The sequence below is a fragment of the Homo sapiens genome, chromosome 3 (genome assembly GCF_000001405.40).
Source record: "Homo sapiens chromosome 3, GRCh38.p14 Primary Assembly".
Taxonomy (NCBI): Eukaryota; Metazoa; Chordata; class Mammalia; order Primates; family Hominidae; genus Homo; species Homo sapiens.
This window is the reverse complement of record NC_000003.12, coordinates 137607285-137742524: the sequence shown is the minus strand read 5'-3', so window position 1 is coordinate 137742524 and position 135240 is coordinate 137607285. Positions and strand designations below refer to the sequence as shown.

The window sequence follows — 135240 nt, the reverse complement described above, 5'->3', positions numbered from 1 at the left end:
TTGTTCAAAGCAGCTGATATGTGCAGAGCATCATGGTCAGTGTTGCATGGGCTGCCACGGTATGTAGTTTACACTCCTGCAGTTAACGTCTAAGAATAGTTATGCCATGTAAAATAATGGTAAAAGATGCCTCATGATGCTACATGCTGCATGTTATCGTCTGATCAAGGAGTGAAATTGCAGCATCTGAAAAACAAAACACTAGTGGTCCTTCAAGACTATTATGAGACCTCCCAACTGTACCTGGAGGAAATTTTGCTTTGTTGTCACTGCATGGATCAACCAATAGAAATAAGGACATCTCCAGATGGGGTGAAAATGGAATAAATGGCAGATTTGGTGGGAAATGTGCAGACGTCAGCTCCACCAGATTTATTAAATGTTACAAGGGTCCTGAAGTCTGATTATTTTAACAAATTTTAGGTTAAAAGTAGGTATAAAGTTTCTTTGCTGCAGGTTTTCTGTGGCCTTCAATGTGCCAATGGGCATTGTGAATCTTTGAGCAAAGAATGCTGTATGAATCTTTTCTCAAATTTATTTGGCCAAGGAATCCTTGCTTTCATGGTCTAGTCTAGTGAAATATGCTTTGGGGAGCACTGATCTAACCTAACAAAAATCTTAGTATGGGATCCAGTAAAAATGAGGCACCTACAACTGGAAATGGTGGATGCTCTATTGAGAATGCAAAATTCTCACATAGATGGAATTATGATCAACCTACTTTGTCCTTCCACATTTCTGACAGTGTGCCTTGTTTACAACTGACATCTCCCTTTTGGAGACAATAGCTAACAAGGATATCAGTTTATCTTGGGAGCAATACTTAAGTCAATACTCCCTCTGAGTATAGCCAGTGTGCCTTCTTCAAGCAACCTACAATTGGAAACTTATCTGTGGTTTCCCCAGCACAATGTCTGACACCAAGCAGAATGAATGTCTTTGTTAAGAAGGCCTAGCCTCTTCTCTTTTCACTATTATCTTCTTTCCATTGAGAGTTAAAGAAACTCTTCCTAGATTCTCAGAGATTCTTATGCTCCCAAGTATAGGAACACATTGTATGTTCTGTGGATAATGGTGAAATCTTTACTAATGTGGATAAAAAACACAAACTACCCAAACCTCACCAACGAGCCATTGAGCTAAATGAATTGTTGATTACATAACATACTTGTCCAAGTCACAAAAGCACATAGAGTTATTGAATTCTAGGCAGACTGAAATCTGTACAGTTACTTTTGGCATACGTAACTGGCTTCCCCATGTTTCATGAGTGAGTGGAGGAGCAGTGCACTGCCTGGGGAGTGAGGCAAAGTTGTCCTGCAGTCAGTCACTGTAGTTAGACTCAGTAGACCCACTCACCAGGAAGTCAACCTCTAGGTAGTAGAAGTATGAAGAGGAAAAGGGACAATGATATGACAGCTAATGAGCGATGTTTACATTGATGTAACACTGGAACAAGAGGAGAAACAAGTATTCATGTTACTTAGAGCAAAAGTTCCTGAACACAAGCCAGTTCTCTATTGTGGAGAAATAAGAGAATTAAGAAAAAAAGAATATGGTGAGTTTTTAATGTTTAAGGTTTAAATTATGAATCCTTAGAGACATGAAAATTTAAATAATAACAAGATACCAACTCACACCTATTAGGATGACTATTATGAAAAAGATGAAAGATAACAAGTGTTAGAGAGGATGTGGAGAAAAGGGAACTCTTGCACACTGTTGGTGGTAATGTAAATAAGTTCAGCCATAGTGGAAAACAGTATTGAGGTTCCTCAAAAAATTAAAAATAGAACTACCATATTTTCCAGCAATCCAACTTCTGGGCATATGTCCAAAAGAAATGAAATCAGTATGCTGAAGAGAGATGGGCACTCCCATGTTTATTGCAGCATTACTCACAATAGCCAAGATATGGAATCAACCTAAGTGTCCATTAATGGATGAATATATAAAGAAAATGTCACACACACACACACACACACACACACACACACACACACAGAGGAATACTATTCAACCTTAAAAAAGAAGAAAATCCTGTCTTTTGTGACAACATGAATGAGTCTGGTGGATATTATTTTAAGTAAAATAAGCCAGGCACAGAAAGACAAATACTACATGATCTCACTTACAGGTGGAATCTGAAAAGGTTGAGCTCATAGAAGTAGAGAATAGAATAGAATAGTAGTTACCAGGGACTGGGGGGAATGGGGATTGGGAAGATATTGGTCAAATGATACAAAATTTCAGTTAGAAGGAATAAGTGCAAGAGACCTACTATACATCATGGTGACTATAGTTAATAACAATGTAGTATATTCTTGAAAATCACGAAGAGAGTAGATTTTGCATGTTCTCATTACAAAAAAGTGAAGTAATGCATATGTTACTTAGCTCAATTTAGCCATTCCACAATGTATACATATTTCAAAACAACATGTTTGTATATAATAAATATATACAATTTAAATTCATCAATTAAAAATAAAGTTTAAAGTATGAGATTATATTTTTCCCAGTCTTTAGAAGTGTATATGCCCTTGGTTAGGAAATGATAGTAGATAGTAGCTGGGTTTTTAAAAAAACTTTTAATATACTTGGCAAAATAAAATATTATTAACTCTCATGTTAGTCCCATGGTTTACATTTTTTGTGTGTGACTTTTTCTTGTGGTTTATTTGCAGTTGTACTGTCACACATGTAGGAACTCCTTCTCTGGACCATATGGGAGCTTAATCAGGAGTTTTATATTAGGTTGTAAAACACTGAGAATTGGAGAGAAAGAGAGATACAAATTACTTGGAGGATGTTATAGTAAAGAAAGGTCCAATGAGGATTCTCAATACAAGTTTGAAATATAATTTGTGTTAAAACAGTATGTTTTAGGTAAGTTAGTTGTCCATAGATAATAATAAAGATATGATGCCCATTTCAGGGAAGCTGCAATGGTTTAACTCCCTGAGGATGGTTAATTTTTTCCATTTTAAACATGTAGTTTCAGGTTTATTAAAAATATTTTCTTGTAGATTATCTATGATTCAGCTGCCTGATAAGTACCAGTTACAATAATAATTTTTCCTGGTAAAGAATTTGTTATCTAGAATGGTGACATATATATTTTGAAATCATAGAATAAGAAACTGTTAGATTCAAGCTATCAAAGTTTCATAAGCTATATGTATTGATGATACTAAAATACTTCATATATGAGGTTTGATTACAAGGGAATGGGGTTGACTTCTATGGATGGTTGGTGAAATCTCTCTCATTTATTTCTACTAATATTTTGGACATAAGCAAGAACTTTTAAGAGAGAGGGAGTAGAGCACGGTAATTGTGATGTCAAACTGGTTTCAATTTCTCAAGCTTAAAGCAAGTCAGTTAACCTTTCTAGGCCTCAGATTTTTAACTAAAAATATGGACAATAAAATTTCCAACCTGAAGAAATTATGTTCAGTATGATGGATTGAGGAAACACCAAAACCTTTCACTCATACACCAAATTACCACAATGATAATAAATAAAACATAGCCAAGCTTTAAAACAGCAAAGAGGATTGTCTATGTGCTAGAAATGGAGAGTCTTTCTTAATGGAAAAAAAGCAGAACAGAAACCAGATCAGTAAGTAGAGGCTACCATACTGCTGCAAAGGGCTCTGAGCTTTTGTATCTTCCCTGTGAGTCTGAAGCTGTTGCTGTCATGAGACTATCCCATCAAGAGGGGACAGGATATGTAAGTGATCCACACAAAATTGGTAAGTTATCTCAGGAGGATTACCACTGAAAAAGAGAGACAATATGACAGATTGTATTTTATTAGTGGCCATAAAAACATCTCATATTCCATTTTCTCTTCTTCTAATGTGACTTTGACATTCTTCCTACTGAGAGATGGAATTTATAGTCCCACCCATTAAATGTGATTAGGCTTATGGTTATGGCAGAAGTGGTGGCTCTAGGACTTCTAAGGCTGAGCCATAAAAGCAAACACGCCTTTGACCTGGGTCTCTTGGAATGCTTGCTTTTGGACCTAAGCCACCCCATGATGAAGGCCAAGCACCTCACTGTTGAGACCCACATGGAGAAAAAGCCAACATTCCTGATTCTTAGCCTACGCTGAGCTTTCAGCTGACAGCAAACACTAACTTGCCAGTCACATGAGTCTATTTAATCTATTTACTAATAGCCGTTGAAAAAAAGAACCCTCAATTTATGGTCTGAAAAATAGCACATGGAGCTAGCTGAAGAGTGAATCAGTGATTTGAACTGTTAAGCTGAGGAATTCTTCTAGAACATTATATAGAGAATAAAAAATGAAGAATAATAATGAGGGAAATGGCACAATCCTAGCTAACTGAGATGGAGAAACCAACAGAGGGACAACAAGAAGGACCAATATCCATAGATGAATATCCCACAAGTATTCTATGGGTGAAAGCACAAGATTTTGTGGAAAATCCCTAAGCAACTTGAGCTGTCTTCCTGACTACTATGTCAAGCTTCTCCAGGGCACACAATTTAAGCCAAACATCAACCTTGAACATAAACTACACCTTAGTTTTCCACAAAATGTGTTTTATTTTTCCTTTTATAAATTCTATTTCACCTTTGTCATCTGGCAATCAATCAATACATGTTTAATCTTCTTATTCAAGTACATTTCAGCTGTGCTTTTAACTAAACTGAATGTCTCTTTTTATTCTTTGACAAAAGTATAAAAAAAGACAATGAAAAAATGGCAATAGACAAAGAAGTTCAATCATTTTAATAAGAGTTGCAGAAAAGGAAAATAGAGAGAATGGAAGACAGGAAATATTTGGAAAAATAATAAACATTTACCAAAGCTTGGGATGGTCAGAAGTTTTCAGATTTATAGAGCCTACCAAATATAGAGCAGGGTAAATGAAAATAAAACTATACTTAGAAACTTAGAAAGCTAACGGAACTTTAGGCCATTAAAGAAAAACAGGAAGTTTAAGAGAACACAAGTAAAAAAGGCATACCACTGCAATGGTGCAATAATTTGAATGATATCAGATTTTTATTTAACAACATCAAATCCAAGAATACAGTGGAGAAATATCTTCAAAACCCTGATGAAAAACGTTGAAATTATTTTTATACCCAGCCCAACTATAATTCAGTTGTATATATAAATAACTAAATTTTCAGACATTTAGAACTTAGAAATTTTATTAACACAGATCCTCACCAAAAGAACTTCCAAAAGATTTACTCCAAAAAGAAGAAAATTAATTAAATGAGACATTGCATATAAAACATTTGTTATGATGTTAAGTCTGTTTCTTCTCTACTACTAAAAGGGATGGAGAACTGGGTGGAAAATGGCAGATAGAAGGCAGCTCCCAGTTGGGTGAACAGAATAGTGTGTGGAGACTCATATCATGAAATTTTTCTCCAAGAACTACTGCAGGAACATACCAGGAAAACTGAAAGAATTCACAGAGCCTTTAAAAGAAGAAGTGTGCTGCTGCAAACTCCATAAGACAGATGAAAAACTGTGAGTACCCAAAGTGTGAGAAGGGCAAAGTCTGCCACTGAACACACATTCTCACTGGGGAACCTGAAAATCCAGATCATGGGAGAAGGACTTAACTTTACCTAGAGCTAAAATGAATTTAGAGAGCCAAGCAAAATATAGATGTAGAAGAAGCATAAGGAAGAGCCCTATAGTCACTTCTGGAACCCAAGGAAGCTCAGGGAAGGCATTTTTGACTTTATCTCACAGATGTCCTTGGGGAGGGCTGCCAGTGGAACTGGATAAAGCCCACAGGGAGAAGGAAACTTCTAGCTGAACTTTGTAATAATTTCAACCAAATGCCAATTTTCCTGGACAGAATCCAGGACAGAGGGCCATTGGGAAGTGCAGATATGAGCACAAAAGTCATCACAGTCAGGGAGGGGCAAGGGCTGAAAGCCCTGCTTGCTTTCTGAAAGGGGTGGCATGTAGTCTGGGGCTAGATGTCAGCCCTGCTCACAAGCTGCCTGGCTATAAACTTGGTGCTATTGGTGGGGCATGGTGGGAGTGAGACTGGCCTTTCTAGATGCATAGGAGCTGCACGAGGCCTGTCATGGCCAGCTTTCCCCCACTTTCCTGGTGACCTGTATGATGCAGCAGAGGGAGCAATAATCCCCCTGGGATTAAAACTCCATCAGTCTACAAACCAAACTCCCATCCCCCACAGTGGCCTCAGCAAGCCCCATCAAAGGACAGTCTGAACTCAGACATGCCTAACCCTGTCCCTACCTGATGGTCTTTCTCTAACCACCCTGGTAGCTGAAGACAAAAGATAATCTCTTGGCAGCTCTATGGCCCCACCTACCACTTGAGAAATACCTCATCCAGGTGACCCTAGGGCAAGCTTGTATCCTCCCTATACTCCCAAGCTGATGCTCTCTTGAAGGCACCACTTCCTGACTCCAACCAACTCAAAACATTACAACAACTCATAAAGGAACAACCCTGCCCCAAGAAAGGAGAAAACAACAGATAATTCCACTGCCTGTAATTTCCTGGCTAAGCAGAGGTCCTGAGTCTGTCCACATGACAACTTCATGGCCAGCACAACTAGGATTTGAGAAAACCAGTGCACTAAACACAACTACAACAAAGGTCTCACACAAAGTCCACTTCACTCCCCTGTTACCTCCACTGGAGCAGGTACTCTTCACTCTTCTTTTACCTCTACTGGATGAGGTGCTGGTATCCATGGCTGAGAGACCTGAAAACAGACCACATCACAGAACTTTTTGCAGACACTCCCCAATACCAGCCCAGAGCCTGGTAGCTCCACTGGGTAGCTAGTCCCAGAAGAGAAATAAGAATCACTGAACTCTGGCTCTCAGGAACCTCCATCCCTAGAGGAAGGGGGAGAGCACCACCATATCAAGGGAGCACCCTGGTGGGACAAAAGAATCTGAACAGGAGCCCATGAGCCCCAGATATTTCCTCTGACATAGTCTACCTAAATGAGAAGGAGCCAGAAAAGCAATTCTGGTAATATGACAAACAAGGCTCTTTAACACCCCCGAAAGATCACACCAGCTCACCAGCAATGGATCCAAAAACAAAGAAGAAATCTGAAATGCCAGCAAAAGAATTAAGAAGTTTGAATATTAAGCTAATCAAGGAGTCAACAGAGAAAGATGAATACTGATTTAAAGAAATAAAAAAAATGATACAGGATATGGATAGAAAAATCTCCAGAGAAATAGGTAGCATAAATACAAACAACTGCAACTTCTAGAAATGAAGGACACACTTAGAGAAATGCAAAATACACTGAAAAGTTTCAACAATAGAAGTGAACAAGTACAGAAAATAACTTCAGAGCTTGAAGATAAGGCTTTTGAATTAACCCAATGTGACAGAGACAAAGAAAAAAGAATTGAAGAAAATGAACAAAGCCTCCAAGAACTTTGGGATTATGTTAAACGACTAAACCAAAGAATAATTTGTGTTCCCAAGAAGAGAAATCTAAACGTTTGGAAAATATCTTTGATGGAATAATCAAGGAAAACTTCCCTGGCCTTACTAGAGATCTAGACATCCAAATACAAGAAGCTCAAAGAATACCCAGAAAATTAGTTGCAAAAAGATCATGGCCTAGACACATAGTCATCAGGTTATCTACCGTCAAGACAAAGGAAAGAATTTTTCGAGCTGTGAAGCAAAAGCATCAGGTAACCTATAAAGGAAAACCTATCAGATTAACAGCAAATTTCTTAGCATAAACCCTACAAGCTAGAAGGAATAGGGGTCCTATCTTTAGCCTCCTTAAATGAAACAATTATCAGCCAAGAGTTTTGTATTTAGTGAAACTAATCTTCATAAATAAAGGAAAGATGCAGTCTTTTTCAGACAAATAAATGTTAAGAAAACTCGCCACTACCAAGCCAGAAATACAAGAACTGCTAAAGGGAGCTCTAAATCTTGAAACAAAACCTAGAAATATACCAAAATGGAACCTGCTTACAGCAAAACTCCCACAGGACCTATAAAAATATAACATAATGAAAAAAAACTCCAAGGTATTCAGGCCACAACTAGCATGACGAATAGAATAGTACCTCACATCTCAATACTAATGTTGAATGTAAATGGCCTAAATGCTCCACTTAAAAGATATAGAATGGCAGAATGGATAAAAATTCACTGACCAAGTATCCGCTGTCTTCCAGAGACTCACCTAACATACAAGGACTTATACAAACTTAAGATAAAAGGTTGGAAAAAGACATTTCACCCAAATGGACACCAAAAGTGAGCAGGAGTAGCCATTCTTTTTTTTTTTTTTTTTTTTTTTTTGAGACGAAGTCTCACTTTGCCACCAGGCTGGAGTGCAGTGGCATGATCTCAGCTCACTGCAACCTCTGACTCCCTGGTTCAAGTGATTCTCCTGTCTCAGCCTCCTGAGTAGCTGGGATTACAGGTACATGCCACCACGCCTGGCTAATTTTTGTATTTTTAGTAGAGACGGGGTTTCACCATGTTGGCCAGGATGGTCTCGATCTCCTGACCTCATGATCCACCCACTTCAACCTCCCAAAGTGCTGGGATTACAGGTGTGAGCCACTGCACCCGGCCAGGAGTAGCCATTCTTATATCACACAAGACAGAACTTAAAACAACAATAGTAAAAAAAGACAAAGAGGGACATTATATAATAATAAAAGGACTAGTCTAACAGGAAAATATCACAATCCTAAATATAACACCTAACACTGGGGCTCCCAAATTTATAAAACAATTACTACTAGACCTGAGAAATAAGATAGATGGCAATACAGTAATAGTGGGGGACTCCAGTAATCCCCAGACAGCACTAGGCAGGTCATCAAGACAGAAAGTCAACAAAGAAACAATAAACTATACCCTAGAACAAATGGACTTAACAGATATTTACAGAACATTCTACCCCACAAATGCAGAATATACATTGTATTCATCAACACATGGAACATTCTCCAAGATAGACCACATGATAGGCCACAAAACAAGTCTTAATAAATTTAAGAAAATTGAAATTATATCAAGTACTTTCTCAGACACAGTGGGATAAAATTGGAAATCAACTCCAAAGGAACCATCAAAAACATGCAAATACATGGAAATTAAATAACCTCCTCCTGAGTGATCATTGGGTCAACAATGAAATCAAGATGGAGGTTAAAAAATTCTTTGATAATGGTGACAAAACCTATCAAAACCTCTGGGATATAGCGAAAGTGGTGCTAAGGGGAAAGTTCATAGCATTAAAAGCCTACATTAAAAAGTCTGAAAGAGCACAAATAGACAATCTAAGGTCATACTTCAAGGATCTAGAGAAACAAGAACAAATCAAACTCAAACCTAGCAGAAGAAAAGTAATAACAAAGATCAGAGCAGAACTAAATGAAATTGAAACAAAAAAATACAGAAGATACGTGAAACTAAAAGCAGATTCTTTGAAAAGATAAACAAAATTGATAGACCATTAGCAAGATTAACCAACAAGAGAGAAGATCCAAATAAGCTCAATTAGAAATGAAATGGGTGATATTACAACCACAGAAATACAAAAGATTATTCAAGGCTACTATGAACACCTTTACACAAACAAACTAGAAAACCACAGGAGATGGATAAATTCCTGGAAATATACAACTCCCCTATATTAAAATAGGAAGAAATAGAAACTCTGAACAGACCAATAACAAGTAGTGGTATTGAAATGGTAATTAAAAAATTGCCGATAAAAAAAATCCAGGACCACATGGATTCACAGGTGAATTTTATCAGACATTTAAATATTTGGTACCAATCTTGTTGACACTATTTCAAAAGATAGAGAAAGAGAATCCTCCCTAAATCATTCTTTGAAGCCAGTAGCACCCTAATACCAAAACCAGGAAAGGACATAACAAAAAAAGAAAACTACAGACCAATATTCCTGATGAACATAGTTGCAAAAATCTTCAGCAAAATACTAGCTAACCAAATCCAACAGCATATCAAAAAAATACAACATGACCAAATGGGTTTCATACCAAGGATGCAAGGATGGTTTAACATGCACAAGTCAATAAATGTGATACACCACATAAACAGAATTAAAAACAAAAATCACATGATCATCTCAATAGATGCAGAAAATGCATTTGACAAAATCCAGCATTGCTTTATAATTAAAACCCTCAGTAAAATCATCATAGAAGGGACACACCTTAAGGTAATAAAAGCCATCTATGACAAATCCACAGCCAACATTATACTGAATGGGGAAAATTTGAAAGCATTCCCTGTGAGAACTGGAATAAGACAAGGATGCCCACTTTCTCCACCTCTATTCAACATAGTACTGGAAGTCCTAGCCAGAGCAATCAGACAAGAGAAAGAAATAAAGGGCATACAAATCAGTAAAGAAGTCAAACTGTCACTGTTCTTCGAGGATATGATTGTATACCTAGAAAACCCTAAAGACTCCTAGAAAACCCTAAAGACTCCACCAAAAATCCCCCAGAACTAATAGATGAATTCAGTAAAGTTTCAGGATACAAAATCAATGTACACAAATCAGTAGCACTCCTCTACGCCAATAGCGACCAAGATGAGAATGAAATCAAGAACTCAACCCCTTTTATAATAGTTGCAAAGAAAACATTAAATACTTAGGAATATACTAACCAAGGAGGTGAAAGACCTCTACAAGGAAAACTACAAAACACTGCTGAAAGAAATCATAACAAACAAATGAAAACATGGACACAGGAAGGGGAACATCACACACCGGGGCCTGTTGTGGGGTGGGGGGAGTGGGGAGAGATAGCATTAGGAGATAGACCTAATGTTAAATGGCGAGTTAATGGGTGCAGCACAGCAACATGGCACATGTATACATATGTAACAAACCTGCCCGTTGTGCACATGTACCCTAAAACTTAAAGTATAATTTAAAAAAATCTAAATAAAAAAATGAAAACACATCTCATGCTTATGGATGGGTGGATTCAATATAGTGAAAATGACCATATTGCCAAAAGCAATCTACAAATTCAATGCAATTCCCATCAAAATACCATCATAATTCTTCACAGAACTAGAAAAAAATCCTAAAATCCTAAAATACACATAGAACCAAAAAAGAGCCTGCATAGTCAAAACAAAACTAAGCAAAAGAACCCATCGGGGGTATCATATTACCGACTTCAACCTATACTATAAGGCTATAGTCAGCCAAACAGTATAGTGCCAGCATAAAAGTAGGCACATAGAACAATGGAACAGAATAGAGAACCCAAAAATAAAGTCAAATACTTACATCAACTTATCTTCAACAAAGAAAGGTAAAACAAAGTGGGGAAAGGACAACCTATTCAACAAATGGTGCTGAGATAATTATCAAGCCACATGTAGAAGAATGGAACTGGATCCTCATCTCTCACCTTATTCAAAAATCAACTGAAGATGGATAAAAGACTTAAATTTAAGACCTGAAAGAACAAAAATTCTAGAAGATAACATTGGAAAAGCCCTTCTAGACATTGGCTTAGGCAAAGACTTAATGATCAAGAACCCAAAAGCAAATGCAACAAAAACAAAAATAAATAGGTGGGACTTAATTAAACTAAAAAGCTTCTGCACAGCAAAAGAAATAATCAGCAGAGTAAAGAGACAACCCACAGAGTGAGAGAAAATCTTGGCAAACTATGCAGTCAATAAAGGACTATATCCAGAATCTACAAGAAACTCAAATCAGCAAGAAAAAACAAACAAACAAACAATCCTATCAAAAAGTGGGCTCAGAACATGAATAGACAGCCCTCAAAAGATAATACACAAATGGCCAACAAACATATGAAAAAATGCTCAGCTTCACTAACTATCAGGGAAATGCAAATCAATACCACAATGTGATACCACCTTGCTCCTGAGTGTCCATAATTTTTAAAAAAAGATGTTGATATGGATGTAGTGAAAATGGAACACTGTTACACTGTTGGTGGGAATGTAAACTAGTACAATCACTATGGAAAACAGTGTGGAGATTCCTTAAAGAACTCAAAGTAGATCTACCATTTGATCCAGCAATCCCACTACTGGGTATCTACGCAGAGGAAAAGAAGTCATTATATGAAAAAAAAAACTTGCACATTTATGTTTATAGCAGCACAATTAGCAATTGCAAAAATATGAAACCAGCCCAAATGCTTGTCAATCAATTAATGGAAAGAAAAAACCATGGAATACTATTCAGCAATAAAAAGGAACAAAATAATGGTGTTTGCAGCAACATGGATGGAATTAGAGGCCATTATTTTAAGTGAAGTATCTCAGGAATGGAAAACCAAACATTGCATGTTCTCTCTTATGAGTGGGAGCTAAGCTATGAGGATGCAAAAGCATAAGAATGATACAATGGACTTTGGGGACTTGGGGGGAAGGATGGGAGGTGGGTAAGAGATAAAAGGCTTCCTATTGGGTACAGTGTACACTGCCTGGGTGATGGGTGGACCAAAATCTCAGAAATCATCACTAAAGAACTTATCCACGTAAGCAAACACCACCTGTTCTCCGAAAACCTACTGAAATAAAAATAATATAAAACAAAAGAAGCTATGACTGGGGCTGAAACAGGTCAAAGTGAAGATGGTAAGAAAAGGGCCACCCCTACACCACAAAACTGCCTGAGCTTAAAAAGGATTTCAATAAAATTCTCAAAACCAAGTTAAAAATAAAGGACACCATTCTTCTCCTTTTCACCTTAGTCCTGTATTGAATGTGAATGTGATATCTAGCACTGCAGCAGGCATCTTATGACTATGAGGCAACAGCCAGGAAGGAAAGACCAAAAGGACCCCAGAAATGCAGCTCCTGATATTGTTAGTATATTATTTCATCTCCAACAATTCACCTACCTTCTTGTTATGTGAGGAAAATAAATTCCTATTTGTTTAGGTCACTATTGATTGGGCTTACTGCTACTTCACCCAATGCATTCTGAAGGTAATTTTACTTTTCCACTTTTATTTTTAAAGTATGAGGTATTAAGAGTAAATGGGAGGTTAAGTTAAAAATTTCCAGTACTCCAATAAATATTAAGCCCCTTCTTATCCTCCATTCCAGATTGCAAGCTCAAGACACCATGCTACCCTCATTATATTTGCATCTTCATTGCTTAAACAAACAATTCAGTCCAGTTCACTGGATATTTTTTGAATGCCAATTTATAGGCTAGGTTTTCTGCTAATTGTTAACTAGCAGGATATCAATAAATATAGGTTGAATGTGTAGGTGTATAAAAGCTGAAGATAGGTGAGTAAAAATTAATAATGATGGCTGCCTTAAAAAATCAAATTAACAAAGTACCTTTTCTATTTTTTTACAGTGTTAATACAGCTTTTGCAGGGTTCAGAATATGCTTCTTATCATCTTTCACCATCTTCCTTGCTTTTTAAACTGTGAACATTTAATATATAATTTTTAATTCATTCCAAAGAAAGCTATAAGTGGAAGGAAAACATGACCCAGTTTTTGTAAATTCAAACTTATTTCGACAGTTGTGAAACCCTTGAATTCTCAAACAAACAACCAAAAGATAGCATATACATAGGGGAAGATTTGTTGTTGTTGTTGAAATAATTCCTATACAGAAACACAAAATATTATGAGTGTTAGTCTTTGAAGAGGAAGTGTCAGGGAATAGGCAAAGGAAAGGAAAGATGCTGAACACCTAAAAAAACCCTGAAGAATTTTATACACAAGGAAATATCAAAGGAGAGCTAGAGAGCCATACCAATAAAATAGAAATTGATAGATGAATAGATGAGGCTATTAAAAAGGATTTGTAGAGGCTCCAGGGAATGCAATAATTTGGTCAAGTAGAGAAGTTATACAATATATTTCACATTAAAATCATCTGGAAATAAAAAAAACAGAACTAGCATCAAATTTTGTATAGTAAAAGGACCATGTGTTTAAAGCAAGGGTCTGTCTGGGGAAGAGGAAACCAGTCAACATTTGATCTCTGATTGGCAAGTAGCAAAAGATTCAGAAAGTTAGCTACCCAACAATATAAGAAAAAATCAATTAATCAAAAGGGAAACAGGAAGAGCAGAAGTTTATGATCCCACTGACAGATGAACTGCCTTGAGAGCAGAAAAACCAAAACATATGCCAAATGAATATTTAGGTGAGAAATGACCACGGGCATCTGGTGTATGGGCAGACTCCTGAGCCTATGGTGAGACCAAGGTGTGAACCTTAGTCCTACTCCTTAGTAGCTGTGTTGAGGCAGGTAACTTACTCTCTCATCATGATCTATAAATTGGGAATGAAACTGGGTTGTTGTGAAGACAGAATGGGTATAAAAAGTTTATTAAAATTATAAAGGAAAGTAGACTACGAATAATAGAAGACACAGAGGAGAAAATAAAATTGAGAATTAATTTTGTTCATAAGATACTGAAAATGCTGTGTTTATTGGAGATAATTTTCTTGGTGACAGGAAAAGCTGTATATGCCAAAAACAATTAAAGAAACTTCTCTGAGTACTTACCATGTACCAGGAATTACACTGAATGACCGCAGTATAATAAACAAAATAGATCCTGGTGTAGAAGAGAGTCCCTTGGATCTTCATGTTTGTCATGGAAATAACTATGTGGATGAAAGTAAAGGATAGTTTAATAAAGTGATATGGTTTGGCTGTGTCCCCACCCAAATCTGAATTTGAATTGTATCTCCCAGAATTCCCACATGTTGTGGGAGGGACCCAGGGGAAAGTAATTGAATCATGGGAACTGGTATTTCCCATACTATTCTCATGACAGTGGATTAGTCTCACAAGATCTGATGGGTTTATCAGGGGTTTCTGCTTTTGCTTCTTCCTCATTTTTCTCTTGCTGCTGCCATGTAAGAAGTGCGTTTTGCCTCGCACCATGATTCTGATGCCTCATCAGCCATGTGAAATTGTAAGTCCAATTAAACTTCTTTTTCTTCCCAGTCTCAGATATGTCTTTATCAGCATCATGAAAACAGATTAATACAGTAAATTTGTACTGGGAATAGGGCATTGCTGAAAAGACACCTGAAAATGTGGAAGTGACTTTGGAACTGGGTAACAGGCAGAGACTAGAACAGTTTGGAGGGCTCAGAAGAAGATAGGAAAATGTGGGAAGGTTTGGAACTTCCTAGAGACTTGTTGAATGGCTTTGCCCAAAACTCTGATAGCGATACAGACATTAAATCCAGGCTGAGGTGGTCTCAGATGGAGATGAGGAACTTGTTGGGAACCCCAGTAAAGGCAACTCTTGTAATGTTTTAGCAAAGAGACTGGTGGCTTTTTGTCTCTGCCGTAGAGATTTGCAGAACTTTGAACTGGAGAGAGATGATTTAGGGTATCTGGCAGAAGAAATTTCTAAGTGGGAAAGCATTCAAGATGTGACTTGGGTACTGTTAAATACATTCAGTTTTATAAGGGAAGCAGAGCATAAACGTTTGGAAAATTTGCAGCCTGACTATGCGATAGAAAAGAAAAATCCATTTTCTGGGGAGAAATTCAAGCCGGCTGCAAAAATTTGCATAAGTAGCAAGGAGCCTAATGTCAATCCTCAGGACCACGGGAAAACGTCTCCAGGCCATGTTAGAGACCCTCACGGCAGTCCCTCCCATCACAGGCCCAGGCCTAGGAGGAAAAAGTGGTTTCATGAGCCAGGCCCAGGGTCCCTGTGCTGTGTGCAGCCTAGGAACTTGGGGCCTTGCAGCTCAGCTGCTCCAGTCATGGCTGAAAGGTGTCAACGCAGAGCTCAGGCTGTGGCTTCAGAGGATGAAGCCTCAAGTCTTGGCAGCTTCCATGTGATGTTGAGCCTATGAGTGCACAGAAGTCAAGAACTGGGGTTTGGCAACCTCCTGCTAGATTTCAGAAGATGTATGGAAATGGCTGGATGCCCAGGCAGAAGTTTGCTGCAGGAGTGACGTGCTCCTGGAGAACCTCTGCTAGGGCAGTGCAGAAGGGAAATGTGGGGTTGGAGCCCCTACACAGAGTTCCTACTAGGGCACTGCCTAGTGGAGCTGTGAGAAGAGGGCCACTGTCCTCAAGACCCCAGAATGGTAGATCAACTGACAGCTTGCAGCATTCACCTGGAAAAACTGCAGACACTCAAAGCCAGCCCGTAAAAGCAGGTGGGAGGGAGGCTTTACCCTGCAAAGCCACAGGGGCAGAGCTGCACAAGACCATGTGCAATTTCTCCCATTTGGAATGGCTGTACTTATCCAATACCTGTACCTCCATTTTATCTGAGAAATAACTAGCTTGCTTTTGATTTTACAGGCTCATAGGTAGAAGGGACTATTGAGAAGGCATGATTGGTTTTGAAATGTGAGGACATGAGATTTGGAGGGGCCAGGGGTGGAATGATATGGTTTGGCTGTGTTCCCACCCAAATCTCAACTTGAATTGTATCTCCTAGAATTCTCATGTGTTGTAGGAGGGACCTGGGGGAGATCATTGAATCATGGGGGCCGGTCTTTCCCTTGCTATTCTCATGACAGTGAATAAGTCTCAGTAGATCTGCCGGGTTTATCAGGGGTTTCCACTTTTGCTTCTACCTCATTTTTCTATTACCGCTACCATGTAAGAAGTACCTTTTGCCTCCCGCCATGATTCTGAGGCCTCCCCAGCCACGTGGAACTGTAAGTCCAATTAAACATTTTTTTCTTCCCAGTCTGGGGTGTGTCTTTATCAGCAGCATGAATAATACATAAAGTTTGTGTGAAGTCCTATCAAATGTCATATATAGAGTACATGGTATAGGGATAGGTAACTTTAAGTAATTTGAACGGAGGACTGGGAGAAAGTTAGATGTATTGGGCAGCTATTGCTGCAATCATGCTGCACAACAAACTATTCCCAAAAGTCAGTGGCTTACAACAATTAGCCTATAATTTTCTCACTTACAGGTCTGTAATTGGCGTCAATGCTGGGCTCAACTGGGATTGGCTGGGATTAGCTTCAGGAGCTGTAGATTTGGTTCAGGTCTTTTCTCCTTTCTCATTTAGGAACCAGCAGCTACTTGGGGAATAGTCTTCTCTTGGCAGATGGCAGAAGTTCAAGAGGGATGAGTGGAAACTTACCATGCCACTTAAGACCTCATCTTGGCACTGTCCTATCATAATTTCTGCTGCTAATCCATTGGTCAAAAGAATTCATATGGCCAAGACCAACCTTAATATGGTAGGGGGTATGCTCTACCCACAGCAGGAGGCATTGCAAGATCACATGCAAAGGGTGTGAAATATAGGAGAACGCAGAAGTGGGAGCAATAATTCAACCTATTATATGTCCACATAAAGATATATATGCAACATTATTCATGATAGCCACAAACTGGAAACAACTCAAATGTCCATCATTTAGAGAACAGATAAACAAAATATGGTATATCAGTAGAATAGAAGCATATTCAGAATAATAAGAAATGGAGCTGTGAATCATTCCCCAATGTGGATAAACTTCAGAGACATTATGCTAAGCAAAGAAGGTGGGAACAAAAGACCATATATTATATGATTCAATTTATACGATATGTCCAGAAAAGAAAAATCTATAGAGATAGAAAATAGATGGGTGGTTGCCTGGAGCTGGGGTTGGGGACAGGGGTGACTGCAAATAGACAGAAGGATCTTTTATTGGGGTGATGGAAATGTTCTAAAATTAGATTGTAGTAGTGGTTGCACAACTCTAATTTACTAAAAGTCATTGGAATGCACACTTAAAAGGAGTGAATGTTATGGCATATAAATTATGCTGCAATAAAACTAAAAAGAAAAAAATTAAATCATTCTTGGGTGACAAAAAGTCTTTTATTTCAAGAGTTTTTTGAGATCAGGTGAGATAATGTTAATAAAGGGGCTGATGTAGGGATTGGCACATAGAAGGTATATAATAAATGGTAGCCATTGTCATTTCAGAGAGATGGTTTTATTTTTATGCATTTTTGGTTGGAATATCTCATATACATTTCTTCACTGGAGCTTTTTCTTCAGTTTCCTCATCATCAAAATCATCATCATCATCATCATCATCATCATCATCTGCATCATCATATCATCATCTTCATCAGCAGCAAGTTTTACTTTTTTCTGTGTAAACTTGCTACCCCCTTCAGGGGTACCTAAGAGTTTCATGTCCTCCTCCTCTTCATCTTCTGACTCTGCTTCTTTCTCCCCAGCAACTAAGTGCTGCCCACTAATATCATGTTCCTGAACCACACTTCAACTGTAAGAGTATGGGTGGTGGTATTTCAAAGCTCTCAGGGGAAACTGTGGCTGTACGGACGTTTTCAAAGTTGCTAGTGTTAACTTAAATGGACTGCCTTCATAATTCATTGCCTCTGCTTCAACAATGTGCAATTCATTCTTTGTACCAGTCCCTAAACTGACTTTAAAAATATATATATGTATATACATATATTTTATTATACTTTAAGTTCTAGGGTACATGTGTACAATGTGCAGGTTTGTTACATACGTATACATGTGCCATGTTGGTGTGCTGCACCCATTAACTTGTCATTTACATTAGGTATAAAGGACAAAAAACAAAACTGACTGTTCTTAAAGACAATTGGTGCTAATTTTCATCATTATCAACCTTAATGTGATCATCTTTGTCGGCCTTCAGTTCACAACTGAAAGATAGTTCTGGGGACCCAGGGGACTCACGTCTATGTCCATTTTATCTTCCATGGGATGGTGACACACACTTAGGTGGGAAAGAAGGCAGATGGAGACAAACGACTACTGCTTCAGAGAAGAGCTGTGTGGGACAGAATCATACCAGGGCTAGTTTACACATATTTAGCCATGTCTAACAAAGCAGGTTTACAGAATTAACCACCACTAAAAACCTAACTCTTAGTTTTGCTTCAATGTTCAAGAATTAATATGATTAATAAGCCTTTGTATTCTAAATGACTTACATGAGTGGCCTGGGAATTGAGTTTCCCATTTGCCTTGTCCCTCTGCTGTAAAGTTAGGCTGCACAGTCACCTGTTTTTGAATAGCTACAAGTAGTTGACTCTAGGCTTGCAGATAAGTCATCAGCTTTTCAGCTTGTCTACAGTTTTGGCCTGGTCAGTGTTCCACCAGGATACAGTTGGGAGCAGAACCTTCTGTGCAGTGACTTAACACAGCAAAACACTTATGTTCAAACACAGAACCTCTTAAGTTGCCTTCTATCAGCTCCTTGCATCTCAGTGCTCCTATGTCTCAGGACCATGTGTTATGTGGCTAGGGTAATGAGTAAGCCTGGAAATGTGGAATTTAGAGGCTAGCAGTGGGAACCCAAACTCAGCTTCATTTTACCCAGCCTGTAGAGAAGAGACTCCTAGGATAAAGAGCAGTTGAAAAACTCTAAACAATGGTTAAGCAATTAATTATTGCTCAGAAGTCCTTTGGCAAACCTTTGAAACCTATAGGCTAAGTGAATAGTTTATTTAAAACTTTGGTCCTACAAAAATATATTTTTCTATAATATTTCCCCCTTAATTCCCTGCTGTGTGTGTGCATGTATGTTTGAGTCTCTAGCAAAAATATGAGAATTATAACCTTTTTGTGATTAGAAATGTGCACTCAAGAAGACATCTTTGACTCCTTGAGTTCTACCCTATTATGGAACACTTAAGATATATTGAAGGTGTTGGAGCAATGGAAAACCCATTTCTGTTTTGGAGATCAGGAAAGGTTTCCTGAGGAGGTAGCAGTGAAGATGTGCCTTGAAAAAAGGGGCAGGTGGGTTTAGGGAGCCTAAAGGACAAAGGCAGAAGCTAGGGATGCAGGGGGCAGCAGTGGGTGATGGTTCTGGAAAGCCAGTTGCAGACATTTTGGAGAAGTACTGAGGAGACCAGAATAGAGTGTGCATAATCCAAAAGCAGAGGGGCTTCTGGTTATGCTGTGTCCCCAAAATTCACTAAAATAACAGTTAAGGGGTAAAATGGGGCATAAAGACAAAGACAATACAGATAGCTGTTAGCCAAATATTGGAAGCTGGAATGCAGATACACAAGTGGTAACTGATTCAGTGGTGCAGAGAAAGCTGAAAAGTGAAGGCTGACAAAAGGTGATTGTGGAAGGAGGTAAATAGAGAAATGACCCTTTTCCTTCTACAGAACCTTGAACATCTTCAGGAACTAAGGATACCTAATGGTGAAGGTGGGTGCAACCGGAGTTAAAAATAGTTTTCATTCATTAAGGAGCCCAAATCCTTTCTTGGCTCCACATGGTAGAAAATGAAAACTTTCAAGGTTCTGGATATCATATACTTCAAGTATATGGTAGAGATGAGGAGAAGAAGTGTATTGGTCACTAAGGCCCCAGGCCTCTGACACCAACTTCAAGAACACTGGAAGCCAGGATTTTCTGCCCCCAACCAAAGATTCAAGGGGAACAACCTGCCTAAGAGAAAGGACCCACAGAAATGGACAACTGGGAGTTCTGCTCTTGGACAAGCACGGCCCATGCACACAGGGCTTTTTATCAGCTTTTTAGTGCCTTACTCTTGAATATGAGAAGACAGCCAAAGATCAATAGACATTTGATAAAAACCCATCAAATGCAGTATAAAGACCAAAATAAAGAAATAGAAAAAAAGGAAGCGTTGCACACAGAAACAATGCAGAGTGAGCCAAAAGAAACTGAGCAATAACAATAAAACCATATGGTTAAATATCCTCAGGGAGTACTGTATTCATGAAACAAGAACAGAAAGCTAATAAAAAAGGGAACATTCAGAGAGAAAAAAAGAGTTCTTGGAAATCAAAACTGTGAAAGCAGAAATGGAAAATTTAATAGGGTTTGGAAGATAAAATAGTAGCACACATTGGCAAATGGATCAAATATAGAGAAGAAAATAAGAGAAATAAGAACATTAGAAGATAAGGACAAGAAATTCAAAATCCTAAGACTAGCATCTTTAGAAAGAGAACAGAAGCATCAGAGGTGAGGAAATGACCAAAGAAATAATTCCAAAAAATTTCCTATGACCACAGGACATAAATTTCCAGGTTGGAAGAGTCCTTTGAGAGCCTACTTTAGTGTAAGGAAAAATAATACAAGGCTTATATAAAGTTGTATTATCATAAAATTTCTAAACCTTGGAGACAAAGATAATATCTTAAAAATTTCTGAGAGGAGAAATGGGTCATGTAGAGAAAATACAAATCAGAATGGATTCAGACACCTTGACTGCAACAATATAAGCTAAAAGACAGTGGGGCAAAATGTTTTCCAATATAAATTCCTATTCCCAGACAAATTTTCAAAAAGATGTGAGGATAAAATAAAGACATTTTCCAGCATTAGGTCTTGATTTACATTTCATATACTATTTCAAGGAAGCTACTGGAGGATGGGCCCTTCCAAAACGGGAGACATGATCAAGAAATCTGAAGATATGAGATTCAGGAATGACAGAATCTAACCTAGGAGAGAAGTAAAAGGAATTTTCAGGATGACTGTCCCATGATAATGTCTGCATAGCAGGCATAGGGAGCAAAACAGCTCAGACTAGATAAAAAACAAGCAAACAAACGAAAACCAGAGGGCTTCTGGAAAGATGGAAGGGAGAGGTACTGCTGGAGTTATGGGTTTCTCTGAGTCCACTGAGATGAAGCAAAAGAGAAAAAAGATAATTGCATAAAAAGAAAAATATATTTCTTAGCTATGCATAACATTAATATCAGCACAATAAGTAAATTCAGCCATTATTTACTTTATATTACCATATAGAAAGATTAGGAAGGGATGAGTAGATTGTGTTTCAGGTAGGGGCATTTTGTGAGTGGGTTCAAACTTATTTTTCCATAGTAACAAATCAATAGATAGTATCTTGGGTGGTAACACCTTGGTGTGTGCAGGGGGAGGTCAGGGGCTTCTGGTTTTTCCATTATAAGCCTAGTAGAAAAATCTTTTTTAAGTAAGTACATTATGATTTGAAATTTTAAAAAGCAAAATAGAAAAGGATGATAGGAAATGAGAGCTGGTTTTTGACTAGGAGAGTGACAACATCAGAGTTAACACTTTGGGAGTGTTGTCGTGTGCTGAATGGGGCTGAGTCAGTGAGGAGGCAGGCCATGAGCTCAGTCAGTTCTCTGAGGTGGCTCAGACAGTAGACACTGAGGTCCTAAATTAATGGGTCATCAGGAAGGACTGAGAGACTGAATTTGAGACCCTTCACAGAGGCTGCATGTGCAGGATTTTGCCATCCTCATCTGAGGTTAGGAAATTAGTTTTTGAAGCAAAATGCAGGATAATACACTTTGTCCCCACCAAATTTAAATTTCACGGTTTCAGTTTAACATTTAAGATACTTGTAACATTTCAGATACTTATTTAGTAGACTGATTTAAAATATGCACAGTGATATATGGCTCTTATTATTTTGAGGTATGTTCCTTCAATACCTAGTTTATTGAAAGCTTTTAACATGAAGGATGTTGAATTTTATCAAAAAGCTTTTCTGCATCTGTTGAGCTAATCATGTGGTTTTGTCTTTTGTTCTATTTATGTGATGAATCACATTTACTGATTTGTGTATGTTAAAGAAACCTTGCATCCCTGGGATGAAGCATATTTGATCTTTGTGGATAATCTTTCTGATGTGCTGCTGGATTCAGTTTGCCAGTATTTTGTTGAGGATTTTTGCATCAATGTTTGTCATGGATATTGGCCTGAATTTTTCCTATTATGTTATATGTCTCCAGGTTTAGGTATCAGGATGATGCTGGCCTCATAGAATGAATTAGGAAGGAGCCTCTCATTTTCATTTTTTTTGGAATAGTTTCAGTAGGAATGGTACCAGCCCTTCTTTGTACATCTGGCTGAATTCAGCTGGTCCTGAGCTTTTTTTTGTTGTTGTTGGTACGCTATTTATTACTGCCTTAATTTCAGAACTTGTTATTGGTCTGTTCAGGGATTCAGTTTCTTCCTGGTTCAGTCTTGGGAGGGTGTATGCAACCAGAAATTTATCCATTTCTTCTAGATTTTCTAGTTTTTGTACACAGAGGTGTTTATAATATTCTCTGATGGTTGTTTGTATTTCTGTGGGGTCTGGTATAATATCCCTCATATTGTTTCTGATTGTGTTTATTTGAATCTTTGTTCTTTATTAGTCAAGCTAGCATTCTATCTATTTTATTAATTTTTTTCAAAAAAACCAGCTGCTGGATTCATTGATCTTTTGAATGGTTTTTTTGTGTCTCAATCTCCTTCAGTTCAATTCTGATTTTGGTTATTTCTTGTCTTCTGCTAGCTCTGGGATTTGTTTGCTCTTGATTCTCCTTTAGTTGTGTCATTAGGTTGGTAACTTGAGATCTTCCTAGCTTTTTGATGTGGGCATTTAGTGCTATAAATTTTCCTCTTAACACAGCCTTAGCTGTGTCCCAGAGATTCTGGTACATTGTATCATTGTTCTCATTAGTTTCAAATAACTTCTTGATTTTTGCCTTAATTTCATTATTTACCTAAATGTCATTCAGGAGCAGGTTATTCAATTTCCTTGTAATTATATGGTTGTGAACATCATACTGAATCGGCAAAAGCTGGTAGCATTCCCCTTGGAAACTGGCACAAGACAAGGATGCTCTCCCTCACCACTCTTATTCAACATAGTATTGGAAGTTCTGGCCAGAGCACTCAGGCAAGAGAAATAAATAAAGAGCATTCAAACAGGAAGAGGGGAAGTCAAACTATTCCTGTTTGCAGACAACATGATCCTATATCTAGAAAACCCCATCATTTCAGCCCCAAAGCTTCTTAAGCTGATAAGCAACTTCAGCAAAGTCTCAGGATACAACATCAATGTGCAAGAATTGCCATCATTCCTATACACCAACAACAGTCAAGCCCAGAGCCAAATCATGAACTAACTCTCATTCACAATTGCCACAAAAAGAGTAAAATACTTAGGAATACAGCTAACAAGGGAAGTGAAAGATCTCTACAAGGAGAACTACAAATCACTGCTCAAAGAAATCAGAGATGACACAAACAAATAGAAAAACACTCCATGTTTATGGATAGGAAGAATCAGTATTAAAATGACCATACTGCCCAAAGCAATTTATAGATTCAATGCTATTCCCAATAAACTACCACTGACATTCTTCATAGAACTAGAAAAAAGAGCCCAAATAGCCAACATAATCCTAAGCAAAAGGAACAAAGCTGGAGGAATCACACTACCCAACTTCAAACTATACTACAGGACTACAGTAACCAAAACAGCATAGTGCTGGTACAAAAACAGACACAGAGACCAAAGGAACAGAACAGAGAACCCAAAAATAAGACCACACACCTACAATTATCTGATCTTTGACAAACCTGACAAAAACAAGCAACGGGGAAAGGATTCCCTATTCAAAATGGTGCTGGGACAACTGGCTAGCCACATGCAGAAAATTGAAACTGATCCCTTCCTTACACCATATACCAAAATTAACTCAAGATAGATTAAGGATTTAAATGTAAAACCCCAAACTATAAAAACCCTATAATACCGTTCAGGACATAGACATGGGCAAAGATTTCATGATGAAGATGCCAAAAGCAATTGCAACAAAAGCAAACATTATTGACAAGTGGGATCTAATTAAACTAAAGAGCTTCTGCACAGCAAAAGAAACTATCAATGGATTAAACAACCTACAGAATGGGAGAAAAATTTTTGCAAACTATGCATCTGACAAAGGTCTAATATCCAGGATCTATAAGGAACTTAAACAAATTTACAAGAGAAAAGCAAACAACCTCATTAAAAATAGGCAAAAGACATGAATAGACACTTCTCAGAAGAAGACATACATGCCACCAACAATCATACAAAAAAACTCAACATCACTGATTATTACAGAAATGCAAATCAAAACCACAATGAGATACCATCTCACACAAGTCAGAATGGCTACTATTAAAAAGCCAAAAGATAACAGATGCTGATGAGGTTGTGGAGAAAAAGGAATGTTTATAGTGTTGGTGGGACTGCAAATCAGTTCAACCACTGCGGAAGACAGTGTGGCAATTCCTCAAAAACCTAAAGTCAGAAATACCATTCAACCCAGCAATCCCATTACTGGGTATATACCTAAAGGAATATAAATCATTCTACTATAGACACACATGCGGGCCGGGAATGGTGGCTCACGCTTGTAATCCCAGCACTTTGGGAGGCCAAGGTGGGTGGATCAGTTGAGGTCAGGAGTTCCAAACCAGCCTGGCCAACATGGCAAAACCCCATCTCTACTACAAATACAAAAATTAGCTGGGTGTGGTGGTGCATGGCTGTAGTCCCAGCTACTTAGGAGGCTGAGACAGCAGAATCATTGAATCCAGGAGGTGGAGGTTGCAGTGAGCCGAGATCATGCCATGGCACTCCAGCCTGGGCAACAGAGTGAGACTCCATCTGAAAACAAACGAACAAAAAGACACATGCATGCGTATGTTCATTGCCACACTGTTCACAATAGCAAAGATATGGAATCAAACCAAATTCCTTTCAATAATAGACTGATTAAATAAAAGTGGTACATATACACCATGGAATACTATGCAGCCATAAAAAGGAATGAGGTCATGTCCTTTGCAGGGAAATAGATGGAGCTGGAGGCCTTTATCCTTAGCAAACTAACACAGGGACAGAAAACCAAATAATGCATATTCTCACTTACAAGTGGGAGCTAAATGATGAGAACACATGGACATGTGGAGGGGAACAACACACACTGTGGCTCACTGGAGGGTGGAGAGTGGGAGGAGGGAGAACATCAGGAAAAACAACTAATGGATACTAGGCTTAATACCTGGGTGATGAAATCATCTATACAAGAAACCCCATGACACACGTTTACTATGTAACAAACCTGCACATCCTGTCCATGTACCCCTACGTTTAAAATAAAAGTTAAAATAAAATAAAATATACACAGTGAAAATCTGAGTAGTATGAAAATACATAGGAACAAAAAGTAAGTTTCCCTTATAACTTATACTCCAGATGCCCAAGTTCCCTCTCTCAGCAGACAGCCACTGATCAATTTTTTTGACCTTCCTTCCAGTCATAATCTGAGCACAAATTATCTCTGCACAAAGTAGCAAAGATTCTATAAATACCCTCTTTGTTTTAACACAAATATAAACACATCATGCACACTGTTTAGCACCTATTTTTTTCTATAGCATGCTTATCTATTCAAACATATTTCTTGAGCCTTGTCTCTATGCCAGGCACTGATCCAGGCATTTGGAGATCTGAGCTATTCCAGAGAGCTTGCTGAATCCACATATGGGCATCTAACAGTCTTTATGCAATTGCCTAGCATTTAATAGAGCTGCCATCATTTTACGCATCAAATTCCCTGTGGAAGGACATCGAGGAATTCACAGAAGTTGAGAGTGTTTTGATTTTGAGATGATCCTTGCCGTGTTAGTATTCCTCACAGCTCTGTGCCCTCTGAAAATTTGATTCATGTGTCTTCTATATCTTCATGACACTGAATAAAATGCTGAACTTGAGAAAACTACTTGGTTCTGTACCAGAGAATCCCCATAATTTTGCTACAGGTTCAAAATTCTTATTTTGGGGATGTTACCAGTTTCCATTTAACTGACTTCTTGATAACCAATCCTCCCCATTTCTTCTGTAAACCTGCTGAGGAGTAAACCCATTCTGCAGGGTTGGTGGGGTGCGGGGCAACCTGCTCTACTATGTCTGGGGGCTCCTGCTGTTTTCAGCAGTTGAGGTCCATGCTTTCAAACAGTCAGCGTTATTTGCCCCAAGCCTGTTTATGCCAGTTGCACTTGCTACTGTAATTATGTAAATTAAATATCATGTGAACCAATGAAATGTTAGTGTGAAAAGAAGTTGTTTATATGAAAACTGAGCCACCTACCTTAAAAAATTGATAAGGCTGAGTAGCTAAAACAAAACAAAAACCCTGCCCATTTAGATATGGGTAGAGCACTGTAGAAAATTGGTGAAAATTATTTAAAAAACAAACAAACCCTAGAAAGAGTTTGCACTCAAATTGCAAACTGTTTTAAATTTTTGCTTTGCTTAAAAAAAATCCTTTGAGATCATAAACTATTTTTCAGAGGTGTGCTTTTTGAAAGAAAGAGACTAAAACATAGACTTTGGCCTCAATAAAAAATTGCCAAATGATTGCACTGTTATATGATTTAGCATCAAATAAAAATTTTAAAGCATATATGTATCATTTTTAAATGATGCTTCACTTTAATCAATTTGTTCTTCAGTTAATGTGTGAACTACCGAGCCTAATAGCATCAAGCTTCTACTCTAGTTGATGAATGATTTGAATGCACCTGACAGTAATATCATTGAGTTCACAGCCATCATTTTATCCAAAATAGTACCATGGGCAGCTGTGTCAAATGCTTACTGATATTGAGAGGTGACAGCATGCTGGCAGCCCTCGCTGGCTCTCATCTCAGCGCCTCCTCTGCCTGGGCGCCCACTCTGGCGGCGCTTGAGGAGCCCTTCAGCCCGCCACTGCACTGGGGCAGTCCCTTCCTGGGATGGCCGAGGCCAGAGCTGGCTCCCTCAGCTTGCAGGGAGGTGTGGAAGGAGAGGCGTGGACGAGAACCGGGGCTGCACACGGCGCTTGTGGGCCAGCTAGAGTTCCGGGTGGACGTGGGCTTGGCGGCCCCGCACTAGGAGCGGGCAGTGAGGGGTTTAGCACCCGGGCTAGCAGCTGCGGAGGGTGCACCGGGTCCCCCATCAGTGCCGGCCCACCGGAGCTGCGCTTGATTTCTCGCTGGGCCTTAGCTGCCTCCCCACGGGGCAGGGCTCGGGACCTGCAGCCCGCCATGCCTGAGTCTCCCCCACCCCCTGCCGTGGGCTCCTGCACGGCCTGAGCCTCCCGGACTAGTGCTGCCCCCTGCTCCATGGCACCCGGTCCCGGACTAGCGCTGCCCCTTGCTTCATGGCACCCAGTCCCATCAACCGCCCAAGGGCTAAGGAGTGCGGGCGGACAGCGCCAGACTGGCAGGCAGCTCCACCTGCCGCCCTGATGGGAGATCCACCAGGTGAAGCCAGCTGGGCTCCTAAGTCTACTGGGAATTGGGGAATCTTTATGTCTAGCTAAGGGTTTGTAAATGCACCAATCGGCACTCTGTGTCTAGCTAAGGGTTTGTGAATGCACCAATCAGCACTCTGTATCTAGCTAATCTAGTGGGGAGGTGGAGAACTTTTGTGTCTAGCTCAGGGATTGGAAATGCACCAATCAGCACCCTGTCAAAGTGGGCCAATCAGCTCTCTGTAAAACAGACCAATCGGCTCTCTGTAAAATGGACCAATCAGCAGGATGTGGGTGGGGCCAGCTAAGAACAAAATCGGGCTGCCTGAGCTAGCAGTAGCAACCGGTTGGGGTGCCCTTCTGCATTGTGAAGGCTTTGTTCTTTGGCTCTTTGCGATAAATCTTGCTGCTGCTCACTTTTTGGGTCCACGCTGCCTTTATGAGCTGTAACACTCTCTGTGAAGGTCTGTAGCTTCACTCCTGAAGCCAGAGAGACCACGGGAAGGAACGAACAACTCCAGACGCCCCGCCTTAAAAGCTGTAACACTCACCGCGAAGGTCTGCAGCTTCACTCCTGAGCCAGTGAGACCACGAACCTACCAGAAGGAAGAAACTCCAAACACATCTGAACATCAGAAGGAACAAACTCCGGACACGCCGCCTTTAAGAACTCTAACACTCACCGCTAGGATCCGCGGCTTCATTCTTGAAGTCAGGTGAGACCAAGAACCCACGAATTCCAGACACTATCAAAAGGTAGATATGGAGGAGTCTCTAGCATTTTCCTTGATCTTGGTGACTCCAGGGATAGAGCTCTGTGCCCTTTTGTTTGTAAACTCTTTTGTTCTGCTTGATGGATTTTTTTTTTAAGGTCAACTTTATGGTTGCTATTTTCAAATCTTCCTCATAAAAATTCTTCTAGTCTGGGATACTTGGCTTCCAATCTAGAAGGGCTGTGGATTTTCATTCATTGTTGTGTCCTCTGTGCGTAGTAACTGGTAGAAGCTTCCTGATACCTATGTGAAGTTACACAAACATGTCTGGATTTATACAACACCAAGACTGCAATTGTAGAACAAAAGAGATGCACTGAAATGTACACTTTACAGGGCTAGTGTCACTTCCCTAGACTCCATCTGTATATCATGACAAGTTTATTGGTCTGTAGATACTTAAATGTGCCTTTTTAAAAAAAATGTTACTTTAAGTTCTGAGAAAAGTGTGCAGAATGTGCAGGTTTGTTACATAGGTATACATGTGCCATGGTGGTTTTCTGTACCTATCAACCCGTCATCTAGGTTTTAAGCACTGCATGCATTAGGTATTTGTCCTAATGCTCTCCCTCCCCTTGCCCCCACCACCCAACAGTCCCCGGTGTGTGATGTTTCCCTCCTTGTGTCCATGTGTTCTCATTGCTCAGCTCCCACTTATGAGTGAGAACATGCGGTGTTTGGTTTTCTGTTCATGTGTTTGCTGAGAATGATGGCTTCCAGCTTCATCCATGTCCCTGTGAATATGCCTTTCTACTTTTCAAAAAATTGGCATAGTATTTGTTTGTCTTCATTCTTCTGGCCCCCATTTTCAATATTGAAAATGGTCCTGAGATGCAGCCTGCCTGTCTGTAATGCAGGATTTGGAGACCTGAATTCAAGTATACTACATGATTCAGGGCTTCGTTATTTCATAACTCAATGCTAGGGACAATTACATTGTGATGTTTCTTTTTGTCCACTTGCCATTTGAAGAGCATTCTACATTCTAATTACTTGGATATAAAATAGACAATGTGATAAAATAAAATAGTCCACTGTCTAAATAAAATTGACTAGTGTGGAAAGAGTTAGGAATGGAGACTGAAAAAAGTCATGTTTCCAGCTGTCTTTGGCCATGAAAATTTCTCAGTAGGATCCATAGTAATCACATCATGGAGAATGGGTTATCCATCCCTTCAGGCATTTATCCTTTGTGTTACAAACAATCCAATTACATTCTTTGAGTTATTTAAAAATGTACAATTTAGTTATTATTGACTATAGTTACCCTGTTGTGCTATCAAAGAGTAGGTCTTATTCTTTCTGTTGTTTGTACCCATTAACCGTCCCCACTCCCTACCTCCCAAACTCCCAGCTACCCCTCCCAGCCTCTGGTAATCATCCTTCTAATCTCTATGTCCACGAATTCAATTGTTTTGATTTTTAGATCCCACAAATAAGTGAGAACATGTGATGTTTGAATTTCTGTGCCCGGCTTATTTCACTTAACATCAATGATCTCCAGTTCCATCCATTTCATTGCAAATGACAGGATCTCATTCTTTTTTTATGGCTGAATAGTACTCCATTGTGTATATTTACAACACTTTTTTTTTATCCATTCATCTGTTGATATGGTTTGGCTGTGTTCCCATCCAAATCTCATCTTGAATTGTAACTCCGACAATTCCCGCGTGTCATGGGAGGAACCCTGTGGGAGGTAATTGAATCATGGGGGTTGGTCTTTCTTGTGCTCACACTAGTGAATAAGTCTCATAAAATCTGATGGTTTTAAAAAGGGGGAGTTCCCCTGCATAAGCTCTCCGTCTTTGCCTGCCGCCATTCACGTAAGACGTGGTCCTCTTACTTGCCTTCTGCCATGATTTTGAGGCCTCCCCAGTCATGTGGAACTGTAACTCCATTAAACTTCTTTCTTTTGTGAATTGCCAGTCTAGGGTATGTCTCCATCATTGATGTGAAAACGGGTTAATACATCTGTTGATGGACACTTAGGTTTCCTCCAAATCTTAACTATTGTGAACAGTGCTGTAACAAACATAGGAGGGAGTGCAGATATCTCTTCAATATATTGATTTCCTTTTTTGGGGGCATATACCCAACAGTGAGATAGCTGGATTGTATGGTAGTTCTATTTTTAGTTTCTTGAGGAACTCCAGACTGTTCTCCATAGTAGTTGTACTAATTTACATTCCTGTGAACAGTACATGAGGGCTTTCTTTTCTCCATATCCTTGCAAGCATTTGTTATTGCCTATCTTTTGGATAAAAGCTATTTTAACTGGGTGAGATGATAGCTCAATGCAGTTTTGATTTCCATTTCTCTGATGATCAGTGATGTTGAGCACCTTTTCGTATGCCTATTTGCCATTTTATTTTGTTCTCTTTAAAAAGACTCCCCAATATGGTGTAAGCTCCTGGTCTCTAAGATCTACCTGGCTAGTTTTTCTTTTTTCCTACCATGTCATATTCTGCTACTTCTCTATTCTTTAGTCATTTTTGTCTTTATATCTCCTTTGAATTATGTTATCTCTGGCTTCCATTCTAGTTATTACTATAATTATTATTGTTTTCAAACTTGTAGTGGTGTGGCTGATAGAGCAAAATGTTACCTTTTTTTTTTTTTTTTCCAAGGAAGAGAAAACGCCATTTAAAAGACACCCATATCCACTGCTTCTTTGACTAGGGAACATCATCACCTTTTCTTTAAACATTTGCTCAGAATGACTTGGGTGGCCTTTCTAACTTGTCCATTTATTCAACAACTATTCACAGAGTTCTTCCGTATGCCAAGCCCTCTGTCACCTGGGGTGACAGAGTGAATGAAGTGAAGCTAATCTTTATGAGCAGAGGTGGAAACTAAGCAAGGTAAATAAATAAATAATGATTTTTAAAAAAAGAACACAGAGATGTGATAGGTGGGTAGGGTGGGGCCACTTTACATGGTAGGATGTGTGTAGCCTGATGAAGGGGGAGGTGAGATTTAAGATGAGAAAGAGTCAGCCATGTGAAAAGCATCCCAGGTAAAAGGAATTTATTATGATAGCCTGGGAGCAAAAAGAGGTGGATATTCTAGGAACTGGCCCAAGACTGATGAGGCTAGAATCCAACAAGGGGCGTCACAATGATGTAAAATGTGACAGAAATATGGGGCCAGTTAAATCAGAATGAGACCATATTTGTAGCCCCAAGGTGTCACATGGGTTATACCTGTTACATAATTAGTATCTCACACAAGAATAGCTAACATTTAATAATGACTAGCGGCAAATGAGCACCTCATGACGTGTCAAGGGCTGTCTTAAAAGTGTTAAATTTTTTGAATCATGTATCTTCACAGCATCCCTATGAGGCAGGTAAAGTCATCATCCCCATTTTGCAGATGACAAGACCAAGGCACATAGAGATTGAATAACTTGCCCAAGATCCTAACCAGTGAGATTCAGACCTTTTCAGTCTAGCTCCAGTGCCTGCCCTCTCAATGACTATGTTTTATGCTACGATTTCTGAAGGGCAGGTCAAGCTAGCTGCAGGCAGGCAGCTTGGGACACAGAGGGCTTCTTGCAGGGGGAGGTACTGACAAGCTGCTGGCAGGAGACAGCCTCACTGCTCATCAGTCTGGGGAAAAGGGCAGATTGTTACAGCCAAGCCACAGAAATCCGGGAATGGTGGCTAAGGGGCACAGTGGGTCAGAACCAAGAGAGTAAGTAAGCTGGATCAAACTGAGGATCCAGAAACATTCAGCTGTGAATGCTCATCTTTGTAAACCAGAAGACTATATCAGCCACAGCATGGAGAAAAAAAAAAAATAGAGCCTGTGAGTGAGCACAGAGCCGGGAAAGGAGGCTGGGTGTTCTGGGCATAGCAGGTGGACATTGACTCACTTTCATTATTTCATTAGTTTCATTAGAACAAAATTAAAGTTCTAATGAATGCATTATGCATTAAAGTTTTTTTACTACATAGCCAAAATAACACTATTTTATTTAACAAGTAAATAATACTTCTAAATAACATACATATTCACATTTCCCTAATTATCCCCCCTCCCCCAAATTAAAGTAGCTTTGTCCAACCCAGGACATAACCCAGGACCATACATTATATCTGGATGTTATATTCCTCAAGTGTCTTAATCTCTAGACCAGTTCCCTTCCCCATGATATTATTATTTTGAAGAGACCCAGATCAGTGTCCTGCAAATTGTCCTATTTAGATTCATCTGGATATTTCTTCCTGGAAATCATTAGCTTGTTCCCATATCTTTTGTATATTCTATATAGTTACATTTAAAAACTTGATTCAAATTAAACGTTTCTGACCAGAATATATCATAGATGAGCTTTGTTTTTTCTTTTCCTTTTTCTTTTTCTTAAGGATTACATGTGGACATGCATGCTGTTTATTCTTTGGCATTGCCCCGCTGGAGATCAAGGCACTAATTGCCATCTAGTGGCAGCATACCCCAAATGCAGCTTCAGATCTTTGGAGGGGTAAAGATACTTCTGAGATATTGAACCTGTAGATTAAATCATAGTGTAATTATGGCAAGTGATAGGCATATATTAAGCTCTGTCATCAAATCTTGCTTCAAAATCTTTTCTGGCCTTAGGCACCCTGAGTCTTCATGAGAACGACAAGTTCCATTAAAATTCCATCTGGCTTCTGCTTCCTTCCTCTGCACCACCATCTCCAGTCTCTCCTTCTCCATCCTCTTTCCAACACCCCTGTTCTTACTTCCAAATTTATTCTCCTGCTTCCAATTCAGGATTATTCAAATATTAACCTAAACCTTTCTCTTTGGTTGTAAATTATGGATATGTCTTCTGAAATTTAAGAAAGATAACATGCATCAGCACTTAACCTTTGATTGCTGTTAGTAATTAATTTTTCCCTTGGAGTACATATCTTTTTTTTCAGTTCGGAAATTCATGCAAGTTGGAATTACTGAGATAAAGGAATTCTGGATCCATAGGGAACATTTGTCCAAATCCACACCCAGTCTTTTCCCTGTTTAAATGTACTTCTCATGCTGTTTTGCATGTGTACATATATGTGTTTGTTAGAGCAGAAAAATCCCTCCACTTTTGGATTCCTGAGAAGTGCAGGAATTTCCAATTGATTAATCTTTGTCAGGACATACTATTTCCCTTACCTGGGCCCAGGACCTAGGGACCCTGTGGAGAAGGCTATTATGGGAAGTTCATAGAGAATTAGACTGAAGGATGCTCTGGCTAATGAGCCTGACCCTGGGACTCTGTGGGCCTCCATCACCGGTACCTCATAATGACATTTGATGGATGGAGTGAAGTTGCCAGGGGACTGTTTTGCTATGCTTCAATAAGTACAATCAATTTACAACTGGACCAAAGTTGCTAGTAATACAATAACACCTCTGGGAATAATGTATCTATTAGGAATTTTCTAATTAATTCATAAGGGGAGGGGTCTGACATACAGTCTAGATTAGGGGCAATAGTTAGAGGGACCAATGAGAAGTACGGAAAAAGATGTAGCTGAGGCCAGCCCTTCTCAAGATTGAAGCCAGATAAGGTATCTGTAGTAAGAGATGCTACTATCTTTAGTCCTATGACTACCTCTACCATATACACTATCATCAACTCCTCTTTCTTATCTTTTCAGTTGCCTTTTTAGCCCATTCCTTAAGTATCAGGGTCCCCCAGGTGTTGTTCTCACACCATCTCTTTTCTCAATCTGGACACTCTCTCCAGAGTCTCTTGCTCATACACTGCATTGCCTGAGCATTCTGGTGACTATATTTTCAACTGCCTGCCAGAATTTTCTGATTTGCCCCAGTGCCTTGGCCTCAGCACATCAAAAGCTAAACACATTATTTGTTCTTCCCCAACCTCAATGCTCTGTTTCTTTTGCACTTTCTACCTTGGATAAATGGCTGTATCCTCTACCTGGCTGCCTAAGTGGAGGTCTCTATTGTCATCCTTGCTGCCTCCCACTCCTGCATCCCAAGCTCTATTTTGCTGCTTGTTTTACCCATCGTGGCTGCTCATTTATTTCCACTCTTCTCCTACCGTCCTAGACCATGCTATAACTGTCTCCTATCTGGATTACCCTAATACACCATTAACATAGCCTACAGCCTTTCAGTGGCTCATCATCTTCTCCAGGATTAAGCATTTACCCCTTAACTTGGTATACAGGTTGTTTATGATGTACATTCTGTTTTAATCTCCAGCTTTGCCCCCCCACCCACAAGTCCTTATGCTCTAGCTACATCAAATAATCTGTTGTTAGGATGTCATGATTTGTCATACTCATCTGCTCTTGGATATCCATTTATATAAAATGTCCTTTTTCTCCATTCACCTCTGAATTACTACTTACTTTTCAAAATCCAGCCTCGGTGTCAGCTTCTCTATAAAGTTTTCCTGGATCACTTGTTTCTTTTAGAGTTAAGTGCTTTCTACTCTGAACTACTTGTATGCCCTTTGCATATTTTTATTAAATAATTAGTCGGATGATATTGATACTGCCTACTTATTTTTTTTTGTTTTCTCAGTAAATGTTGAGCTTGAGGGGAGGAACCTTGCTTAATTTTCTCTCTGATACTTCAAATTACGTGGGTTCACTGGAGTTCCTAAGGGGGCCAGGCTAAAAAAGCATCAGAAAAACAAAAAGCATTGGAAGAAGCCATAAAAACTGAACAGAGACAAGATAAGCAATGTATGACTATATAACTATATATATGTATATAACTATAGCACACAGTGGAGGATTCAAGCTTTGCAGTTTTAGTCCAGGCATGTTAACTGACTAATATAAAGAAATCCAACAATTTTTTTTTTTTTTTTGAGACGGAGTCTCGCTCTGTCATCCAGCCTGGAGTGCAGTGGTGCAATCTCGGCTCACTGCAAGCTCCACCTCCCGGGTTCATGCCATTCTCCTGTCTCAGCCTCCCAAGTAGCTGGGACTACAGGTACCCACCACCACCCCTGGCTAATTTCTTTTTTTGTATTTTTAGTAGAGACAGGGTTTCACCATGTTAGCCAGGATGGTCTCGATCTCCTGACTCTCTGATCCGCCCACCTTGGCCTCCCAAAGTGCTGGGATTACAGGCTTGAGCCACCGTGTCCGGCCAAAATCCAACAATTTTCAGATGCAGCCAAATCCAGAATTGCCACAATGTGTTATTTACAATGTTCAGTTTTCAGTCAAATTATGGAAATGCAAAGAAAAAGGAAAGTGTGATCTGTACTCATTAAGAAACTAAGTAAATAGAAACTGTCTTTAAGAGGGACCAAATGTGGGATTTAGCAGACAGACATCAAAATAGCTATCAAAAATATGTTCATAGACTCAAAGAAAAATACATTTAAAAAATTAAAGGAAAATAATTTTAATAAGTGAAATATAAAAATATTATCAGTGAAATGGAATCTATTATGTATCTATCTATGAGCTGAAAGTACAACCACTGAAATGAAAAGTATACCTGATGAGCTCAACAGAAAACTGAGGATGGCAAAAAAAGAATCGGTGAACTTGAAGATAAATAAATGGAAATTATCCACTTCAAAGATGAGAGAAAAAAGATTGAAGAAAAGTGAACAGAACGTCACAGACCTGTGGGATAATATGAAATGATCTAATACATGTCATTGCAGTCCCGGAAAGCAAGGTGAAAAAGGAACAAAATATTTTTAAAATAATAGATGAAAACTTTCCAAACTTTATGACAAATAGTAATTTACAGATACAAGAAGCTTAACAAATCACAGACAGAATAAATACAAGAACATACTCTTAGTAAACTACCTAGAAAACTACAACTAGGCACATTATAGTTAAACTACAATGATAAAAGTGAAAATTTTTTATGATAGCTAAAGAAAATGACACATTACCTAATGGTAACAATGATACAAGAAAGGGCTGATTAAAAATACAAAAATTAGCCAGACATGGTGGCGTGTACCTGTAGTCCCAGCTACTCGGGAGGCTGAGGCAGGAGAATTGCTTGAACCCAGGAGGTGGAGGTTACAGTGAGCCGAGATCTTGCCACTGCACTCCAGCCTGGGCAACAGAGAGAGACCCCATCTCAATAAATAAATAAATAAATAAACAAACAGTGGTAGTCAGAAGAGATTGGAATGACATATTCAAAATACTGAAAGAAAAAACTGTCAACCCAGCATTTTCTATTCAATGAAACTCTCCTCTAAAAATAAACCTAAAAGAAGGACATTTTTGTATAGAAAAAAATGAGAGAATTTATTGCCAGCAGATTTGTTCTATAAGAAATGCTAAAGGGAGTTCTTCAGCCTAGAGAGAAATTAACACTAAATCTATAGGAAGTAACAAAAAAATGAATAATGTGTATGTATATATCTATATATTTATATCTGCGTATATATGTACAGTCATGGGTTGCATAAGGATATTTAAGTCAACCACAAACTACATATGTGACAGTATTGTAAAATTATAATGGAGCTGAAAAGTTTCTGTCACCTAGTGATGTCATAGCCATCATAACATCATAACACGATTCATTACTCATGTGTTTGTGGTGATGCTGGTATAAACAAGTCCACTGTGCTGCCAGTTGTATAAAAGTATAGCACATAAAATTATGCACAGTACATAATGCTTGATAAAAATAATAAATGATTATGTTACTGGCTTATGTATTTACTAGACTATTTTTACATTGTTATTTTAGAGTGTACTCCTCCTACTTATTAAAAAAAGGTAACTGTAAAACAGCCTCAGGCAGGTCCTTTAGGACATATTTCAGAAGAAGGCAATGTTATCATAGGAGATGACAGCTCCATGAATGCTATTGTTTCTAACAACCTTCCAGTGGGACAAGATATGGAGGTGGAAGACAGTGATATTGATGATCCTGACACTGTGTAGGCCTAGGCTAATATGTGTGTGTTGTGTCTTAGTTTTTAACAAAAAAGTTTAAAAAGTAAAAGCCAAAAAAGTTTAAAATAGGAAAAGCTTATAGAATAAGGATATAAAGAAAGACATTTTTTGTACAGCTGCGGAGTGTATTTGTGTTTCAAGCTAAGTATTATTACAAAAGAGTAAAAAATTTTACTTTTTACTTTTTAAAAGTAAACTTTAAAAATTTTATAAAGTAAAAATGTTACAATAAGCTAAAGCAATTTATTATTGAAGAAATACAAATATTTTATACAAATTTAGTGTAGTCTAAGTGTACAGTGTTTATAAAGTCTACGATAGTGTATAATAATGTCCTAGGCCTTCACATTCACTCACCACTCATTCACTGACTCACCCAGAGCAACTTTCCAGTCCTGCAAGCTCCATTCATGGTAAGTGACAGAAAATATACAATGTACCACTTTAAAAAATACTTTGTACTGTATTTTTACTGTAGTTTTTCTATGCTTAGATATGTTGAGATACACAAGAATTTACCATTGTGTTACAGTTGCCTACAGTATTCAGTACAGTAACATGCTGTACAGGTTTGTAGCCTGTAACAGCAATAGCCATACCACATTGTGTATGTGTAGGCCATACTATCTAGGTTTGTGTGAGTACACTCTATGATATTAACACTACATTGAAATTACCTAATGATGCATTTTTTGGAATGTATCACTGTTGTTAAGCAATGTATGACTATATAACTATATGTGTTATATATTTACATATATATTAAAAGACATCTAACCATTTAATGCAAATTATACTGTATTATTGTGTTTGTAGTATATAAAATTATATATTAAAACAATAGTACTAAGGATGGGGAAAATGAATTGAAAAATACTGTTGCAAAATTTCTACATTACAGGAAGTAATTCAATATTAGTTCTAAATATATTGAGATAAGTTATAGATGCAACCTCTAAAAAATGATGTAAATTAGTATAGCTAGAAACCCATGAAAATAAATAAAACTAACAAATGTTTGGTTAACACAAAAAGAAGGAAATACAGAAAAAGAGAAATAGAGAAACAACAAATAAATAAGACAAATACAAAATAGCAAAATGGCAGACCTAAATATATCCATATCAATAATTATATTAAATGTAAATGGACTAAATAGTCAAAACAAAAAGCAGATATTTTATTAAAATGAGTAAAATGAGTGATATTAAAATGATATTAAAATGAGTAAAAACCAAGTATACACTGCCTACAAATGACACATTTTAAATACAAAGACACAAATAAATTAAAAGAAAAAAATTTGAAGAAGATATACCATGTAAACAATAAACATCAGAAAGCTGGAGTATCAGGCAAAATAGACCTCAAGACAAGGAGTATTACTAGAGACAAGAGAGTCACTTCAAAATGACAACAGGGTTAATGCTTCAAGAATATTTAACAACTACAATTGTATATGTGCATAACAAAAAACAGCAATAAGTAATAATAATTATTAAGAACTTAACCATTTTCAAAATTAAGGTATTTTTTCAAATGTGATTCCAGAATCAGTCAAAAGTATAGCTAGCTAACAAATACTGTGGTGCCAAAAAAGACCTATGTTATCTGGGCACCAACTCACTTGGCCATTTCAACACAAGGAAATCTCAAATCACCTTTCTAATGATTTGCAGTTAAGAAAAGGGTCTTTCTTATGTATAAATCCATCACATTTAACATAACTTTTTCAATGTTTCACACATTCCTTAAAGCTCATTATTTATGGATTTTTTTAACCCAGGCAAATAAAGTTTATTTTTTTCATCTTTATTATCTTCTTTCATGCCCTGGTACAATCAACCAGTTATTATTTAAGACAAAATTACTCTCTCTTTTTTCCTGATAAACAAAAATATATTCTTCATTATTATTTTTATTTGTACAAATGTATGGAGTGCATAACTTTTATTACATGTATATAATGCATAGTGATCAAGTCAGGGTGTTTAGGGTACCCGTCACCTGAGTACAATATATTTTGTTAAGTATAGTCACCCTTATCTGCTATCAAACATTTATTCCTTCTGTCTTACTATGTGTCTGGACCCTTTAAGCCACTTCTCTTTATCCTCCCCCATTCCTCCTACTCACCCTTCCCAGTCTCTGTTATCTATCTTCCATTCTCAACATCCATCATTTTGCATATACATCTCTTTAACAGCACACTATTCTTTTATATTACTTCAAAAATGAACATAGATATTAATAAAATGTAAAGATATTTGTGCATTCTTTTTTGACACATTAACTAATGTCTACTTTAAAATGTAGAAAAAAGAGTGTAGGTAAATGAAAATTATGCTGTCTAGATATTCAAATGTTATTTATAAATTAACAAAAATTAATATCAATTCAAGATCTTAAAGTTAACCAAGGTTATTAAAATTATAGGATCAAGTTGACACATCAAGTTCTTATAATTTGTAACATTAGGAAAATTTCACTAGCATAACACTTTTAAAATACATCTGTTATTACATAATTTAATTAAACATACTTTTGAAATCAATTTGTGAAGCCAATAACTTTTTAAAATACATCTGTTATTACATAATTTAATTAAACATACTTTTGAAATCTTAAACAATTCGTGAAAATAACTTTTTGACTTATAAAATATATGAAATTTAGAAAATTTTAGTCATGAGAAAATAAACTCTACCCTTGTATGAAGTAGAATATTGTATTTACATTATTTTTACAAGGTGGTAAAAACATGGAGAAGATATAGAGTTGCTTTTAAATTAAAATTGTGAGTCTAATTTGACCAAAGCCTGTTGATAGGAGTATTACATTAATTTCAATTTGAACACATTTGAATTTATAAACAAACTTTCAAGATTATTTAAATCATGTTTAAAAGCTTCCAATATCTCACTTTCTTTCTTACCTTGTAACCAAGTAACTAAAGCCATTAACTCAATTCACAGGTAAAGCTTTACTTCTTTTTCAGAGGTGTAGTTATAATGGGCATTTTTCCCTTGGAAGAGCCAAAATAAACAAAAATTAGGAGTTAATTTTTTTCCCTTGAAAAACTCTTGCATTTTTTTTCAAATTTACGTGAGTATTTAGTATATCATTTTTTTCCCCTGAAGCCAGTAGGACCTGAACTTAACCCATTAAATTTTCAGAGATTTTGCAGTGTGATTCATTCCCATTTCATATTAGATGCATTTATCTGAATTGATGTTCTTAGAATTGAACATAAGAATACAATTTTTCAAAGAGTATTTGATCTTCAAAGCTTCTAGAGAGAGGGAGAAAGAGAGGAAAAGGGGTATAACAAGAAGAGGAAGTGAGAGGAGCTGGCTACAAACAAATATGGAAGTCATTACAGACCACCAAAGGAGCTTTGGACGCAGGAAGATATATTTTTACACACACACACACACACACACACACACACACACACACGTGCCCCCCCTGCCCAACACACCAGAGAGAGAGGGAGAGAAAGACAGAGACAGAGACAGTTGCTACAGTTGGTTTAAACAACTTAGGACATTAATAATTTTATGAGGACTACATGAATAAAAGCCCCAAAGAACGGTGATCTTTCGTATTAAAATAATATATGTTTTAATCAGACGAAGCAGATAATTTTCTCATAAAGGGTTCTTCCCTTTTTGTTCTGGGGCACCCATTTCATTTCTGGTCTTCTGAGAAGCTGATGGCAAAATCAAATTACATGTGAAAAATATTTGTGAAGCGGGGAGCTTCTTAAAGGGTAAAAGGAGAGCAAAAATAGAATAAACAGGGAGAATCTTCGGACTGCAATGGAGGCATGATACATGTGAAAGGAGACAGAGTGAGGAAGATTGGGTATAAAGAGCCTCTGAGAAAGCGTCAATCAGGCCAATGGGAGTTCAGAGCAAAGGTTTCCTGTTAGAGGGGTCTTATATTGAACAGGAATTTCCCAGATCTCATATGCCTACAGTGCTAAGTTACTGGAAATGAACTACCTGGAGAAGATATGGCCTTGGCATAAATGTGGTGGATCTTTAAAGCGGGGCAGGTCAGTTGACTACATTCCTTGCAGCCTTTCTCTCTTAAAGGAAGATATGAATAGGTCACTCTCATGGATGCCACAGAACCTCTCCAGTGGTTTTGGTAGCTAGCGCAATTCTAAATTGTCCTGGATGAAACCATTACATTTAGAGAGATATATGCAAGAATGAGAATACATAAACCAGAGTTATTCCAGGAGGTAGCACAATTTACTAACAAACATGTCTGACAGTTGGTTTGGCCCTAAGATCAAGCTGATCCTGACTTCAGACTCAAGAAATCATCAATCCTTTGCAGACTGAATGCCTGGAGAGAGGAGTGCTTTGAAAGCCCAATTCTCATACACAGACCAGAAAGAGAAATGTTCTTACTAGGTTCTTATTGTGACCCAAGGCAAATTTTGTCTTAGAATTCCAGTCTATAAAGACCTTTTACTCAATGGTCCTTAAGGCTTGATTGAACAATAGAATTATAGAACCTATGTACATCTTCTTCTCTTTGTACTTCTTATAGACCTGCAATAGTACAGATAATAGCCAGATAGATCAGGTGATTGGTGGTAAAGGCAAACCTTCACCAACAAAAGGAAGATCAAACCTTTCCCCTATGTCTTTCTAAAAGCTTTGAGGTTTTCATTCTCATCTTTAATTCACTTGGAAATTTGTGTGTGTGTGTGTGTGTGTGTGTGTGTGTGTGTGTGTGTAGATAGGGATTGAATTTACCAAATAGTTCTACTTTCTCTAGTCATTGTCATGTCCATCTTAAGTTATATACCAAGTTTCTAATTATGCATTGGTTTGTTTTTGAGTGCTCTTTTTTTATGCCATTTGCATATTTGTCTGCATCTGCACAAATGCCATATTCAATAATTCTAGTTTTAGAATTTTGAAATCTGATAGAGCAAGTCATCCTACCTTGTTTTTTTAAGAAATGTCTCGACCATTTGTCAGAGCCATTTGCTCTTCCATATACATTTTAGAATGAGACTGTCAGGTTTCAAAAAGAACTTTCTTGGGATTTGGTTTGGAATTCAATTGAATTTATAGAATAATTTGGGGAGAGCTGGCATCTTTACAATATTTAGCCTTTCTATCTATGAACAAAGTAGAACTCTCCATTTATTTTATTCTCCTGTAATGTCTTTCAATATCATTTTATAGTTAGCTATAGAAAATTTTTTCACATCTTTTATAGGCCTTATCCCTAGTTTCTCTCACTCTCTTTTCCTTTCTTGTATTTTCTTGCTTGATCTTAATATCAAGATTATAATAATCTCATAAAATGAGGTCGGAGGCATTTCATTTTTTTTCTAGTCTCTGGAAGAATTCATATAATTGATCTATTCCTTGGGAAGTTGGCAGGAGTGAACTATAAAATCATCGGGTCTGGTGTTTTATTTGTGGGAAGGTTTAAAACTACTGATTCAACTTCTTTAATAGATAATTATAAAATCTAGTTAGGCTTTCTGGTTCTCCTGGAAACTGTTTTTAAAAGTTATAGTTTTTAAAAGTATGTACATTCCATCTCAGCTTACAAATGTGTTGGCATAAAAGTCTCAGTTGTATGTTTTGATTGTTTTTTTTTTAAATCTCTTTTGATTCTGTCTTCTTTTTTTATTCCTAACATTGAATATTTGTGTTTTCTTTCTTTTTCCCCGCTAGATTTATCTTACCATAAGTTTGTTTTATATTAATCTTTTCAAAAAAACAAACTTCTTTATTCATTCTATTTTTGTTTTCTATTTCATTGTTTCTGCCCTTTGTCATATCATTCCTCTTTGTATTTATCTGGATGCTATTTTTCAAACCTTTTAAGTAGGATGCATATCTCATTCTAGTATCAGCATTTCAGGATACAAAATTTCCTTTCATTAGTGCTTCAGCTTCATCCCACGAGTTTTTTTTTAATTAAACTTTTTATAATATTTTGAGATAATTGTAGATTCACAAGCAGTTGTCAGAAATAATACAGAGAGCTCCAGGTGCCCTTTACTTAGTTTCCCTCAATGGTAACATCTTCCAGATAATAGTACAATGTCAAAATGAGAACAGTGGAGTTAATACAGAACATTTTCCTCACTGCAAGGACCTCTCCTGTTGTCCTTTTATAGCCACACGCCTGCCCAATCTGCTCTGTTCCCATGTCAGCCACCAATTTGTTCTCCATTTCTATGATTTTGTCTTTTTAAGAATGTCCTATAGAACAAATCATACAGTATTGTAATCCATTGCAATTTGCTTCTTTCACTTTGCATAGTTCACTGGAGATTCATCCAGGTTGTTGTGTGTATCAATAATTCATTCTTTTTCATGGTTGAGTAGTATTCCAAGATATGGGTGTACCATGGTTTAACTTTTTAACGATTGAAGGATATTTGGGTTGTGTGAACATAAGTCTTAATTTCTCTGGAATAAATGCCCAAGACTGCAATTACTGGGTCATAGGGTAGATGCATTTTTAGATTTTTGAGAACTTCCAAACAAAGTTTTTGGAGTGGCTGTGCCATTTTATGTCACCAGCAATGTATACGTGATCCAGTTTCTCTGCATAATCAGGAATTGTTATTATCACTATATAGTGTTTATTTAAGCCATTCTGATAGGTGTGGAGTGGTATCTCATCATGGTTTAAATTTGCATTTCCGGGCCAGGCGCCAGTGACTGAGGCCTGTAATCCCAGCACTTTGGGAGGCCGAGGCGGGCGGATCACGAGGTCAGGAGATCTAGACCATCCTGGTTAACGCGGTGAAACCGTGTCTCTACTAAAAATACAAAAAAAATTAGCCGGGCGTGGTGGCAGGCGCCTTTAGTCCCAGCTACTTGGGAGGCTGAGGTAGGAGAATGGCGTGAACCCGGGAGGCGGAGCTTGCAGTGAGCCAAGATCGTGCCACTGCACTCCAGCCTGGGCGACAGAGCAAGACTCCATCTCAAAAAAAAAAAAAAAATTAGATTATGTGTCTTTTTGTTGATGAGTTGTATATATTGTGGATACCAAACCTTTATCAAGTATATAACTTCAGCTATTTTTGCCCACTCTCTAGGTTGGTTGTCTTTTTAACTTTCTTAATGATGTTTTTTGGTGCACAATAGGTTTACATTTTATTAAGTCTGATTTCTCTTTCTTCCTTTCTTTCCTTTCCTTCCTTTTCTTTTCCTTTCTTTTCTGTTGCCACTTTTAAGAACTTCTATCTCCGGAGTTTAGTAATTTAACTATAACGTGTCTACACACGAACTTCATACGGCTTGGTATATGTCAGGCTTCCTATAGCTGTAGATTCACATTCTACAACAGATCTGGAAAATTCATATCTTTGATTTTTGCCTCTTTCCCATTGTTTTCTCCTTCTGGAACTCTCTTAATCTCTCTTTCATGCATTCTACTTCCTTTGTTTCTCTCTACTGCAATCTGGGTAATTTCTTTAGATTCATCTTCCAATTCATTTTCTTTTCAGCTGTATCTAATCTGCTTTATAATCTATCCACTGAGCTTTAAAATTGTATTATATAAACTTTTAATATTTTATTTGATTCCTTTATCAAATAATTTTATAGTTTCTTATATTTTGTATTAAAAATTTCTTTCCTTTTAAAAGCATTTTATACAGAGATATTTTATAAACTATATACACAATTTTAGTAACTAAAATACTTGGGATAGGAGAGTGTCCAAAACTGTGGTTTGTTGTTTCTACTGTATCTCCCTAATGGTGGCTCACTCTTTTTGTATTTTCTTTCCTTTTGTATCACAAATTTGTGTTTGAACTTAATCTATGTGAATCCTGAGGAGTTAGAGAGTGTTTCCCTTTCTTATTACCAGATGTGACAGGTTTTTATTAATTCTGAACTACTCGAATTTCTTAGCTAACCTATGAGTATTATACGTTTGAACTCCAGGTCTGAATGGAAGAGAGTCTAGGATAGCAAATTCTCTAGAGACTAGTATAATTATTATTATTGTTGCTGCAGTTATTTTCTATCCAGAATCATGGCAGAGCAAACATAATTCTTGCAGGTTCCTTTCATTGGCAGCTGGATAATTTTACCCCTTATTTCACCCATGGTACCACCCTTTTCAAGGGTCTTGGCATGATGTAAGAATCTTGGGCATATTTCCCACATTTTTCTTGACTATGTTTTATTCTTCCATTTCCCTGCACAGTAGTCAATCCCCAAGACATTGGGTCCCTGAATTGGTATTTGCCCTTAAGGCTTCACAAAATTTTGCTCATGGTTATCACTCATGAATTTTTTAAAAAATTATGTGTTGTTTTGTTTTGTCTTTAACAGGAATTTCTCCTACTTATTTTGAGTTCACTTATACATTTAAATATGTGTTTATTGTAACATATTCAGAATCTAGTCATATTAGACCTCCAGGGAAGGCATTTTGGAATATCTAGTCTGCCATACTTCAAGGAAGGAAGTCCCTTGCCTTAGACCTTTTCATTTAATAAACCACATCCTCCTTATTAGTTTCTTTGTTGAACCTAAATAAAAATCTAGAATTTTTGTGTGTGAAAGGCAGGTGAAAAACCATTTCAAAACCACTGATATACTGTCCCAAGAATCTATCTTAGTAAAAATTGAGACTATTTAAGTCTACATCCTAATCTCTTGAGAACTTCCCTGTTCTCCATGATTCCATAAAAATTACCAATTACAGTTTGGCATTTGCCTCTCTCTGTTCTCTTTAGTCTCTTCTATGTAATTCATTTGGATCTGAAAGTGCTCATATATTTTCTCCTTATCTTTCTTAGAACTCATTTTTTCTTACTACCTGCTTGGAGATTATTCTTCTTAATAGAGAAGATAAAAGTTTTATTAATACACAAATTGTGGAAGAATTGTCAGGTGAAACATTACCTTATGAGTGGCTTACCTTGTCAAAAAGAGAAATCCATAGGCTATGGGTCTTATGTTCACATGGCTCTAAGTCACTTAACTTGGTACATGTCCTTCTTAACTTGACCTTCTGCGTGATGCTGACATCTGGGTCATTTTCAGAGGTATCTTCAGACCCCTACCTTCCTTTCTGTGCTGTTCCCGCTACTTCTGGGTGAGTTCCTCTAAAGAGCAGTGTGCCTTATCTCCTTAAATCCTGGGCTCCCATTGCCAAGCTCTGTTTTGCTAATGGAGTTAAGGGGGCTCTTTGATCTGAGTTCTATACACCGTGACTCCTGTTAAGTGTTACAAGATCCGTGGGCTGGGACAAAGAGCTGAGGTTTTGGAGTAAAAGGTTAGTGTTTCTGGGCAGCCTTGGGCAGACCCTGTGAAGCTGAACTGTGGCATCAGGACAGAGACGTTCGGTTTATAGTTCTGGATTCTGAGGTATAGCCCCACCAGATTTCAGGTAGAGCCAGCAACAGACATGCCTGGATACCAGAGTGACATTCAGAGGCCTGAGATAATAGTGATAGCGCAATATCCATGGCAGGAGCTTCTTGGTTGCTTGAGGTCTGCTGCAGCTTTCACACTAGAGTTTTTGACCTTTAGTCCTTACTCTAATGCCTCTAGTTTAAAGCAGCGGCCACACTAGTTTCATCATGGTCATTACTTCGTAGCAGAGGCAGCCTATGTGGATTGAAGACCACTCCAGGGACGCTGGCCTCCTTTTGTCATCTTGCCATTAATGCCAAAGAGAGTTAGGCAGGGATCCTGCTCACAGGACCCCCAAGGGACAAAGGTAGATCACATTACAGTAATGGAGGGAGCACTGGCTTGAATTCTGTTGGGAAGATATAACGTTAGTACAGTGAAGGAAAAGGAGAGGGAGGGCTTCATCCCACTGCGTTTTCTGCTGCTGCAACAACAGATCTGTGCTGGCGTCTGGGTGCAGCTCACAGGTCCAGCAGTAAGTGACATGGTATCAGACTTTTCTGTGCGCTTGTCTGTCTCCCCCGACTAGAAAATGAGTACTTTGAGGGCAGGGACACTGTTTCCTTTGTTTTAAAATGCTGTTTTAGTGCATGTAGGACCTTGGGAAATTTCTTAACCATCTCAAGTTTCCTCAACTGTAAAATGGGGATAATAATAGTACCTTCCTCATAATATTGGTGTGAAGATTAGCACATGTTGAATAAATAACACAATGAATGAAGTGACTTTCCTTCCATTTTTATTCTCTTTCAAGAAGTTCAAGCTGGATAATCTTAGTGTCGTCAAGCAGTGTGGAGTCATGTATAATGGTCTGAGTTCTCCCCTCAGGAGCAGTTGAAAAGAGAAGCAGTGGCCCACCCTTCCTTGACATCCCCACCTTTCCCTATCCCACCCGAATCTTCATGTTGTGTTGGGAGTTGGGTAGGGGTGGGGAAGCCCCATGCTGCTGAATACACTGCCTTTTAAGTCTTCAGAACTAAAGGCAAGGAGCCAGAATCAAAGATTACCTTGTTTTTTGGAGTGTATCACTGGCTATTGTCCCCATCAAACAAAGCCCTTTCATCAGAGGTTCTTTAAAACACTTTTTTTCCCCTCCTTTATTTTGCTTTGAAATAAGCTGGGCAACAATTAATTTCAGAGAGAGAGAGAGAAAGATAATTCAACAAGGATCTATTACTACTCTCAGCTTCTATTGCTGTAATGAAAATCTATTTCCTTTCCCTTTTGTGTCCCATATAATTTAATGCCCATTTTATTAATGGTCTGAAATAATTATGGAACCCTTTGTGATTCTCAAGTATGTTTCATTTAATTGTGCAATAAATGCCTAATCTCTTCCTCCATCTGAAGCTATTATGGCGTTAAAATTAACAATTATGCAGCAATGCGCTGGGGTCCATAGAAATCACTCCAGATAACTAGACATATATAAATCATTCATGAGAACAATTTCTGAAAAGAGATGGAGGGGAAAAAATTGTGTTGAAAATGACATTGGGAAGCCAAGGGCCCAGCCTGTAAGAAGATAGTAACACCTTTAAAAAATCTTTTTTCTTTCCTTTTTTGTTATTATTATTTTATTAATTGTGTATGTGGCATAGCCCTCCCCCCATTTCTATTAGCCTGACAGATATTTTCAGAATTAATTAACTGTTAGCTCTGAGAATAAATTGTTCATTATCAATTCCTCCCCCCGCCTTTCTTTCTTTCCTTTTATAGTTTTTCTTTTTCTTTCAGGCCAGCAATTACACTCCGTGCCTTTCTCCAGCAGCTCCTGTTCTGCACAGCTATCCAAATGGGGAAAGTGCTTTTTCTTTCAGCCCTATTCACTTCTCCTCTTCTCCCTTTTGTGGGATTTAATAACCATGGCTGATAGGCTCACTCTGGACAGAGAGGTTAAGTTTGTTGTCTCAGCACTTTGCTGACAGGGGACAGCACAGGAATTCTGTAACTTCTAACCAGCCCTGCGAGACTGCCTACGGCCTGGCCCACACAGTCATAGCTTGCAAGTAGTGTTTAGAAACCCTGCACCCCAAATATCCTGCTTACTTAAAAGCACTTCCATTGGTGCTGCTAAAGCCTGCCTCCATCTTTTAAAACATTCCTAAGTCCTAGGAGACTCCCAACAATATACTCCAGCCAAGACCCTTCCCCACCACAGGTGTGTACACACGTACGTATGTGCACATACACACACACACACAAATGCATGGTGTGGAGCAGGGTCAGAAAACCAAGTGCCTTCAGGGCTCAGCAAATATAGGTAAGTCAAGCTAGTGGACCGAGACTGTGGCAGATTGGAGATCCCATGCCCTGCCTGAAGGGGGCAGCTGCTGCTCAGCTTCCAGGGATTACTGCCTTTGGGAAATGAGGGCCCGGTGTGGCCAACTCTTCTTGTATTTCAGAAGCCTGAAATGTTAATGTGGAACCTACTAACTAATTGTTGACATGTTTAGAAAAATTAAAACACAGTGTGGACTAAAATGGGTAATATGGATTCTGGCTAGGGCTCCTATCTACTTTGGGCCCCTGCTCTAACGGATTGATGTTTATTCCTAGAATTTGGTCCAGCAGAAGATTCCTAGAAGAACAGGCTGGGTACACTGACTCTTGGCTGTCTATGCTTTGCAGACCCTGGTCTTGGATCTTTTGGGTCTAAGGAATGTCTAAGGTTGTTTTGAATGTTGAGCTCTATACTGAGGAGTGTACTAGGGAGAGAGGGTATCATCTCTGATTTTCTGCGAAGTGTCACCATTTCTAGATCATCAGTGTAAGCACTGAAGAATTATCAGGAACATGAACATCCAATCATGTTCATGTTCCTGACAATTTCACAAGTGATTTAGCTAAATATTAATTGAGGGCTCATGGGATTTAGAGTCCAGATGTGTTTGATGTGATGATGTCAGAAATATTGGCTGAATTGGCCGGGTACGGTGGCTCATGCCTGTAATCCCAGCACTTTGGGAGGCCAAGGCAGGCAGATCACCTGAGGCTGGGAATTTGAGAACAGCCTGGCCAACGTGGCAAAACCCCGTCTCTACCAAAAATACAAAAATTAGCCGGGTGTGGTAGTGCATGACTGTAGTCCCAGCTACTCAGGAGGCTGAGGCAGGAGAATTGCTTGAACCCAGGAGGCGGAGGTTGCAGTGAGCTGAGATCATGCCATTGCACTCCAGCCTGGGTGACAGAACCAAACTCTGTCTTAAAAAAAAAAGGCTCTATTGATGATAGCTAACATTTATTGGAACACGGTAAATATTGGGCCTTACTCTGTATAATTGATATCACATTAACTCATTTAATCTTCTTCCTAACCTTATTAGGTAAGTATTATTATCATTCCTATTTTACAGATGAAGAGATTGAAAAGTTAAGGAACATGCACCAGGCAAGCAGCAAAGGTAGGATTCAAACCCATGGCCCTGTGGCCCCAGAGCTCAAGCTCAATCACTGTTAAAGTATCTCCTTGCTTGGCACCTGATAGACCTGGGCAAGATAAAACACAAAGGTAGGATGTGACTGGGGAAAATTTTATCAAATAATAGCAAGAAAACACATCCATATGAGCTAAACAGTTGATCAAATGTTTTAATGTTCATTTTTTAACTTATAGACAACTTTTAATGACAATGAAAAACATTTTGATGAAGATCCTCAATATCATTGTGCTTCTCTCTTTATATACTGTCAAGATTGTTTTCTTAAAATTAAGTAATGGAGATGGAATTCTATCAAAGGGTGCACAAATTCCTAAATATTTTAAATATATGTATTGTCGAATTGTCCTTCAGCTAGGTGGTATGTACATCCCACTAACAGTTCTGCCATCATTTTTACTGGCCACATAGTATTCCATCACAAGGTGGAGATATAGTCATGTCAAACTTTAAGGTTTTCATCTAGCTTTTATTTAAACCTTTCTTGTAAAATTAACTGATCCTTTATCCCAGGGTTAAGTGAAAAACAACCTGATTCATGATGAAACTTCCCCACAGGATAAAAACATTCACTTTGGAACACAGACAAAGTTTGGCATCCAAATCGCTGTGAGGGTTTTTCTATCATGTCAATATTCTTTAGTTACGTGCTTATATGAATCAGCAAGTAGGAGTTATGTTGCTTTCTTAGTCCTTCCGGTTAGTTATTTGATTACAGTCTTTATCTCTTTTTATATAAATATTGTCTCAGGTTTTTCTCCTCCAGTAAAAAATAAGCAATCCTGCCTGTACATTTATATGTATGTAGCCTGGAACCACTTCTAGTAGCATTTCAATTCAAGTTTTGTGATTTTTCTGGTCCGTGAATTCTAAGCTGTTTAACAGACATCTCTACTCAATTTTGTTACTCAACTCCTGACTCAGATTTCCAACTCTGTAAGTTTTGTTTAAAGATATGATGCCTTTTAAAGAAACACACTGCATGTTTAAATAGAATATACAATTCTAAATAATAAATCACATGGGACCTGCTTTACATTGTGGAATATCTGTCTCAACCCTGGAGGCCTTTAAAAAATAGAATAATAATAAAAGCTGACATTTATTGAGCACTTATGATCTGTGAAGCACTGGGCTTTGCAAGCATTAATTTATTTGCTTTCATAGTAATCCTAAGAGGTAGGTTTTTTTTTTTTTTTTATCCTATTTAACAGATAAGGAACCAAAGCTTAGAGAGTTTAAGTAATTTGCCCAAGGTCACACAGGTAGTAAATGAAAGAGCCTGTATCCACTACAATCTTGTCTCCTAATCACTGTGTTATAGTCCCCGAAGTCTTGACTGGTGTTGGGCACAGTCCTAGGGACAAAGGCATCACAACTCTAGGCCACAGAGAACTCAGAAGTGAGTGCAGAGGCCTTTACCTATGTGTAGCCCATGTGTTTTGAGGAGTAGATATGTGGTTTTGAGATCCATTCAGCAGCTTGATGGGCACCAGTGCATGGACACCTGAGCCACAGGGCCAGCCCACCCAGCACTGCAAAACCCTGCAGCCTGGAGCGGGTTGGGTGGTTGGTGGTTCCCTAAGCCCGCTGCGATCTTGGAATAGTAATATATTCCTCTCAGAGGCAGATTGCAGGGGTGACATGTTATTACCTTTGCTAGCAATTGTTTTGTTTAATTTCCATTTTAAAATTTATTTCCTGTGAGAATGAACTGACTGGAAGTCATTTGTGCCAGGGAGGGAAGGTGAATTTCTTATTAACTCTCCCAGGTAATGGGTAGCTGCAGCTAGGGCTCTGTGAAGGACTTGAATTATTCAGGGTTGAGGAGGGCTGGGGAGGACTCAGAGAGGGCCTGATGGATGCAGTGTGCAGCCTGGTGGGAAGCAGGTGTGCTGTGGGCCTGGGACTTGAGGTGAGGACACCAGTCGAAGTTTTATACAAAAATCCTATAAGGACACTAGGCAAGTCCTTGCATTGGAGACAGCATCCCATCTTTTTCCCTGGCTGGAACATAGACCATATTAATGGCGAGGGGGTGAATAAAAGATTTTAATCACTTGTAAGAGTCCTTTCTTTGAAATAAAGTTTATCTGCCTTTCTATGGCTAGCAGATATGAAGATGGTGTCAATTGAAATTTGAGAGCTTTGTAAAAGGGAGAAGAAAGTGAGATGTGTATAGGGCAAAGGTGTGGAAGATGTGCAGGACCCCTTCCTCATCGCTCTGCCTGTGAACACATCTGAGGGGGACCCAGGGCAACTGGACCTTATTGTCCGGTGGCCTTGGTACTCCCTTCTCTGGAGTCCTTATTCTGGCTGGATGGCTCAGAACCTGTAGATTCAAAACCTCAGAGCCTTCCCCTCAGCACTCCCTTCCAATGAGTAGCCAGGTGTTGCCCACTCTCCCTCACAGGGGACTCAGTGTCCTTCCTTTCCTCTTTGGTTTACTGCCTGAGCCTTGTTTCAAGCTTTCATTCCCTCCTGCAAGAAATCCCCATTATGGACTGCTTGGCTTCCGCCCATGGCCTCTGAGGCCATCTTACAGGCTGGCACCAGATTGATCTTCCTAAGCATGGCTTTGGTGGTGGGACACACTTCTCTAAAACCTTCAATAGCTTCCCACCAGGTAAGATAAATGTCTTAGCTTGACAACTAATGATGTTCCAGCAATATTTCCCTATGGTCTATACTTACCTGACTCAAAGCAGCTGCTCCTTTTGCAGTGTCTCTGAATGTCCCTGGCCTTCATCCCCCTAAGCCCAGAGAAAAAGTTGGAGCCAGGCAGATCATATAACTGGAAGAAGCATGATCAATGGTACCCAACACTTGGTCTCAATTTAGAGGACAGAAGTAAAGGCTACTGTGAACTCCGGAGAATTACACAACACACATTCCATAACTAAGGTAGTAGCTGCTGCTGAGATCCAACTCATGTCTCCATGCAGGAATTCTGTTCTAGGATTTCTTAGAAAATGCATGTTTCTCTGAATCCAGAATCCTGAGAAAAATCAGTCAATAAGTCAAGAAAAGGTATTACAGCTCTTTGCCAAGAATCAAACTTTAACAATCAATGTAGATATAACTGGTTCAAAGAAATCGCTGATGTCAAGTTGAAAACAGGAGCAGTAAATGCTGATATATGGAATTGAAGATTAAGGTTAACTTTTCAAGGAATAAGTACAGGAGCATGGAGGAGAGAAGTGATGAAGATTTAAGTAGCCTTTATGATCTAATTGGTCAATCTTTCTTATGACTTGTCCCATATTTTAAGTGTGTGTTTGTGGCCTTGTATTCTACTTAGAGTGTGTCAATCTTCCAAATAAAATAAATATTAGTAAGTTTATATGAATAGCATACTTAAATCCTGTGAATGGCTGTTCCAAGAAAAAACAAATTTCAAAGCAAAGTCAGTCCTTAATAGGCAATTTTGACATATGGTTCTGTGTAGTGCAGTGAACCTTGCTAGATCCATTTGGTACTACCCAGTGATTCTCCCTGGCCTTTGTAGTGTTTACTATGGCCTACATTTATTTGCAAATACAGCTAAACAATATTCATTTATTAAAGAATTTTAAAAATATCCACAATAATGAGTAATGTATATGAAGAATTTTGAAAATATTTTTGAGAACAACATGATTTGTGGGGAATTTCTGAATATAATATTTCAGTTTCTTGTTCCAGAATCCTGAAGATTAATATCTGTGGGGAATTTTGAAACACTTGGCACAACTGATTGCTGCTAGAAGGAATGGAAGGTGGCCTCAGTGCTGTCAGATCTCCTTACTTTACAAGAGAAGTTAGAAATGTGGAAGTTTATGTCAAGTCTCCCAATTTAAAAAGTTGGAATATTTTATAATGTTCAATTTTGTGCTCTAAGCTGTTGATCTCAGCTTCTTTTGCTTAGACTGACTCCCCCTTCCCGTTCCTTCCCCACCTGCATCCCTGCTGGACGTTGCTAATATCCAGGTCCACATCTAACAGCAGAATTTAAATTCTTTCCTGGCTGGACTTGTGCTGCATCCATACATGTACCACCCACGGCACCCAAATGCTGAAGGGATCAATCAATATTTCTTAAGTTAATGGGTGAAAGAGAGTTGCAGACTACTGGATTGTAAATCTACAAATCTAGATCTTGACCTGCCAGGACTCATCATCAGATGACATACAACGTTTCTATCAGTGGCCACTTCCAGGGAATGAATGTTGGCCAGAGGCCAAACAGGGAATTACAGTGTGCAAATTCATGAATAGCCTGTTTACATTTCAAACCAGCTAAGCTCACAGCTTTTTTTTTTTAACCTAAAGGATTGTGCGTTATTTATAGACCCCTAATGACTATTAATAAGTAGAATTGTGGTTGAATTTCACAAATGTTACAATTGGAGAACAAACTCAATCTACACACATTCTTGTATGGAAATTACTCTGATTAGATCCTAATGACTAACTAAAGAGGTATTTGTCTATTCAGTTGCAGGGCAGAGAAGAGTAATTAGTTTATGCTCAGGCTCAATTCTTCTAGGAGACAGTAGGGTGAAACTTTTGGTCTTTAGACACAACACTCCAGTTCGTAAGAGGTCTCAGCTGACTTCCAAAAACTCCAGTGCCATGAGCCCTCTCCCAGTGAGAATAGGTCATCTTTGTGTTTCCCTCACACCAATCACAGAGCCTTGAACTTGGTGAGTGCTTAACAGATATTGAAAAAAAAAATTCTCAGTCTTTTAATTTTACCCCTTTATTTGGTTCAAACATTTATTATTTCCATAGTGTGCATTAAGTGCTAGGGATATAGAGAGAAATAGAACATGATCCTTTCCCTTTAAAGGTTCATATTCTCATAAGGGACAGACAGATGAACGTAGAGTGCTCTAAAACCTAGTGTGATGAATGCTAGAACAGTCCAGGACTCCATTATTTTAGATGTTCCCCACTGCATCTTGTACTTAACTTTAGACCTTCAACAGATCTGTATTGCAGTTTATTTTCTTGTCAGTCACCCCTGCTATACTGTGAGCAACTGGAGGGCAGATAATTTGCCTTAATCAGTTTTGTGTCCTGATGCTAGCTCAAGCCAGCACACAGTGGGTTTTCTATGAGGGTGGAGTAAATAAGTTAAAAAAGAGTGTCACCGGTCTTCCAGAGCTCTGACACTGCAAACTCACTCTGCCTTAAGAGAATGGAAGGAGAAGAGCCATCCCACTGGAAGTTCCCTAGGGCAAGGGGTCTATTGGGGTACATAAAAGCTTCCCCACAGGGAAGCTTCAGGAACCACTGCTCAGCCAGAGAAGTGGGTGCGACTTATAGCTTACTGCAAGGCTTGTGCCTCCAGACCATGAGTCCTGTTTTGAAATGCTTCACTGTAAATTAATATACCAACATCCTAATGAACATCCTAATGACTCTGTGAGGGTCCTGTCATTGGCATAAGTTGGCTTTCCTGAGTCCCACCAACTCCTGACCCTGGTCAGATCAAGTATCCAGGTCTACAAAGCTGGGGACCAGGCCTTGGAATGAAAGCGATCATGTGAGCTGGAGCTGCTTGTATTTCATCTTCCATTGCCACCTGAAGAAAGCCATTTGCAGTAGGAAGGAATGAGGCCAACAAACAAAGAAAAGTAAAGTCAAGAGATGGCTCCCTGATAACATTGTTCAAATGCCTGGATCTAGCTGTGCTTGAAAATAGCTGTCCTCTGGACTCTTTAGTTATGGAAACCAATAAATTCCTCCTCCTCTCTATTTTTTAGTTTAAGTTGGATTTATATCACTTGCATCCAAAGGAGCCCTGGATAATATACTCTTATAGTCCCACTTTTTAAGGATATTCTTCAATTTCTTAGAAAATACAGGTATAGGTTAAGGACTTGTGCTTTGGAGTGAGATAAACCTGGTTTCAATCTCTGACCACTGCATTGTGAGTCTCTCTGCTACAGCAGTCAGCCCCTTACCCTAACTAATACATCAAGTAAAAAATGATTCAGGCTTGAAGTGAGGTGGTGGCAGTGAGGACAGAAAGAAGGAGTTTGAGTGCTTTTACAACTTTAGAATTGATAGAATAGGGTAGTTTATTATATGTGTGAATGAGGGGCCAAGGAATGTTGGGGCTGCGGGGAACTGAGATGTCCTGGTTTCTGGCTTGAGTGACTGGTGGATAGTGGTGCCCAAGACCAGCTTCATGGGCGTGTTTCATGCATCCGTGATAGGCCCCAATCCTGGCAAACTTCCAGGTGGGCAGCTCTGCTCCTTCCGTTTTCAGAAGGCAGAATGAGCTTGCAGGGTCAGAGCTGTGGAAGAAAAGTGACACTCTTGCCCATTTATTCATTCATTTCAGTCCTTATGGAAAGCCTACTTTGTGCCAGCTTGAGCTAGCGCCAGGACACAAAATTGATTAAGGTGCATCTTCCGTCCTCAAGTTGGTCACAGTGTAGTGGGGACAACTGATGAGAAAATAATAAACTGTAATACAGAGGAGTTGAAGGTCTTAATTAAAGTCATACAAGGCCCCACACTTCGTTTAATGCTCTGCTGTTGCTGTCTTGAAATTCCTAATCATTGAACAAAGAGTCCTGCATTTACATTCTGCACCAGGCCCCACAAATTATGTGGCCTGTTCTGGTGTGCCATTCACTTAGAAAAGGTGTGATGGCAGAACAGTTTGGGGGTAAATGATAGTGAATTTGTCTTGGAAGTCTAAAGGTGGGGGCTGACAGGAGTGGTTTGGGATGGATGGAGGGAAAGAAAGAGCAGCAGTGGGGGTGGCTAGACTTCTAGGGTTTGAGGGGCAAGGTTTGTACATTTCTGTGGGCCAAGAGGATGTGCTCCCCACTCCAATAATCATAATAAAAACATGGGGACAACAGCTTCCTTGTCTCCTGGGTCCTGTAGTTTCTGAAAACCCCACTGACATGTGACCAGACAGGTTTATGAGAGGCAGAGCAGGATAGCTGGGACAAAAATCAGGCAACTTTTTGGATGAAGGTTTACAGAAGCAAGGTTAATATTCTCAATATCTTGCTCATACAGATGCTGTGAAAAGAACAGAAATGACTGCCCTTAATCTGCTGCTGTATTCCTTGGCAGATAATATTTTGTTTGTTTGTTTTTGTTCCAGCAATTTGACAGTTTGACTGTGGATACTATATCTCTCTGGCAACAGAACTCGAAGCAGTCCTATGCAGCTCATTGGGGTATTATTCAATATTTTAGCTTGAGAATGAAAAAAAGGCATTTTGATTGATTTAATCTGTGAGCCAGAGTATCTTGAGGTATAGTGCAAAGGGTGTGGGCTTTAAGGTCAGGCATCTCAGGTTCAAATCCATGTCTCATGAGTCAAAAGCCAAGTGATCCTGGGCAAGTCTTTGAGCATCTGTTTTCTTACCTGTGAAACATATGCACCTTGCAGGGTGTGGTAAGTATTGGAAGTAATATGAGAGTGACAGGATGTTGAACGGGACTTTTCCTGTTGACTTGGTTGACAAACCTGGGAAAATGTCTGATACAGTTTAAAATAAATCTCCCAAGGGCTTGCCAAGTGGTGGTCATACTGGTCTAGTAGCTTCTCCTCCAACGGCTTATGTAACAGAAGCTTAGAGCGTGCTTTGAGGAAGAACATTGGAAAGGAATTGGTAGGGGAAGGTTAGAAGTGCTCTTCTCCTACATTAGCTAAATGAGAAACAACCCAAAAGAATGACTTAGAGAGATTGGGGGTGCTGAAGAGAAAGGGAGACCCTCATTTCACTTCCTGTGCTGCTGGCAGAGTGTGACTTGAGAGGAGAGTTCTTGGGAGACTGATATGTCACTTGGAGTTCAAGGCCTGGAAACTGCTTCCCAGGGAAATGGATGGAAAGATTGGCTGGAGAGAGGGGAGCTGAGGTAGTGACCTTCACTTCATTTGGTGGTTAAGGGTTAGTGATCTTACCTGTAGGCTGCGGTGATGCCATGGGAGGTAACCAGGCAAGCACTGTCTTGATAACTATCTTCATCATGCTGTATGCTAGCTCTCCAGAATTTATTCATCTTGCATAACTGAAACATTGTACTCTGTGATCAGCATCACCCGATTTCCCCTTCCCCCAGCCCCTAGCAACCACCATCCTACTACTCACTTCTATGAATTTGACTATTTTAGATTCCACATCTAAGTGAGATCATGCAGTAGTTTTCTTTCTGTGTACTGCTGTTTTTCACTTAGTATAATGCCCTCCAGCTCCATCCATGTTGTCTCCAGTAGCAAGATTTCCTTATTTCCTTCCTTTTTTTCTGATGGGGTCTTGCTATATTGCCCAGGCTGGATTCAAACTCCTGGGCTCAAGTGATTCTCCCACCTCAGCCTCTCAAGTAGCTGGGATCACAGGCACAGGCATTTTTTTGTTTTATAAGGCTGAATTACACACACATACACACACACACATATATACACGTACACACACGTATTAATATATATGATATGCACACACACAATACCTCTACTATGTAGAGATCATGGATATGTTAACTAGCTTAATTGTGTTGATCATTTCACAATGTTTATGTAGAACAAAACATCAAGTTATTCACCTTAAATATATATAATTTTCGTATGTCGATCATACCTCAATAAAGCTGTTAAAAAGCTCTCATTATCCATCAACCTATCTCATAAGTGTGTCATATCTTATTTAGAAAATATAAATGAATACAAGTAAAAAAGGTAATTGCATTTTCTAAGTATCAGAATTCAGCTAGGGTGGTAATAATCAAAGTATGATCTTGATATTAGAAACCCAAGACTTTTCTATATAAACACCAAAGAGGTCTCCTGTAGTCACATGACAAATATTTGTATTTCTTGCATCATGTAAAATCCATAGCATAAATTTTTAAAAAAGAGAGTTGCCTTGAAAAGAACCAATCAATGGAAGAAAGTTATTTTCTAAAAAGGAAGTTTGTTGAGCACCTTAGGGCTGTGTCATTGAAGCAAAATCTTAGAGTGTTTGCAAGTGGTTAGCTAAAGAGAACATCTTCATCAGGAAATGAGGCAGTGAGACAGTGTTTGTCTGTTGGGCACTCCTTCAAAGAGAGAGACAGGATTTGGGCTCCTGCAATGAGAAAGACATTTAACAACTGAGGAGGACTTACCAACATTCCCATCTAAATTAGAAAAGTATTACCCACGTTTCCTCTATTTTTTTTCTCCCTGATCTGCCCCCAGTTGGGGTAGGAGGTAGAAGGGATTGGATAAAAGAAAAAGAAAAAAACATATCTTATCCCACTATCCCTATTTTTCCACCAAAAGCTTAAACCTGAATGTGGGGGTGGGAGGCGGAATGTCAAAGACAAGATATAAATGAAATGACAGGTTTAAATTGCACTAAAGATTTTATTTAAATTGGACTTGACTTTTTAAAAACTTTTAATTGAGGGAAACTTCAAACATATGTAAAAGTAGAGAAAATAGTATGATAAACACCCATGTACCTGTCATTTATTTTCCATAATTATCAATTTGTGGCCAATCTTGTTTCATTTGTAGTCTCAACCATTCCCTATCTCCTGAGTTATTTTGAAGCAAATCTGAGACATCATACCATTTCATTTTATAAATTTTTCAGATGTGTCTTTCTAAGATATAAAGACTCATTATTTAAGCATAACTTAAATATTGTTATCACATTTTATTTGACAATAATTTCTTTTTAAAAACTGGTTTATTTTTAATTTCTGTGGGTACATGGTATATATATTTATGGGGTGTATGAGATATTTTGATGCAGGCATACAATGTGTAATAATTACACGATTATCACCAGGCTAAATGAGGTATTCATCACCTCAAGCATTTATTCTTTGTCTCACTAACCACGCCCCTCACCCACCATCCCACACACTACCATTCCCAGCCTTTGGTAACCTCTGTCTACTCTCTGTTTCCATGAGTTCAATTGTTTTAAGTTTTAGCTCCCACATATGCATGAGAATATGTGAAGTTTGTCTTTCTGTACCTGACTTATTTCGCTTAACATAATGTCCTCCAGTTCTATCCATGTTGTTGCAAATTACAGGATCTCATACATTTTTATAGCTGAATAGTACTCCATTGTGTATATGTACCACATTTTCTTTATCCATTTATCTGTTGATGGGCACTTGGGTTGCTTCCAAATCTTGGCTACTGTGAACAATGCTGCAATAAACATGGGACTGCAGCTATCTCTTCAATATACCGATTTCCTTTCTTTTGAGTATGTACCTAGCAGTGGAATTGCTGGATCATATGTTAGCTCTATTTTTAGTTTTTTGAGGAACCTCCAAACTGTTTTCCACAGTGATTGTACTAATTTACATTCTCACCAGCAGTGTACAAGGGTTCCCTTTTCTCCACATCCTTGCTAGCATTTGTTATTGCCTGTTTTTTGGCTAAAAGCCATTTTAACTGGTTGAGATGATATCTCATTGTAGTTTTGATTTGCATTTCTCTGATGATTAGTGATGTTGAGCAGTTTTTCATATGCCTGTTTTCTATTTGTATGTGTTTTGAGAAATGTCTACTTAGGTCTTTTGCCCACTTAAAAATCAGATTATTAGATTTTTTTCCCTATAGAGTTCTGTGAGTTCCTTATATATTCTGGTTATTAATTCTTTGCCAGATGGATGGTTTGCAAATATTTTCTCCCATTTGGTGGGTTGTCCCTTCACTTTGTTGCTTGTTTCCTTCACTGTGCAGAAGCTTTTCATCTTGCTGTGATTCATTTTTGTCCATTTTCCCTTTGGTTACCTGTGCTTGTGAGGTATTACTCAGAAATCTTTGCTCAGTCCAGTGTCCTGGAGAGTCTCCCGAATGTTTTCTTGTAGTAGTGCCATAGGTTGAGGTATTAGATTTCAGTCTTTAATTCACTTTGATTTGATATTTGTATATGGTGAGAGTTAGGGGTCTAGTTTCATTCTTCTGCATATGAATGTTTAGTTTTCCCAGCCATTTACTGAAGAGACTGTTCTTTCCCCATTGTATGTTCTTGGCACTTTTGTAAAAAATGAGTTCACTGTAGATCTACACATTTGTTTCAGGGTTATCTATTCTGTTCCATTAGTCTATGTGTCTGTTTTCATGCCAGTATCATGCTGTTTTGTTTACTGTAGCTCTGTAGTATAATTCGAAGTCAGGTAATGTGATTCCTTCAGTTTTGTTCTTTTTACACAGGATAGCTTTGGTTATTTCTGGTCTTTTGTGGTTCCAAATACATTTTAGGATTGTTTTTTCTATTTCTGTGAAGAATCCCATTGATATTTTGATAGGAATTGCATTGAATCTGTAGGTTGCTTTCGGTAGTATGGACATTTTAACAATATCAATTCTTCCAATCCGTGAACATGTAATATCCTTCCATTTTTTTGTGTGTCTTCTTCAATTTCTTTCACCAGTGCTTTATAGTTTCCATTGTAGATATTTTTCACTTCTTTGGATATTTCCTAGTTATTTAATTGTATTTGTAGTTATTATAACTGGGATTACTTTCTCTTTTTTTTATTACACTGAGTGCTGGGGTATATGTGCAGAATGTGCAGGTTTGTTACATAGGTATACATGTGCCATGGTGCTTTGCTGCACCCATCAACCCATCATCTACATTAGGTATTTCTCCTAATAGTATCCTTCCCCCAGCTCCCCACCCCCTGACAGACCCTGGTGTGTGATGCACCACCCCAACCCCTGTGTCCATATGTTCTTTTTTCAACCCCCACTTATGAGTGAGAACATGCAGTGTTTGATTTTCTGTTGTTGTGTTAATTTGCTGAGAATGCTAGTTTCCAGCTTCATCCATGTCCCTGCAAAGGATATGAACTCTTCCTTTTTTATGGCTGCATAGCATTCCATGGTGTATATGTGTCACATTTTTTTAATCCAGTTTATCATTGATGGGCATTTGGGTTGGTTTCAAGTCTTTGCTACTGTGAACAGTACTGCAATAAACATACGTGTGCATGTGTCTTTATAGTAGAATGATTTATAATCCTGTGCTCTGTCCCACGGAGATGGGGGTTTTATCTATAAGTCCCTGACTGGGGCTGCTGCCTGTTTTTCGGAGATGCCCTGCCCAGAGAGGAGGAATCTAGAGACGCAGTCTGGCCACAGGAGCCTTGTTGAGCTGTGGTAGTCCTGCCCAGTTTGAACTTCCCTGTGGCTTCGTTTACACTGAGAGGGTAAAACTGCCTACTCAAGCCTCAGCAATGGTGGACTCCCCTCCCCCCACCAAGCTTGAGTGACCCAGGTTGACCTCAGACTGCTGTGCTGGCAGCGAGAATTTCAAGCCAGTGGATCTTAGCTTGCTAGGCTCTGTGGGGCAGGACCTGCTGAGTCAGACCACTTGGCTCCCTGGCTTCAGCCCCCTTTCCGGGGGAGTGAAGGGTACTGTCTCACTGGTGTTCCAGGTGCCACTGGGGTATGAAAAAAAAGCTTCTGCAGTTAGCTTGGTGTCTGCCCAAATGGCTGCCCAGTTTTGTGTTTGCTTGAAACCCAGGGCCCTGGTGGTGTAGGCACCAGAGGGAATCTCCTGGTCTGCCGCTTGCGAAGACCATGGGAAAAGTGCAGTATCTGGGCTGGAGTGCATCATTCCTCCTGGTACAGTCTCTCACAGTTTCCCTTGTCTGGAGGGGGAATATCCCCTGACCCCTTGCTCTTCCTGGGTCAGGTGACACCCTACTGTGCTTCGGCTCATCCTCTGTGGGCTGCACCCACTGTCCAACCAGTCCCAATGAGATGAATTGGAAATGCAGAAATCACCTGCCTTCTGCGTCATTCTTACCAGGAGCTGCAGATAGAGCTGTTCCTATTCAGCCGTCTTGCCAGCTGAGACTTTTGGGGATTACTTACTTTCTTGATTTATTTTTCAGATTGTTCACTGTTGGCATATGGAAATGCTACTGATTTTTGTATGTTGCTTTTGTATCTTGCAGGTTTACTCAATTGGTTCATCAGTTTTAATAATGTATAGTGTTTTGGTGGAGTCTTTATGTTTTCCCAAATATAAGACCGCATGATCTGCAAACAAGGATAATTTGACTTCTTCCTTTCCAGTCTGGATTTCCTTTATTTCTTTTGTCTGATTTCACTAGCTAGGACTTCCAGTACTATGTTGAATAACAATGGTGAAAGTAGGCATCCTTACCTTGTTCCAGATCTTGGAGAAAAGACTTTCAGTTTTTTCCCATTCAGATACTAGCTGTAGGTCTGTCATATGTGGTGTTTATTCTGTTGAGGTATGTTCCTTCTATCCCCAGTTATTTTAGGGTTTTTATCATAAAGAGATGTTGAATTTTATCAAATGGGTTTTCAGCATCAGTTGAAATGTTCATATAGTTTTTGTCCTTCATTCTGTGAATATGATGTATCACATTGATTGATTTACATATATTGAACCATCCTTGCGTTTCTGGGATAAATCCTACTTGGTAATGGTGAATGATCTTTTTAATGTGTTGTTGAATTCAGTTTGCTAGTATGTTGTTGAAGATTTTTGCATCAACATTCATCCAAGGTATTGGCCTGTAGTTCCCTTTCTTTCTTTTCTTTCTTTTTCTTTCTCTCTCCCTCCCTCCCTTCTTTCCTTCCTTCCTTCCTTCCTCCCTCCCTTCCTTCTCACCCTCCCTCCCTTCCTCCCTCTCTCCTTCTCTCTTTCTTTCTTTCTTTTTCTTTCTTTCTTTCTTTCTTTCTTTCTTTCTTTCTTTCCTTCTTTTCTCTCTTTCTCTCTTTCTTTCTTTTTCTTGTCTGTCTTTCTTGTCTTTGTCTGGTTTTGGTGTCATGGTAATATTGGCCCCATAGAATGACTTTGAAAGTATTCCCCCTTCCTCTATTTTTAGTAATAGTTTGAATAGGATTGGTATTAGTTCTTCTTTAAGTGTTTGATAAAATTTATCAGTGAAGTCATCAGGTCCCAGGTTTTTCTTTGCTGGGAGAGTTTTTTTACTACAGCTTCAATCTTGCCACTTGTTAATTTGGTTTGTTCAGGTTTGCAGTTTCTTTATGGTTTAGTCTTGGTAGTTGGTAGGTGTCTAGGAATTTATCCATTTCTTTTAAGTTTTCCAATTTATTGTCATGTAGTTGCTCATAGTAGCCTGTAATGATCCTTTGAATTTTTGCAGTATCTGTTTTAATGTCTTATTTTTGTTCATCTCTGATTTTATTTATTTGGGGCTTCTCTCTTTTTTCCTTAGTCTGGCTAAAGGCTTGTCAATTTTGTTTATCTTTAAAAAAATCAACTTTTTGTTTCATTGATCTTTTGTATTTTTTGTTTCAATTTCATTTACTTTTGCTCTGATCTTTCTTCTTTTCTAGTACTAACTTTGGGTGTGATTTGTCTTGCTTTTTTAGTTGTTTAAGATGCATTTTTCTGTTGTTTATTTGATGTTTTTCTTCTTTTTTGATGTAGGCACTTATAGCTATAATTTTTCTTAGTACTGCTTTCACTGTATCCCATGGGTTTTGTTTTGTTTTGTATTTTTAGTAGAGATGGGGTTTTGCCATGTTGTCCAGGCTAGGCTTGAATTACTGACCTCAAGTGATCAGCCCACCTCAGGCTCCCAGAGTGCTGGGATTACGGTCATGAGCCACCGCACCCAGCCTGTATCCCATAGGTTTTTGTATGTTGTATTTCCATTATCATTTGTTTCAAGAAAATTTTCAATTTTCTTCTTAATCTCATCATTGACCCACTGGTCATTTGGGAGCTTATTGTTTAATTTCCATGTGTTCATATAGTTTCCAAAATTCCTTTTGTTACTGATTTCTGGTTTTATTCCCTTGTAGTCAAAGTAGATACTTGATATTATTTCAATTTTTTGAATATTTTAAGACTTGTTTTGTGGACTAACATATGGTCTATCCTTGAGAATGATCCGTATTCTGAGGAGAAGAATGTGTATTCTGCTGCTCTTGGATGAAATGTTCTATAAATACCTGTTATGTCTATTTGGCCTTATAGTATGGATTAAGTCTGATATTTCTTCATTGATTTTCTGTCTGGATGATCTTTCCAGTGCTGAGAGTGGGGTGTTGAAGTAGCCAGTTATCATTGTATTGCAGTCTATCTCTCTTTCTTTAGCACTATTAATATTTGCTTTATATATCTGGGTGCTGTAATTTTGGGTGTACATATATTTATAATTGTTGTATCTTCTAGCTGAATTGACTTCTATCATTATATCATGATCTTCTTTCCTTCTTTGTCTGTTTTTATAGTTTTTGTCTTGAGATCCATTTTGTGTGATGTAAGTATAGCTATTCCTGCCCTTTTTTGGTTTCCATTTACATAAAATAATTTTTTCTATCCCTTTATTTTCAGTCTATATATATCTGTATAGTTTAATTATGTTTCTTGTAGTCAACTGATCATTGATTCTCGGTTTTTTTTGTTTTTTGTTTTTATCCATTCAGCTAGTCTATGTCATTTGATCTAAGAGTTAGTCCATTTACATTCAATGTTATCATTGATAAATAAGGATTTACTCCTGCCATTTTGTTATTTGTTTTCCAGTCATTTTGTGGTCTTCTCTTTTTTCTTTTCTTCCTTCTTATCTTCCTTTTAGTGAAGATAACTTTCTCTGGTATTTTAATTTCTTGCTTTTTATTTTTAGTATATCCATTGTATGTTTTTAGATTTCAAATTACCATGAGGCTTGCAAATAATATCTTGTAACTCATTATTTTAAACTGATGACAACTTAATGCTGATTATATAAACTAACAAACAAGTAAAAAGAAAACTAATAAAAACTGTATGCTTTAACTTCTTCTCCCCACTTTTTTTTTTTTTTCGAGATGGAGTCTTGCTTTGTCTCTCAGGCTGGAGTGCAGTGGCACGATCTCAGCTCACTGCAAGCTCCATCCCCTGGGTTCATGCCATTCTCCTGCCTCAGCCTCCTGAGTAGCTCGGACTACAGGTGCCCGCCACCACACCTGGCTCATTTTTTGTATTTTTAGTAGAGATGGGGTTTCACCATGTTAGCCAGGATGGTCTCAATCTCCTGACCTTGTGATCCACCCACCTCGGCCTCCCAAAGTGCTGGGATTACAGGTGTGAGCCACCACACCTGGCCTCTTCTCCCCACTTTTAAATTTTTATTTCTATTTATATCTTACTGCACTATCTATGTCCTGAAAAGTCATTGTAGTCATTATTTTTGATTGGTTCATCTTTTTATCTTTCTACTTAACAGATGAGTAGTGTACACACCACAATTACAGTGTTATAATATTTTGTGGGTTTTTTTTGTATACTTACTATTACCAGTGAGTTTCATGCTTTCAGATGATTTCATATTGCTTGTCAACATTCTTTTCTTTATGATTGAAGAACTCCCTTTAGCGTTTCCTGTAGGATAGGTCTGGTGTTGATGAAATCCCTCAGCTTTTGTTTGTCCAGGAAAGTCTTTATTTCTCCTTCATGTTTGAAGGATATTTTTGCCAGATATACTATTCCAGGATAAAAATATTTTCCTTCAGCACCTTAAATATGTTATGCCACTCTCTCCTGGCCTGTAAAGTTTCCACTAAAAAGTCTGCTGCCAGACATATTGGATCTCCATTGTTTGTTTCTTTCTCTTGCTGCTTTTAGGATCCTTTATCCTTTACAGTTGGGAATTTGATTATTAAAAATCTTGAGATAGTCTTTGGGTTAAATCTGCTTGTGTTCCATAACCTTCTTGTATTTGGATATTGATATCTTTCTCTAGGTTTAGGAAGTTCTCTGTTATTATCCCTGTGAATAAACTTTCTACCTTTATGTCCATATCTACCTCTTCTTTAAGGCCAATAACTCTTAGATTTGCCCTTTTGAGACTATTTTCTAGATCTTGTAAGTGTGCTTCATCTTTTATTCTTTTTTTTTTTTGTCTCATTTGACTGTTTTCAAAAAATCTGTCTTCCAGGTCACTAATTCTTTCTTCTGCTTGATCAGTTCTGCTGTTAAAGAACTCTGATGCATTTTTCAGTGCCAGTTAACATTTTTCAGCTTCAGAATTTCTGCTTGACTCTTTTAAATTATTTCAATTTCCTTGTTAAATTTATCTGGTAGGATTCTGAATTCATTCTCTGTGTTATCTTGAAGTTCTTTAAGTTTACTCGAAACAGCTATTTTGAATTCTCTGTCTGAAGGGTCACATATCTCTGTTTCTCTGAGATTGGTCCATGGTGCCTTATTTGGTTCATGTGGTGATGTCATGTTTTCCTGAATGATATTAATGTTTGTGCATGTTCATTGGTGTCTGGGCATTAAAGAATTAGGTATTTATTGTAGTCGTCACAGTCTGGGCTCATTTATACTCATCCTTTTTTATAAGATTTTCCAGATATTTGAAGGAAATTGGGTGTTGTAACCTAAGTTTGTGGTCGCTGCAGCTGTACCTGCATTAAGCGATACTCCAAGCCCACTAACACTGTGTTTTTGTAGACTTGTAGAGGTACCGCCTTGGTGGTCTTGGATAAGATCTAGAAGAGTTGTCTGGATTAACAGGCAGATGCTCTTGTTCTCTTCCCTCCCTTTCTCCCAAACAAATGGAGTCTCTCTTTCTTTCTGTGCTGAGCCACCTGGATTTAGAGGAGGGGTGACACAAGCACATCTGTGGCTACCACCACTGGGACTGTGCTGGGTCAGACCTGAATTCAGGACAGCATTGAGTCTTATCCTCCCTATCCCTCCCTCTACCTACCATTCTCAGACTCTAGTATCCTCTGTTCTACTTTTTACTTCTATAAAACAAGCTTTTTAAAGCTTCCACATATGAGTGAGAACTGTAATGTTTAACTTTCTGTTACTGGCTTATTTTACTTAACGTACTGTTCTCCAGTTCCATCTATATTACTGCAAATGACAGAATTTTATTCTTTTATATGGCTAAATAGTGCTCCATGGCATGTATATACCACATATTCTTAATCCATTTATCTATTATTAGACACCTAGGTTGATTCCATATCTTGGCTATTGTGCGTAGTGCTGCAATAAATATGAAGATGCAGATGTATTTTTGATATATGATGTCCTTTCCTTTGGAAAAAATCCTGGTAGTAGAATTGCTGAATCATATGGTAGTTCTATTTGTAGTTTCTTGAAGGACCTCCATATTGTTCTCCCTAGTGGTTGTGCTAGTTTGCATTCCCACCAACAGTATATAAGAGTTCCCTTTGGAATGTAAATTAGTTCAGCCATTGTGGAACACAGTGTGGTGATTCCTCAAAGATCCAGAAGCAGAAATACCACTTGATCCAGCAATCCCATTACTGGGTATACACCCAAAGGAATATAAATCATTTTATTATAAAGATACATGCATGTGTATGTTCATTGCAGCATTATTCACAATAGCAAAGACATGGAATCAACCCAAATGCCCATCAACAGTCGACTGGATAAAGAAAACGTGGGACATACACACCATGGAATACTGTGCAGCCCCCAAAAAAATGAGATCATGTCCTTTGCAGGGACATGGATGAATCTGGAAGCCGTTAACCTCAGCAAACTAACGCAAGAACAGGAAACCAAACACCACGTGTTCTCACTTATAAGTGGGGGCTGAACAATGAGAACACATGGACACATTGGTGGGGGACAACACACACTGGGGCCTGTTAGCAGGTTTGGGGGAGGAAGAGCATCAAGAAGGACAGCAAATGGGTGCTGGGCTTAATATGTGGGTGATGGATTGTTATGTGCAGCAAACCACCATGGCACATGTTTACCTATGTAACAAACCTGCACATCCTGCACATGTACCCCGGAACTTAAAAGTTGATTAAAAAAAAAAAAGAGTTCCATTTCCTCCACATCCTCACCACCACTTGTTATTTTTTGTCTTTTTGATAATAGCCACCTTAACTTGTGTAAAATAATTCCTCATTGTGGTTTTGACCATGGTTATTCTCCTAGAGAATTAAGGAGTCCTCCTGTGGGTCTGTTTGATGATGCTCCAGTGTAATATTGAAGAGCCACATTATCCTTTTGTTTCATTTTCCAGTGTTAGAGTCAAATCCAATAGTTTGCTTATTAGAGTTCAAATTATGTCATATCTTTAGTGACAAGATTCTACCCCACCCAATTAAGTATTGACCAATGAGAATTGCATGGTACACAAATAACATAATTTTGCTTTTATGATGTAAATATTGTAAAAGTATATCCATGTTTAAAGGCTTGAATTTTTAGGAAAGTCATTTCTCTTGGGATTCCTCTTCTGTTCCATTGGATGAGGGAAGGTGAGAGGGAGGTGAGAAAATGTGTTCCTGGGAAGATTAATTGTAGAATTCGAATGGGAGTAGAGGCTGATTGCCTCTGAAGGGTGAGTGGGGACAGAGAATTTGTGGATGTAGCTAAGAGTTCCCCATGCCTTTGCCTATGAGAGTCATCTTTCTCTATTTAGAAGAATGACTACTGACTTTTAGGCTTTTTTTTTTAAAGATATTTATTGTGCTTATCTAAAAACATTATGTGAGCAATAAATTGATAAATGCTGTATAAAAAATGTTTTGTTGAATGAGGTCTGGCTGATGGGGACTAGGGGTAGCAGATGTTGTATGCAAAGTACAGTGAGTTATTTGCTTCCAAGAAAAACAGATCCATCGAGTATCTTTCAATATGCTACATTCTCTGGAGATTTTTTCAAAACCCAGAGTCCTTAGTGATCTGTCCTTTATCAGCTTAGATGTTTAACTCCTGCTGACCTTTTATTGATTCTGGGAATGTGTTATCTTAGAAAGAGCTGGTTTCTGTCAATTTCCCCTCACTCATTATTACTGGGACTATATTTAAGATCTCCCATTTCTGTGGATCTATTTGGGACCCACTACCAAATTCATAGAATACTCATCCCTCCTATGCCTTCTCTGTTGCTAGGAGTCCAACACAGAAAAGTAAGTGTTCTCTACTTTGGAAATGGGTAAATCACCACTGCTCTTTACTATGTCTTCTGGGAGCCCTTGATTTCCTATTATAATGTAATTTTAAAAATATTTCCTGACAGATATGCAGATAGGCAGAATGAATGCTCTACCAGTTTTAAGAAGCCTGGAATCTGAGGATATGGAATAAAAGTTAACTTTTGAGAAAAAAATAGTGGTAGGTAAGGAAAGGGTTAGAGGAAAAAAATGGAAAAGATGAAAAACTGTTTTCACTGACACAAGTTATGGGACCTTAAGCAAAAGTACAGAAAGTGTTTCTTGTCCCGTGGTAAATAGATAGCAGTGGTAGATCTGTACTATTTGTAAAGAACAAGCAAGGTGTAAACATGAACCATTCCTCTTACCCTGACTTTGGCTCATTCCTTTATTTCTTTCTCATTTTATTCATTTTTATTTATTAATTCATCACATATTGGGCATCTGGGTATAGCAGTAAATTTGGAATATAGTGATGAAGAAGACGTGGTTCCTGCCCTCATAGAGCTCATAGTTTGCTCCTTTTCATTGCATTTTCCAATTTGCAATGAAATCCTACCATCAGGTTAGGCAATTTAGCTGAATTATTATTATGGAGATAGATAGGTAGATAGATCAGATACACATATATTCATAAGTATATTGTTATGAAGTCATATCCCTGTAATTATCTTTTATTATATTATTATCTCCACTTGTTCCCCACCAATTCATTATTTTTATTTTAATCGTTTTTGGGGTGGAGGTGGTTTTTGTTACATGGATAAGTTTTGTTTTCCATTCCTGACTTACTTCACTTAGAATAATGGTCTCCAATTCCACCCAGGTTGCTGCAAATCCCATTATTTCATTCCTTGTTATGGCTGAGTAGTATTCCATGGTATATATACATACCACATCTTCTTTATCCACTTATTTGTTGATGGGCACTTAGGCTGATTCCTTATCTTTGCAATTATTAATTGTGCTGCTAGAAAAATATATGTGCATATGTCTTTTTCATATGACTTCTTATCCTTTGGGTAGTTACCAAGGAGTGGGATTGTTGAATTGAATGATAGTTATATTTTTAGTTCTTTAAAGAATCTCCATACAGTTTTCCATAGTGGTTGTACTAATTTACATTCCCACCAGCAGTGTAAATGTGTTCCCTTTTCACCACATCCATGCCAACATCTATTGTTCTTTGACTTTTAAATTATGGTCATTCTTGCAGGAGGAACATAGTATATCACTGTGGTTTTAATTTGCAGTTCCCTGATGATTAGTGATGTTGAACATTGTTTCATGTTTCTTGGATGTTTGTGTATCTTCTTTTGAGAAATGTCTATTCATGTTCGTTCTTTGCCCACTTTTTGTCCCCATCAATTCATTCTATTAATCTCCCTTAATATGACCACGGAAAGGTCATGATTAGTCTCCCAGTTGTCAAATGTGATGACCTTTAACCAGGCTTTCTTGTCCTTGACTTCTCCAAGAATTTGACAGTGTTAAATACTCCCCTTTTCCTGAATTCTTTTCTACCTGTTCTATCCTGGCTAGAGTCATGGGCTTTAGAATCCCACCAAACTGACTTTGAATCCTTGCTCTGCCATTTTCTGACTTTATGAGCTAGGAAGTAGTCACTTCTGCTCTGTGCCTCAGTTTGGTTATCCATAAAGTAGGAGTAACAGTATCACCCTATCTTACAGGGTTCCATAAGGTGAAAATTAAATGAACAAATATATGTGAAATAATTAGTGAGCCCTCTGGCTCGGCTCTTTTTTCTTCCCTTCAAGTGTGTCCTGTGTTCAGGTACCTGAATTTGAGTCTCTGTCATCTCAGTCAACACTTCTCTCTTGGATCTCTCCTGTGGTTTTTGCTTGCCCCCTCTGGGTAAATGAGAATGACTTTCTAATCATTATCCCTTATTCTGATCTCTAACTCAAGCGTCAGTCCCACCTCACTATATAGAGTGCTCATTATAAAAGATAAGGACACAATGGTTCACTTTCATTATATAATGGCAAGAGAAGGTAAAATCAGCCTGGGTAGAATGGGCTAAAGCTAGGGTAACCATCTGTTTCCGGTTGCTCAGACTGTTCCTGGAGAATGCATGTCATCCCAGTGTACTGTCCAATGATCACTTCCTTTCTTGCTCAATAGGGTCACAGTTAAGAGAATAAATTACATGTTCACTTTAGTTAAAGCCAATGTTTGAGTAAAGATGACTGGTTGAGTTATTCTATTTACTTGGCCATTCATTGGGTCATTTACTCAACAGATATTCCTCTGGGTAAGTCCCTGGGGCCAGAATACTAGACAACATGTGATCCTCACTCAAGAAGTTCATAGTCCAGTGGGTGGGACATATAGTAAATCATTGATTACAGAATACTGCCATCAATGCTATTATAAGGGTGAACCCAGGATGACACAGGAATGCAAAAGAAGGAGAGAAAGAGAAAGAGAGTGAGAGAGAGCTCCAGGGGATTGAAGGAGTGTGGTTGGATTTGGGAAGGGATAGACGTTTTCCAGAAGAGGTATCAGGAAAACACTGGCTTTATGAAGTTAATATACAGTATTAGGGTAAGGGTTTAGGAAAGGGAGAAGGGGAAAACAATATGGACATTTTCAAAGAATGTAGTTTTGCCTACATCATGCCCCAGGCGGCAGAGAATCCCTTAGCAAAAAAAAAAAAAAAAAAAAAATTGCAACTCTGGGGGTGTTTGCTTTCCTCCACAAGGCTCTTTAAGTCCTCTTGCTTGATATCAATGCTCCAAAGTACTCCATCATAAAGAGATGTTTAAAAATTCCTCCTAATTAAGACAATTTCAACACAATTTGAAATTTTCTATTAATTTTAATGTTTATTATTTAAAAATTTTGTTTTACTGAATTTCTCTTCAGAGATAACAGGCACAGCAAAATGTCTATAGCAGTCCCTGGTAATGTTGGGAATAGGGTAAAGGGTTAGAACTTTGTGTTCAAATTAGCCTGTCTCACGAACGGCTAGGACCCCGTAACTGGTGCTGAAGGCCAATTGTCAGCACTGCCTCTACCCCTCAGACGGGCCTTCCTTTAACTGTCCCCAGCCACAGAGAAGCTTATGGAAATGGTTGAGAAATGTCTTTAATCCCAGTTCAAATGAGGATCTGTATAACTGTGTAACTCCAGCTTCCAGTGGGCATGTGGTTTTCTTGACTATGTCATTTTGTAGAGTTTTGAATTTGTTGCTTTTATCAGACAGAATTCTTGATCTCACATGAAACCTGTGCTAATTGGAGTAAAAGAAAAATTTTGGAAGGATATTGGGTAGATCACAAAATCTACAGGGATGGGGATGGAGAACTACACTTGAAGAATTGGTGAGGAAGACCTCACTGTAAATCTGCTAAAGACACCATTCTGGCACTGCTGCTAACAGCCAGGAGTGCTTTGCTCCAGAAACTTGCTTCTGTGGTTCTGGACTTTTGGCTCCCTCAGGGCCCCACTGCGCATTTGTAGAACTCACTTTCAACTCAGACAGAATCATCTGATTATCTGAGACTGGGTTGCCCAAGCAATAGCTGCAAGCAAACTGATAGAGAAAATTTTTCTCCTTTAGGGTCTGTCTTCCACCTGTCGTGGGACTTCTGTGCCCTCCACTCCAAAAAAGGGCTGTTTGGATGCAGTAGAAAACAAAAAGAAGACACACAGAGAGAGAGAGAGAGAGAGAGAGAGAGAGAGAGAGAGAATCCTAGAAGTATTAAAACTTAAATATGAAAGACAGGACAATAAGACTTCTCAAAAGACAACTTTGTAGAAGTATCTTTATGACCTTGGGGCAGATATAAATTTCTAAATAGGATACAACAACAGCAACTGTAAAAATAGATGGATAACTTGGACTTCAATAAAATTAAGAACATCTGTTTACTAGAAAATACTAGAATGAAATGGAAAATATATGCCGCAGAGTAGAAGTAGGAGAATATGTTATTTGCCATGTATAGTTATATTTACGTCTATATCTATTTGGCATGTACATGGCACATATAAGGAACGTAACATATATAAAGAACAAGAAAAAGAAAGACAAACATTATTTTAATGGGCAAATACTTGACAGTTACTTCACAAAAGAAGATATCCAAATGGTCAGTAACATAAAAAGATCTTCAACCTCATTAGTTATGAGAGAAATGCCAGTCCAACCCATAATGACATACTACTATATGTATATTAGAAAGGCTAAAATGAAAAAAACTGACAGTAGTAAGTGTTAGTAAGGATGTTGAGCAACTGGAACATTTATGCGTGCTGATGGGATTGATACAGCCATGCTTAGAAACAGTTTGGCAAAATCTAAAACACACATCTACCTTACAACTCAGCAATTTCACTTTTAGGTATACAGCCAATGTGTGCAGAGTACATCAAAAGACATCAGATGGTTAGACTGGTTAGATCTGTTTGTTAGATCCCTTTGTCAGATGGATAGATTGCAATGTGTGCAGAGTACATCAAAAGATCATATATGAATGATCATAGCTGCTGTATTCATAATAGCTCTAAGCTACAAATAACCTTACTATCAATCAACAAAACATAAGAATAAATTTTGTTATAGTCGTATAATGGAATACTACCTGGCAACAACTACATACAGCATGAGTTAATCTCACTGACACGAGAGAACAAAAAGCACCAGAAACAAAAGAGTATATACTGGATGATTTCAGTTATATAATTATCAAATCAAGTAAAACATCTGTAGTGATGGAGGTCAGAATAGTGGTTACTTTTGGGGTATTGAATGGGATGGAGCTTTCTAGGGTGTTGGAAATATTCTATATCTTGCTCTTGAGCTGTGCAATCAAGATTTGTGCACTTGACAGTATGCTTGTTACACTTCAATAAAAATGTTTTTTAAAGGTTGCTCATAAAAATAGCTCTGTTTATTTGGTTTTCATTAAATAAATATATCTACATGGTAATGATTAAAATGGGACAGAAATTCTTATGATGAAAATAGGTAGTCTCTTGTCTCACCACTCCTTATTTCTAGTACTAATCACCAGATTTAGTTCTTAAAATAATTTTTTTCTTGTAGGTCTTATGCTATAATTTGATATAATGTGTTTATACTTCAATTTCTTGATTTATATACTTTAGATAACATACATGGATTTTTCACTACACATAAGAGATTTGTGTCACATACACAATTTTCCCCTTATCTATCCCTAATATTATATATATATATTCTGTTCTTATAACTTGATTTATGTATTTATTTTCTTTTTATTATACTTTAAGTTTTAGGGTATGTGTGCACAACATGTAGGTTAGTTACATATGTATCCATGTGCCCTGTTGGTGTGCTGCACCCATTAACTCATTTACATTAGGTATATCTCCTAATGATATCCCTCCCCACTGCCACAACCCCACAACAGGCCCCAGTGTGTGATGTTCCCCTTCCTGTGTCCATGTGTTCTCATTATTCAGTTCCCACCTATGAGTGAGAACATGCGGTGTTTGGTTTTTTGTCCTTGTGATAGTTTGCTGAGAATGATGGTTTCCAGCTTCATCCATGTCCCTACAAAGGACATGAACTCATCATTTTTTATGGCCGCATAGTATTCCATGGTGTATATGTGCCACATTTTCTTAATCCACTCTATCATTGTTGGTCATTTGGGTTGGTCCCAAGTCTTTGCTATTGTGAATAGTGCCGCAATAAACATACGTGTGCATATGTCTTTATAGCAGCATGATTTATAATCCTTTGGGTATATACCCAGTAATGGGATGGCTGGGTCAAATGGAATTTCTAGTTCTAGATCCCTGAGGAATCGCCACACTGACTTCCACAATGGTTAAACTAGTTTACAGTCCCACCAACAGTGTAAAAGTGTTCCTGTTTCTCCAAATCCTCTCCAGCACGTGTTGTTTCCTGACTTTTTAATGATCGCCATTCTAACTGGTGTGAGATGGTATCTCATTGTGGTTTTGATTTGCATTTCTCTGATGGCCAGTGATGATGAGCATTTTTTCATGTGTTTTTTGGCTGCATAAATGTCTTCTTTTGAGAAGTGTCTGTTCATATCCTTTGCCCGCTTTTTGATGGGGTTGTTTGCTTTTTTTCTTGTAAATTTGTTTGAGTTCATTGTAGATTCTGGATATTAGCCCTTTGTCAGATGAGTAGGTTGCAAAAATTTTCTCCCATTCTGTAGGTTGCCTGTTCACTCTGATGGTAGTTTCTTTTGCTGTGCAGAAGCTCTTCAGTTTAATTAGATCCCATTTGTCAATTTTGGCTTTTGTTGCCATTGCTTTTGGTGTTTTAGACATGAAGTCCTTGCCCATGCCTATGTCCTGAATGGTATTGCCTAGGTTTTCTTCTAGGGTTTTTATGGTTTTAGGTCTAACATGTAAGTCTTTAATCTGTCTTGAATTAATTTTTGTATAAGGTGTAAGGAAGGGATCCAGTTTCAGCTTTCTACATATGGCTTGCCAGTTTTCCCAGCAGCATTGATTAAATAGGGAATCGTTTCCCCATTTCTTGTTTTTCTCAGGTTTGTCAAAGATCAAATGGTTGTAGATATGCGGCATTGTTTCCGAGGGCTCTGTTCTGTTCCATTGGTCTATATCGCTGTTTTGGTACCAGTACCATGCTGTTTTGGTTACTGTAGCATTGTAGTATAGTTTGAAGTCAGGTAGTGTGATGCCTCCAGCTTTGTTCTTTTGGCTTAGGATTGACTTGGCAATGTGGGCTCTTTTTTGGTTCCATATGAACTTTAAAGTAGTTTTTTCCAATTCTGTGAAGAAAGTCATTGGTAGCTTGTTGGCATTGAATCTATAAATTACCCTGGGCAGTATGGCCATTTTCACGATATTGATTCTTCCTACCCATGAGCATGGAATGTTTTTACATTTGTTTGTATCCTCCTTTATTTCATTGAGCAGTGGTTTGTAGTTCTCCTTGAAGAGGTCCTTCACATCCCTTGTAAGTTGGTTTCCTAGGTATTTTATTCTCTTTGAAGCAATTGTGAATGGGAGTTCACTCATGATTTGGCTCTCTGTTTGTCTGTTATTGGTGTATAAGAATGCTTGTGATTTTTGCACGTTGATTTTGTATCCTGAGACTTTGCTGAAGTTGCTTATCAGCTTAAGGAGATTTTGGGCTGAGACAATGGGGTTTTCTAGATATACAATCATGTCATCTGCAAACAGGGACAATTTGACTTCCTCCTTTCCTAATTGAATACCCTTTATTTCCTTCTCCTGTCTGATTGCCCTGGCCAGAACTTCCAACACTATGTTGAATAGGAGTGGTGAGAGAGGTCATCCCTGTCTTGTGCCAGTTTTCAAAGGGAATGCTTCTAGATTTTGCCCATTCAGTATGATATTGGCTGTGGGTTTGTCATAGATAGCTCTTATTATTTTGATATACATCCCATCAATATCTAATTTATTGGGAGTTTTTAGCATGAAGCGTTGTTGAATTTTGTCAAGAGCCTTTTCTGCATCTATTGAGATAATCATGTGCTTTTTGTCATTAGTTCTGTTTATGTGCTGGATTACATTTATTGATTTGCATATGTTGAACCAGCCTTGCATCCCAGGGATGAAGCCCACTTGATCATGGTGGATAAGCTTTTTGATGTGCTGCTGGATTCGGTTTGCCAGTATTTTATTGAGGATTTTTACATCGATGTTCATCAGGGATATTGGTCTAAAATTTTCTTTTCTTGTTGTGTCTCTGTCAGGCTTTGGTATCAGGATGATGCTGGCCTCATAAAATGAGTTAGGGAGGATTCCCTCTTTTTCTATTGATTGGAATAGTTTCAGAAGGAATGGTACCAGCTCCTCCTTGTACCTCTGGTAGAATTTGGCTGTGAATCCGTCCGGTCCTGGACTTTTTTTGGTTGGTAAGCTATTAATTATTACCTCAATTTCAGAGCCTGTTATTGGTCTATTAAGAGATTCAACTTCTTCCTGGTTTAGTCTTGGGAGGATGTATGTGTTGAGGAATGTATCCATTTCTTCTAGATTTTCTAGTTTATTTGCGTAGAGGTGTTTATAGTATTCTCTGATGGTAGTTTGTAATTCTGTGGGATCTGTGGTGATATCCCCTTTATCATTTTTAATTGTGTCTATTTGATTCTTCTCTCTTTTCTTCTTTATTAATCTTGCTAGCAGTCTATCAATTTTGTTGATCTTTTCAAAAAACCAGCTCCTGGATTCATTGATTTTTTGAAGGGTTTTTTGTGTCTCTATCTCCTTCAGCTCTGCTCTGATCTTAGTTATTTCTTGCCTTCTGCTAGCTTTTGAATGTGTTTGCTCTTGCTTCTCTAGTTCTTTTAATTGTGATGTTAGGGTGTCAATTTCAGATCTTTCCTGCTTTCTCTTGTGGGCATTTAGTGCTATAAATTTCCCTCTACACACTGCTTTGAATGTGTCCCAGAGATTCTGGTATGTTGTGTCTTTGTTCTCTTTGGTTTCAAAGAACATCTTTGTTTCTGTCTTCATTTTGTTATGTACCCAGTAGTCATTCACGAGCAGGTTGTTCAGTTTCCATGTAGTTGAGCAGTTTTGTGTGAGTTTGATTGCACTGAGTTCTAGTTTGATTGCACTGTGGTCTGAGAGACAGTTTGTTATAATTTCTGTTCTTTTACATTCGCTGAGGAGTGCTTTACTTCCAACTGTGTGGTCAATTTTGGAATAGGTGTGGTGTGGTGCTGAAAAGAATGTATATTCTGTTGATTTGCGGTGGAGAGTTCTGTAGATGTCTACTAGGTCTGCTTGGTGCAGAGCTGAGTTCAGTTCCTGGATATTCTTGTTAACTTTCTGTCTCGTTGATCTGTCTAATGTTGACAGTGGGGTGTTAAAGTCTCCCATTATTATTGTGTGGGAGTCTAAGTCTATTTGTAGGTCTCTAAGGACTTGCTTTATGAATCTGGGTGCTCCTGTATTGGGTGCATATATATTTAGGATAGTTAGCTCTTCTTGTTGAATTGATCCCTTTACCATTATGTAATGGCCTTCTTTGTCTGTTTTGATCTTTGTTGGTTTAAAGTCTGTTTTATCAGAGACTAGGATTGCAACCCCTGGCTTTTTTTGTTTTCCATTTGCTTGGTAGATCTTCCTCCATCCCTTTATTTTGAGCCTATGTGTGTCTCTGCATGTGAGATGGGATTCTTGAATACAGCACAGTGATGGGTGTTGACTCTTTATCCAATTTGCCAGTCTGTGTCTTTTAATTGGAGTATTTAGCCCATATACATTTAAGGTTAATATTGTCATGTGTGAATTTGATCCTGTCATTATGATGTTAGCTGGTTATTTTGCTCGTTAGTTGATGCAGTTTCTTCCTAGCCTCGATGGTCTTTACAATTTGGCATGCTTTTGCAGTGGCTGGTACCAGTTGTTCCTTTCCATGTTTAGTGCTTCCTTCAGGAGCTCTTTTAGGGCAGGCCTGGTGATGACAAAATCTCTCAGCATTTGCTTGTCTGTAAAGGATTTTATTTCTCCTTCACTTCTGAAGTTTAGTTTGGCTGGATATGAAATTCTAGATTAAAAATTCTTTTCTTTAAGAAGGTTGAATATTGGCCCCCACTCTCTTCTGGCTTATAGAGTTTCTGCTGAGAGATGAGCTGTTAATCCGATGGCCTTCCCTTTGTGGGTAACCCGACCTTTCTCTCTGGCTGCCCTTAACATTTTTCCCTTCATTTCAACTTTGGTGAATCTGACAATTATGTGTCTTGGAGTTGCTCTTCTCGAGGAGTATCTTTGTGGCATTCTCTGTATTTCCTGAATGTGAATATTGGTCTGCCTTGCTAGATTGGGGAAGTTCTCCTGGATAATATCCTGCAGAGTGTTTTCCAACTTGGTTCCATTCTCCCCATCACTTTCAGGTACAACAATCAAACGTAGGTTTGGTCTTTTCACATAGTCCCATATTTCTTGGAGGCTTTGTTCGTTTCTTTTTATTCTTTTTTCTCTAAACTTCTCTTCTCACTTCATTTCATTCATTTGATTTTCCATCACTGATACCCTTTCTTCCAGTTGATTGAATCGGCAACTGAGGCTTGCGCATTTGCCACGTAGTTCTCGTGCCATGGTTTTCAGCTCATCAGGTCCTTTAAGGACTTCTCTGCATTGGTTATTCTGCTTAGCCATTCGTCTAATCTTTTTTCAAGGTTTTTAACTTCTTTGCAATGGGTTCGAACTTCCTCCTTTAGCTCAGAGTAGTTTGATCATCTGAAGGTTTCTTTGCTCAACTCGTCAAAGTCAGTCTACGTCCAGCTTTGTTCCATTGCTGGTGAGGAGCTGCGTTCCTTTCAAGGAGGAGAGGCTCTCTGATTTTTACAGTTTCCAGTTTTTCTGCTCTGTTTTTTCCCCATCTTTGTGGTTTTATCTACCTATGGTCTTTGATGATGGTGACGTACAGATGGGGTTTTGGTGTGGATGTCCTTTGTGTTTACTTTTCCTTCTAAGAGTCAGGACCCTCAGCTGCAGGTCTGTTGGAGTTTGCTGGAGGTCCACTCCAGGCCCTGTTTGCCTGGGTATCAGCAGCAGAGGCTGCAGAACAGCGGATATTGGTGAACAGCAAATATTGCTGCCTGATTGTTCCTCTGGAAGTTTTGTCTCAGAGGAGTACCCGGCAGTGTGAGATGTCAGTCTGCCCCTACTGGGGGGTGCCTCCCAGTTAGGCTACTTGGGGGTCAGGGAACCACTTGAAGAGGCAGTCTGCCTGTTCTCAGATCTCAAGCTGTGTGCTGGGAGAACCACTACTCTCTTCAAAGCTGTCAGACAGGGACATTTAAGTCTGCAGAGGATTCTGCTGCCTTTTGTTTGGCTATGCCCTGCCCCCAGAGGTGGAGTCTACAGAGGCAGGCAGGCCTCCTTGAGCTGCGGTGGGCTCCACCAAATTCGAGCTTCCTGGCCACTTTGTTTACCTACTCAAGCCTCGGCAATGGTGGGCGCCCCTCCCCCAGCCTCGCTGCCACCTTGCAGTTTGATCTCAGACTGCTGTGCTAGCAATGAGTGAGGATCCATGGGCGTAGGACCCTCTGAGCCATGCGTGGGATATAATCTCCTGGTGTGCCATTTGCTAAGACCTTTGGAAAAGCGCAGTATTAGGGTGGGAGTGACCCAATTTTCCAGGTGCCATCTGTCACCCCTTTCTTTGACTAGGAAAGGGAATTCCCTGACCCCTTGCACTTCCCGGGTGAGGTGAGGCCTCGCCCTGCTTCAGCTCACGCTCGTTGCAGTGCACCCACTGTCCTGCACCCACTTTCTGACACTCCCCATTGAGATGAACCCGGTACCTCAGTTGGAAATGCAGAAATCACCCGTCTTCTGCTTCACTCACGCTGGGAACTGTAGACTGGAGCTGCTCCTATTCGGCCATCTTGGCTCCACCCTATATGTACATAAACTGTCATCTCTTGTCCTGTCAACGTTAGACAGTATCTGTCTACTACCCACTTTATAAGATACTGATAATAGTAACTCTCCATTTTCTTTTAAGCTTTCTCTCCAATTCTTCCTCTTTTTTTTCTTTCTTTTTTTTTTTATTAGACTTTAAGTTCTGGAGTACATGTGCGGAATGTACGGGTTTGTTACATAGGTATACATGTGCCATGGTGGTTTGCTGCACCCATCAACCCATCATTTATATTAGGTATTTCTCCTAATGCTATCCCTCCCCTAGCTTCCCACCCCCTGACAGGCCCCAGTGTGTGATGTTCCCCTCCCTGTGTCTATGTGTTCTCATTGTTCAATTCTCACTTATGAGTGAGAACATACAGTGTTTAGTTTTCTGTTTTTGTGATAGTTTGCTGAGAATGGTGGTTTCTAGCATCATCTATATCCCTGCAAAGGACATGAACTCATCCTTTTTTAAGGCTGCATAGTATTCCATGGTGTATATGTGCTATATTTTCTTTATCCAGCCTATCATTGATGAGCATTTGGGTTTGTTCCAAGTCTTTGCTATTGTGAATAGTGCCACAATAATATTTGTGCATGTGTCTTTATAGTAGAATGATTTATAATCTTTTGGGTATATTCTCAGTAATGGGATTGCTGGGTCAAATCTTATTTCTAGTTCTAGACCCTTAGACCCTTGAGGAATTGCCACACTGTCTTCCACAATGGTTGAACTAATTTACACTCCCATCAACAGTGTAAAAGTGTTCCTATTTTTCCACATCCTCCCCAGTGTCTGTTGTATCCTGACTTTTTAATGATCGCCATTCTAACTGGTGTGAGATGGTATCTCATGGTGGTTTTGATTTGCATTTCTCTAATGACCACTGATGATGAGCTTTTTTTCATGTTTGTTGGCGCATAAATGTCTTCTTTTGAGAAGTGTCTATTCATATCCTTCACCCACTTTTTGATGGGGTTGTTTGTTTTTTCTTGTAAATTTGTTTAAGTTCTTTCTAGATTCTGGATATTAGCCCTTTGTCAGATGGATAGATTGCAAAAATTTTCTTCCATTATGTAGGTTGCCTGTTCACTCTGATTATAGTTTCCTTTGCTGTGCAGAAGATCTTTAGTTTAATTAGATCCTATTTGTCTATTTTGGCTTTTGTTGCCATTACTTTAGGTGTTTTAGTCATGAAGTCTTTGCCCATGCCTATGTCCTTAATGGTATTGCCTGGGTTTTCTTCTAGGGTTTTTATGGTTTTAGGTATTACATTTAAGTCTTTAATCCATCTGGAATTGATTTTTGTATAAGGTGTAAGGAAGGAATCCAGTTTCAGCTTTTTACATATGGCTAGCCAGTGTTCCCAACACCATTTATTAAATAGGGAATCCTTTTCACATTGCTTGTTTTTGTCAGGCTTGTCAAGGATCAGATGGTTGTAGATGTGTAGCATTATTTCTGAGGCCTCTGTTCTGTTCCATTGGTCTATATATCTGTTTTAGTACCAGTACCATGCTGTTTTGGTTACTGTAGACTTGTAGTATAGTTTGCAGTCAGGTAGCATGATGCTTCCATGTTTGTTCTTTTTACTTAGGATTGTCTTGGCTATGCAGGGCCTTTTTTAGTTTCATATGAAATTCAAAGTAGTTTTTTCCAATTCTGTGAAGAAAGCCAGTGGTAGCTTGATGGGGATAGCATTGAATCTATAAATTACCTTGGGCAGTATTGCCATTTTCACATTATTGATTCTTCTTGTCCGTGATCATGGAATGTTTTTCCATTTGTTTATGTCCTCCCTTATTTCCTTGAGCAGTGGTTTATAGTTCTCCTTGAAGAGGTCCTTCACATCCCTTGTAAGTTGGATTCCTAAATATTTTATTCTCTTGGTAGCTATTTTGAATGGGAGTTCACTCATGATTTGGCTGTCTGTCTGTTATTGTTGTATAGGAATGCTTGTGATTTTTGCACATTGATTTTGTATCCTGAGACTTTGCTGAAGTTGCTTATCAGCTTCAGGAGGTTTTGGGGTGAGATGATGGGGTTTCCTAAATAGACAATCATGTCATCTGCAAACGGACAATGTGTCTTCCTTTTTTCCTAATTGAATACCCTTTATTTCTTTCTCTTGCCTGATTGCCCTGGCCAGAATTTCCAGCACTATATTGAATAGGAGCGGTGAGAGAGGGCACCCTTGTCTTGTGCCAGTTTTCAAAGGGAATGCTTCAGGTTTTTGCCCATTCAGTATGATATTGGCTGTGGGTTTGTCATAGATAGCTCTTACTATTTTGAGATACGTCCCGTCAATACCTAATTTATTAAGAGTTTTTAGCCCATTCAGTATGATATTGGCTGTGGGTTTTGTTATAAATAGCTCTTATTATTTTGAGATACGTTCCATCAATACCTAGTTTATTGAGAGTTTTTAGCATGAAGCGCTGTTGAATTTTGTCAAAGGCCTTTTCTGGATCTATTGAGATAATCATGTGGTTTTGTCATTGGTTCTGTTTATGTGATGGATTACATTTATTGATTTGCATATGTTGAACCAGCCTTGCATCCCAGGGATGAAGCTGACTTGATCGTGGTGGATAAGCTTTTTGATGTGCTGATGGATTCAGTTTGTCAGTATTTTATGGAGGATTTTTGCGTTGATGTTCATCAGGGATATTGGCCTGAAATTTTGTTGTTGTTGTAGTGTCTCTGCCAGGTTTTGGTATCAGGATGCTGGCCTCATAAAATGAGTTAGGAAGGATTCCCTCTTTTTCTATGGTTTGAAATAGTTTCAGAAGGAATGGTATCAGCTCCTCCTTGTACCTCTGGTAGAATTTGGCTGTGAATCCGTCTGGTCCTTGACTTTTTTTTGGTTGGTAGGATATTAATTACTGCCTCAATTTCAGAACTCGTTATTGGTCTATTCAGGGATTCAACTTCTTTCTCGTTTAGTCTTGGGAGGGTGTATGTGTCCAGGAACTTATCCATTTCTTCTCGATTTTCTGGTTTATTTGCATAGAGGTGTTTATAGTATTCTCTGATGCTATTATGTATTTCTTTTCGATTGGTGGTGATATCTCTTTTACCTTTTTTATTGCATCTATTTGATTCTTCTCTCTTCTTTTCTTTATTAATCTGGCTAATGGTCTATTTTGTTGATCTTTTCAAAAAACCAGCTGCTGGATTCATTGATTTTTTGAAGGTTTGTTTGTATCTCTATCTCCTTCAGTTCTCCTCTGATCTTAGTTATTTCTTGTCTTCTGCTAGCTTTTGAATTTGTTTGCTCTTGCTCCTCTAGTTCTTTTAATTGTGATGTTAGGGTGTCAATTTTAGATCTTTCCTGCTTTTTCCTGTGGGCGTTTAGTGCCATAAATTTCCCTCTACACACTGCTTTAAATGTGTCCCAGAGATTCTGGTACATTGTGTCTTTGTTCTCTTTGGTTTCAAAGAACATGTTTATTGCTGTCTTAATTTCGTTATTTACTCAGCATTCATTCAGGAGCAGATTGTTCAGTTTCCATATAGTTGTGCAGTTTTGAGTGAGTTTCTTAATCCTGAGCTCTAATTTGTTTGCACTGTGTTCTGAGAGACTGTTATGATTTCCATTCTTTTGCATTTGCTGAGGAGTGTTTTACTTCCAAGTATGTGGCCAGTTTTAGAATAAGTGCAATGTGGTGCTGAGAAGAATGTATATTCTGTTGATTTGGATTGGAGAGTTCTGTAGATGTCTATTAGGTCTTCTTGGTCCAGAGCTGAGTTTAAGTCCTGGATGTCCTTGTTAATTTTCTGTCTCGTTGATCTGTCTAATATTGACAGTGGGATGTTAAAGTCTCCCACTATTATTGTGTGGCAGTCTAAGTCTCTTTATAGGTCTCTAAGAACTTGCTTTATGAATCTGGGTGCTCCTGTAATGGGTGCATATATATTTAGTTAGCTCTTCTTGTTGCATTGATCCCTTTGCCATTATGTAATGCCCTTCTTTGTCTCTTTTGATCTTTGTTGGTTTGAAGTCCGTTTTATCAGAGACTAGGATTGCAACCCCTGCTTTTTTTTGCTTTCCATTTGCTTGGTAAACATTCCTCCATCCCTTTATTTTGAGCCTAGGTGTGTCTTTGCATGTGAGATGGGTCTCCTGAATACAGCACACTGATGGGTCTTGATTCTATCCAATTTGCCAGTCTGTGTCTTTTAATTGGGGCCTTTAGCCCATTTACATTTAAGGTTAATATTGTTATGTGTGTATTTGATCCTGCCATTGTGATGCTAGCTAGTTGGTTATCTTGCCCATTAGTTGATGCAGTTTCTTCAGTGTCAATGGTCTTTACAATTTGGTATGTTTTTCAGTGGCTGGTACCGGTTGTGTCTTTCCATATTTAGTGCTTCCTTCAAGAGCTCTTGTAAGGCAGGTCTGGTGGTGACAGAATCTGTCAGCATTTGCTTGTCTGTAAAGGATTTTATTTTGCCTTCACTTATGAAGCTTAGTTTGGCTGGATATGAAATTCTGGATTAAAAATTCTTTTCTTTAAGAATGTTGAATATTGGCCCCCAATATCTTCCGGCTTGTAGGGTTTCTGCTGACAGATCTGCTGTTATTCTGATGGGCTTCCCTTTGTGGGTAACCTGACCTTTCTCTCTGGCTGTCCTTAACATTTTTTCATTCATTTCAACCTTTGTGAATCTGACTATTATGTATCTTGGGGTTGCTCTTATCGAGGAGTATATTTGTGGTGTTCTCTGTAATTCCTGAATTTGAATGTTGGCCTGTCTTGGTAGGTTGTGGAAGTTCTCCTGGATAATATCCTGAAGAGTGTTTTCCAACTTGGTTCCATTCTCCCCATCACTTTCAGGTACAACAATCAAACGTAGGTTTGATCTTTTCACGTAGTCCCATATTTCTTGGAGGGTTTGTTTGTTTGTTTCTTTTCACTCTTTTTTTTCTAATCTTGTCTTCTTGCTTTATTTCATTGAGTTCATCTTCAATGTGTGATATACTTTCTTCTGCTTGATCAATTCAGCTATTGACACTTGTGTATGCTTCACGACGTTCTCATGCTGTTTTTCAGCTCCATCAGGTCATTTATGTTCTTCTCTAAACTGGTTATTCTAGTTAACAATTTGTCTAACCTTTTTTCAAGTTTCTTAGCTTCCTTGCATTGGGTTAGATCATGTTCCTTTAGCTCAGAGGAGCTTGTTATTACCCACCTTCTGAAGCCTTCTTCTGTCAATTCGTCAAAATCATTCTCTGTCCAGTTTTGTTCCCTTGCTGGTGAGGAGTTGTGATCCTTTGGAGGAGAAGAGGCATTCAGATTTTTGGAATTTCAGGCTTTTTGCCCTGGTTTCTCCCCATCTTTGCAGATTTATCTACCTTTGGTCTTTGAAGTTGGTAACCTTTGGATAGGGTCTCTGAGTGGATGTCCTTTTTGTTGATGTTGATAGTATTCCTTTTTATTAGTTAGTTTTCCTTCTAACGGTCAGGCTCCTCTCCTGCAGGTCTGCTGGAGTTTGCTGGAGTTCCACTCCACAGCCTGATTGCCTGGGTATCACCAGCAGAGGATGCAGAACAGCAAAGATTGCTGCCTGTTCCTTTCTCTGGAAGCTTTGTCCCAGAGGGACACCTGCCAGATGCCAGCCAGAGCTCTCCTGTATGAGGTGTCTGTAGCCCCCTACTGGGAGATGTCTTCCAGTCAGGATACATGGGGGTCAGGGACCTACTTGAGGAGGCAGTCTGTTCCTTATCAGAGCTCGAACGCCATGCTGGGTGATCTGCTCTCTCTTCAGAGCTTCTAGGCAGGGACGCTTAAGTCTGCTGAAGCTGCACCCACAGCCACCCCTTCCCCCAGGTTCTCTGTCCCAGGTAGGTGGGGGTTTCATCTGTAAGTCCCTGACTGGGGCTGCTGTCTTTTTTTTCAGAGAGGGAATCTAGAGGAGACAGTCTGGCTGCAGTGGCGTTGTTTAGCTGTGGTGGGCTCCACCTAGTTCGAACTTGCTGGCAGCTTTGTTTATACTGTGAGGGTAAAATCTCCTACTCAAGCCTCAGCACTGGCAGACCCCCCTCCCCCAACCAAGCTCGAACACCCCAGGTCGAGTGGAGATCAGACTGCTGTGCTGAATATGAGACTTTTAAGCCAGTGGATCTTAGCTTGCTGGTCTCCATGGGGGTGGGACCCGCTGAACCAGACCACTTGGCTCCCTGGCTTCAGCCCCCTTTCTGGGGAAGTGAACAGTTGTATCTTGCTGGCATTCCACATGCCACTGGGTTATGAAAAAAAAAAAAAAAACTCCTGTGGCCAGCTTGGTGTCTACTCGAACGGCTGCCCAGTTTTATGCTGGAAACCCAGAGCCCTGGTGGTGTAGGCACTGGAGGGAATCTCCTGGTCTGTGGGTTGCAATGACTGTGGGAAAAGCACAGTATCTGGGCCCAGAGTGCACAGTATAGTTCCTAATGGCTTCCTTTGGCTAGGAGAGGGAGTTCCCTGACCCCTTCCACTTCCCAGGTGAGGCAACGCCCCACCCTTCTTCGGCTCACCCTCCTTGGGCTGCACCCACTGTCCAACAAGTCCCAATGAGATGAACCAGGTACCTCAGTTGGAAATGCAGAAATCACCCACATTCTGCATTGATCTCGCTGGGAGCTGCAGACCAGAGCTGTTCCTATTTGGCCATCTTGCCAGACTTCTCCCTTCCTTCCTCTTTTCATAAGCTCACTTTTTCTTTCTCATTGTCAAGGTTGCTGATGTTTGCATTTTGTTCTGCAATCACAAACAAGTCTTCTGTGCTTTGTCCACAGATTGACTCTAAAACATTGAACAATAAACATTATTAATAATTTTTACTACATATTGAACTTTTATGGTCCATGTAGTGGGCTTGCATTTTATTTTCTATAGAGAAGGGAATGAAATACAACAATCATTCAATGCAATGATCATTGAGCTATTTGATGAAAGATGCTTCTAGCATTAAGGTAGAAACAAATGATTACACCCATCCATTGTTTTAAAACATGCCTCTTTATTCAGAGACCTATGAGCTAAAAAAGACAATATATCCCCATTCTATATCCAATAACAACCTTGGAACACAAACGAGATAACCAAAGTACAGCTACCCTTCATTAAGGGGAAAATTGGGAGACACAGCAAAGGCAGGCATGAAGCAATCTTAAAATCTTGCTGCTACATATTGCATGGGACTAATCTGCTGGGGTTGAGGCATCTTCCTGATCCTGTTACTAGGGAGTAGCTCCTCATCCATTGTTCTCTAAAATTCTTTCTTTCCTCCTGGCCACATCTGAAGTGCGCATTGAAGAATATGTCCTCCTTAGTGTTTCAGCAGCTTACTCAGCCCACTTCCTTCTCATAGAATAGAGGTTGATTTTGACCTTTAGCACATTTGGGGGAAGAAGGAAATAAACACAGCACTCTCAAAAACTTAGCCTTTTTTTTTTTTTTTTTTTTTTACTTATTTGATTGGAGTCCACATTGTATGTCAATACCTGTTGCTGCATTTTTTTAAACTGTGTTTGTCCCCCTAGTTCCTTTCTGTATTTCTCTGTTTAAATGTGGGTATTTTGAATCTATCAGGTGTAGGTGGGAAAGCCTTGCCTTATCCTCTTCCTTCTGAGTCAGTTTGACCAACTGAAAGGATTTGCTGGTACCACAGTCTTGATTGGGTATTTAGTCTGAGACATAATCCATTCAGAGGTTACCAGTAAATGAGACAACCATATTTTTAAATTTGCTTTTCTTTATTATGCTACTTGTTCTCCTTTGCTTGGAGATCCTTGTCTGTCTTTCTATTTGTTCCAACAAGAATCCTGATGGGTAGCTCTGACTGTGGTGGAGTATAGTAGGTCATTCCTACATTACTTTACAGAATTCCCTACCATTCTAGGAAGGATTTACAAATCAAAAGCTTTAACAGAACATTATTTTTAAAATACTTGCAATTCTATACCCAGAGCAGTAACATTCATGGGGGTAATACATAGGATCTGTGTTTACAGTTATGTAACAGTAAGAATGCTACCTCTGATGTAGCCCCCATTTCTTGTTTTTTTTCAGTAGGATCCCTGGCTGCCCACTGACCTTTGATTTGGGGCAAAGAAAGAGGTAGTATGGGTAAGATCAATAAGCTGAAGGATGGCTTAGCACACTGGTAGTTCAACACAACACTGCAAGAAAGAAAAGACAGTGTGATACTATGGTTCTGCACCAGGAACAACAGACTAGAGATAGCTGTGGAATTGGCAGGTTCTTCATAATGACAAAAGATACATTAATTGGGGGTAGCCTGGTTAAGGTCCGTACTAGCTTATAAGACAACCAGAGATTGGAAAGGGTGGAGTGGGAATGTGTCAAGGTGGTACATCACAATATCACAATAATCTTCTCTCTCCTTGGCAATCAGTGGGAGGGAATCTGCCCTCTTGTGGGACATGACCTTTAAAGCCCAAGATAGAATTTATAGTCAGTATCTAAACTAGACCAAAACACAACCTTGTTACTCCATGGCCAGACACAGGGGAGATGGGTAGAGAGTGGAGGGCAGTTATGAGACTGGCTGCTCTTTGAGGATGAAAGACAGTGGTGACTCCTTAAGTTGGGTGGATGGTAGACTCCCTTCTATGGGTTTGCATCTGCAGGAATAGTATTTGAGCTCATGGGACATGGCCAGTACTTCTCCAGTGAGGAAGAGGGTATGATTGAGGAATAAATGATAGGTATCTCTGAGCAGGAGCTGATCCATCCTCTGAGGGAGAGAAACAAGTGTCAGCTCCCCACTGAGGGTGATGGGAAATCCACCAGCATCTCAGAGGTGTGTGGTGGCATCATGTCTGGGGACTCAACAAAATGGACTTAGACGAGCCATCTCTCTTTACCCACACATGGTAGAGAGGGCATGTATTAGCCCCCTTTATGAGGACTTAGAGTGTGTTTGGAGGAGATTGCCATTGTCAGAACAGCAGAGAGGAAAAAAGTGAGTGCTTTCCAGTCAGATATTGTGGGTTCCAAATCCAGCACCAAGAATTACTAGTTCTGGGCAAGTAACATAGGCCTTCTCAGCATTTCTCCACCAATAAAAACAGATAATAGTAGTATCCCCCTGGTAAAGATGGTGTGAAGGTTAAATGACATAATAAATGAAAAGTTCTTGGTACAATGCCTAACATACAGTAAATGTGAATTAGATGTTAGGTGTTATTAATATTTCTCCCCCCATCTCCCGGAGCTATGTGTCCTAGGCTAAAGCAATGAAAGGAAATCTGTAACTCAATTCAAGGCTGAGAAAGAGACAGTTACTATGTTAGTATACTAAGGCAGTTGAGATGTCTTATGGTTTCCTAGTTGTGCTACTGGCTCACTAAGATAGCCTCCCTCCATTCCTCTCTCCTACTCTTCCTACCTGGCAGAGAAACTGGGAGGGGCAGAGAATGACTGACAGCCCTTTTGGGGGTTTGTGACACTGTTGGAGGTGGGAACTGGGTGAGGGGCTTGGAGACAGGGTTAAGGATTGGGAGACTGTGGGAAAGGGAAAATGACCCAAGGACAGGATTCATGGGTATTCTTTGACATCTGAAGGGTTGGTCACAATACCTATAACAAGGCCCTTAACTAGTGAAAGGCACACTGAGGCAGCCTGCCTCTTTCAGGGAGAGTACTCAGAAGACCAGTACCTAAAGGCAGCCTGCCTCTGCTGAATGCAGTGAGATATACATAACTGGTAATGGAAGCAGGTTGTCAATGGGGCAGTGTTGTCAGTGTCATAAGAATATGCTGATGTGGTATGGAGTGGGTGGCTGCTCTTCCCCAGATTCTTCTGACCTCCTGCCAGGATTTCTCTCTGGTGAAGGCAGGTTGCAAAGAACCTGTTCTGGCCAACATAACATCTATTTAGTTACTGGATATACCATAAACTTCCTTCCACACTGAGAAGGATACTGACTGAGTTAACACAGGGAAAAGTTTAATTAAGAGAACATAATGGAGAATGGGGACAAAGAGGGGAAACTAGATGGAAAACTGCACAAGTAGGCAGTCACTGAGGAAGGGCAAGCAGGAGTGGAATGGTGGGTAGGTGAGGGAGCCTCACCATCCCCTTGAGAGTGTAGGGACCCATTTCCTCTGTTAATATTTTTTTGCCAGTTGAGATTGGGCAAAACTGTGAGTTTTAGAGCCTAATTTCTGCAGCAGCTGAGCTGCCTGAGAGCTTCCTGGAACTACTATTGCTATTTATTTTCTCCGAGCCCTGTGTTTAAGGCGTGATGAAAAACAGCCTAACGGCCAAAGCACAACTGCCCCATATGAGAGACCATTAAGATAAAGTCCCACGTAAGTTACCCTAATAAAAGAAATTTATCACAAGACATAGAGAGGAAGGTGTCTTTATTCACTAGGTGAATAGCACCAGGCATTGTCAATGTGGCTTTTCAAGGCTCAGAAATTATCATTCATTCTCCAAATTACCAACTGCACAAAAATTACTAAATGGTGCGTTATCACTCCCTCTCAGCGAGAGAATGTCTTTGTTTAACGTTTGATTACAAATGGCTTTCCTACAATTATCATCAATAAATCACAGGTAAGTGTATCCATGGCTGGGACTGATGTAGGAAGACTTTGTGAGCTACTGGGAGAAGGAAAAACCAAAAGCATGTGACAGCGAACACTCAGAGTGCTGCACTTTTAGGACTTATTTTTTGGGGGTCTTGTAAGTATATCTCGGAAAGGCATTGATTGTGTCCCTTAAAAGAAGGTGGGAAGTTCTGTAGTGGTTTGGTGATGTGCCTTCAGCCCCATTTGTGTATGAGAAAGAGAGTGTACGAAAAAGGGAGAAAAGTATCAGCATGTGCAAGAATGGATTTGTCAGTGTGAGACAAGCAGGAAAAGAAAGTCAAGGAGGAGGGAGAGAAGTAGAAGGCATGGAGGAGAACTAGGGGACAGAGGAGGGCAAAGAGAGGGAGGAGGCTGACAGAGAGGAAGACAAGGAAAAAGAAGGAGCACTCCCCATCCCTGACCTACCTCTGAGCTATGCCTCAGTTGGCTCTAAGGCACTCCCCAGAGACCACAATCCCAGGCCTCCTGCAACTCTCTGCCCACTCCCTATTTACTAGCCCTCAGTTACTTTTGCTTGCCACCTTGGCTCGCCAGTTCTCATCTCTAGACCCAGGCTTTGGGGATGTGCTTGTATCTCTTCTACTTTTAGAATGTCCTTTGTGTCTTTTTTTTTTTTTTCCTTTACAGTGATTCCAGCTCTCCCTTCCTTAGTGCCTCACGTTGCCACACATTTTTCTTAATTATTTAGATATATCTGCAGCTTAAGAAGAAAAACTATTCTACAGCCTGGCCCCCAAAAACCTGAGGTTAGACTAATGCATAGGGAGTTTCCATGGGAACTGAATGTGAGGTTGTTGTGTTGGTTGTAAATTTAGCTTCATGACACCTGTAGGTGAGGGCATTCTTGTCTGAAGAATGTGATAATATAGTCTGAGAGCCAGCTCTGAAAAATCTGGTGAACAGTAGTGCCAATAACCATTAAGAGATGTTTTGAAAAGTCTGTTGTGGGTTAGGGATGCGGAGAAGGATGACACATGCCTTGCTCTCAGCTTCCTGACGTCCTAGAAGAAGAGGAACAGTTTGAGCAAAGGTACACAGGAGAGAGCATGAATGGAGCCCAGAGTTCTACATGGGAAATTATGAGAACTACATCAACAAGGCTGGCTGGAGAGACTGGGAAAAATTTTAAGAGATCTCAAAAAAGAAATTCAGAAGTGTGGGTTTGGTTATATAGGTCACTAAGAATCTTTAAGAAGAGAGAAAATTAAAGCAATGGAATTATGATCACTATTGTTAGGAGATAGTGAGATTAGAGGATGATCTCCCCATTCCTTGGTTCCTTATTCATTCATCCCTTCATTCATCCATTCAGCAAATATTTATTAAAGGCCTACTGTATGCCAGGTACTGTAGTGAGGTATCATGGTGAGGTAAAGATATAGTTCCTGTCCTCAAGAAGCTTATGCTCCTGGAGAAAAAAGAAACAAATGAAGTAATTACAATTTATAATAAGTGCTGTGGAGAAAATAAACAGGATAAGGACACAGGGAGTAACTGGTGTATGGAGAGCTACACATACTCTAGTTAGGGTGGTAGGGTTTCACCTCTCTGTAAAGGCATAAATTTGAGCTGGGACTCTAAAGATGAGAACAACCAACCTCCATAAGGAACATCCTCAAGAGGGGATTTGAAGGACAGAGAGAGGTGGAGGTTACTAGCAATAATCCAGAAAAGTGACGATGCTTTAGACCCAGGGTCAATAGTGTGACTCAAGTCTTAACAGGCCATTTTGGAGGCAAAATTGAAAATTGACTGAAAAGGAATGAAATGGAGTGACTCTTTTACCTCCTGTCCTGGATCTGCTCACAGTGCCTCCAACTCAAGTGCACACGTGGCCAGTGCTTTCTACCCAGGTCTCTTTAGATATGGGAACTGGGGCAGTCTCCATGTGGTCTCTCAGCACAGGTATTTGACAGTCAGGCTTCACCCTGATTCAGCAGTGCCTGCTGTGTGTGGTTCTGCTTCCAAGACCTAGTTCAGATTATGCTGCAAATATTACCAACCAGGACACTGGTTAAGGGTAGACACTTATTTTGCAAAATTAGCAAACTATAGGCAACAAAAAAAAAAGCCATGCAGTTTCCATTTACCACAAATATTTATCTTAACCCTCCACTTCTATTTATAAAAATTTGCCAAAATATAATTTAAATTCCTAAATGATTTCAGAGATTTTTTTACAATGAATTATTAAACACCCACATATTAAAACTAAATGTGGCCTAAACTCTGGGGACTCTTGAGGATTTAAATATGATGCATGTTCCAGACAAAGAATGAGAGAGAATGATGGAGCGGGAGATCCAAGACCCTACAAAGAGTGCAAGAAAGAAAGAACCAGCCTGTGAATGAGAGACAAAGGGAGATGGCAATAGAGAAGTAAATGATACAAAAGAGTGGGGGTGGAGGGAAAAGAGATTGAGAGAGAGACAGAGCCAAGGAAGGGGAAGGAGGGGGTGGCAGCAGGCCTGCTGCCTATGAAGGGGACACAGTGTGGAGATTAAGATCTCTATCGGAGCTTGTGGCTGGAGCGATTACAGTGTATTAGGGTCCTGTCAGTGTTGACAAACACTGCCCCAATTAGGAATTAGTTCCACAAGGCATCAGATAGCAGGGCTGCTGTTGACCTGTAAATAGACTGGCCCTCCCTTCCCTCTCTCTTATTTAAATAGGCGCAGCTGCTCCTAGCCTAGCCCAGGAAGCCCAGCCTCCACGGCCCTTCCTACAGCAGCCACCAGGGAATAGGAGTGGGTACCAATCGCCTGGTGTTCTAATTTGTTTTAAACACCAGTATTCTGGTAAATGCATGTACTTTTCCTAAAAATGCATGTTCAACAGTCACAAGAATTCTTTCTACCCACACTCTATCCAGTATCAATTCCAAGGCCCCTTTTTAAAAAACCATTGTTTCAAGGACATGTAAGTAGTGTCTAGGGGAAGTGCCCATTTCACAGCAAACAGTCGCTAACCAATTTAAAAGTACACACTACAGACTCATCTCCCCTTCTGCAAGTCTGTGGGAATGATAGAAAAGAGATGTAGTTCTTATGGAAAAAGAATCCAAACCCAGAATGTAAAATAAGAGGTGTCATCAATGCATTCGAAACTATGGGGAATCCTAGAGAGATGAAAGTCAGATGGAATCAGACAGAAGCAGGAAATATGTGCAGAAGAGCATTGCTGCACAGGAGGGTGTGGTTGCTGGGGAGCAGTAAGCCTCAGGTGGAAGATCCCTGGGCAAGAGGGACTGGATGGGACAGCTGATAATGTGTGTGTGTGGTTGTATAGGGGCCAAAGCAGGAACCTCCTCTGGCAGGGGAACATGACTTCAACTTGGTCATCTGTCAAGGCAGGCAACAAGCCACAAATGGAGGAGGATGGGCTTTTAGTCAGGGAGGAAGTACAGTGCTTCAGGAGGCTGGTGTTTCCATAAGAACCCAATATCCAGGAATCCAACTCCTGGCTCACACTGCCTGATGCATGTTCTTTGCCTCCCAACAATCTTTGGAGGCTGGCTAAGGGGATCACACACACAGAGATGAGCATACAAGGAAGAGTCCCTGAACATTTGAGGAAAGCCAAGGCTATGAAAGAGATGCCACAAACTCAGTAAGTTCATGGGCCACTACCAGGAAATTAGCCTAATTAAAAGCAAAAAAACCAGGACATTAGAATAAACATAATTAAAAGAGAGTCATAGAGGCTTCTGTATCCATAATAATCAACTAGAGATATGGAAAACTAAAATGTTTATTTTTGAACCAAAAATTAAATAGACAGTTTGAGTAGCAGAATGGAAACAGTTAAAGAGGAAACAAGTAAGCTAGAAGACCAAGCTGAGCAATTCTCCTAGAAAGCAAAATATGAAAGAAACATTAAGGCACCTGGCATGTGTTCTAACACACATTTGATAGGAACTGAGAGATAGGTCACTAGAAAATCTATCTACCTCACAACCAAGCAAAACCAAACAGAAACACAGGGTCAATGAATAAATCTATAATCACAGTGAAAAACCTTAACTTACTACACTCACAATCATTAGAAGTAATAGGATAAAATGAAATGAATGAAGGAATGTAAAGAAAGTTGCCTAACATAATTAACATACTTGCCTTACTCTGATAGAGAAAACGTTATTTTTAAACCAAACAGACTTCGCAAAATTGACCATGTTTTAGGTTACAAAAAAACTGGACAAATTCCAGAAAACTTATATGATTTGTACTTATTGATCACAAGGCAATAAAAATATAAATTAACAACCAAAGGAAAACTTTGTCCTTGAAAATAAAAAATTATGTTTCTAAATAACTTTGTAGCTGAAAAGGAGGTAAGAATGGTCATTACCAATTCTGAAAATGCACAAAATTAAGGACACACTTACTAAAGTCTATGAGTAGGGACAGAGACAGAGGAGAATGCACAGCATTACAAGAATTTATTAGAACACAATAAATATTAAAAATAAGCTAAGTATTCAATTTAAGAAACTAGAAAAATGACAACAAAATTACTCCAAATAAATTAGGAAAAAAGAATTAGTAAAAATGAAAGTAGAAATTATTTAATTATGAAATAAAAAGCAGAGTAGATAAATGCAACCACAAGCTGGTTTTTGAAAATACAAGATTACTAAACTATATAAATATTTGGCAAATACAATTAAGGAAAAAAGAAAGAAGGCATAAATAAACAAAAATTTAAAAGAAACATGACAACATACATAGGAGATAAAATTACAAAGTACAACCTTATTCCAATAAATTAAAAATATAGACAAAAATGCTTAGGGAAATATAAATCATAAAAATTTGCTCAAAAACAAAAAACCTGACTAGAACAATAATCACAGAAGTAATTGAAGGAGTAATAAAACAATTATACCTCTAAAAAGGGCATGAGTTCCTGACAGTGTTAAGGATGAGTTTTGTCAAATTTTTAAGGAACAGATAATTTTCATGCCATATACATTGTTCCAAAATATAGGAAAGAAAAAAAAAAAGATTGACGGCAGCTACTTAATCATTTTATGAAGTTAGCAAGCCTGACAAAACCTACCATTACAGCACCATTAAACTGCTGGCCAATCTCACATGTGAATTTAGATCCAAAATTCTATAACAAATACTTCTGCAGTAAATACCTTGTTGTTTTATATATGCTGCTATGTTCATATGTCCAAGATATTGTTCCATAAAAGAGTTGTAGGAAAATGTGCATAGTATTACCCAAATTTGTGTATTCATGTAAGTTTGTTGCATTTGAATTGCCAGAAGGCTACTCAAGAAACTGTTAATAGTAATTATTTCTGGGGAGTAGAGGAGTATGAATGTAGAGAATGGGGAGGGAGATGGGCACATTTACTTCTCACTTTACACCTTGTGTTCTGTTTGAACTTTTTTTTTTTTAATCATGAATGTGTTTACTTTTAAATTTTTAAAAACCAAATGGAGGAAAAAATAAATGGTTTTGACTGATCACTGATCAGGGATCTTATTTCCAGAACTTCTGTAAGACTTGATGATTCTCTCATTATGAGAATTAAAATGTGTATTTTTGAAAACTATCCCCTTGACTTGGAAAAGAGATTTGTTTTTTGGGATCCCAAGGAGCAGAGCTAGGTAGAATGAGTAGAGAATTCAAGGAGACAGGCCAGGCGCGGTGGCTCACGCCTGTAATCCCAGCACTTTGGGAGGCCGAGGCGGGCAGATCACCTGAGGTGGGGAGTTTGAGACCAGCCTGACCAACATGGAGAAACGCCGTCTCTACTAAAAATACAAAATTAGCCAGGTGTGGTGGTGCAAGCCTTTTATCCCAGCTACTCAGGAGGCTGAGGCAGGAGAATCATTTGAACCTGGGAGGCAGAGGTTGCAGTGAGCCGAGATCGCGCCTTTGCACTCCAGCCTGGGCAACAAGAGAGAAACTCTGTCTCAAAAAAAAAACAAAAACAAAAAGAAAAAGAAAAATAGAATTAAAGGAGACAGATGCCAAGCGTAATGTGAGGAAGAACTTTTTTCAAATTAGAGATATCCAAAGAGAAATAAACCCCTCTGGGAGGAACTGTTTCCTTTCAGGAAGAAGACAGATGAGGCCAGAAGAGGGTAGATATTTTAACCTTGAGATTTCGGCTTCTTCCCTTAAACCTGATTATTCAGGTCTAAAAGGGGTTAGTCCTTGTTCCATATATTTGAGTATATTTGAAATCCTTCTCTAAGAAAACTCACACATGATTAGTGTGAGAAATGTAAAGTACTACAAAAACTAAAGATATATTGTTTTTAGCATATTAATCAGTAAGAGCCTTAACTCCTCATTTAGGTTAGTTCTTCCATGTTTTCAAAAAATGTTTACATATTTACCATTACTTTAAAATCCTTACCACAATCTGGTTAAATAAATAGGACAAATATTGTCTCTATCCCTAAGAAGAGCAAACTGAGTTTGAGCAGTTAAGCTCAAATTCACACAGCCAGTTCTCACTAATTCAGGGAAGGTGATCTTATTCATGCCTCCAAACTCAGGGTTCATGTGAATTGCATCACCAGCTTCACAATGTAAAAATATTGGTCAACAGAATTAAACTTATCTGTCACAAATGTAACGAGTAGGTGGCATACTTAGAGCCAAAGAAAATCTGGGTGCTTTGTTTCTTCTTTCTGAATGATTTATCTGGATGAGCAGGAGGGGTTGTTGTCCAAATTATTAGGCGTTCTTTTCAAACAACCTTTTCCTTTGCACTGGATAGATCTGGCCTGGGAAAGCAACATCTCGGATAGCCACGTGGGCCTTCAGGTTGGGTGAAAGCCAGGCTGCTTTGATCTACTCATGTAGTCCTAGTAGCTTCAGACAATTTCCCGGCTAGGCTTTGTCACCAGCGGATGAATCATTCATTGGAAGTTGCTAATAGCCTGGGAAACAGCAATCGGATTGGGGTAAATGGTTGAGTGGTGTTATTTGCGAGTTGTTTACACTAGACTGTAGAGTAACTCAAGGGCCAACTGGCCTTAAGTGAATTATTGACACAGCCTGCGTCAGGCCTGAGGGAGCTGCAATTAATGCATTAATCACACGGAGCCCCCCGAGCCCCGCATGTTAACACAGGGGATTTAGTAGCACTCCACTAAGTTGTTGATGAGGCCTGTGGCGGGATGAAAACCCTTAGAATACAAATGTGACATCCCATGCCCTTTATTTGTTAGTCAATAATTTGAATAACCCCAGTTTCACAGCTTCTGTGTTGGATTTGCTGTTCCTTTCTCTCCTCCGCTAATCGCCAGCGAGGAGCGATACGGTAGAGAGTTTAACTTTGATTTGAACCCCCCTCCCCCTCCCCCTAAATAAAAGCACAGGTTTTTATCCACATGCGTATATTGCACAGACATCAAAGAAAAAAAAAAAAGCCTCATGCATTTCCATTAAAGCCGCGCGGACCAGGGGGAAGCACCAAGCTGGGTGCGGGCTTTTGAGGCGGTGGAAATTGATAAGGTTCATCTGCATACAAAAGGCTGAATGGAGAGGCAGCAGGGTGAGCGAGGTCGGACACCCAGATGGATTTTTTAATTCTGGGGAAAATAACACCACGCTCACAAGTGATAACTGAGCCTTTCTTCCCAACTCAGACCAAAATATGATTTCCATTTGTGCATTGGAGGAGAAGAAAATTATACAGAATTTCATTCTGCGGTATAATAAGGCTTCACACTGAATAATGCTACCATAAGGCAGTGTAATTACTGAAGGGCAGAAAATACACTTTCAGTTTATATCTAATCACAATACCACATTGTCTGCTTAGGAAAAAAAAAATCTGGGGTGGGGGTGCGGCATGTTGCTAGACTGTGAGTAGGACCCTGGGGAGTTTGTGGGTCTGGGTCTTATCAGAGTCCTGAGAAAAGGTGAGGGTTTGGCTGACTTGGGGCCTTATCTAAGACAGGTTGCATCAGGGAGGTAGTAGGCGCCTCTCTGCTCATTGAGAATCCCTGGGTTCTGAGATTTGTTGCTAGTCTTCTAAAATGACCTGTCCTAATCTTTACTGACTCATTAAAATCATGGCTACTGCACCCAATGATCAAGTAAATGTGTTTGAAGGCCAAGAAGCTGAGACTCTTCAGGGACTAAAAGAGAAAATATCGGCCAAATTATTACTGTTGTTTGACTGGACTATTGAAATGGCCGAAGAGTATTTTTGGTATGTTTTTCTTGAACGTTCATACTTGATGGACTACAAATTTTTCCTTCCATTTTGAGGTCTGTTTCTTGTCCACTTAAAAATAATATGTTGGACGGGCGTGGTGGCTCACTCTTGTAATCCCAGCTCTTTCGGAGGTTGAGGCAGGCGGAACACTTGAGGCCAGGAGTTCGAGGCCAGTCTGGCCAACATGGCAAAACCCCATATCTACTAAAAGTACAAAAATTAGCCGGGTGTGGTGGTGCACGCCTGTAGTCCCAGTTACTCGGGAGACTGAGGGCAGGAGAATCTTGAACCTGGGAGGCAGAGGTTGCAGTGAGCCAAGATGGCACCACTACACTCCAGCCTGGGCCACAGAGGAAGACCCTGTCGCAAAAAAAAAGGTTATTATAGAATATTTGGAAACAGAAAAGTTCAGTGGAGACATCAATTATTCTACCACCCAGTCAAAAACAACTGGTAATAGTTTGGTGGATTTTTCTTTGTGATGTGTGTGCTTTGTTTTATTTCTTCTTGAATAATAGGGTCCAGTTTCCACGGTGCCAGAGCTTGTTTCCACAATGAATATTAAAAACAATTCTGGTTTGAAACCACTGTACTTTAGAGTTTTATTTTATGTGCGGTGGAAGAAGCCTCTAGACTTATCAGGCTCTAGCCCCGTGGTTCTTACATGTGAGTGTGCATTAGAATCACCCCAAGGGCTCATTAAAACACAGATTGCTGGGTGTAACTTCAGAGTTTCTGAATCAGTAAGTCTAGAGTGAGGCCAAGATTCTGTATTAATGTTCCCCACGATGCTGATGCTGCTCTGGATACCACTTTTTGAGGACCACTGCCTTTGAATAAAGGGGACAGGGTTGAGGAAAGCACAGGAAATGAAAGCTCTCAAGGCACCTGAAAAGGGTATTTCTGCAGAGGAAATCCATAGATTTTGGGGAGGATCTGAACATAGTATTTTGTAACTGTTTGTAGAACAAGTTTATTTGAATTTTAGTCTCAGATTCTCCTGAAGACCTTCTTCAACAGTGCTTATAGCAAGCTGACTTAGCAGATCGATGTGTCTCTTCCTCCAGTCTTGATTATTGTAGCTATATATTAAGTCCTGAAATCAGAGAGAGTGGTTCTTCTCACTTTATTGTTCTTTTTCAAAAAATTTTAGCTATTCTAATTCCTTTGCTTTTCCATATGAATTTTAGAATAGTTCTACCTATATCTACAAAATTCTTGCTGGTGTTTTGATGGAAACTGCATTAAAACTGTGTATCAGTTGGGCATAATTGATGTCTTTACTATGTTGAACTGCTAATCCATGAACAGTATCTATCCATTTATTTCAATCTTTCATTTCTTTCATCAGCATACAAGCTGCAGTATTTTGTCAGATTTACACGTAATTATTTCATTTTATTTTGAGTAATTATAAATAGTGTTGTATTTTGATACAGAAAAAGCATTTGACAACATTTAACACTCATTCTAATAAAAATTCTCAGAAAACTAGGAATAGGGGGAACTTCCTCAACTTGTAAAGGGAGCCTATAGAAAACCTACAGCTAACATCATACTTAATAATGAATGACTAAATGCTTTTTCCCTAAATCACGAATAAGGCAAGGATGTCTGTTCTCACTACTGCTATTCAACACGGTACACCTAGCCAAGGCAATAAACTAAGAACAGGAAAAGAAAAAATGAAACTCTATTTGTAGATCACATGATTATCTACATTGAAAATTACAAGAAATCTACCCCCAAAATCCTAAATCTAGTAAGCGTAAATTTAGGAAGGTCATAGGATATAAAACATAGACAAATCTATCATATTTCCACGCTAACAATAAATATATGAAAACCAAATCAATAATCTACTTTCTGACTCTATAGATTTGCCTGTTCTGGATGTTTTATATAAATAGAATCATAAATTATGTTTTCCTTTGTTACTGGCTTCTTTCACTCAGTGTAATGTTTTCAAGGTTCATTGATGCTGCAGCATGTATGAGTGCTTCGCTTCTTTTTACTACTTAATAATACTCCATTGTGGAGGAGCCAAGATGGCTGAATAGGAACAGCTCCAGTCTACAGCTCCCAGCGTGAGCAACGCAGAAGACGGGTGATTTCCGCATTTCCATCTGAGGTACCGGGTTCATCTCACTAGGGAGTACCAGACAGTGGGCGCAGGCCAGTGGGTGCACGCACTGTGCGCGAGCCGAAGCAGGGCGAGGCATTGCCTCACCTGGGAAGCGAAAGGGGTCAGGGAGTTCCCTTTCCGAGTCAAAGAAAGGGGTGACGGACGCACCTGGAAAATCGGGTCACTCCCACCCGAATATTGCGCTTTTCAGACCGGCTTAAAAAACGGCGCACCACGAGACTATATCCCACACCTGGCTCGGAGGGTCCTACGCCCATGGAGTCTCGCTGATTGCTAGCACAGCAGTCTGAGATCAAACTGCAAGGTGGCAGCGAGGCTGGGGCAGGGGCGCCCGCCATTGCCCAAGCTTGCTTAGGTAAAAAAAGCAGCCGGGAAGCTTGAACTGGGTGGAGTCCACCACAGCTCAAGGAGGCCTGCCTGCCACTGTAGGCTCCACCTCTGGGGGCAGGGCACAGACAAACAAAAAGACAGCAGTAACCTCTGCAGACTTAAATGTCCCTGTCTGACAGCTTTGAAGAGAGCAGTGGTTCTCCCAGCACGCAGCTGGAGATCTGAGAACCGGCAGACTGCCTCCTCAAGTGGGTCCCTGACCCCTGACCCCCGAGCAGCCTAACTGGGAGGCACCCCCCAGCAGGAGCACACTGACACGTCACACGGCAGGGTATTCCAACAGACCTGCAGCTGAGGGTCCTGTCTGTTAGAAGGAAAACTAACAAACAGAAAGGACATCCACACCGAAGACCCATCTGTACATCACTATCATCAAAGACCAAAAGTAGATAAAACCACAAAGATGGGGAAAAAACAGAACAGAAAAACTGGAAACTCTAAAACGCAGAGCGTCTCTCCTCCTCCAAAGGAACGCAGTTCCTCACCAGCAACGGAACAAAGCTGGATGGAGAATGACTTTGACGAGCTGAGAGAAGAAGGCTTCAGACGATCGAATTACTCTGAGCTACGGGAGGACATTCAAACCAAAGGCAAAGAAGTTGAAAACTTTGAAAAAAATTTAGAAGAATGTATAACTAGAATAACCAATACAGAGAAGTGCTTAAAGGAGCTGATGGAGCTGAAAACCAAGGCTCGAGAACTACGTGAAGAATGCAGAAGCCTCAGGAGCCGATGTGATCAACTGGAAGAAAGGGTATCAGCAATGGAAGATGAAATGAATGAAATGAAGCGAGAAGGGAAGTTTAGAGAAAAACGAATAAAAAGAAATGAGCAAAGCCTCCAAGAAATATGGGACTATGTGAAAAGACCAAATCTACGTCTGATTGGTGTACCTGAAAGTGATGGGGAGAATGGAACCAAGTTGGAAAACACTCTGCAGGATATTATCCAGGAGAACTTCCCCAATCTAGCAAGGCAGGCCAACGTTCAGATTCAGGAAATACAGAGAACGCCACAAAGATACTCCTCGAGAAGAGCAACTCCAAGACACATAATTGTCAGATTCACCAAAGTTGAAATGAAGGAAAAAATGTTAAGGGCAGCCAGAGAGAAAGGTCGGGTTACCCTCAAAGGGAAGCCCATCAGACTAACAGCGGATCTCTCGGCAGAAACCCTACAAGCCAGAAGAGAGTGGGGGCCAATATTCAACATTCTTAAAGAAAAGAATTTTCAACCCAGAATTTCATATCCAGCCAAACTAAGCTTCATAAGTGAAGGAGAAATAAAATACTTTACAGACAAGCAAATGCTGAGAGATTTTGTCACCACCAGGCCTGCCCTAAAAGAGCTCCTGAAGGAAGCGCTAAACATGGAAAGGAACAACCAGTACCAGCCGCTGCAAAATCATGCCAAAATGTAAAGACCATCGAGACTAGGAAGAAACTGCATCAACTAACGAGCAAAATCACCAGCTAACATCATAATGCCAGGATCAAATTCACACATAACAATATTAACTTTAAATGTAAATGGACTAAATTCTCCAATTAAAAGACACAGACTGGCAAGTTGGATAAAGAGTCAAGACCCATCAGTGTGCTGTATTCAGGAAACCCATCTCACGTGCAGAGACACACATAGGCTCAAAATAAAAGGATGGAGGAAGATCTACCAAGCAAATGGAAAACAAAAAAAGGCAGGGGTTGCAATCCTAGTCTCTGATAAAACAGTCTTTAAACCAACAAAGATCAAAACAGACAAAGAAGGCCATTACATAATGGTAAAGGGATCAATTCAACAAAAAGAGCTAACTATCCTAAATATATATGCACCCAATACAGGAGCACCCAGATTCATAAAGCAAGTCCTGAGTGACCTACAAAGAGACTTAGACTCCCACGCATTAATAATGGGAGACTTTAACACCCCACTGTCAACATTAGACAGATCAACGAGACAGAAAGTCAACAAGGATACCCAGGAATTGAACTCAGCTCTGCACCAAGCGGACCTAACAGACATCTACAGAACTCTCCACCCCAAATCAACAGAATATACATTTTTTTCAGCACCACACCACACCTATTCCAAAATTGACCACATAGTTGGAAGTAAAGCTCTCCTCAGCAAATGTAAAAGAACAGAAATTATAACAAACTATCTCTCAGACCACAGTGCAATCAAACTAGAACTCAGGATTAAGAATCTCACTCAAAGCCGCTCAACTACATGGAAACTGAACAACCTGCTCCTGAATGACTACTGGGTACATAACGAAATGAAGGCAGAAATAAAGATGTTCTTTGAAACCAACGAGAACAAAGACACAACATACCAGAATCTCTGGGACGCATTCAAAGCAGTGTGTAGAGGGAAATTTATAGCACTAAATGCCCACAAGAGAAAGCAGGAAAGATCCAAAATTGACACCCTAACATCACAATTAAAAGAACTAGAAAAGCAAGAGCAAACACATTCAAAAGCTAGCAGAAGGCAAGAAATAACTAAAATCAGAGCAGAACTGAAGGAAATAGAGACACAAAAAACCCTTCAAAAAATCAATGAATCCAGCAGCTGGTTTTTTGAAAGGATCAACAAAATTGATAGACCGCTAGCAAGACTAATAAAGAAAAAAAGAGAGAAGAATCAAATAGACACAATAAAAAATGATAAAGGGGATATCACCACCGATCCCACAGAAATACAAACTACCATCAGAGAATACTACAAACACCTCTACGCAAATAAACTAGAAAATCTAGAAGAAATGGATACATTCCTCGACACATACACTCTCCCAAGACTAAACCAGGAAGAAGTTGAATCTCTGAATAGACCAATAACAGGAGCTGAAATTGTGGCAATAATCAATAGTTTACCAACCAAAAAGAGTCCAGGACCAGATGGATTCACAGCCGAATTCTACCAGAGGTACAAGGAAGAACTGGTACCATTCCTTCTGAAACTATTCCAATCAATAGAAAAAGAGGGAATCCTCCCTAACTCATTTTATGAGGCCAGCATCATTCTGATACCAAAGCCGGGCAGAGACACAACCAAAAAAGAGAATTTTAGACCAATATCCTTGATGAACATTGATGCAAAAATCCTCAATAAAATACTGGCAAACCGAATCCAGCAGCACATCAAAAAGCTTATCCACCATGATCAAGTGGGCTTCATCCCTGGGATGCAAGGCTGGTTCAATATAGGCAAATCAATAAATGTAATCCAGCATATAAACAGAACCAAAGACAAAAACCACATGATTATCTCAATAGATGCAGAAAAAGCCTTTGACAAAATTCAACAACCCTTCATGCTAAAAACTCTCAAGAAATTAGGTATTGATGGGACGTATTTCAAAATAATAAGAGCTATCTATGACAGACCCACAGCCAATATCATACTGAATGGGCAAAAACTGGAAGCATTCCCTTTGAAAACTGGCAGAAGACAGGGATGCCCTCTCTCACCACTCCTATTCAACATAGTGTTGGAAGTTCTGGCCAGGGCAATTAGGCAAGAGAAGGAAATAAAGGGTATCCAATTAGGAAAAGAGGAAGTCAAATTGTCCCTGTTTGCAGACGACATGATTGTATATCTAGAAAACCCCATTGTCTCAGCCCAAAATCTCCTTAAGCTGATAAGCAACTTCAGCAAAGTCTCAGGATACAAAATCAATATACAAAAATCACAAGCATTCTTATACACCAACAACAGACAGAGAGCCAAATCATGAGTGAACTCCCATTCACAATTGCTTCAAAGAGAATAAAATACCTAGGAATCCAACTTACAAGGGATGTGAAGGACCTCTTCAAGGAGAACTACAAACCACTGCTCAAGGAAATAAAAGAGGATACAAACAAATGGAAGAACATTTCATGCTCATGGGTAGGAAGAATCAATATCGTGAAAATGGCCATACTGCCCAAGGTAATTTACAGATTCAGTGCCATCCCCATCAAGCTACCAATGACTTTCTTCACAGAATTGGAAAAAACTACTTTAAAGTTCATATGGAACCAAAAAAGAGCCCGCATTGCCACGTCAATCCTAAGCCAAAAGAACAAAGCTGGAGGCATCACACTACCTGACTTCAGACTATACTACAAGGCTACAGTAACCAAAACAGCATGGTACTGGTACCAAAACAGAGATATAGATCAATGGAACAGAACAGAGCCCTCAGAAATAACGCCGCCTACCTACAACTATCTGATCTTTGACAAACCTGAGAAAAACCAGCAATGGGGAAAGGATTCCCTATTTAATAAATGGTGCTGGGAAAACTGGCTAGCCATATGTAGGAAGCTGAAACTGGATCCCTTCCTTACACCTTAGACAAAAATCAATTCAAGATGGATTAAAGATTTAAACGTTAGACCTAAAACCATAAAAACCCTAGAAGAAAACCTAGGCATGACCATTCAGGACATAGGCATGGGCAAGGACTTCATGTCTAAAACACCAAAAGCAATGGCAACAAAAGCCAAAATTGACAAATGGGATCTAATTAAACTAAAGAGCTTCTGCACAGCAAAAGAAACTACCATCAGAGTGAACAGGCAACCTACAAAATGGGAGAAAATTTTCGCAACCTACTCATCTGACAAAGGGCTAATATCCAGAATCTACAATGAACTCAAACAAATTTACAAGAAAAAAACAACCCCATCAAAAAGTGGGCGAAGGACATGAACAGATACTTCTCAAAATTAGACATTTATGCAGCCAAAAAACACATGAAAAAATGCTCATCATCACTGGCCATCAGAGAAATGCAAATCAAAACCACAATGAGATAGCATCTCACACCAGTTAGAATGGCAATCATTAAAAAGTCAGGAAAGAACAGGTGCTGGAGAGGATGTGGAGAAATAGGAACACTTTTACACTGTTGGTGGGACTGTAAACTAGTTCAACCATTGTGGAAGTCAGTGTGGCGATTCCTCAGGGATCTAGAATTAGAAATACCATTTGACCCAGCCATCCCATTACTGGGTATATACCCAAATGACTATAAATCATGCTGCTATAAAGACACATGCACACGTATGTTTATTGCAGCATTATTCACAATAGCAAAGACTTGGAACCAACCCAAATGTCCAACAATGATAGACTGGATTAAGAAAATGTGGCACATATACACCATGGAATACTATGCAGCCATAAAAAATGATGAGTTCATGTCCTTTGTAGGGACATGGATGAAATTGGAAATCATCATTCTCAGTAAACTATCGCAAGAACAAAAAACCAAACACCGCATATTCTCACTCATAGGTGGGAATTGAACAATGAGATCACATGGACACAGGAAGGGGAATATCACACTCTGGGGACTGTGGTGGGGTGGGGGGAGGGGGAGGGATAGCACTGGGAGATATACCTAATGCTAGATGACGAGTTAGTGGGTGCAGCGCACCAGCATGGCACATGTATACATATGTAACTAACCTGCACAATGTGCACATGTACCCTAAAACTTAAAGTATAATTAAAAAAAAAAGAAAAAAAAATACTCCATTGTATGTCTATACCACATTTTGTTTATCCATTCATCAGTTGATGCACATTTGGGTCATTTCCACTTTTTGGCTATTATGAATAATGCTGCTGTGAATACTCAAGGACAAATTTTTGTGCAGACATATGTTTTCTTTTGGGTATATATCTAGGAGTGGAATTGCTGGATCATATGGTAGCTCTATGTTTAACTACCAGAGGAACTGTCAAACTGTTTTCCAAAGCAGCTGTACCATGTTACATATCCACTAGCAGTGTAGGAGGGTTCCAATTTCTCCAATACTTGGCATTTGGCTACTTAGGTAAGCAGTCATATTAGTTTTAATAGTTTATCAGTTCTGTTTACTTTTATAGTTGGCAGTGATATCAGTTCTAAATGATTTGTAATATTTCTCCCTTTTTACATTAGACACAAATTTCATATTAATTTTATATAATAACATTGATAGAATACCTCTTAATCTTGATCCTGACTTTGCTGGGATTGCCACTAGTGCAGTGATTCTGAAACTTGGGTGCATATTGGAATCATCTGGGGAATATTAAATAATGCTAATGCTTGGGTTGCATCCTTAGACAGCCTCTTAGTGTAACTTGGGAATTAAGAGTTTAGAAAATTTCCTAGGGGATTCTAATGGGAGGCAATGTTTGAGAACCACTGTTCTAGTGCACACATATTTCTGTCACATCTTTTGTTACATTAAACTATAATTATGGATATCTTTTGTCTGTTTTCCCCAAGAAGGTCCTTGGGCACAGGTTTTATGTTCTATTTAACTTTAGAGTTTATTTTTATTTGATTTGTTTCTCTATCATTGGTTTTTAAATTATGACTCATAGTCTTATTTGACATTTTATCTTCAAAGTCATCACGTGCCTGAGAAATCATAACAACTTATTTAAAAATTCTGGTTAAAGAAAAGGGTCAGATAAGAGTCTGTGTCTTAAACAGTAATGATTGCAACATTCCTAAGGAAAGTTTTAGGGGACAGGGCAGAGAGTAGTTTTGACAAAAGTATCACAGATGTAAAAGTCTTTGACTTTAAGTGTCTTTGGTCTGTTGAGTCTGGTCAGAAAATCGTAGGCTTCTACTATGTTTCTACCAGGATCTCATGCCTCTGGTCAGGCATGCGCAATTTCTACCAGCTATAGGTAAGGAGGACTCACTGCTCTTTTTCAGATGCAGCCTCCTCATTTATTCCAATTGCCACAAAACATAGAAAACTGTTCTTTAGATTCAGTCCTACTGACAGTGTACATCTGATTACTGAAAAGAGGCTAGGTTTTGAACACAATGAATTAGATAGCAAAACCAAAAAATTTAGTTTTCCTTTTTATTATCAAAAAATTCAGCACTTTGGGGAGGCCAAGGCAGGCGGATCGTGAGGTTAGGAGATCGAGACCATCCTGGCTAACTCGGTGAAACCCCATCTCTACTAAAAATACAAAAAAAAAAAAATTAGCCAGGTGTGGTGGTGGGCGCCTGTAGTCCCAGCTACTTGGGGGGCTGAGGCAGGAAAGTGGTGTGAACCCGGGAGGCGGAGCTTGCAGTGAGCCAAGATCGCGCCACTATACTCCAGCCTAGGTGACAAAGCAGGTCTCCATCTCAAAAAAAAAAAAAAATCAAATGAAAACAAGAGAGTTGTGTTTGTTGTTTTCTGCTATTCTTTTATTCTTTCTTATGAACTGGGCAATATATTTTAAAAGAATTTCAGAATTACATAGCTTTTTTTTTTCTACTTTCCCCAAATCAAGTACAATTAAATATATGGTGAAGAAACTATTTTAAATTTATGTTTAAGATGGAAGTTTTACTAATCAGAAATATGTTCAATTGCAAGTATGCAAAATCTCATTACAATGGCTAAAACAAAAGTAACTTTAGTTTTCTCATCTAACAAGAAATCTGGATGTGGGTAGCTGTTGGCATTGGTTGTGTTGCTAAATAATTGCGTTGGTTACATATTCCAACCTTCCTATCTTTAGAGAGTTCACTTTTATCTTCATGCATGTTGCTTCATGGTAGCAAGATAGTTGTTGAAAATCCAGAGAGCTGGTTTGTCTTCAAGGCAGGAAGAAAAGGGGAGGACAAAGAATAGCGGCAGCTGCATCTGACATCCCCTTCTCTGTTTTTAAAAACCAGGATACAAAAAGCTTTTCAGAAAATCTGTAGGAAGTGTCACTGTCATTGGCCAGAACTATGTCACCTGGCCACTTCTACATACAGTGGGGATTGAGAAAGTGACTATCTCACGTGGGACTGGAAACATGGCTACCTCAAACCAAGTTGAGCTTTGTTAGCAAGGAATAATCAGGATATAAGTATAGAGAAATCTATTTAGTTTAAATAAGTTTTTAAAGTTTTCTTCTACTTCTCTGACCGGTTCTTCTTGCTCTCTAATTTATCCTTCTGTACCAGATTTTTAAAGGTTAGGATTTGTTAAACCTTGTCCTAGTCCCTCTTATTTTTTTATTTTATATTCTACTTAGGATTTACTCCCAAAACCTTCACCCTGTAAAACTTGATGAATCCCAAATTTATATCCTCATCCAAGAACTCTCTTGTAAGCTCCAAAATTTAAAAAGAGATATTATCAAAAATTGAATCTGGAAGGCAGAGGTTGCAGTGAGCCAAGATTGTGCCACTGAACTCCAGCCTGGGTGACAGAGTGAGACTCTGTCTCAAAAAGAAAAAAAAAATTAATTGAATAATTATAAGCAAACTTGTTTTATTAAACTTTGCAGATACTGTGCTTTTTACAAAGTGAAGGTTTGTGGCAATCCTACATCAAGCAAGGCACCATTTTTCTATCAGCATGTGCTTATTTCATGTCTCCTTACCACATTTTGGTAATTCTTAAAGTATTTCAAGCTTTTCATTATTACTGTATTTTTTTATGGTGATCTATGATCAGTGATCATTGATGTCATTATTGTAATTATTTTGGGGCACCATGAGCCATGCTCTTAAGAGACAGTGAACTTAATGGATAAATGTGGTAGGTGTTCTTACTGCTCCACTGACCAGCTGGTCTCCTATCTCTCTCTCTCATCGAGCCTACGTACTCCCTGAGACACAAAAACATTGAAATTAGGCCAGTTAATAACACTACCATGACCTCTAAGTGTTCAAGTAAGAGGAAGAGTCACACTTATTTCACCTTAAATCAAAAGCTAGAAATGACTAAGTTTAGTGAAGAAGGCATGTGGAAAGCCAAGATAGACCAAAGCTAGGCCTCTTGTGTCAGACAGTTAGTCAAGCTATGAATGCAAAGGAAAAGTTCTTGAAGGAAATTAAATGTCCTACTCCAGTGAACACATAATGATAAGAAAGCAAAACATCGTTACTGCTGATATGAAGAAAGTTTGAGTGGTCCGGATAGAAGATCAAACCATCCAAACATTCCCTTAAGCCAAAGCCTAATTCAAAACAAGGCCTTAACTCTCTTTACTCTTATGAAGGAGGAGAGAGTTGGGGAAGCTGCAAAAATAAAGTTGGAAGCCGGCAGAAGTTAGTTCATGAAGTTTAAGGAAAGAAGCCATCCCATAACATAAAAGCGCAAGGTGAAGCAGCAAGTGCCAATATAGAAGCTGCAGCAAGTAATTCAGAAAATCTTGCTAAGATAACTGATGATAGTGGCTATACTAAACAATAGATTTTCAATGTAGATGAAACAGCCTTATATTTGAAGAAAATGCCATCAAGAATTTTCATAGCTAGAGAGAAGTCAACGCCTGGCTTCAAAGCTTCAAAAAACAGGCTGACTTTCTTGTTAGGGGCTCATGCAGCTGGTAACTTTAAGTTGAAGCTAATGCTCACTGACCATTACAAAAATCCTGGAACCTTTAATCATACTAAATCTACTATGCCTGTTCTCTATAAATGGAACAACAAAGCCTGGATGACAGCATATCTGTTTACAGCATGGTTTACTGAATATTTTAAGCCACTGTTGAGACCTACTGCTCAGAAAAAAATTTCCTTTCAAAATATTACTGCTCATCCAAAATGTACCTGCTCACCTAAGAGCTCCAGTGGAGATGTACAAGGAGATTCATGCTGTTTTCCTGCCTGCTAACACAACATCCATTCTGCACCTCATGATCAGGAGTAATTTCAACTTTCAAGTCTTATTATTTAAGAAATACATTTAGTAAGACAATAGCTGTCACAGATAGTTATTCCTCTGATAAATCTGGGCAAAGCAAATTGGAAAACTTCTGGAAAGGATTAACCATTCCAGGTTCCATTAAGAACTTTTGTGATTCTTGGGAGAAGGTCAAAATATTTACATTAACTAGAGTTTGGAAGAAGTTGATTCCAACCCTTATAGATGACTTTAAGGGTTCAAAACTTTACTGGAGGAAGTAACTGCAGATGTGATGGAAACAGCAAGAGGTAAAATTAGAAGTATGGCCTGAAGATGTGACTGAATTGCTGCAATCTCATGATCAAACTTAAGCATATGTGATGTTGCTTCTAATGGGTGAGCAAAGAAAGTGGTTTCTTGAGATAGAATCTACTCCTGTTGAAGATGCTGTAAAAATTGTTGAACTGACAACAAAGGACTTAGAACATTACATAAACTTAGTTGATACAGCAGCAGGAGAGTTTGAGAGCATTGACTCCAATTTATAAAGCAGTTCTACTTTGGATAAAATGCTATCAAAGAGCATTGCATGCTACAGATAATCTTTTGTGTGAAAGGAAAAGTCAAACTTCATTCTTGTCTTATTTTAAGAAATCACCATAGCCACCCTAACTGTCAGCAGCCACCACCCCGAGCAGTCAGCAGCCATCAACTTTGAGTCAAGGTCCTTCACTGTCAAAAAGATTATAGCTTGCCAAAGGCTTGGATGATTGTTAGCATTTTTTAGCAATAAAGTATTGTAAATTAAGGTGTATACTTTTTTTTGGGACATAATGCTATTGCACACTTAGTAGACTACAATATAGCATAAACATAATTTTTATATGCACTGGGAAACCAAAAATTTGGTGCGACTTGTTTTATTATGATATTCACTTTATTGTAATGGCCTAGAGCTGAACCCACCCACAAAATCTTTAGGTATGCCTGTACTTAATTGATGTCTATCTTTTCTAATGAAAGTGCTGGTACTGTGTGTCTTTTAATCACTGTTCTATTCCAATGTCTAGCCCTGTAACTTCTACATCATGAGTGCTCATAAAGTATTTTATAAATGAAAGAGAATATTTTCTAAGCTAGTAACCATGAGACACATCCCCAGCCACCAGTTGGTATAGATAGCATGATGAGCAATGCCGTATCTTAGTGTGTAGTTTTATGCCAATAATGCTGAAACTCTAAGCATAGAGACTTTCTAACCCTTAGCATTGGCTCAGTCCGGGCCTGCACTTTGCTCTGTGAGCAAATTGAGCATATATGCTGTTGTGCTGCCTATACTCCCCATGTCTGGTGTGTTGGGAGCAGCCTAGCCACTCCAAACTAACAGGGCTGTGGCCATTCTCTAATGCCCACTATTCCGGTCCATTCATAGGTCTGTGATCTGGTCTGGTTTCCTGACAGGTATTCCAGGCCTCTCTTACTTGAACTCTGTCTCTTTGGGAACTTTGCTTACATTTTCCAGCTCTTTCTTGGGCTAAATTTTGTACTTTAAATCCTCAGCGATTACTATTGAAAACTCATAAGGTTTTATCTTCACTTATTCAGGGATGACCTCCAAATTATTATCTCTAGCTCATCCTATTGGATCTTTCCACTAGGGTACTCAAAAGACCATCAAAATCAACATGAAGAATCATGTCTTCCCAAGCACTTCTCTCTTCTGGTTGTCTTTTCATGATCATCAAACTTGTCCAAGCTAGAAATGTGAGAAGCATCATATGCCATCCTTTTCTTTAACCCCCACATCTAAGCAGTGAAGTCCTACTGAGCATAAATCCTAAATATTTCTCAATCCAATTCTTTCTTTCCATTCTTACTATCATAGCCCTTGCTGAGACATTATGATAGAAATCTGACATTATCTCTTCTTGTTTAAAGTCTGAGAAGCTCCCCATTGCCTGTGGGTCAATGCCTGAGGTCTCTGTGGTGGGGTGAATGATGACCCAATCCCCTACCAAAGGTATGTTCACCTGGAAATTATCAATGTGACCTTACTTGGAAAATGGGTCTTAATTAAGTTAAGGATCTTTGAATGAGATTGTTCTGAATTAGGATAGGTCCTAAATGTCATGACAAGTGACCTTATGAGAGAATAGAAGGGGAGAAGACATACAGAGGAGGCAGTGTGAAGACGGAGGCAGAGACTGGAGTTGTGTGTCCACAAGCCAAGGAGTGCCAAGGATTGCTGGCAGCCACTAGTTGCTAGGAGAGGCCTGAACTGGCTTCCCTCAGATGCCCCAGGAGGAATTAACCCTGTGAACATCGTGATTCCAGACTCTGGCCACCAGACTGTGAGAGAACACATTTGTTTTTTTAAGCCACCTTAGTGGTAGTTTGTTACAGCAATGGGTACTTTGTATTAGCAACTAATACACTCCTAACATGGTGAACGAGGCTCTTGGGTTCAATTGCTGTATTCCCATGCCTCAGCACTGTTGCACTGTATTTGAATTTAACTGCATGATCCATGTTTTTTCTCTGCACAGACTGCCCTTTTCCATGATTTTATCCACTTCTTCCACTCCGCCTGAAACCTGTCTGCCTGAGCCCTGCCGAGACCCAGGCCCAGTTTTCTGTCTCGGATTACTTCAGAGTTTGGCTTGGGCCTTTTCTTCAGGAATCATGCTGTGACTCGCTTAGGTGAGTTGGGGGCCCTTTTTGCTCCCTGTGCGGGTTGCTTACCTACATGGAGCAAAAGCATAAGGTACTAGAAGGAACTGTTGTTGGTACACCTGTCCTCTTCTCACATTCATGTTTGGAGCTGAATCTCATTTGAAAGCGAATCTTGAGGTTTCATGAGGCAAATATGTATTACTTTTTAGCCTTTTGAAATCTATAGGTTGTGTGAAAAGCCAAAAATGAATTCTGAAAAGAAGAAAACAATCAGCCTGCTATGGTTTGAATGTATATGCATCCCTCCAAAATTTGTATGTTGGAACTTAACCCCCAAGGTGATAGTATTCAGAGGTGGGACCCTTTGGAGGTTGTTAGATCATGAGGGCTCTTTCCTCATGGATGGGATTCATCCCCTTATAAAAGAGGCTTCAGAGAGCTGCCTGTCATCCCTTTTACCCCCTCTGTCATGTGAGGACCCCTAGACAGTGCCATCTGTGAGAAAAAGCCTTTCAGACACTGAACCTGCTGGTTCTTCATCTTCGACTTCCCAGCCTCCAGAACTGTTGGAAATAAATTTCTATTATTTATAAATGACCCAGTCTGCGTAGTATTTTGTTACAGCAGCACATATGGACTAAGATGTAGTGTTTTGGAAATTACTCCTATGGCTGACAAGTGAGAGATCAAGTCTGCAGATAGCTACCACTGGAAAGAAACCTCCAAAAACTTCAGCTTTCAAAGTAAAAAATAACATAGTTGCTGGAGAAGCAGGCAAAGGAAAGAGCCAAAGATTTGCTTCCCTTTGCCAAGAGAAGAAAGGAGAAAAGGAGGATTGGGGAGTCAGAGTGCTGATTGACATTAGATATTTAATTTCCTCAAATCTTACTCTAAATTATATATCATCTACTTCTATCGTTTATGGGATATTATACTAATTGAAAATTATGCTTATCTGTCCTATTAAGTTAAGGATCTTTGATGCTATTTAGGATTTCTATAAGAAATGCACAGTTGAGAAGAAAAGCATGCTCTTCTTTTAACTCAGTTTGCTACCTGTTTTTACCCCTTCATGCTGCTATGACAAAATACTACAGGCTGGGTGATTTATAAAGAACAAATTTATTTCTTTGCAATTCTGGAGACTGAGGAGCCCAAGATGAAGACATCGGTGGGTTCAGTGTCTGGTGAAGGCCTGGTCTCGCTACTTCTAAGATAACACTTTGCTGCTGCCTCTTCTGGAAAGGATGAACACTGCATCGTCACATGGTGGAATGGCAGAAGGGCAAAAGGACTGAACACTGTGTAAAGCTTGTTTGGGCCCTTAGGGCCTTAATCCCATTCATAAGGGATTATCATGACCAATCATCTCCTAAACACCTTACCTCTTAAAATGATTGCATTTGGGATTAGGTTTCAATGTAAAGTTTGAAAGGGACACAAACATTCAAACCATAGCACCACCCTTATGAGAAGAATGGCCTACTAATAAAGGCACTATGCTCACCTTATGTAAAGAGAAATTAGAAAAAGACAAATTGATTTTTAAATGTTTTCTTCTAGACAATACTCACCTGAGTTGTGGCAGGTATCATGATGCTCATACTTACAATAGCAAAATTGGAAAATATGGAAAGCAGAACCAAGAGGTGTTTTTTTCTTTTTTAAATGGTAGCCATGTGATGGTATACTTTTGTTATGCTGTTATTTGATACTCAAAAACATAAGTACATATATGTCTTAATTATTCTGCAATTTCTATACTTTAATTGCTCCTTGTGCAAGATTATCTTAAAGCCATGCTTTTGAAACAGGAGTATGTACATTATGAATCCATGAGACCTAAAATTAAACATGGCACATCTAGGGGCATTACCTTTCCTTATTTATTCATACTACAGATAAGTTTTGAAGTAGAGTAAACAGAATTTCCTAACACGTGCTATGTGGAGTGTGAACAAAAAAGAGTGGAGTCAAGAAGAATGCTAAAGTTTGAGGAATAATAATATCATTTCCTGAAATCAGAAAGCTTGCTGGGAGGTAATGTTAAGACGTTAAGGGATTGTTTTCTCCACTTTATGTGTAAGTTCCTATTAAGCATATTAGCAATGATGTCAAGTAGGATGGTGGATATACAAGTCTAAAGTCAAGGATGAAGGCTGGAGATATACATCTGGGAGTCATCAGCACAGAGCTGGTTGTTAAAGCCAGGAGATGGGCTGAACCTATCTATGGATGGTGTGAAAGTAGAGAGTGATGAGGACTACCTCTGCAGCTTCCCATAATGTAATGCAAAAGGGAAGGGACTCAGCCAAGGAGAATAAGAAGAAGGAGTCAGTGATAAAGGAGGGAAACCAAGAGAATATGGTGTCTCAGAAACCGAGTGATACAAGTGTCAAATGCTGCTGAGATGTTAAGTTGAGGCCTCCAAATTTATTTGGCCAGGTAGAGATTAATGGTAATATTGACAAAGGAAATTTAAATGGAGTGTTAAAATAAAAGCCTGATTGGAATGGATTCAAGAGAATCTCTGAAAAGAACTAATGGAGACAAGCAATATAGACAACTTTTTGAAGAATTTACTGTAAAAAGAACTGAGAAATGAAGCTGAGATGGAACAGAATGTGGGGTTAAAGAGCATAATGCAATATGTTTGTATCCTGATAGAAATTTTGACGCTACTTTAAATTAAAAGAAAAAATTAGATTAACACCTGAAAAAATTCCAAAGAAATTCAAAGTGTGATTCTTTCCCTGGGTTCTTGTAATTTCCCAATATAAAAGTCAAGAGAGATCACCAAACACAGCAGCAAAGGAAAGTTTATTTCAGGTTATGCACAAAATATCCAGCACTGAGAAAAAGAAACGGGCTGCTCCCAGAGGGTAGAGTGTGGGTTAGTTTTCTAAGGTCTTTATATAGGGAAGGGTTATGCCAGGGCGTGTATAGGAGGGTTTTTTCTAGCACTTGCACAGTGGCTCAACGTGTTTCTTCGTACATTGGATGTAGCATTACCATTTTAAATCTCCATCCCGGGCATGATTTTTAGCATTAAAATGAGGAAGGGGTAAGTATAGGTTGGAGTTTAAGTCTCTCTGCACATGTACCTGTGGAGCTCAGGGAAAGTCCCTGGCTTCATGAAATAGGCCAAAGATTGGAAACTAAACAGACATAAAGTTAAATGTAATGTATTATCCTGAACTGAATCCTGTATCAAGAATACTTAAAAAAATGACATTAGAAAAACTTGAATATGATCCATAGATAATTGTTCTACATCAGTGTTAACATTCCTGATTTTAATAATTATACGATGGTTATGTGAGTGAATGTCTTAGTTCTTAGAATACTCATACTGAAATACTAAAGAGGCATGATGTCTGTGACTTTCTTCCAAACGATTTAGAAAAACATTTTAACAATAATGTATAAAAATAAAAATAATATATAGGGATTAATATAATTATGTAATTTAAATTATACTTATGTATATAATTATATTTCAATTTTTATTATATATGATATTATATAATATATAACATATGATTTATTAATAAATAATATAATAATTATATACATATACAAAGAGAGAGAATAATGAAGCAAATGTGACCACATATTGCTAATTGATGAATCTGGATAAAGAGTACCCAGGACTTGTAACTTTTCTGTTTGAATTATTTCAAAGTTAAAAGTTAAACAAAGGAAATATAGGAGAAAATTGTACTTACAAAACCATATATTAAATACACAAATCATGAAGAGGAAGATTCATAAATTTGATTATATAAAAGTTTTTTAAAAGCAAAAGCAAAGATTATAAACAAAGTGCAAAGACAACACACGTTAAGGGACAGTTAAAAAACTTGTAACTAGTCAGGATCAAAGGCTATTAAACATCCCAACAAATCAGCAAGGAAAAACAAACTGACGTAAGAATGTAACAGGCAACTCAGAGAAGAGGAAAGCTTAATGGCTACTAAATATGCATCATTATTCAACCCACTAGTAATTAGAAAAATGCAATTTAAAGCACTAACTGTATAGGTAAAAAATGAAAGAATCTACTCATATTAAGTACTAGCAATAGAGCAGTGTGAACTCTAGAACAGAGCTGATGATTCTTTAATTTGTTACTACTTTTTAAACATTTTACTTTAAGTTCTGGGATACATATGCAGAACGTGCAGGTTTGTTACATAGGTATACATGTGCCATGGTGGTTTGCTGCACCTATCAGCCCATCATCTAGGTTTTAAGCCCCGCATGCAGTAGGCATTTGTCCTAATGCTCTCCCTTGCCTTGCCCCCAGCCCCTGACAGGCCCCGGTGTCTGATGTTCCCTTCCCTGTGTCCATATGTTCTCATTGTTCAACTCCCACTTATGAGTGAGAACATGTGGTGTTTGGTTTTCAGTTCCTGTGTTAGTTTGCTGAAAATGATGGCTTCCAGTTTCATCCACGTCCCTAATTTGTTACTACTACTTTTAAAGAGCAATTGGCAGTATCTTCTAAAGACTGAAGATGCACAAGCCCTGCAAATCCATTACCACATTCCTGTGTTACACCCTAGACAAATTTTCACACAGTGCATGAGCAAAATGTACAAAGTTTCTTGCAGTACTTTTTGCACTAACAAATAACAAAAGCAACAAATGCCCATAAAAGAAGAATGGATAAGTAATTGTGGTAAGATTACAAAATGGAATACCATACTTTTATTTAAATGAACAAACAACAGTTACAAGTAACGATATAGATTTCTCTCAAATTCATAAATGAAAAAAGAAGCCAGTTGCAGAATGATACCATTTATACAAATTTTAAAACATCCAATCAATTCTAGGAATTGTTCACAGATATTGCTGTGGGTTGAATTGTGTCTTCCCAAAAGATTTGTTGAAATCCTGACTTCTGTCCTCAGAATGTGACCTTATTTAGAAGTAGGATTGTTTCAGATATAATTAGTTAAGTTAAGATGAGGTCATTAGGGTGGGTCCTAACCCAATATGCCTGGTGTTCTTATACAAAGAGAAGACAGAAAAACACAGGGAGAATGCCATTTGATAATAGAGGCAGAAATTGGTGTCATGCTGCTACAAGCCAAGAAACACTGGAGGCTACCCGAAACTGGAAGGGGTAAGAAAAGATCCTCCCCTAGATCCTTCAGAGGGAGCATGGTTCTGCCAATACCCTGACTTCAAACTTTCACACAGGTGCACAAGCAAAATGCACAAAATTTTTTGCAGTACTTTTTGTACTAATGAAATAGCAGAGAATGGATAAGCAATTTGTTGACTTGTAGCCTCTAGAACTGCAAGAGAATAAATTTCTGTTGTTTTGAACCACCAAATTTGTGGTTCTTTGTTATGGCAGCCTTAGGAAACATACAGATATATTCATCTCTATGAATATAAATGAAAACGTATATGTTGTCACACATGCAAGGGATGATGACTACCAAATTCAAGATGCTGTTTAATTTCAGGGAGGGAGGGAGGAGATTAAGAAGAGATTCACAGACGGCTTTAACTGTATCAGTAATGTTTTATTTCTTTTAAAATATTTCAAAATAAGAATTGATAGAACTTGTTAGTAGGTCATAAGAAGGTTTGTTATATTTTTCCTGTATGTATAAAATGGTTTATAATAAAAGGAAAAAAATGTAAATCCTAAGATGTATCTAGGGTGTATGGGAGTGGGGCACAATCTCTCCTGGTGTCAGCTCGCTATGACTGATGCCCATTTGGATGAGAATCATGGTCAGGAGGATGTGGGGGGAAGTAGTTATTGGGTATAGTGGTTCGGCACCAATTGGTGGAGGCTGGGCAGTGACAGGGATTAATTAATATGGGTTACTTTCCATGACTGGCATTCCCTTCCAGACACATACAGACCAAGTGTGTGAAGGTAGATCTTTCTCAAAAGAATTATCAGAAATTAATTTTTATTCATTACCTTAGGAGAGAGGCTGCCTCATTGTTAAGAAGTTCTTGTTAATAACAAAAACTTCTAATTATATAGTTCTTTAAAGTTTAAAATGTAATTAGAAACCAGTTCAAATATATTGAACTGAAATGTCTTGCCTGAAACTTCATCTATTAGACCAGATTCTGTCTTCATAGGCAGCGTAGAACAAATCCTTCCTTGCCATCTCTCAGTCTCCCCTAGGTCTTCTGTTCCCAGACCAAATGCCCCTATTCACCCTCCCTTTACTGTGGCTCTCTTATTACCCTGCAGACTTTTAAAATAAAAGACAGCTTCTAACTTGCATATCCACCTTGAAACTAATAAGGGTGTGCTTGAACCCTCTCAGTGTGTAGCTCAGAAGCACAGAGGCTTTTTAGCTTACTTTCTGACTGGCTGTCAGGTAAAGACCTAGGAGACTGAAGGAGCAGTGACAAGGGCTCTGGTTCTTAAGTCATACAGCCTCCTTGGCCTTCGGCAAACTAGCTCAATTTCCTCACCTAAGGAAATTGAATTTATCACAGCTTCCTATGCTAAGCTAATAGGGTTACTGTATGGGTTAAATGAGATATTGCTGAGTAAAGTGTCTGGAGTCTTGGAAAACTTCAGTAAATGTTAGCCACTGTTATTTTATCAGCTCCTAGTTTTATAGAAGTGGGTGCTTCTGTGCTGTTGGCAAGGCCCCCATTAGTCCCAAGTGGACAGTTACAGGCAGATTAACAGAGTATCTTGGTTAACGTGTTCCTTCCTTTTAAATAATGAGAGACTGGAAATCTCTACAAATTAATTTATCAATTAATTTCATGACTCAAGAGTGTCTTTACAGAATAAATATTTCTTATATTGAGGTCAATGCTGAAATAGCATGATTTAGATCTTGTTTCTGTTTTCTTTCTCTGAATGATCGCACCAGGTATTGGTTCCACACACAGATAACCATGCAGGTATGAACGCTGGGGAAAAGGACCTGCATCTTACTAGCCCCTAGTTTTATAGAAGTGAGTGCTCCTGTGGTGTTGGCAAGGCCCCCGATATTGACAAGTTTTGGAGCCAGTAAAATGAAGGTCCTTTCCCGCAGTGTTCGTACCTGCGTGGTTATCTGTGTGTGGAAGCCAGGGTGGGGTTTCTATGGGGCTTTCTCTTAGATACTCATTTTTTTGTCACTAATTTTGAAAAATCTGAAAAAATATAGTGTTTTGGGAAAAACTACTCCATTTTACTTTAGATTTAGTTTAAAATTTTTTGTTAAATGAGAAAATCCAATGCCAGAAGAGTGGCATTGAAATGAAGTGTTTTCATATATTGCTGGTGCGGATATGGATTGGAAGAATCTTTCTGCAGAGCAATTTAATATCATGTGCCAAATGCCTCAAAAATGTTTTTACCACTTGGTTTAGTAATTTTGCTTTCAGAAAGTCTTCCTAGGTAAAGATAATACAACACTGGGGAAGATCATTGAACAAATATATTTAATAGCATTATTTATAACTGGAAAATCTTAAAAAAAGAAATATGGCAATAGTTAAATTACGTCATGTCATCAGATGGACTATTATGCAGCTAGTAAAAATGTTTATGAATAATTTTTAAAGATATGAAAACCTCTAACTATAAAATGTCAAGCTAAAAATATATAAATTGTATTCACAAAGTGGTTTCCATTGCATAAAATAATACACATAGGAATAATGACACTGGATGGATAGTTTTAAATGTTCTTTTCTAAAGTTTTATGTAGTTTTAAAATCTTCTTCAATGTGTCTACATTTCTTTTGTAATTTTGACAAGTTAGTATTAAAAAGAGTAAAAAAATGTTTATCAACGTTTAATTTTTATCAATATATTACCTTAAATAGTCAAATAGTGCTAAATGACTTATGACCAAAAATAGCAGTTATTTCCCACCTTCTTCCACCTTCCTTCTCCATCCTTAGAAGAGGCAACAACTTTAAAGTTTCTAGTTTCTTTTCCTAATACTTACTCCACATATCTATAAATATTCCTATTTTTGCTGCATTTACACATTGAGTTTACCTTACAGTACATGAAAATTTTGGCAGTCTCAGCCATCTCCATTATCCACTCTTTTTCCTCCCTTTATAAGTACCACAATTTTTAATTAAGTGCCTACTTAGTGTTTTTATTATTATAACTAGGAAAATACTCTTCCATGCTGTACAAGATAGGGTATTATTGTGTTATGGGATATTATAATGTAGGGTGTATACCTTCATTTTCTCATATGATTTCTGGCTTTTCTTAGATTTAAGTATTGTCTTACATTTTTATTTGCTTAATTTTCTTTGATCCTTGGCTGTGTTTTCCAACACTCTCCAACTCTCGATAACCACTTCTCGATACAACTGCCCACAGGGTAAAAACTTTCAGTTCATCTCTTTGCTCTGAGACTCTGCCCCTAGCTTTCCTTCTTTTCAGCAATGCATATCTATCAGAAAAAGAGTCTATGAAACATAAAATTTTGATATTTTGCATGTATGTAAATATATTTATTCTATCTTCACTCTTGATGAATACTTTGGCAGGGTATAGAATTCTATGTTGAAAAAATCACATTCATTCAAATACTGCTGAAAAGTCTCATGACTTCTTTTCTTGATTCTTTACAGGTAATCTGCTTTTTCTTCTGGAAATTCTTTTTTCTTTTCTTTTTTTTTGATTTCCAACTTGTATTTTAAGTTCAGGGGCACATATGCAGGATGTGCATGTTTGTTACATAGTTAAACATGTGCCATGGTGATTAGCTGTACAGATCATCCCATCGCCTAGGTATTAAGCCCAGCATCCATTAGCTATTCTTCCTGATGCTCTCCCTCCTCCCAACCCCCGGCCCTCTGATATGTTATTAAATTTTATGAGAATGTGCCCTAACACAGGTTTTATTTTGTTCATGTGGCAGGTAGTGAGCAGGCTCTTTTAATCTAAAAACTCATGTCCTCTGGTTTTTGCATACTTGTAGTATTAAAAAAACAGTTTTCTCTCCACCTTCTTGTCTGTCTCTTGTCCTAAAATTCTCCTTACTTGTATGTTGGACTTCTAGAAGTGATTTTTAAATTTTCTCATCTTTTCTTATCCATTTTCACTCTTCTTTTTTGTTCTATTTTTTTATCTTTTTATTGGCTTTCTAATTCGGGCTAATCATATGTGTAATCTCTAAGATCTCTTTCCGTCTCTGATTATTCTTTTTGAAAATATGTTCTTATTTTATTGATGTAATATTTTCTCTTTAAGGATGTTTTTATTATGTCTTTGGGAGTTTTCTTCTAAGCATTGTCTCTGTTTCCTTCCAATTCCTGTTTGTTTCATAGTTTTTAGCCTCTGCTTTCACAGTAAAATATTGTTATTCACTTGTATTTAAGAGATTCTAAAAAAGTCATCGAAAGTTTTGTGAATGTGGGTGAGGCCTTGCCTCTGGGGTAGTTTACTTTTATCTGCATGTATGAGCTGGGCTGACAGCTTTCTGGAACTGGTTGGGAAAGAACACTGGGGAGGGGTTTCCCTATTCAGCTGTTTTTCACTTAATGGACTCTTCCATTGTAGTTTGGCATTTCACCCCCTACCTCCTCCATGCTAGCTGATCCAAGCCTGGAGTTCTTTTGTCCTCATTTTCCAGATAATATACTTCCAATTCCCTAAAGATGGGAAAGTTGATCACTTGACTATGTAATTAAGTGATATGAGTTCAGCGGGTCTTTCTTTTTCTTTTCTTTTCTTTCTTTTTTTTTTTTTTTTTTTTGAGACAAGAGTCTCGCTCTGTTGCCCAGGCTGGAGTGCAGTGGCGCGATCTCGGCTCAGTGCAAGCTCCGCCTCCCGGGTTCACGCCATTCTCCTACCTCAGCCTCCTGAGTAACTGGGACTACAGGAGCCGAGTTTGGCGGGTCTTTCTAACTGTTCCTTATACAGACTAAACAATTCCTGTTTTCAGGTCCCCTCTACCCTGTCTTCTGAAGTATCTGACACTTACTGAGCCTTTCTGGGGTTCTGTGGTTGAATTGGCTTCCTTCTCACTTGTTACCTTTTTCATTCCTTAAGTAATTTACTACTTACCCATCTGCTTTCCTTCTCTGTCTCTCTCTCTCCCCCCCCCGTTATACTTCAGTAGTCACTGGAAACATTTGTTTCCTTGCTTATTTTTTCTCCTTGGCATTTGGATGCAATTTTCAAGCAGAGGGAAAAGTGAAAACACCTTAATTTCACTTTCGAAGGTAAGAAAATGTATCCTTAAAATGGACACCACATTTAGCTCCTTTTCCTAATGCCTCCTGCATTTTCTTGGAGAGTGGTAAAAGAACAGATAGTTCAGGGAAAGAAGGAGAGAATGGGGAAAGCTCTGTGCTGACACATTTCTAAGCATAGTGAGATTATGGAACCCGTGTTGAACAAAGACTCTTCCATTCATTTTTTTAAAAATTGAGACAGGGTCTCACTCTGTCATCCCAGGCTGGCATGCTGTGGTGTGATCATGGCTCACTGTAGCCTTAATCTCCTGGGCTCAAACAAGTCTCTCATGTCAGCCTCCTGAGTAGGTGGGACTACAGGCATGCACCACGACACCTGGCAATTTTTTTTTTTTTTTTTTTTTTTTAGTAGAGATGGGATCCTATTATGTTATCCAGACTGGTCTCAAACTCCTGGCCTCAAGTGATCCTCGCACCTCTACCTTCCAAAGTGCTTCCAAATTCTACCCTCACTCATCTTTGCTTCCCAATTCTTGTAAATAAAGCAAATAGGGCAAGTAAAGTGGTTTTGTAGATGAATTAACATTTTTAAGGGAGGTTGTTTTAAGAGGAATACGATAGCAAATCTTTGCACAACGTAAGGAATGTCCTTTAACACATCTAATCTGTAGATGAATTTTTTAAAAAAGATTTTCCTTAAAATATGTTACACTTATGCAGGCATAGAAGAAACACACAGTAACCGTTGTCTTTTACAAAATAATTTCAAGCCAGAATTTCCCTTTGGTTCTAAAGCAAAGAATGTTTATTAATAGAATGTGCATTTGTGCCACACGGGAGAAGATCTTCCTCGGGCAGATACTTCCCAGTGACTGTCCTATGTGGAGGCTGCAGTCAAGGGTGTCCCACATGTATTTCTCATATGAATATTGAATAGCAGCCTCATTTCTGTCCTGGGGGTGGGGGTGGAGATTCTTTACTCTGAATAATCTTGAAATAGTTTGTAATATGAGACCAACGGAACATATTATAATGCCTAAGCACGTTTACATTTATCTGGAACTCAAAATAGTGACGTTGAAACAGACTTCACTGTCCTAATTTAATTCTTATTTCTTTGCATGTGATTCTCAGTTCATGTCTCATATTTGCTCTTTTCTATCTTCAAAGGCCATCTAGACATTTTGAAAATTCCGAGTGAAGAGAAAGGATTAAGACCTTAAATACCTCTAAATAAAATAATTTTCACTAATGCCTATAAGAAAAAAAACCCCACATCCCAGAAGCAAAAGTAAAGAAGTCAGAGGCAAGAAAGAATGGAAAAGGGAGAAGAAAAACTCTTTTCTTGGAATTTCTTTGCACATGAGTTGTTTTGTGCATGAGGAGAGAGAATAGGAGGGAGCGGCTATTTGGCTGACATCCATCACGGGCCAATCATTCCTCTCTTTACTTGCCTATGTTACATTAAATGGTTAAATCCACACAGGAGTCCTGCAAGGTAGGTATTGGTATCAACAGTTAAGCAAACTGGGGGTAGAGATTTTAAATAAACTGCCTATAGTAATTATAGGCAAATTAGTAGCAAATACGCCTTCCAATAGTAAAAAACAAACAAACCAAGCAACAACGACAACAATAATTCCAGTCAAGCTTACCTAAGACTAATTATCAGGACTTTGAGGAGCAACTTGGATAATTGAAACTATATTATTCAATGAATACTTTAACTGCTTCCTGGAAATACTATCTTTATATACTCTCCAGTATATAGAAAAATGAGGATGTTGATCTCATTAAGGCTGACAATGAATGTTTTCTTGATTAAACATCCCCTTTATCACTGAGCACAACTTGTTTTAAAATTCCAAAGCTACGTGGGGCTTGTTGTATTCATATGCATAGAAAAATGAAAATGCAAGAGGATAAATACCTTGTCTGAAGTCACGTAGTTTGCAAATGGTAGAGTCAGATTTCAAATCCATGCACTCCAGCTTGTAACTAGTATGTTCTGCTTCCTCTTTTATTCTTGTCCCTTTGTGTATACTCTTTTATTTCCCATAAAAGATTTTAGAATCTTCTCTTTTTTCTTTGGTGTCCTGAAATATCACTGTGATGTAAATAAGTGTGTATGTGCATGTATGTGCATGTTGGATCTTTATTCTACTCGATACTTGCTAAGCCCATTTAATCAAAAGGGCTTATTCATTTTTTTTCTCAATATTTGGAAATTTTTTCTGTGTGTTCATGAATTTACTCCCTTACATTTTCTTTATTTTCTTTTCTTGAACTCTTTTTAATCAGATGATAAAACTTTTGGCCTTGTGTCTTCATTTAGCTGTCATACTCATGTATTTATTCATTTCTGCTTCATTCTGGTAAGATTCCTTGACTTAAACTTCCAGCTTGTTAATCGTTCTTCTCCCAGGTGCATTTTGCTTTGTAGGCATCTATTGAATTTATGACTTCAACAATCTAGTTTTTAGTATCTACGATCTCTAAATGATTACTGCACACATATGTATGTATACATGCACATATTATATTTTTAATATGTTTTAGAGGTAGTTAATTGAAGTTAGTTTACTGTTATGCTACTTCTAGTAATTATGCTTTCTTGTGTAACATTTTCTCCATTTGTTGAGGTTACTGGCTGTCATAATGTGGAGTTTCACCAAATATTTAGTGATTCTTGTTTGAGAACACATCTTTGTATTAAATTACATGTTAGTAGAGTGTCTTTTGATAACCATACTGGAAAAAGTAAGAAGATTCTTTGGTACACTAGAAATTGTGAAAGAGTTCCTGAAAAATGCAGAGCCTGCAAAGTCGCATTGAAAACAAACCACATTCCAAAAATACATGGAAGAAACAGCTGCAAAAGGTGAGAATGGCAGGCACCAGGAGGGTTTATTGTGCAGTGGGAACAAGAAGAATTCTATGGCAAATAGGAAGGTGAATTTCCTCCCAGTCGGTTTGACCTTCTCTAGAAGCTTAGGATGACATTTTATTTATTTATTTATTTATTTATTTATTTATTTATTTATTTATTTATTTATTTTTGAGACAGAGTCTCGCTCTGTCATGCAGGCTCAAGTACAGTGGTACATCTCAGCTCACTGCAACCTCCGCCTCCTGGTTCAAGCGATTCTTGTGTCTCAACCTCCCAAGTAGCTGGGATTACAGGTGTGCATTACCACACCTGACTAATTTTTGTATTTTTGATATTGACGGGCTTTCACCCTATTGGCGAGGCTGGTCTCGAACTCCTGGCCTCAAGTGATCCACTCGCCTCGGCTTCCCAAAGTGCTGGGATTACAGACGTGGGCCACCACGTCCTGGGGTGACATTTTAATGATGACATCGTATCAGCCCTCTTTGGAATCGTGCTCTTGACTCCTGACTTAGTTATTGATAATATTTATTGCTTCTCTCCAAAGTTGCTGTTTTAAATCTCTCTTGCTCTTCTTGCTGCTTGCCCCAGTCCTAGCAGCTCATACCCTCAATAAAGTGTATTTCACTATGCAATAACTTTTAGGGTAGCAGCTGTATAATCACAGTAAAAATGAAGCAAGTGACAGAGAAGAGAGAGAATTGGGCTGAGAGCTACAAGACCTAGTTCTTAGTCTCAGGACTGAATTGAATTTTAGGTTCTGAGTTTCTGATTTTTAATTTTTGCATTGAATGTAATAAATATATTTGGAGGATGAGGGTTTATATAAATTTTATGTTCAGAAATTTTGAAAAATGTAATTGTATGTTGTCAAAATTCCCTACTTCATTTCAGCAATGTGAGACTTAAAATATATGTTTTGATCAAATGGAACATTACTATATTTAATCCAACACATATAATGAAGTAAATACAAGTATGCAATTAGAGAAAAATGAGTTATGCTTTAAAATTAATTACAGATCATTTAGAAACATGTCAGTAAACTGTCAAATTATCATTAAAGATTAATCACATATGAGCTAAAAATGCTAAAAATAATTTAAGCATTACAAGTAAAGTTATGAAGATAATCAAATAATAGTCATTAAAGGGAATAGTCACTCCAGCTCCAGATATTTAATTTACAAGTCAAGCAGATTCAGGTCCAGTCCTCTGAAGGGAATGATAAAGAAAATGAGGAGCCTGGGGAGAATGTAGTGGAGGGGAGAGCACAGAGAGCTGACATTCTTTACAAAAGAATCTGCCCCTGAATCCATGGAATTTATTTCTGCTTCGCTTTCCAGTCTCAGACCCATAAAGGAAGGAATCTTCCCTGGAATGTTATGCCAGGAAATTGGCTGCGTCCTAAAGAACACTGGATCCGGATTCCAAAGCCAGGATTCTAGTCCTTACTCCCCCACATGGTTGCAGAGGGAAACTGAGTGCATTCTCACATCTTGGGACTTCTTGTTCCCTTAACTGTAGAAGGAGGAGTCAGGGCCAAATGACTTTCCTTTCTGGGCTTGAGATTCTAGCATTGAAAAGCTCAGGATGACCAAATGGAAACACACCTAAACATTTGAGAGAATGTATGTGATCTAATTTTTTAATTTTAGTTTTAAGTGGAATTACAGATGAAAGGAAAAGTCATTATCCTAGATTTCAGAAAAACAAAAATCATTGCAACTCTTCTTCTATAGCTCTGTCAATGTGCTGTGTCATATTTCAAATCCCTGATCATTTTTGGCAACCCCTAGGAGAGAAGATTAAGAACATCTCCCTAATCTGGCTGTGAGGGAGAAGGTAGAATTTAAACCTTCAATTATAATAAGAAACCCCATCCAAAGTTGAATATATCTACAGTGGTGTGCTATAAATGCTTTGGGTGATAATGACTACTCTTTTTTTTTACAGTGTATCCAAGCCTTTCTCGTGGCTTCACACTGATCATTCTTCTGTCTTCCCCAGACTGCATCTTGAAACCTCACCTCACCTTCATTTAAAACTACCTCCTTTTCTGACAGATCCCAAATTTCCAACAAACACATTTTGCCAGGATCAAAGGCAGATACATTTCCATACCAGTCAAACCCTGCTCAGTGAGCTTCATAGTGTATCCAACTTGTTTAGTTGGAGTGGAATTCTCTAATGAGCATGTGGCTGGAGATCTCACTTTTGTTGTGCAGAAGCTAGAGGACACGGTGAGCTGACAGCTGTATAACTCTCATTGAAATGGCACGTTTTAAAGGGTGCTTTGAAGCTAATAGAAGGAATGAAGAAACATACACATGTGCTGCCTCTCCATAGTCTACCTCAAAACATTAGATGCTGTTATTTACTTGGGTTGGCAAGGGGAGGAAGAGGGGAGATCTCTAGTGGAGATATTTAAATATTCTACATATTAAGAGCTGATGGGGATTAGAGTGTTTCTGAACCCTGTGCTGTATGAGGACTCTATCTCTGTTTTAGCTTCCTAGCCTTCTCTTTACTCTCCTTTCCTCGTTTCCATGTGAACTATAGGCACACAATTGTTTTTTTATTTTTTTCCTAGTAGGTTTGTCTCCAAATGGCTAACAAACATATGAAAAGAGATTCAACTTCAATTTACCATTTCACTCACCTGGGATAGATTTTTAAAAAATGGTACCCAGTGTGCATGAGGTCCAAGAAAGTAGAGATTTTTCATACAGTGGGATTCCAAATTGTTATAACCTTTCTGAGGAGCAATTTTGCAATTTATGTCAAAAGCCTTAAAAATACCCATTCTGACGCAAAATTTTTACTTAAATAAAAGTGTGTATACAAAATTTAGCTTCAAGAATGTGTTTCACAGTATTGTTTACAAATCTAAATGCTGAAAACAGGTTGAATGTTTACCAATGGTTATGTAAATTTTATCCCATGACGTAATAATGAAGGGTTCTTGTTGACATTGAATATATTCATGATACATGTTTAAGTTTTAAACACAACATATGATGCCATTTTATAAAATATTGAAAAGCTGTGTATGAAAAGCTGATAATACATTGAAATGTTACTAGAGGTTATATCTAATGATGGGTTTATAAGTCGGATTTATTGTTTTCTTTTTTATATCTTTATTTTATAAACTTCTAAAATAATATGAATGACTTTGTTAGTAAAATAAAGTGTTCTGTAATGGAAAGGTTGAGCTGGATAGTAAATCAGAGAGGAATATAGTTAAGAAGATGTTACAAAATCACAACATGCTGATGGCCTGAGCTAGTCTGGGAATAGCGTGAAGGGGATGTGTGACAGGTATTTTTCAAAGGTAGTACCAACAATACTTAATGACAACAGGGCACAGTGATGAGGAATGGAGACTTTATTGTGTGTGTGTGTGTGTGTGTGTATGTGTGTACTGTTGTGCAAAACAACACTTTGGTGTATCAGTTTGAGCTGTGAGAGAACATTTAAGGAGCTGTCCTATGGCTAGTGGAAGAAATGGGACTGGTGTTAGGTGCACTGTTGAGGGAGGAGGAGGATTTATTTTATCAGCCTAACTGAAACAATAAGAGTTAATTAATCCAAGAAAAAGACTGTGGTCATTAAAGACCTATGTATAGTGACCGTTAGTGAGTGGGAAGATAAAGAAGGACTGGTAAAAGAAACAGAAAACTATGTAGAGAAATAGAAGGAATTCAAACAAACTAATGCAAGATAATGGAAAACTAAAAGAGGGAGTTGTAAGAAAAATGGTGTGGATAACAAAATATGTTATTTCAGAAAGTTAAGGAAAATGATGCAGAGAAAAGGTCACTGAATTTGAGAAGGGACCCTTATTAGAGTCTTAGAGAAAGAATCCATTTCTGTAGATTGGTGAGAATAAAAGTCACATGGTAGAAAATCATTCATTCAAAAACTATGGCAGTGAAAAAAAAGAGAATGAGAGTGGTCATTAGAGGGATGAGCAGAGAAAAAGTAAAGCAGTGCTCTCCAGGATTGAGGACATCTGCATGTCTTGGAAGAAAAGGGCCCTGCAAAGAGAGGCTGGAAATAATAAATGAAGAGCAAGGTTCTTGAAGGGGAGGATATATTTGGGCAGCAGAGCACAGATGTGAGAGTACAAATAATAATAAAGAGACTATCTCTTTTTCTTAGAGATAAAAGAAAGATAAGAGAATGAATGTGGACAGCCACAGGTGCTGAGGGATGAAAACAAAAAGTGACTTGGTGCAACTTGAATAGCCTCAAAGTAGGATTTAGGGTTCTGTATACTGTTGTAGAGTCCTGAAATGTGGGCCCAGGAAAACAAAAGAGGCTTACAGTGTTAACTTTGGGAAGTAGGGAAAATGAAGAAATGAATAAAGGTTTTGCCAAGCATCACATATTAGGAAAGAGTGGCTAGTGTTTCTCGACTGCATCTTACTCTTATGCAAGTCTAAGTGGACTTTGTATTTAGAAACATCACGTGGAACAGGAGAAGGGAAGAGAGCTGTGAACAGCAGTTTGTGAGGGAGGAAGTCTGAGAAGCTGGGGTGGCTGAAGGCCATGTTAAAAATAGCCAACCCAAGAATCAAGGATAAGTTTTCCAGAAGGGGCTCATGAAGTTGAAGAAGTCAGATGAACTGATAGTGAGTCCAGTGAGTGGAGGTCAGGGAGAGGCATAGAAGGATGGAAAGCGAGAAAAGGGTTTCATGGGAGTGGGGAAGTAGGAAAGTTGAGAAGGCTGGAGGGTAGAGCAGTGGAAAGAGATGTCATAACCCAGGGCACAGTCATATTGGTAGGATGCATTGGTGGCCAGTTATGCAGTGAGGCTGATTTGAATAGAAGGTAGGTGAGGTGGGAGGTGAAGAATTTGAAAGGTCATGAAAGTGAATGTGCAAATGGACATAAATGCTGGTGTCAGGGGTCTACCTCAGGGAATATCAGACACCACAGGGATAAAACTCTCTGTAGATTCGTAGGATCGGGGTAAGTATAGCTTAATGATAATGAATATAGGCTTTCTTACCTCCATAATGTCTCAGCTGTATGGCCTTGTGGACATTACAAAACCCCTTTCAACTTCAGTTGCCTCATCTGCAAAATAATACTGTAGATCTCCTGTTGATGCTGTGAAGACTGAATGCGATAATGTAACTATCTGGAATAAATGCCAGCTATGATGATGGTGATAATGATGGTAATGATGATAATGATAGTGGTGGTGAAAGTCTTTTGATTGTCCTAGATGTAGACACTGCTGAAGATCTTAGCAGAGGATACAAGTCACTTAGGAGTTCCTAGTGTATGGGGCTGGTTATCTTATTCTTAAGGCACTTATGAAAAAGTGGCCTTAGCACAGGACGTGGCATGGAGTTAGTCCATGAGAAATTCTTAGTGCACCCATATTTTATTTTCTTTTTAGTTTTCTTTGAAAATAAGATTGTAATAATTAATGATACTAGTAGCAATTTTGAATGTTTTAGAAGTTTTTATGTTCACTTTTCTCTATTTTAGAAAAGCAGAGGCATGTAAGATATTGTAGATCTCTATTTTATTTAAACAGTTGAAGTAAAATAAATGTAAAGTAAAATAAATTTGATACTGAAATTATTGATTCAATAATTTTGAAAATTTCCTAATAATTACAGATAGATAAGGTGTTGTACCAGTGTATTTATAAATTAGGCTTCTTTTTTTGTTTTACCTTTTAATTGATTAGCTTAAATGAGATCACCCATTTTTGTCAGATTTTGTGACAATTACCTGGAGCATCAACCCAGGTAAGAAATACAAATTCTATGCCATTCACACATGAGTATAAATTCAAGCACCTTGGTTGCAACCATCATTACTGGTTGACAGTAATAGATGGTGAAAATCACGCATCAAAATATAAGAGTATTTTCAGGAGTTAAAGAGGAAAGATGATGGATAAAGTTACTTACAGATTTTTCTCATTCACAGACACAATTCTAGTTCCCTTATATATATAATTATTAGCCACAGCATATATATGCATGTGTTGAGGGAGCTTAATTTTAGATGGGGCTTGGCATTAGGTTTGAGGTTGTAGGAGAAAAGAAAGAGTACTGGAGGCTACTAAGTGCTAGCATGACTGAATAGGAAGGAAAGATAAGAGCCAGATGAAAAGCAGTTCAGCATTAAGATCAGGTTGATTTATTAGATGGGGAAACAATGAAGACTGGACTCTCTCCTTCACTTTCTCACTCTCCAAAATGGTAGATAAATTATTTGCATAACTGAATAACTAAGATCAACTAAATAGAAATAAATAGAAGTTTAAACATTAATGGCTTATGCCTTTATGTTCACTTTAATTCACAAAGCTCCTTATCAGTTTCTTCAATTAATGCCTTCTTTTGATTGAAGACATCATCACAGAATAATATTGAAGAGTCTGGCCTCCTGATGTGAAATGAGGCACTTTAAAATATGTGGAAACATAAATATAATTTGTGAATTTATTACCTCACTCTGATGGAGCTTCCTCTATACTTTCAAGATCATTATTGATAAATGAGGACATGAATGTCTTCATGACTCTAAAACTCCATGATTTAAGCACAAGGGAAAGTTAGAAAGCCAA

At 38.7% G+C, this 135240-nt stretch overlaps 1 long non-coding RNA gene and 1 pseudogene across 2 annotated transcripts, besides 2 other annotated features; one reads left to right on the top strand and one right to left on the bottom strand.

Annotated features, from left to right (window-relative positions):
• On the bottom strand, positions 17982-18847 carry NPM1P17 (nucleophosmin 1 pseudogene 17; annotated as a pseudogene).
• Positions 28398-115613, top strand: LOC105374126 (uncharacterized). Of its 2 annotated transcripts, XR_924532.1 has the most exons (4): positions 28691-28811; positions 31640-31732; positions 50559-50606; positions 115465-115613. It is a non-coding gene; the product is annotated as an uncharacterized LOC105374126 (long non-coding RNA). The 2 variants fall into 2 exon arrangements; XR_924533.2 differs by lacking the exon at positions 31640-31732 and having other exon boundaries at positions 28398-28811.
• Positions 46688-47653: an enhancer, noted in NCBI's record as "NANOG hESC enhancer chr3:137413714-137414679 (GRCh37/hg19 assembly coordinates)". NCBI's record gives its function as "activates a minimal SCP1, AML or CMV promoter by ChIP-STARR-seq in naive H9 embryonic stem cells {active_cell/tissue: H9 hESC(naive)}" and the evidence as "EXISTENCE:reporter gene assay evidence [ECO:0000049][PMID:30033119]".
• Positions 94821-95322: an enhancer, noted in NCBI's record as "NANOG hESC enhancer chr3:137366045-137366546 (GRCh37/hg19 assembly coordinates)". NCBI's record gives its function as "activates a minimal SCP1, AML or CMV promoter by ChIP-STARR-seq in naive H9 embryonic stem cells {active_cell/tissue: H9 hESC(naive)}" and the evidence as "EXISTENCE:reporter gene assay evidence [ECO:0000049][PMID:30033119]".
• Positions 115614-135240: the final 19627 nt, after the last annotated feature.